At 41.0% G+C, this 144,179-nt stretch overlaps 1 protein-coding gene across 3 annotated transcripts; it reads left to right on the top strand.

Moving 5' to 3' along the window:
• The first annotated feature begins 45,084 nt into the window (after positions 1-45,084).
• On the top strand, positions 45,085-110,365 carry FLRT2 (fibronectin leucine rich transmembrane protein 2). 3 transcript variants are annotated; one of them, XM_045016159.1, is made up of 2 exons: positions 45,085-45,182; positions 105,493-110,365. In XM_045016159.1, exon 2 carries the CDS (start codon positions 105,917-105,919, stop codon positions 107,900-107,902), a length of 1,986 nt encoding a protein of 661 aa, XP_044872094.1. In that variant the 5' UTR covers positions 45,085-45,182; positions 105,493-105,916; the 3' UTR covers positions 107,903-110,365. The 3 variants fall into 3 exon arrangements, with proteins under 3 accessions (XP_044872094.1, XP_044872095.1, XP_044872093.1); XM_045016160.1 differs by lacking the exon at positions 45,085-45,182 and adding an exon at positions 46,014-46,094; XM_045016158.1 differs by lacking the exon at positions 45,085-45,182 and adding an exon at positions 47,961-48,814.
• Positions 110,366-144,179: the final 33,814 nt, after the last annotated feature.

The raw sequence follows: 144,179 nt of genomic DNA, 5'->3' as shown, positions 1-144,179 counted from the left end.
CCTTAAAATTAACAGGACATTATCACTGTTAAGGTCTAAAAGAAGAACTTTTTCAGCATTTTAGTTTCAATATGCTTTGCACATCTAATTGTCTTGCACTCTTACAAGACCAAAGCAAGCAATAGCATTGTAGTACATCACATATCTCCAATCACAGACACAGCTACAATGGTATTTTTTTTTAAAAAGGGTGAGATGTATTATATAAGCTACAATGAATCTTTATAGTGCCAGCAAGCTGTTCTGGTATATTGGATCCCCACACATCACCATTATACCTTAACTACACCTATAATATTTCTCTTTTGGTTTAGTGTTTGAAGTTCATTTTGGAGGCCCACATTGTCTTGTAACCAATAGAGCTGGTCCAGTTTTACCCCCACCCCTCATGGAAATTTGCATTTTTCTCTACATTTTCCACAGATATTTTGAAAACGGAAATATTTTGTCCAAAAATGATATGTGTGCCTCATGGGAGGTGAAGTTTGTTCCTTGCATGCCCATTCTCTTCTATGAGCTAAGAGCTCCAACTGGCCTACATCTCCCATAATACATCCTAGTCTCTCCATTTGGTGAGGGAAGTATGCAACAACCTGTCCCTGTTCATGGTGCATTATGGGAGATGTAGTCCAGCTCGAGATCCTGGTTCTTAGAGAAGAGTAAGGACACGAGGAGCAAACTACAAGTATTAGGATACATTACAGCTCACATTTTTGGTCAAAATATTTTTTTGTTTGTTTTTGGCTGAAATCTTTCAATACAAAAATGAAATTTGCAGTGGAAAGGGGAAAAAAGCATTTTATTAAAAACTCAGTTTCCCATCAAAACTAATTTTCAATGGAAAAAATTTGACCAGCCCTAGTACAAACTTTCTCTTGCTGTCCATAGATTTTATTACCTAGCAGACTGAAACTGTATCATGTGAAACCATTTTGTTTCTCCTTCAATGTGCACCTGTCCCAAAATCTGGACATAGCCTCCCCGTCAAAGGGTGCTCATTCAGTAAGAAGATCCCCTTTCACTTACTTCATGTCATAGAATTGCTGCCAACAAACCACATGCCTCAGATAAAGTGGCAGAGATTCCAGCTGACTGGGTATGTCATCTTTAGTGCCTGGCTAATAATTGTTTGTACTGTTCGATAGTGATGAAAGCTTAAATTCATAACATTGCTAGACACTAAAAATCATGGACTTAATAGCAATGCTGATTTTATGTCTCATTACAACAATATGTAACTCACTAACCCTCTATCCTATGACTAGAGAGGTGTTAATTGTACATTTCTTCTTGAATGGTCTCTTGCAATATGGGTTAACTCCTTATGCTTAACAATCTGTTCCACTTTGTAAGTTAGCTGGGACAATCTGATTAACAGTCTTGAAGAGGAGCTCTGTGTAGCTCGAAAGCTTGTCTCTTTAGCCTGATTTACACTAGAAATCTACATTAGTATAGCTACATCTCTCAGAGGCGTGAAAAATTCTTCTTTTGACCTAGCTGCTGCCTCTTGGGGAGGTGGATTACTTACACGGATAAGAGAACCCCTCCGGTCAGTGTAGGCACTACCTACACCAAAGTGCTACAGTTCTGTAGTATTCTGAGTGTAGACTGAGGCCAGGTCTACAATGCAAACTTAGATCGATATAACTATGTCACTCAGGGGTGTGGATTTTTCACACCCCTGAGGGACGTAGTTATACCGACTTAACCCCCCGCATAGACAGCGCTGTGTCAATGGGGGAGCTTCTCCTGTCAACATAGCTACCGGCTCTTGGGCAGATGGATCAACTATGCTGGTTGGAGAAGCTCTCCCACTGGAGTAATAACGCCCATAGGCATGCCCGAGACCCCACCCTCACTCCACCCCTCTCCCCAAGACCTCACGCCCCTTCCTGACCCCTCCCCTGAGTGTGCTCAGCCCTCGCTACTCCCTCTCCCTGGCCCAGCGCCTCCTGCCTGCTGCCAAACAGCTGATCAATGGTGGGTGGGAAGTGCTGGGAGGGACGGGGAGGAGCTGATTGGTGGGGCTACCAATGGGCGGGAGGGAGCAGCTGATCGGGAGATTGCCGGTGAGTTTTTTCCATGGATGCTCCAGCCCTGGAGCACTCAGAGTTTCAGCACCTATGGTAGCATCTTCACTAAAACGCCACAGAACACTGTATATGTAGACAAGCCCATAGACTTTAACCAGCAGAAGTTGGTCTAGTAAAAGATATTGCCTCACCCACCTTGTCTCACTAAAAAAGGGAAGGAGTAATTTAATGGTAGAAACAAGGTAGGAAAGATTTGTTTTTCACTTAAGATTTGAATAAAAGCTGGAGGGTTAATAATGGGGAGAAGTCCAGGGAGGTTTCTCCAGATGGTAGAATCTTCAGAGGAGGAAACTGTGGTACTAATAATGGCAATATTACCAACCTCAAATGTTCAAAAATCATGAGTCAGTTCCCCTCCTTGCAAAATCATGGGTTGGTTTAAAAGTATGAAATGTATATTATAATTATGCACAAACACACACACTTTAGGGGTGTCAATAAATGGAAGTCAAATGAAAAGAATAATATATGTATTGTATTCTTTTGATTTGATTTCCAGCCATAGAGCTTTTAAAAATACACTGGGGTCCCACTTTCATGCTTTTCTCTGCAACCATGAGGGCCAGAAATATACTTTGGCCTTGTCTACACAGCCAATTTACAGCGCTGCAACTTTCTCACTCAGGGGTGTTAAAAACACCACCCTGAGTGCTGCAAGGTTCAGCGCTGTAAAGCACCAGTGGAGACAGTGCACCAGCCACACTCCCAGCGCTGGTAGCTACTCCCCTCGTGGAGATGGGTTTTTTTATAGTGCTGGTCTCTCTCCCATCACTGGTGCCGCGACTACACAGCCACGTTAAAGCACAGCCATGGCAGTGCTTTAATGTTGGTAGTGAAGACATACCCTTTATCTAAAATGAAAGTTGAAATTCTCACATAGTCACATGAATCCAGGCAGGGGAGCTTTAAGGAAATCACCTATTATCATGAGACTTGTTATAAAATCTTGAGCATGGACACCACCACAATGGTGACAATGCAGTCAGGTACACAGTTGAGGCTGGTACTTAATTAATGGAGGGAAATTGGGGTAGACAGAGATGAGGCCTATAAAATAAGCTTGTAGGCAGATATGATTTAGAAACAATGAATGGAATATGACAAAGACATATTTGATCCTGAAGTGACTGGAATAGTGAAGAATTAATCTTGTCAAGAACATCTTCACAACTTTCCTGATCTTATTCTACACGCTGTACTCGCGATACACTTGTGCCAACCACAAGAGGTGATAAACTTGTTTTATTGCCCTTCAGAGGTGCTATTGTGTCCAATTAGTTTGGTGCTACAATAGTCTCTAATTGGCTGTGAAATGCACATCATAGTTAATTACACTGTACACCACTATAGAGGCTGGAAATAATTAAGAGTGTTTTCATTATTCAACTGGCCTAGAAGAAGTACATGTATTTCGAGCCCTAATCCTGAGAGTTTTATTCATATGATGGAAATTAGATAGATGGGAAACTTTGCAAATGCTTCAGTGTGTTGTAAGGAATATACAGTAATATTCCTCAGTCAAAACAGTGAGATACAGGAGTCCATGAAATGTATGCTTATTCCTGGAAGGAAGAAAGTGTATATAGAAAAAACCAATGTGACTGACTAATGCAATAATCTGATGATGATGATAATAATAATAATTAATGAGCACTTAGCACTGACAACTGTATATAGCACTTGAAGACAATGGGAACTGTAGGTGCACAGAACCTTTGAAAAGCAAGCCAATAGGGCTTTACATGTTCAAATTTGTTCAGTAATTAAAATTCACTAACTAATTTCCATTAAAAAAATTCATACTGTGAGATCTGAACATGAGAATGACTTTATTAGGCAAGACTCTTGTCTTAAGCGTCCATCCCAAAGCATCCTCAAACTTGGCCAGAGTCATATTTATACGAAGGCCCCTTTGTGACACTCTGGCAGTGTAAATGGGCCTCAAAGGAATGTAATGTACGTGATCTTTACCGTTAATTAGAATCTGAACTACCGAGAAAAAAATTTGCTCCACCTCCCTTAACCAACTGATTTTGTTGATCTTTTGAGTGGATGCTTAAGATGAGTTTCACTACATTAATTCTAAGCATTCATATATATATATTAAAAAAGTTAAAAACATTCAAAATGAAAAGTTGTTTCAAAATGAAAAATCTGAATGTTTGTTCTGAAGATGTCAAAATGGGATGGTTTTCGTCTGAAACAAAAATACTGGTGAAATCAACCTGACTTTGCAAAGCATTTTAATAGAACCACAAACTCCAACACTCCACTGAAATTTCTCTGAGCAGTTCTATTTCTTAGTTTTTGAAGGAATTTCACTCTGCATCTCCACACAGAATTCAGACTAGACACTGCTTCAGTGCCAGGGCAATTAAAAGAGGGAAGGGGAGATGAAAGAGAGAATTAGAAATATACCATTTCTTCATCAGGCATTTCAAGTTGATTCTTCAGATCTTAATATCTCTGGTGGAAAAGACATGGGAATTTGTTTACAGAGAGCACTACTAGGAAAAATGCTTGCTTCAGCTTGCCTTCACAAATAAAATAAAACAAATATGACATTGGTTGCTAGTGATTTAACAAATTTGAAATAATCCTCTCTCCTTTGAAGCTATGACAAATGAGATTTACCTGTCCAGTAAAATATTTTTTCCATTTAAAATTCCTAATTTTTGTTTAGTCTGACTTCTTATTTCATGTTTTGCCAGCAGTATTAAAACAAAAAGAAAGTTAAATCTGAAACAAGCTATGCCTCTCTTCTTGCAGTTTGAACTTCCACCACTAAATGGTGGAATGTCATCTATGGAATGTTCATCCTAAAACAATTACAGTATTAGCACACACTGATTTTCCATTTACTATTCATTTTCTTTATTTGATTTTTTCTACAGAAAATTATTCCTAATTGTGGAAATTTTTCCAACAAACTTTCAAAAAAATTTCAGTGGGATGGGATCATTATAAACAGTGTATAGCTCCTCAATGTTTAGTAAAATTGCACATAAAGGATGACTGCCTGTGAAAACATACAAAAAAAATTGTTTTTTTCCACAATGATCTTATGGATTTTTGTTTGTTTGTTTGCTTTGCTTGTTTTTTTTCTCCAAAAAGCTGCTTACACTTCTGCATGCACAATTGTGTTTATGCACACATGTACAACACATTGTGTATATATTATCACCTGCATGCATAGGTGAAAGAATTTACTACTTGTACATGTTAAGTTTCAAAATGTGTGGAAACATATTAATGCACAAACCCATCTAAACACGTTGGGTGTAGTTCTCATTTCTTTAATATATACCACACTCTTCCCATTATCTAAAAAATACACACATACCCCCCAAAAAAACACAACAACCTTTTTTCTTGTGTTTAAACTTTATTTTTTTAAATGTGATTCAGTATTGAAAAACAAATGTATTCCCATTTTAAGGTCCCTTTACAACTTCCAGAGCTGTGTAAAATATTGTTTGTGTAAATAAAATAAAGTTCATTTTTGTTCTTCAACACCAAATCACATTTAAAAAAAAATAATAAAAAGCTTAATTAAAAGACAAAAAAGTCTGAAAACTCTAACCAGTTTTGCAAATCCAAAACAATAGGTTCACAGAACTTCACACTCCAAAACTTTGCCTGGCACTAGTTCAAGCATCACAAACATTCATGAACTTTCAGTTTGCTCTAAGTTTCTGTGATTGTTGCTGTCTTTTCAGGAAAGGAAACTGAGTGTGAAGTAATCATCTCATTGGCAAAACAAATTTTTCACTCAATAGCTCAAGTCACAACCTAAATCAATGTCAATAACTAATGGATATGAAATTTGGGTAGGTGTTTACTATAACACAGTGTTTAGAATGAAGTGCTGACTTTTTCCCTACCAGAAAATCAAAGAGTTAATTTCTTGTTATAATCTGCGGCAACTGTGCAACTGATCAGATAACTAGATTCAATGCTCATTCTAACATCTTTTTAACCCTCATTAATGGAAAATCCAAAGGACTGTCCCATTGTCACAGTTGTTGTGGGGGGAGGGAAAAGGGGAGGAGTTACTTAAAAACAAACCACAGTATTTCTCAATGCTTGTTTCCGTCTGTGAGACTCAAACAAGTCATCCTGTGACACAACATATCCCACAATCCTTTGAGCTATGTTCTGAGTGGCTGGGTGTGGTGCTGCTGATTGAAGGGATTTCTAGCACATGGGAAAGTGAGGGGGCTGTGTAGTTGAGGCTAATAGGGTGAGTGCATATGGGGGAGGGGCATAGAATATCGCAAACACAATTTAGTTCAGTATTTTTTATACACACTGATTAAAAATGTACTTAGAAACCAATTGTCCAAACCTGATCCCATGGAAATCAATGTTAAAATATCCATTGAATTTCATGGGAGCAAGATAAGCACCTAAATTATTGACCACTACTGCTAATGTCATGTGTTTGTAGTCCAGGTGTCTGGTTTCTCCAGGGTTTGTTGAAAGGTTCATAATCTTTCCTTATCTCAAACACTGAGTAAACTCAGACAGACCAGACGTAATCTGTACTGAAGCAGGACCAGTTTGACTAATCACAGCTATTCATCAGTCCCATGATGCTCTGTGTTGTTCTAGCATGCAGCATAGCACAAGATAGCACATGTTTAACCTATGATCTCCCAGCTGCCTGGTACAAACTGAGCTGGTTTTGACCTTGCACGGTCATCATTTCCTCTCCATAGCAGTTACAGGAGGATATCTGTTCCTAAGCAAACAGCAGTGCGTCTGACCTCTTCTTTAGTCACCCTTCAGTCTGCCCACTTTCAGGATGTGTCTCTGTATTTTTACAGCTTGTCAGGGTTCCTTGAATTAAAGATGGTGATAGTGACATAAACCAGGTTAATACTAATGGAGAGGATCCTAATTTAATAAATCCAAGGGTACTAACACAGCTTCTTATATTATTTTCAGGTGAGATGAATCCTGATATGTTATACACTATCTTTCTTTCTTTTGAGATATTAGTTAGGTAATCAGCTGATGTAATTCAAAGTAGCTCCATTTCTATGGTGAGAGCAAGGTTGATTTACACCATAAAATTATAACAATAATTTGGTGGTATCTCTATAAAAGAAAAATAAGGGCTGTGGAATTCATGTCACTGCTAGAGACCAGGAAAGCAGGAAAAATATGCATCCAGGATGCAGTGGAGTTATTGTGAATAGAAAAATAAGCTCTAGCTGGTGATTGTGGGTGAGGAAAGCTGAATAAGCCACAACATGGCAAACTTTGGGGGTAAAGTAAACCATCACAGATAATAATAATAATGGGGCACTCATTGACCTTAGGAGAGCTGGTAAAAAAAATAAATCAAATTCTATGAAATTCTATGAAATTCCTTTTCTTTGATCAGCTTTAACTTTTACATTGTTTAATTTTATTTTAATTGTCTAATCTACTTATCTCACTGATATCTGTATTTGTTTAATGCCCATCATAGAAGTATATTGGTGCCTGTAATGAGTGTAAGTTAATCTGAATATAGGGCCTATGCAATCTTTGCCTTTCCACCTAAACATGGGGAAGCTCTCAGCTCCCAAAAAGATATTGACAAGGTAGACCAGGACAGTCTAGTACAGGTGCTCAGTGTTTCCTGTGAAGTTCTGAATGTCTTCAACCAGGGGTGGCTCCAGGCACCAGCGCAGCAAGTGTGCCAGTCGTCATGAGGGCGGCAGTCAGGGAGCCTTCCGTGGCGGTTCTGTGGGAGGTCCGCCGGTCCCGCGGCTTCAGCAGCAATTCGGTGGCGGGTATGCCGAAGGCGCAGGACCAGCAGATCATCCGCAGAACTGCCACCGAATCCGCGTGACCGGCAGACCTCCCGCAGAAACACCGCCGAATGCTCCCAGACTGCCGTGCCTGGGGCGGCAAAAAACATAGAGCTGTCCATGTCTTCAACCCCTTCTATAGTAAACATTTCCAGGGTAAATGCCCAGAATCAACTTTACCTCCTCCTGGTATTTCCCCATGAGTTGCTGTGGGAGAAGCTATCAATTTATCTCTCTATTTTAAGGTTTTATATAGTGTCCAGCACTGTAGTAATTGTTTCGAGCCCTCCTCCTCCCCACCTGGTAACTTTCACCAGAACCCATGGGGACATTTGATGTTTCACAGATAGACTTTCACAGATTCAGTAAAGGGACGGCATGATGATGCCACTTAGACTTCTTTCATCATCTTATATTCTTACTAGTCCCTCAAGGTTGGTGCTTGTTCCCCTTTCGTCCCCTCCACACCTGAAATCGAGGACATTTTGGTCCTCTAATAGCAATAACATGAGATACATATTTTTGGAGTGATGAGTATTTTTGCTATTTTCTTTCAAACTCTTCTTTAGAATATTGCTGAGACTCAGTGACTTCAAACAGAGCCTGTTCATGTGAATCATATTTGAAGATAATTATAAATGGCCTTTCCAAATTCATTTGAACCATATATTTGGATGAAGAAAAAAATGATTCTTTGATTAAAAAGAAATTGACATCCAATTAGATTACACTTTTGAGTTTTATCAGGTCCTCAATGAGCTGTAGAAAGCTTTTTTTTAATTTTTTTTATTTTTTTGCAAAGCAAATTCCTCAGCACATACATCCCCATTACTCATTGCTATGGAATGTGGTTTAGAATATATATCTCAAGAGAGTATTGTGAAAGCTAAGATTTGGCTGGTCCTTGCATGGGTGTGCAACAGAGGTGGATAATGCAGTGTTTCTTTTCCCCAGCCTTGCACCATTCCCCAGTAGAGGTGCCAGGCACAATTGCTGTACCTGTCCTCTCCAGAACACAGAGGCTGTTTTTAGCTTGTGCCTTGGTAACTGCTAACTACCTTAAATGGACAAGGAGTAGGCCCATGGCCCAACCCACTTTGCATTAACACATGGAGCACACCAGCTGTGGAAAGGAGTGCTTGCTTGCATCATCCTGAAGGATACTGCTATGGGTGTGCTCCTCCTGCACGCTGGGACACTCTGTAAATCCCTGAGCCCCACTGAGGTTGGAAGCTCCAGAAGCACCAACTTTGGGATTTCCCTGGAGGTGCTGGATCCCCGCTCCCTACAAGTCCTGGATCCCTACAAGCCCAAGTCAATTGATGCAGGCTCTGAGATTTGGTGCTCCGGCTTTTATTGCAGTGTGTAGACCAGGGATCTGCAACCTTTGGCACACAGCCCATCAGGGAAAGCTGCTGGTGGGCTGAGCCAGTTTGTTTACCTGCAGCGTCCGCAGGTTTAGCCGATCACAGCTCCCACAGGCCGTGGTTCACCATCCCAGGCCAATGGGAGCTGCAGGAAGTGGCGGGCAGCACATCCCTCTGCCCATGCTGCTTCCCGCAGCCCCCATTGGCCTGGGACGGCAAACCACGGCCAGTGGGAGCTGCAATCAGCCAAACCTGCGGACGCTGCAGGTAAACAAACCGTCCCAGCCCACCAGCGGCTTTGCCTGATGGGCTGCGTGCCAGAGTTTGCCAATCCCTGGTATAGACATACCCTTAGTGTAAATGAGAAGTAGGTCTAGTGTTCGCAAAGTGCTTTGAGAGGAGCCTTGTTTTATAAGTGCAAAGTTTTATTATCTTTCAACTCACTGTCAGCTGAAGGTCTCCTCAGCACCTACTCCTCTTGGGTGTGTGGAAATGTTTGGCCAGAATCAATTGACACTTAGGCAGAGTGAACTGACAAGAGTGTATGACACTGCTATTCCAATTATCTCCCTGCGAGGGAGTGTTAGAATGAAAGCTACACTACTCCAAAGCTCTCTAACCTGTTTTCACTCTACAAGTATTTGGTGTATAAACTCCAGGGAATAAGAGGCACTATACATGGGGGATGGTACAATTAGTGGGATGAAATTAAGAAAAGGAAAGTTTAGGATAAATATCATAAAACACTTCTTAGTGGTGACATTCAATAAGCTGTCAATCAGTCTCCCAAGGGAAGTGGTGAAAGTCCCATCACTTTGAACAATGGAAACAACAATGGACAAAGCATTAGAAATTTCGCTGTACCGAACAATCTTGCTAAAGCACCAGTGGATCTTTTCTGTCTCTGATTTATTGAGCCCAGATCCAGAATTCCTTGCTCAGTCATTAATGAAGATCTTGAATTAGATGAGATTTTTTCTGAGTAAGGAACTGAGGATTTGTCCCAGGAATCTATGATTTGCTTATCCAGAGACTGGGATGATGTCTCCAAAGTTTGGGTTTGCTCACCGATTACTATTGATGTGCTGAGACAACTTCCTGGTCAATATTGTCTCATTCTTTCCTTATATTTCCCCATTTGTCTTTAGCCATTTGTTTTCTATTGTCTTATACTTAGGTTGTAAGCTCCTTGGGCAGGGATTGGTCTCTTTGTTCTGTGTTTGTACAGCACCTAACACAATGGGATCCTGGTCCAGGACTAGAGTTTCTAGGCACCACGATAATAATAATAATTAAAAAAATAATAATAAAGAAACATGCAAGCGATTTATCAAAAGCCCTAGTGAAGTTAAGGGTGAGTGAAAACTATCAAAATCCGACTACCAGTACATAAGACTTCTGCATCTGATTTACCAAAAGTGAAACAGCAACCAGCAGTCATATGTTGCTGTCTGTGACCAATCGGTGTGATGTATTTGTAGCGAGGTTGGGGGAGGGGAACCCCCATCACACAGTGGGAAGTGATAAGTCCTTCAGTTACAGTAAATTTCCCACATGTATTCCCCCCACCCACTCCCCTTAGCTAAACTACAACACAGTACATTGTGGGAATGCTCATAAAAATCAGAAGTGCTACAGGGATGATTCTTTTCTCACTGACACCAGCTGTAACTCCAGTAAAGTCAATAGAGTTATACCAGTATCACAGCAGCGTGAGAGGACAGCCAGGCTCAGAGTCATAGCTAAGCATAACTTCAGTGTGATATTTTTAATCCTCACCCTTAAAGAAAACCTGATATATAAAATGTGGTTTTCTGCAGAGAAAAGAACCTTGATGGCTCTGTCAGGAAAGGGCTGTAAATCTGAAAGTTGGAAACAGGAAGCAAGGGTAACTGAAACACCACAGTGGAATGTTTCACACTTTTGTGTTTAACTAAACATATTTTACATTGCTTATAGAAAGGTATACAGCACCAGGCAGACTACATGGCTGTAAATCGTTAGAAGAGTTCTGCAGAAAACTCTAAAAGGGTAGCTGGGGTGCCTTATTTTACAGTGTCACCGGAGCCCTAACATTGAATGATCGACAAAAATTCAGCTAGGTAGTCTCATTAATAATCAATGGGATGACTTGTTTCAATTTCATGGGCCCAGTGCACCCAACTGTTAAAACTTCTGTCACCAAAGGCATGACTATTAGGCACGTCACAGAAATTCTCTCTCCCCCTCTGTTTACCAAGTACAATTCAACTGAGGATATTTTTTCCAGCATTGCAGCAATGTTCAAAAAGGCAAAGGTCAACATAAAGAAGAATGAGCAAACACATCCCTGAAGATATAATAAGAATAAAGGTGTTTTCCCTTAAAGAGATATTAAGTGCCTGGTCCTGCTCTTGCTCTTTGGGTAAAGAGGTAGCAGCATGCTTCTCTGCAGGGACAGATGTGTGACTGAGACCTGTAAGGGAAGGGAGATAATCTGCGTGCCTAGCTATTACAGACAGCGAGGGAAGAAAGATGTGAAATGGAGAAGTGGTGATAAGAGTCTGTTTTTTATTTCCTGGCTCCAGTCACCATATATGGGTCAACGTGTCAGAAGATTGATACCATGGTCACACAGCAGGTGTCAATAGCCCCTGTCTCCAATGGCTATAATTTTCCCTTTCCCACTTTATTTAAAACAACCAAAGAAACAAAATTATATCAGCTAAACCCAAGGCAGTCAACCTAATACAATCAATCAATGGAGATGCCCTAGGATGAAGGTCAGGCTACCTGAATCCTCAGCAGATGGGAGGAGGTCTCTTAGTGAACATCAGTCAATAGTTACTGTTTTACAATCTCTTATCCTCAGTGGCTTTCTGATCACATAGCCACTTCTTGCTCACAGGACAGTTCTTTCTGTCGTGGTGCAGAATCATGTGGTAAAATGCTTTTGTCCTGATATCACACCAGTTTTACAAAATTGTAACTCCATATATGGAGTTCATCTGATTTTACACCTATTTTGAGATCAGAATCAGGCCTTTGGCAGATAAAACATGGGTTGGTTCAACAGCAATAAAAAAAGCAGAAATCTGTGTAGGAAGACACATGGGAAAAACATTCAAGAAAACTCTATTGGAACTTGACCCATCTGAATGGCAATGACTTCCAATTATTAATCACCTGGATGAGACTCAAATTATAATACAGTTTAGTACTTTTAATTTTCATGATGCACATAGTCCTGACCTTTACAATACCCTTTGAAGTAGATAAAAATAATTGCACCCATTTTAGAGATGGGGAAACTGAAGCAGAGGTGCAGTGACCTTCCTATGCTATAAAAAGGGGCTAGTGTGAAAGATGGATTGGAATGCTGATTCCTCTCTGTCCATTCTAGGATTAATTTTTCTTTCCAATAGGGTCCCTAAATAGATTTGTACTTCCTACCTGTCTGCCTAGTCTATCTGACCTTTATATCAAACCCAGTACTGTGGTATCCGAGGACTTCAGTAGTGGTACTTTTGCAGAATAAGAACAAAATCAGGGCAGTCAGTTTCTGTTCTGCCCTTAATACAGTAGCCAGGGGTATCGGGACAAGTAAGATATTTGATTCCTAGCCGGTGTTTGTTTAAAAGTGATGTTCAAACTCTAGCTGTTCTCGCACACTCACACCATGAAAATCTTCCTCTTCCAAAGAAGGCATTTCAGAAATCACTCTCTGATGTTACTTTCTGAGTTTGGTGACAGACAATAGCACCATCAGCTCTTCTACTTGCCAAAGAGTACAGAGCAATTTTCTAGATATTGCTTTTGCCACAGTGAAATTTCCAAGTGATTTCTTCCTCTTAATGCTCACTTTTCATTGTTAAGAACTTGACAAGTAAGGAGGTTCATAAGCTGGTAAGAGAACATTCCCAAGAGCTCAGCTCTGAGACAAAGAACCCACTACAGTTATAGTGACATGTGCTCGATTAAATGATTAAACAATCTCCAGATGTTGGGGTAAAAAGGCATTTTTCACCCGGACTATATTAGCAATTATCTTGGTCCTCTGGATCATTCAATGGGGTGGGTTATCACAGTTAGGAAGATCCAATGAACACAGCTCATATGAGCAGTTACCTGTCTGTGCACTGGCAGACTTTGACCATGCCAGCCATCTTCCATGTTGATCCTCATAGCAGTTGTAATAGTGCAAAGAGATGTGTATCTTGTAACTCTAAACCCTTCATTAGTCATTGTTCATCATATTAATAATCATTATTTAATAATAATAATAATTATTATTATTATTATTATTATTAAGAGACTAGGAGCCCTAGTCATGTCATGGCCCAGGAACCTGGTTTGCTCAGCACTGAACACACATGTTGGGGAATAGTGAATTTCAGGTTTGTAACCATGATTGATTTAAATCAAGAAACATTATTTTTACCCTGAAATACAGTGATTTATAAAGGAGGCTAAGTCATCTCCAATGAGGAAACCAAAACACCATCTGACATAGGAAAATAGACACAAATCTCAAACCATGATTTCTGAATATTGTATGTCAATTGAATGCTTCTACCAAGTATTTGTAAACAGCCCAAGGCTCAATTCGGTATGTGAAAACTATTCTTCAAAACATTCTGAATAACAGATTTGTAAAAAACAGGAAACATGGCATCTTAATTATGGACAAATCTGCAACTGCTCCCTGCAATGCATGCCTTGTCTTTCTATTCCATGTTGGATGCAGGTGGCATATGTAACTTGCATCACTGCTGTGGTCCATTGCAGGAAAGTGGAACCTCTCTTTCTACTCCTCTTTCCACTGTCCCTCTAACATTCTGCCCCAGAATAGCCAGCACCTCCTCTCCTGGAGCTCCTTGTGCCAGGGTAGCCTCTGGGAGGAGAAGCTTCCACCTGCTCCATGGTCCTTTTGAGCCAGCTGTGCAAAAAGCTGAATTCCCTCCCTCCACTTTCATTTCCGGCCACATCGTTACTAGGCCCCAACTGGATGTGCAAAGGAAGGGGAGCATACAAGGACCTTCCCCCCACCTCATGACTCTGCACACAGGCCAGCCCATTTCAGCCTATGCACTTCCTGGTAACGTCCCTCTCCCTCTGGCCTGGTCTACACTAGGCGTTTAAATCGGTTTTAGGAGCCTAAAACCGATTTAACGCCACAACCGTCCACACTAGGAGGCACCTTATATCGATTTTAATGGCTCTTTAAATCGGTTTCTGTACTCCTGCCCGACGAGAGGAGTAGCGCTAATATCGGTATTAACATATCGGAATAGGGTTAGTGTGGCCGCAATCGACGGTATTGGCCTCCGGGAGCTATCCCACAGTGCACCACTGACCGCTCTGGACAGCATTCTCAACTCGGATGCACTGGCCAGGTAGACAGGAAAAGCCCCGCGAACTTTTGAAATTCATTTCCTGCTTCCCCAGCGTGGAGATCTCATCTCATCAGCACAGGTGACCACGCACAGCTCATCAGCACAGTTAACAATGCAGTCTCCTGAGAATCGAAAAAGAGCCCCAGCATGGACCGCTCGGGAGGTAATGGATCTGATCGCTATATGGGGAGATGATTCAGTGCTAACAGAACTGCGTTCCAAAAGACGAAATGAAAAAGTATTTGAAAGAATTTCTAAGGCTATGACGGATAAAGGCCACAGCAGGGACTCCGTGCAGTGCAGAGTGAAAGTTAAGGAGCTCAGACAAGCCTACCAGAAAACCAAAGAAGCAAACGGAAGGTCCGGGGCAGGTCGAAAAACATGCCGCTTCTATGCTGAGCTGCATGCAATTTTAGGGGGCTGCGCCACAAGTACCCCACCCCTGACCGTGGATTCCGAGGTGGGGGATGTAATCTCTGCCATGTCTGAGGATTATGCAGACGGGGAAGATGAAGAGGAAGAAGAAGAGGAAGACCTCGCAGAGAGCACACAGCACTCCGTGAACCCCAGCAGCCAGGAGCTTTTTATCACCCTGACGGAATTACCCTGCTCCCAGCCCTCACAAGCAACTATTCCAGAGAATGACGCCCTGGAAGGGAGCTCTGGTGAGTGTACCTTTGCAAATAGCAAACAGTGTTTTTTAAGCAAGCCTTTTTTAATGATTGATTTGCCCAGAGGACTTGGGATGCATTCGCAGACAGTATAGTTACTTAGAAAAGTTTGTTAACATGTCCGGGGATTGAGAGGAAATCCTCCAGGGACATCTCGATGAAGCGCTCCTGTAGGTACTCCAGAAGCCTTTGCAGAAGGTTTCTGGGCAAGGCATCCTTGTTCCGCCCACCATGGTAGGACACTTTACCATGCCATGCATGTAGCAAGTAATCAGGTATCATTGCGTGGCAAAGCATCGCAGCGTATGGTCCCGGTGACTGCTGGCATTCAAGAAGCATCCGCTCTTTATCTTGTTCTGTTATCCTCAGCAAAGTGATATCGTTCAGGATAACCTGGTTAAAAATCAGGAATTTAAGTAAGGGGGGTGGCCATTTTTCTACTGGGTTCGTGGAATGCAGCAGCTTAAAAAAAACACTTTCCTGCACGTAGCGAAGCGGGGGGAGGGGAGGAGTGAAATGCCGATGATCTTTTCTGTTTGGTCACCGGCGAGGCGATCTTTCCCAAGCTACCGGACAAGCAGTGGGTGGGGGGGAGGGGGAAGGTTGTTGATTAGCAGTGAGCTAGCGTGGTATTAGCCATGCGTTGGGGGGGGAGGGGTAAATCACTGAGACAGTGGCTTACCATGGCCGCATGCAAGCTGAATCCTGATGCCTGGACCTGTGTCTGAGATCTGTAACCCCAGAGATGCAAGCAGTCACTATTAAGATGAAAAATGCGACCTTGTAGGGAAATCACATGTGCTATGTAAGGTGAATAGTGCTTTTCACTGTGAACAAGTATAACCATTGTTCTGTAAAATGTATCTTTCTAAATATTTATCTCCCTCATGCAGCTGCAAATTTTTCAAGCGTCCCTCCTCCATCCCAAAGGCTAGCACAGATAAGGCGGAGGAAAAAGAAGACGCGAGATGAGATGTTCTCGGATATTATGGAAGTTACACGCAATGAAAGAGGTCATCTGAATGAGTGGAAGGACGTGGTTTCAAATTACAGGAAAGAGGCCAGTGAACGTGAGGACAGGAGGGACAACCGAGATGAGAGGTGGCGGCAGGAAGACCGGCAGGAAAATCAGCGGTTGCGGCAGGAAGATCAGCGGTGGCGGGATGCAACTCTGGGGCTGCTGCGTGATCAAACTGACATGCTGCGTGATCAAACTGACATGCTCCGGCGTCTGGTGGAGCTTCAGGAACGGCAGCAGGATCACAGAGTGCCGCTGCAGCCCCTGTATAACCACCCTCAACCCTCACCATGTTCCACATCCTCCTCACCCAGACGTGTAAGAACGCGTGGGGGGAGGCTCCGTGCACCCGCCCACTCCACCCCCGTGGACAGCCCAACCAGAAGGATGTCGTTACTCTGAATTTTTTTTTTAATGGCCTTCTCCATCCCTCCTTTCCTCCTCCCAAAGCACACCCTTACTTCTCTCCCTCTTTTTATAATGAATCAATAAAGAATTCATGCTTTTTAAATGAGAGTGACTTTATTTGCATAAGTAAGCTGTACTCGAAGGGGGAGGGGGAGTTGCTTACAGGGACTGAGTCAATCAAGGGGGTTGGGTGTTCATCAACAAACACAGCAGTCACACTGTACCCTGGCCATTGATGAAGCTCGTTTTCAAAGCTTCTCTGATGCGCACCGCTTCCTGGTGTGCTCTTCTAATCTCCCTGGTGTCTGGCTGCGCGTAATCAGCGGCCAGGTGATTTGCCTCAGCCTCCCACCCCGCCATAAAGGTCTCCCCCTTACTCTCACAGAGATTGTGGAGAATACAGCAAGCAGCAATAACATAGGGGACATTGGTTTGGCTGAGGTCTGAGCGAGTCAGTAATGTGCGCCAGCGCGCCTTTAAACGGCCAAATGCACATTCCACCACCATTCTGCACTTGCTCAGCCTGTAATTGAACAGATCCTGACCACTGTCCAGGCTGCCTGTGTATGGCTTCATGAGCCATGGCATCAAGGGGTAGGCTGGGTCCCCCAGGATAACGACAGGCATTTCAACATCCCCAACTGTTATTTTCTGGTCTGGGAAGTAAGTCCCTTGCTGCAGCCGTTTAAACAGAGTAGTGCTTCTGAATACGCGAGCGTCATGAACCCTCCCTGGCCATCCCGCGTGGATGTTTGTGAAACGTCCCTTGTGATCCACCAGTGCTTGCAGCACCATTGAAAAGTACCCCTTCCGGTTTACGTACTGGGTGCCCTGGTGCTGCGGTGCCAAGATAGGGATATGGGTTCCATCTATCGCCCCCCCACAGTTAGGGAATCCCATTGCAGCAAAGCCATCCACTATGGCCTGCACGTTTCCCAGAGTCACAACCTTTCGTAGCAGCAGCTTAGTGATTGCTTTGGCTACTTGCATCACAGCAGCCCCCACAGTAGATTTTCCAACTCCAAATTGATTCCCGACTGACCGGTAGCTGTCTGGCGTTGCAAGCTTCCACAGGGCTATCGCCACTCGCTTCTCTACTGTGAGGGCTGCTCTCATCTTGGTATTATGGCGTTTCAGGGCAGGGGCAAGCAAGTCACAAAGTTCCATGAAAGTGCCCTTACGCATGCGAAAGTTTCGCAGCCACTGGGAATCGTCCCACACCTGCAACACAATGCGGTCCCACCAGTCAGTGCTTGTTTCCCGGGCCCAAAATCGGCGTTCAATGGATAGAATCTGCCCCATTACCATCAGGATCTCCAAAGCGCCGGGGCCCGCGGTTTGAGATAATTCTGTGTCCACGTCCTCATCACTGTCATCGCCGTGCTGCCGTATCCGCCTCTTACTCGCCTCGGTTCGAAGGTCCTGGTTCAGCATATACTGCACGAGAGTGCGCGAGGTGTTTAAAACATCCACGATTGCGGTATGGAGCTGAGCAGGGTCCATGCTTGCTGTGCTATGGCGTCTGCACGGTTCACCAAGCAAAAAAGGCGCGAAACGGTTGTCTGCCGCTGTCAGGGAGGGAGGGAGGGGTGAGGCTGTACCCAGAACCACCCGCGAAAATGATTTTTGCCCCATCAGGCACTGGGATCTCAACCCGGAAATGCCAAGGGGCGGGGGAGGCTGCGGGAACTATGGGATAGCTACGGGATAGCTACCCACAGTGCAACGCTCCAGAAATCGACGCTAGCCTCGGACCATGGACGCACACCACCAATTTAATGTGTTTAGTGTGGCCGCGCGCACTCGATTTTATAAAATCTGTTTTACAAAACCGGTTTATGCAAATTCGGAATAGTCCCGTAGTGTAGACGTACCCTCTCTCCCTCCAGAGTGCAAGCACTGCCAAGGGAGCAAGGAAGGATACTTAGAAGGCCAGCCACTCAGCAGAGAATATGCAGCACTCCCTAAACAGCATTCCAGGGATATACTCTCCTGGTACACTGGCGAACTATGCAATAGGGCAGCCTGCAGTATTTCCTCTGAATGCTTCTATCAGGGGAAAGGGTCCATCTACTGTGAAAAAAGGTAGTCCCTGGCCCCAAAAATATATAGATCCCACATGAATATTGGGGCTTTACTAGACCATGTGCACAGAAGCTCCGTGCTTACCCTGTGCTCTGGATTTTCTGTGGCTGTTCACCAATACCAGAAACGCCAATAGCTCTGACTACCCTGAAGATCCCCTCTAAGCCCCACCACAGGGGCTGAATTCCAGTGGCAATCAAATATAGCTTCTATGTGTTTCTTCTTGCAGCCCCACTTACTCCTCCCCTGTCTTACGCTGGAACCTCAGACGGATTTCCAGATCCATGGAGTGCCCTTTGTGGGGTCAACTGAAGGATGTTGCTGAGGAAGTGGCTGACACACTTTTCCAGGAGTTGAAAGAGGTCCACTCATTGGTTTCAAGGGCACAATCTAGGCTTAAGTTAAGGCTGATCTCTGGGAAATGCTGCTTTAGCTAAAGGCTGTTTCATGATCCTGGGAGAATCATAATCCAGCAGCAAACTCTGTTTGTCATTAACCCAGTGTGCTGGATCTGATTAGAAAAAAGTGACTGATCTGGGAAGATAAATTGTTGATGCCTCTATTTATGTCTGTGGTCCATTGCCAAAAACACTGCAGTAGGGCCTGATTGTCTTTGGCATTTTGCATTTAAAAAGGCACAGATGAGGTATTAAGCTATGAAAAATTGCTACTGTACAAGAGATGAGCCTTCCCTAAGGATCTGAGCAGTCTCAGTAACATGTGTGGTATGTGTCTTTCCTAAGGACCACATTCTGGCTTGTAAACCCATATAGACTATTACATGCAGGTGGAGGAGGGGGTGCACAGCATGCTGTGAATGCACACAGCAGCTAACTCTGCTGGCATTATTTACCGGATGTAGAGTTTTCCCCATTGCTGACTATTGCAGAAGGGGCCAGAGCCTTGCTCTTACCAGCAGCTACCCCTTTGGGGTTTCTACCAATACCCTCAGATGAAGTCACGCTGCCAGAGAGTTAAAGACGGGGAGTGGAGTGCATCAGGGGCACAAAGCTCCATGGAGACAGCCTTCTTGAGATTCAGATAGTTTGGGGGTAACATGGGGTCACTCCTCCATTATATCTTCAGAACCTTATAGACAGAAGGAGCATGGAGAGGTAAGTAGTAGCCATAGATACTGATCTCTAGAAGATTTCAGCTTCATTGAGGGCAGACCCTGTGAACCCAAAAGAACAATGTGATGGAATTTCTGCGAAGGGAATCTCATGGAGATTTCCTCCCCCGAGCAACTTGGATGGATTTTCTCATAAGAGGAGACAATCCCACCCCTTAGTGATTAGATATGGGGGCTAGAAATCAGGAAACATGGACTCAGTTCCTGACTCTATCACTGGTTTTCTTTGATCTTCAACAAGTCACTTCTCTCTCTGTTTCAGTTTACCTATTTATAAATGGGAATATTAAGTAGCCAGCTTTCTAGAGTTTCCTGAGATTTGTGGATGATAAGTGCCATAAAAGTGCAAAATAATATTATTCTTGCTGACTATTTATTCACACTTTGTAACATTCAGAGCAGATTTTTTTCAGATTTTTTTTGATCGTGCTTGAAAAGTAAAAGCACGATCAAATGAATCTGACTCATCTGAGATCTGTCAGTGACCAAAGATCTAAGTAGCATCATAAAATTAAGAATAACTTTGCTTAATGCAGAAATTAGGAGGGGATAAGCTATTCATGAATCTGCCAAAGAGGTTGCAGCCTGAGTTGTTCAGTGATGCACTCATACACCATTTATAACTGATTTTGCTCTGCGTTAAATACCTTTATGTGCTATTTTTAATTCTTGTTGGCAGAGAGAACCACTCTCTCAAATGTCATATGCTTCCAAAGACAAATATAGACATGGATCCATTTAGATTTTGGACAAATGTATAGTGTTAAAATTTAAAGCAATACATGCTAGGAACAAATTCTGTTCTCATTTTACACTGTTCCAAATCTAGAGTAACTCCACTGACTTCAGCAGAGAGATTTCTAGATTTACAACTGTGTGAAAGAGTTTGGCTCTCTGGACTTATGCTGCATATATTTTTCTTCACCCCAAACTCACAAATCCTTTCCATAAGAAGACAGGCATACACTTTGCTCTGTATTCTGCCAGATAAAGGGGTTAGATTAAGTCAATGTATAATCATCACAGGCCAGATTTTCAAAAAATACGTAGGTGCTTAAAGTTGCAAAAGTGCTTAATGAGTTTAGCTGCTTCTGAAAATTCCACTAGGTGTTTATATGCATCTTTAGCCACCTTAATACCTATAACAATCTGATCCCAGGTGAAGTCTTTACAGGATCAGCAAACCATACAGATTTGACATACATAGCCAAATACATCTGTAGTGTAGCTTCAGTAAACTTGCAATGAGGATTTGGCTAATGTTGCACACTTTACACAGTATACTTTCACAAAGGGGAAATCTGCACCAGTGCTTAGTGTATGGGAACAGCATGGATATAGGGGAAATAGAAGAAGCACACACCTCATTTACCCATGCAGAGGCTTTGAATGCATCTACAAAGGAGAAAATAAATTAGTACACTCTAAAACAGTCTTTAATTTCCATGGTACTGGTAACAATTAAAAACAGTTGTACAAGTCTGCCCTTCCCTCAGATCCACCTCCACCACCACACCAATATTTATAAATTTTGGCCAACATGCAGGGGCTAACTGAGGGATACAGGCGTAAATCTTCATAAGTGAGCTCTACTCTAGGTGCCTCAGTTCTGGGGCACCGAGACCTAAATTGCCAGCTATCCAAAGCTGGACATGCAGAAATGGAAGCATACACAATTAAAAGTCATTTTTGAGAATTTATCCCACAGTATCCAAAGAAAAGGGATCAAGTATGAAAGGACAGTGGGTGAGAAAGCAGAATGGAGTGAAGATGCCGGCTGAGGAAGCTGTTCCTAGTTCAGGATTCACTGGACTGTCTCATGAGAGAGAATATAGTCCAACTCCCCTTTCTCTTATACTTTTATTTGGGAAACTGGAGAGATGAATAGACTCCATGATGTTATAGAGTAAACCCAGCACCACGCAGTGATACTTTGCAGCGTTTATTATGCTAATTCTAATTAATAATAAGCTATTGCCCTTACACAGCCTGTAAAAAGAAGAGAAGGGAGATATGAAAGGAGGAGAAAGAAGAAAGGAAAATGAACCTCTGCAGATATAATCAGCTAAACCTTAGCATGGGAAGAGCAGAGTCTACTTGGGACAATAGTTTTATACTAGCTTTTACACTGATACCAAGATACCACAGTAACTGGTGCTGCATGAATACATGCATAGATAATTATGTTTGCCTTGGACTTTCATTTTTCAACATGATGCCAATAAATCAACACTTTTAAACATGGGGGCAAAGTTCTGTGTCATTGGTTCCAGCAGGAAGTACGTAGGTGTGCCACTGCTGTGGAACCAATGATCTCCCCAGTGTTGCAACAGCCAATGTTTTTCTGAGCACACCTGAGGAAAAAACTCCTATGGGGATTGCTCTCTGGATCCTCAGCTGCATTGTGTCCAGGCTTTTCAGATGCCTTGTTGCTTCACAGAACACTACCTCAGTGGCATATGCTAGAACTCAGGGTTTTTCTGAGTCAGTCTAATTTAAAATAAAGGAACCTTCATTCACATGAATTTACATGAAACCAGCAATTTATCCCTTTAGGCTTGATATGGTATTGGGAACAAGGCAGATAGCACAATTTGGGGAATGTTCTCTTTTCTTCTATTTTCAAACCAAATGTGACCAGTATGATAAACACCCATTGTCACTTTAGGATCAAATTCTCTCAACTCCTCCTCCCTCCCATTAATGTCTCACTACTCGATTTTGTTTGTTTTCTTTTTAGGAACCACTTTCAAAACAAAATAATATCTTGCTTCGCTGCAATGGTTTTTGATAATGTGTGGGGACAATGGAAAATGGCAATTGGAGTAGGATGGGTATTTAGTTATTTCTGAGTTACAATATAATGAGATGAATGGATTATGATTGTGGCCATCGTTTGGTGTAATTGTTGATTACTGTGTTTTCATTATTAGAAGGGTGACTCAATACATGGGATGGGCAATCCTAACATGTATTTTTAAAACCAAAATAAATAAATTGAGATACTATTATTGTTAGGATCCTGGGAAATGCATAAGGCCAAATACAGAGGGGATTCTAAGGCTTTATCTTAGATTAGGGTTAAAAGTATATTCTTGGATCATGTTAGCTGATTTTATCTATTACAATCTTATTAATACCTTCTAAAATTCTAGTCAAGACACAAGCCTTGTCTACACTAGAAAGGGTCTAGCTATACCAGCAACTCCTCCTAGTGTAGGAGCAGCTTATACTGGCAAAAGAGTTATTTTCCCCATATAGCTCATACCAGTTCCCTGAATGAAATAAGCTCTAGCAGCAAAAGCAGTGTTGTGCTGGCATAACTGTCTATATGTTGTAAAAATTAATAATAAAATAATAATAAATAAATACACTACCTAGTGACATTATTAAAACATTAAAAGTCTCCAGTGTAGACCTAGCGAAAGAAAGTTGTACTTTAGACATACTAAGATGGTTGAATCAAAGCCTATGGAGGAGTACAGCCTTTACTGGACCATGTGCTAAAGTACAACTTGCTTAGTCTTGACTAAAGTTTTAGAAAGTATTAAATGGATCGAGCTAGATAACAACATGGTCCAACAACACATCCTTAAATCCTAGTCTATATAAAGCCTTTGGCCTTGTTTACACAGGAAAGTATTTTTTAGGAGGAGGGGAGGGTTGGTATAACCTAAAGTGTGAATTAAACCGATATAGTTATAAAGCATCAAATATGGAAAGAAACAGCAATGGACATATTTAAGACACACTTTAAAGATGCCACCAACATGACTTCTATGTAAATTGAGAATATGGACATCCCTGGGAAAAAGAAAAGTAGGGTGAACTAGAGACATGTTACACAGAACAGCAGCAAAAGAAGCCAAGTAGCCTGAAACAGACCCCCACAAGACTGAAATAAATGACAGAAACTAGTGGACCCCCTATGCACCTGAGGGTGTGGGAGGACACAGAAAGAAAGAAGAAAAGATAGTAATATAGCAATGTCCATTCTGGGGAGGAGGAGCTGTACTGCTTTAATTATACCAATAAAATTAAAGCAGTACAATGCTTCTGTGTAAAGAAGGATGGTTTGATAGTGAAGGCACTGACCTAGCACATAGAAGACTTGGGTTCAAGTTACAACTCTGCCATGGACTTTCTGTGTGATCTTGGGAAAGTCACGTAGCCTCTTTGTGCCTCAGTTATCCATCTGTACAACTGGCCTAGAGGTGAGGCCTTATTTAGACTCCCTTAGGGTATGTCTACACTACCCGCCGGATCGGCAGGCAGCGATCGATCCAGTGGGGATCAATTTATCGCATCTAGTCTAGACATGATAAGTCGACCCCCGAGCGCTCTCCCATCGACTCCTGTACTCCAGTGCCCCAGGCAGAGTCGACGGGGGAGCGGCAGCAGTCGACTCATCATGGTGAAGACACCACGGTAAATAGATCTAAGTATGTCGACTTCAGCTACATTATTCACGTAGCTGAAGTTGAGTAACTTAGATCGATCCCCCCCCTCTCCCAGTGTAGACCAGGGCTTAGACTGATCTACTTATTTCTTAGACTCACACCTACTTATTAGCATACAACTTCCAGGCCCCTTCTTATACATCACTGTGCATGTGGCACTGTGAGTCTAGCTGAGTGTAAGGGAGTCTAGAGAGGTGTACATTGATGTAATTTACTCTGAGGGCCAGAAGCAGAGCAAGAAAAGCAACTAAATATTAGGAAGCAGACATTAAAGAAGGCCATCCCCCACTTTATTTAGTATATTTTACACTTTCTTCCAGCTCCATATCATAGTAGGTCTAAGAGTATTTAACTGAGCATAAAGGAATCTAAATTACACGGTTTTACACATCACCTCTGAATTTGGCTTTTAGGTTTTAAACAAAAGCAGAGTATAAAAACGATCTTTTGTTGGGGAGGAGAATATGAAATATATGTAGCAGTTTGTATATCCATAATGGTTTTACATCACCAAGTGCCATTATTGCTGTACTCCATCAAACCAACCAAACAAAACTCTCTTGCTTGTTGACTTGAAATACTGAACTAAAATGGAGATGTACGTGTAATTTTTTTGGAGGTGGAGCAGCTCAAAAAGCCAGAAAAATTCAATGTGATTGAAAAAATCTGTCTCTATCCTGTCTGTCTGTCATCTGAGAATCAAAACAAAAGGATTTAAAAGAATAACCCTACATTATCTTCTGATGTGGCACACATTAAAACTTTGGCTAATCTATATTCTGATTCACTGTCAATTATACAATGGGATATGTATTTAAGCAAATTGTTGATGAGTAGTAGCAAATCTACCAGATTATAAATAGCTCCTCAGAGCCAGTAAACAACTATTTAGAAACAATGGAATCTATTTATTACCAGATGACTTACTCCTAAAGTCAATTATTGTTGCAAACATTAATTAAATGGCGATATAAATTTCATGAACCCACTGAGTGTGAAAAAACAAAGGGCCTGCTCCATACACAGAGAAGGTGAGCAACAGAACTGCTCTGCTGTCATTCTAGCTGAAATTTAATTAGTCCTTTGAAAGTCTTGTTTTTAGAAGATGGACAAGGGAATTTGTGTATCTTCCCCCAGAATATTATCTCTGTTAATTTTAAAACATACTGAGAAATAGATTTATCAGAGTGGGATAAAATGGGGTGTTTGTTTTTAAGCCTGGAAAAGCTAGGCCTGAATTTTGATTCGCTGTGATATTTTGCTTTTTTTTTTTGAGGAATTATGTCGATTTGAGAGGGAAATAGGGTCCCAAGTTTTTAATCATACAGATCTGTCATTTAACAGGGATGTGTCCCACAATTTTAGCATCAGATTCTAATCCTCTGGAGAAAGGGGACAGGCATCATTCTGTGACTCCATCCATGATAATTACTTAATTAGGTGCCAAGTGCTAAATACCTAATCCAAAGCATTCAAAGGAACACTTAATGAAACAAAGGAGTTTGTCATCTGAATGAACTGCATTCCTGTCTGAAAAAACATTTATTTCATGTTTCTAAAAAGGGCTTAAAATAATGAAAATCCTTAGCATGTGAAATTTACATTTTAAAGCCCATATTCCTTGCAGAGATTTTCTTTCAGTTTTAATTGAATTTATTCTTAGAAATTACAATTATGCACCAAATTCACCCTGGCAGCACTTCAGTGCATGCCTTGGAAAATCAAAATCTTTGCTTTTGTGCATTTGCTGAACCAAAGGTTGTCTTGAAATCCTTTTATTGACCATATATGAGACAGAATATCCAGTCCTTAATCAGGCAAAACTCTCAATCAAGTAAAATCAATTCTTTTTTCAATGCAGTCTGTAAATATGTCCTTAATTCAAACCAGTCCAATAATATTAAAGGGCGCAGAGCTTAAAGTAGCTATGAGAGGCAGCCTTTGGGAATTTCAGCCCCAAAGAGGTAGAATAAGCTACCTGTGCTACCTTTGAAACATGGGTGTTCCATACTTATTTGATCTATAAAAGCTACATACTACCTTTGATCCTTGCGCAGAAAGAACACCCATTGACATCAGTGGGACTATGGGGACGATAGTGATATTAACACCACAGAAGATCCACCTGTCTTGTTTAATATATATATGGGACCAGATAAATGAATAGATTTTAAAGGCCAGAAAAGACCGTTATGATAATCTAGTCTGACCTCCTGCATAACAGGCCAGAGAATAAAATGTGCAGAGCTTAGGGTGACCAGATAGCAAGTGTCAAAAATTGTGACAGATGGTGTGTGTGTGGGGGGGGTGTAATAGGAGCCTATGTAAGAAAAAGCCCCATATATCGGGACTGTCCATATAAAACTGGGATGTTTGGTCAGGCTCACACAGGGGGTGGGTGAGGGAACAAGAAACCCCTCTGCTTTTTGTGCCTCCTGAACAAAGCCTGGCACAATAACAGTGCTTGCACCTGGAGAAAGAATGCTCTTTCCTACCATCCCAGCATGCGAATTAACCCACAGGAGACTGGGATTGTGGGTGAGGCAGGGCTAGGTTCTTCCACTGGCTCATAGTGCCAGTTCATAATAGTTACACATGGGGAACCCACATTATGTCATGGAACGGGACGGTGCAGAATCCAGACTTCCACGGTGTGCTCCAGAGCGGGAGAAGACACAGGCCCCGTTTCCTTTCCTACCTCAGCCCAACAAGCATCAATCCCTTGAGGTCATAACCTTAAGTGGAGCCATCTCACAGGGAAGTTCCCCCTGCTCCAGCAGCCTCAGGAGAAGCAGAAGTTCACTTGAAGCAGAATTGTGTTGTGCATTGAAGATTGAAAGCTGACATTCTGCTTCTCCACACATGGAGTCTGAGTGGGTTTCAGTTTACAGGATCTCTCACTCTTTGGGCTTGCGGCATTGTCTTGTAAGTGTGAACTGCATTAAGTGCCAGTTTATCTTTAATTAAACAAACAAATAAAATAAAGGTAAAACCTTGTTTATGGTTTTTCAATTCTTCTTTCTTCTTGTCAGAAATTAAAGGAGACATTGTTTTAAGAGGTCAAATAGTAATTGCTGTAATCTCCTATGAAGCTGTATGAGTGTTCCAGGTAAATATGCACAGGAAACTCATTTAAGCAACCTTACTGATAATTAACCTATTTTCCCTGCTAACACAGCAAGGAGTTGTTTATGCAATTTAGAACATTTATCTTATTTACCCAATAGACCATTACTCTTCATTGTGTAAATATATATCTGGTCACATAGTACCATTAGTCTTCTATATACTATACATTTTATACTCCTATATTTTTAAATTCTATACATTCACCAGATGCAATTGACTAGATCTATGACAAATAATGTTTACTATGACTATTACTTCAATCCCCATGAATGGTATATAAACCATTCAGTATGACACAATTAAATAGACCACAGTTAGGTCAGCTGAGGATATAGTATTTACACACCAGTGATTTATTCAAAACATAACTTTATGTTTTCCAGTGCCAACAGCTTTGCCATACTAAGCTTACTTTATATGAGGATCTGAAAAATAATGTCATCATGAACTATAAAAACTTTTTCCTGAGAGGATGGGGATACCCCACAGCCACTTTCTGTATCAGGTAGTGCTGGGACTGTGGGTGAAGCGGATGTTATAATTCATGCAGCATGGTCTGTAGAATTTAACAAAACACAAACACCTCACCACTTTGACCAGCTCTGCTGAGAAACCAAAGTTTTATTACACTGTGTGTAAACTGTCAATTCCAGCTTTCAAGTGGCTGACATCATTAATTGTGAAGAAACTGGCCACTACAATACTATCAAAAAACAAACACAGGGGAAAAGCTGAGCTGGTCATGAGAGTGATGTAATTTTATGACTTGATAGCTCAGACCTTGCCAGGAAGCCTAGGGTTTTCAATGTTTCAATACAGAGAGGAATTTATTGCTAGCCCCAGTGGCTTCTGAGATACCAGATCAATGTGGGTTATTCCCACACAGGAGGACTAAAAACTCCCTGAATATTTACTTTCAGAGTTTCCAACTAATCATTTCCATGTGGGCAGGTTAGAGAGGGAGGGTATTTCCCTTCTGAGGATGACAGGGGCTTCTCTCCACTGAGCATGCAGATCTCCTAGGACTGGACTCTGCATGGATTCTGTGCCTATATGCCATATCCAAGCTCCTGCTGGCCTCCATGAGCGCACCAGTGCTATCCCACCTTCCAGCACTCCCAGACTCATGCTCAGAAGTTAGGAGAAGGCAGTAAACTCAGTAGCAGAGGAATCACCTTAACTTAATACTGCAATGGTAAGTGCTAACATAGATTGAATGGGAGACAGTGTTGTAGCCACTGGACCGCCCTCCATGGAGCACAATCCCCAGTGAGCACTCATGGATTGCCTTCTGCTGGGTCACTGTGGGGGTGGGGAGGAACATGCCAGGGTGCCAGCACCCTTTCCTTCTGTGACTCTTACCTTGTCTGCTCAGATCCGCTGTTCTGGGGATTTCTTCACTCCCTATTGGGCTTTGGAGTACAGAAGACTGTCTGACCTGTCATAAACCAGCTCTTGATCTTACAGGTCTTGCTCACTCCGGTTGCATTAGAATTGGAAAGGGACAGTTTTATTTATATGCGTTGAAACTGGCAGTGTGTATTAAGATCTCATGAGTGTATTCAATGTGCTTGTGTGTGTGCAGGTCTGGGTGTGCATGCTGGTGAGTGTCTTTGTGGGAAGAAAGGAATAAAAGATTATTTTCATGAACTCCTGCTTTACAAAAGGAGGAGATGTAACAACCTCGGCTTGCATAACTCTGAAAAGTAATGGGTTTGTCCTGTTGTTTCAAGGTTTAATAAGTGCTTCTCGAACAACAATAATGATAGACCGCTGATAAAACAATGCCCATGTACAAAATGAACATGAAACAGTTCCCTTCTTCCCCCTATACGTTCTGGTTTTCATACCTTTGAGTTTCCTTTCAACTTCCTTTCCTTATACTTATTCTTAAGCAGGGGTTCTCAAACTGAGGGTCGTGACCCATCAGGGGGTCACAAGGTTATTACATGGGGGGGGTCGCAAGCTGTCAGCCTCCACCCCCAAGCCACGCTTTGCCTCCAGCATTTATAATAGTGTTAAATATAAAAAAAAGTGTTTTTAATTTATAAGGACGGGGGTCTCACTCATAGGTTTGCTGTGTGAAAGGGGTCACCAATACAAAAGTTTGAGAAACACTGCTCTTAAGGATGTGTGAATCATTGTCATTTACACGTTGCGCCTTTTCTTTTCCTTGGGAATATTTACCTTATTCATATTATTTACAAAGTAGAACCAAATCTTTGCAAGGTGCTTCACAGACTTGTAAAAGAGGTGGTGTTCAGCCCCTCTCCAGCCCTTTTATACATATCTTGTGGCAAATAGGGACCAGGAAGCCACTAGATTCTTCCTGCTGGGTATTACTTCATTATAGTGGGGAACTTGTGTAACCAGTTCCTATGATATACCCCTTGCAACCTTCAGGGTAGCTGGTATGCCAGGGATGGGAGGTGGCATGTCCAGAATGCACTGCACTCCAGCAATTCCTTTTGGGCAGATCAAGTCTTGCAACAACAGCCAGCCAGCCGGAGCTGCTCTGAACTATGCTGGTGGCTGGATTAGGATTTCCTTCTTGTCCTAAACCCAGCAGTTACCGGGCACAGCTGAGGGTTAAGCCTGAGGTCCCCATACTCTTATGTTCTGTGTTTAGAACCAATAGCACAGGTGATAATGCACAAACAGAAAGTTTAAAGGGAGGGGAGGACACAGACAAAAGAAGAAAATGTGATTTCTTGGACATGTGCATGTGCTTGACCTGACTCTTCATTCTGTTGCACTTGGGCCATCACCTACACCCCAGCAAGATGAGAGCATCAGAGATAGACAAGCTGATCCGGCAGCATTTTACATTTACTTTGCACAGGTATCAATGATGACACAAGGTGGAGAAGAGGAGAACTGGGTGCCCTCTCCCTCTATTGTTTACTTTGTAGCATATATCTGCATGGTGTTTAGACAGGTAACCCTGTTCTATTACGTTGGTTATATGAAATGAGCTGGGTACAGGATTAGGAGTGGAGAAAGGGACAATAGAAAGGAGGAGAATAGAGGAGAAAGGGTGAGGAGAGAGAAGAAGGTGGTATGATGAGACCCCAGGGGCAGACTATGATCATTTGGAGCAATGAGTAAATCAAAGGACAAAGTTAAAACTCATAGCTGAAGAAGAATGGCACCAAATTCTACAGCAGGCAACATAGGCTTGATGGGAAAAGACTAACACATAGTACTTAGCTAGCATGTTCCATTCCCAAAGTCCTGTACAAGCATTAACTAAGGAGGCCTCACAACACCCCAGTGAATCACCATGCCTCCAAAAGACATTGCAAGATAAAAATTGCACATAAAATATGAACAAGGCTGTCAATGCATATTAATTCCCCACCCTCCACTGAGGTGGGAGAAGAAGTTGAGGGTAGGTGGTGGAAGAATCGCTTTGCTCTCCACCTTCTCCTGCATTAGGCATAAACAATGGAGGGGGCTGTCCAAGATGCTATATCTAAGGGGACACATGGCTAATTCTTCCAATTAGAAAACTGTTTGAACCAATGTTAGGCTATTTAAGGGTACCCAATTTGTACCCAACTGTGAGATACCCTCTGCCTCCTGCACAGCCCAGAGCCATGAAATCTTCTGCACTGGCTCCTGCAGCACCTCCTCTGAAGCTGTATTTCAGCCAGTGCAAAGGATCTCGGGGTATGGTTTTGAAGCACTAAACCTTTTCATTACCTAAATCATCAACGTATACAGAGGCAACCTTGTCTTCCTATGGTGAAGGCTAGGTGGGATGGACATAGTCCAAGTACTGCTTTCCATTTCTAGGGATTTTCCAAGTTTCCTTCTTGCAGGAAAACCTGGCACCTGACAGACCCACCTGTGTCCATATGCTCAGTACTCTTCCTGCTACCGAAGATATACATTTTGTCTGTGGAATAAATGAAGCAAAAGATTCATTTGGGTAGCAGAATACAGTACTGACCACTAAGGTTCAGAAATGATCTCTTAACTACATCCCACCCTAGGCCATGAAGATCTGTACATTTACCTTTTCTTGATACATTGCATGTATAAAACTGAAGTGAAGATGGTCACACCTGGTAGTTGGACTAGTGGCAGTCAGGCCAAGGGTCAGAGCCAGAATCAGGCATAAAAAACAGGATTGGAACAAAGTAAAAGTAGGGACTGGAATTAGTCTGCTGCCAAAGCAGAGCTGCAGCAGGTTTAAGGACAAGAGTGGAGTAGGCTAAAGAGTCCATCACCACTGTCAAGCAGCAGAGAGTTCCAGGCCACAAAGCAACTGCTATCTTCTGAGGCTTACATACCTGCTTTCAGAGTCACCTGACCAGCTCCTGGTTTGTGGATTGACTAGACACTAGTTCAGGGATGACTCATCACCTCCCAGCACAGAGGGAAGAATGGCAGTGTCGATAGCAGGTGATGCATTCTGCTCGTTTGGATGTAAAATGAAAACCAGTGGCAGCTGGGGAGTGTGGGTGGATGAAGTGCGAGTTGACAGGGAACTGGTGGCCAACAAAATTTGGGAAAGGAAAGAACAGAGAGAGAGAGAAAGAAACTAATGTGTGATGTTTTACTAAATTGCATTCTAGGGATGAGTAAAACCTTGAAAGACTTACAGAGTTCAGTCTCCTTTGCTTATTGAAGAGAAGGTGAAAGATCACTTGATCACAGTATATAAGTAGCTACATGGGGGAAAGATGCTAGAAGGCTATTTATTCTAGCAAATAAAAAAAGACATGACAGGTTCTAATGGTTGGAATTTGAAGCTAAACAAATGTAAACTGGAAATAAGGCACATATTTTTTAACACTGAGGACAATTAACCATTGGAACAGCTTACCGAAGGAGCAGATGTCTTTCTAAAAGATATTCTGTAGCTCAACTACATTTTATTGAGTTTAGTGCAAGTATTGCTGGTTGAAATTTTATCACCTGGGTTATGCTGAAGAGCAAATTAGATTATAATAATAGTCCCTTTCCAGCAATAAAATCTAGGAATCTTGTTTGGATAAAATAAGAACCAGTACAAACATTTGCCCATAAGTCAAAATAGACTGAAACCAAAGCTTTTGCAAAGTATGAAAAATGTTCAGTTAAGTTGATAAACATTATTTCACTTTTGTGATCATCTCTGCTCTCCTTGATGCCAGGTAGAAGTGCCCCAAATACCACGAAAAAGCTCAACCCCATATAACAACAGGAGAAAAAATAAATAGCAATTGAATGTGAAAGAAAACTTGTCCTAGTCAGATTTCTAGCTGAATATTTCAGCCCAAAGGGGTTAGTAACCTTCTAGCTGGAGAAACATGAGAATATTGTGGTGTTCCTCTGAACCCAAACAATGATGTTCTCCTGCCTTTTAAAACACTTTGAGATCTACTGATGTAAAATGCTATATAAGAACCAGGTACTGTTATTATCAATTAAAGTGAAATTCCAAGATTTTTGAAGTCAGCCTTAATGACTTGTGACAAACTTGCTTGAAGCTTTGTTAAAATAAAACATTCAAGACTATATCCTCCGTATGTGTAAATCAATGTAGCTCTACTAATTCCAATTTATACCATCTAAGGTTCTGGGCCACAATTTAGAATATTTTGCCCCCCTTTTGGGTGTCATATCTGATTATCTCAACCCGCTTTCCAAAAAGTCTCAGAATACCCCTAGGAAATAAGTGAACATTGTTATTCCCATTTTACAGATGATGACCCCAAAGATTAAGGGCCTGCTCTCAGAGAAGTAAATGGCAAAACCCACATTGACTTCAGTGGGAGCAGCATGTACAGATCTACTATTGGTGTTACAGTAGCCTTCAAAAGCTCCATTGTGCTAGATGCTGTTCAAACACATGTTCAAAGACCCACTGTCTCACAACATTTGCCACCTGAATTAAATCAAGACACAGCAAGTGCTGTAACAGACACTTGGGGAGTTGGGGGTAAGAGGGAGGAAGGACAAATGTAACATTGCTATGAACACTTTTTCCCAGCTATGGGGCAATTAGCAGATTTCAAGATGACATATTTATAATTAACTATAATAAACCAGAATTACGAATACTAAAAATAAACCAAATTCAGAAATTATATCAGCAGTCCTTAACCCTTACTGGCCACCTCTCCAACCATTGTCAATTGACAATATATCATAGGTATCACAGTAGAAGTGGGTTTTGAGGAAGGATTTGGAAGAGGTTTTGACTTCACCGATTACTTCAGAGAGGGTGCTCCATGCCTAAAGGGAAGATTGGGGGAAAAATGTGCAGGTGTTTGTTTGATCTGGGATGGCATGATTCTGATTTATGTTGCTTAACAAAACTTCCTCCCTTCTTTTGGCAGATTATGTTAGCAGATTGGTCATGTAGAAAAACATCAGTGCTATTCGTATAAATAATATATTTTAATAAATTTGTAAAATTAAAATATAAAAAAGCATCACCAACATTTCTGGTTTGGAACAGCTAGAAGGTTAAAAGCAGTGTTAATAACAGGCCAGAAAAATTAAAGGCAGAGAGAGCAGAAAGAAGTTAACAATCAGTAATGGATGATGGAGGAGCAGTAAATAATGAGGAAGAATGCAGACAAATGCAGACAGACATATAGCACATTCAAATGCTAACAGATGACAGACAGTTCAGTGCAGACAAAAGAAATATAATTATGACTTTGATGAGCCTTCACGGCACAAGACTACTTTTTGTTCACAATAAAACATGAGGAGTAAAGAAATAGATTTTTAAAAAATGTGGGGAGGCAAGTCATTGTGTATCGTTTAATGAATGATGAGAAAAAGAAAGGAGAAAGACGAATCAATGCATCTATTGAGTCTTAATAGCCCAATTGTGTGTGTTCGTGTGTGTGCGCACATGCTTCACAAAATATGAGCATTTAAAAAATAGTTCAAAACAAAAGAGAACTCCTCCATGTGCCATTAAATACAATGTGCCTTGCTGGCTACTCAACTAGAATAAGATCATCAATTTCTTTGACTTCTGTTTCTTCATCCTTAGCTTTTTCTTTACTATTTTATTTTTAATCAAGAACTGCAGCTTGTACAATTAGTCAGGTTCTTTACAGGTGCATGCACATTGCTTTTAAACTTCAGATACTGGCCATTGTCAGGATGCTGTTCTAGGTGTACTAGAGGCCTGATCCTCTAGTACAAAAGCTACATTCTCTGCTGGTATAAATGGGCACAGCTCCATTGACTTCAATAGCGTTTCACCTACTTATGCCAGTAGAGAATTTTTCCCCATTTATCTGCACTCACATATGTATAACTCCATATGGATGGTCATTACTAAGTTGACAGGGAACAACTGTAAGGACATTCCCCCTAGATTCATGATTAGGACTTTGGAACAATTAAAGAAGGAACTTTCTTAGCGAATCCATCCCAGTATCTGCTGGGACAGGATTTTGAGGCCCCAATTCAGTAATCATCTACCCTAATCAAGAATAAATAAAGTCAACTCAGTGGAGTTCCATTAATGTAAAAGCTGTGTAAGGAAGAGCCAAAACCAGACCATGAGAGTTTAGGCAGTGCTGTGTGAAAACTCATGTAATGAAGGCATGATTTAAGCAGTCTATGGTTCCTGTATCTCATTTTTTATCCTCTGTGCCTTGAACTAAGAAGTTCCCCTGTTACTTGAAACATAACAGCATCTTCAAGTAATTATCATTATACTGAACTGTCTAATGATGAAATATTTGTGGATATAATTGATTTATAATGAGAAGATTTTCATCTTGGGGCATCTGGATTACAATGTCAAGGTGGCCATTTTCATCGTGGGTGAAAGGATAGAAAGTCCTAAAGATAGTAGTGAAGCAGAGTGCATGGATTTGCACACTGTCTGGCTACTGAAAAATAATTGAGAATCAGGGACAGATTATATACCGTGGTGATGAATATCTGGGAAATACCTGGGATAGAGATAACAGCAGAACTGCCAAGTCCAAGCATTTACAACTCACATCTCCATAAATCATGAGACTGGATTTAAAATAATGAGATATTAAGAATAATATTGTCTGAGTTCTTTTTACTTGCCATCTGGGTTTTGAGCCTCTAGAGTTCACATTTTCAAGCTTTTCTGAGCAACAGAAACTTACTTCTTTAAAAAAAATGAGAGCTGGGATTCTCATATAATCAGCTGATTCCAGAAACTAGGGATTTAATATAAACATTAAATATCATGAAATTCATGATAAAATTGTGAGAATTGGCACCACCGCCTCTTAGAACTCTGAGTGTAAAGTATAGTAATAAAATAAATGAAACCTTTCCCTCCCTCTCTCCTTCCCTCACATCATTTTGCCTCATGCAAAGTCCTCAAACTATTAAATACTCAAGCTGCTCAGTTTTTTTCAGCAAGGATTTCATTGCCTCCTCCTGAACCTAAAAAAAAAAAGAGTTATAAGCTAAGTTATAAGTATTCTTTCTGCCTGAGACAAAGAAAAGAAGAACATTTTATGATTCAAATGAGAAGCTCAACTTATCCTGGGGATATTCTCATGACTGTTCCTAATAACTACTCTGCTTGTGACATGGTGTCTATGTAGTGTTTGACTAAATGAGCCCACAATAACTCACTCCTAGTAAGACTGATAGCCACCAAAGAAGCAGCACTAACTGAAGACAAAGCAAAAACTTACTGTGATTTGAGGAAGATGCCTTTTGAGTGAAAGGCAAGAAATCAGATTGAAATAAGTATTGTGTTTCATGGAGGAAAAAATAATGGGGTGTGATCCACGCAAACACTACATGTAGAACTGGTTGCTTTAAATATAATGATCCTCTTTCTATCCCATATTGCACCAAGGTATATAATGTACAGCTGGAACAGGCTGTTCTCCAGAGACTTGTGGGTTTGAGAACTGCAGAGGTTGAGAGAAGAAGAAACAAGAGAGACAAAATTATCATTTGATAATGCTTTCCCTAAGCTTAATTAAGCTCACTCTAAGCTTGCAGTCCTGGTAAGCTTTTGTAAATGAGTTTGCTCACTAGACAGATTCTCTCAGTATCCCAAAGGTCAAATAAAATACAGCATCTTTCCCAGTCCCTTCTAAAGAATGGGAATGGCATTATGAGAAATGTGATTCATATCAATGACAAAATATTCTTCATAATATCAACACAAGTAGCCTCATACCTTTCAGCAGTGTATTTCCACTTCCATATAGTACTCACACCTCATTAAACTACATCCCTTCCATCTTTCTGCCATAAGAGAATATTTTCCTGAATGGGTGATGAATGTTTCACTGGTTCAGCAGAACTAGTCAGAGTTCTAACCTCCTTCATTCTATCAACAGTTCCCCTAAGTCTAAAATGCAAAATCTTCCTGGCTATAAAGAGACCATTAAAGTGGCATAAACTCTCTTTTACCAGATCTTGAAAACAAGCTTGGGATTGAGAGAAATGAAACCAGTGCATCAACCAGGTCCTTTGTTTTAACCCAGATTGAAAAAATGTTGACTACTCTGGCTACCTTTCTCTCACTGTCTACAAATCTGTAACATGGGTGCTTTGTAACGCTGAAGAGCTAAACAAATTGTTTCACAAGACATTTTCATTACCTCAGAATCCTCTCAAAGATCTGAAAATTTAGTGTCAATTTATCAGGATGCCAAACAGATACCATCTGCTTGGTAATTCTGCTGGCTTTTTAGCTTTTCTTTCAGGTGATCAGTCTGCAGCAGAATGACATGCTTTTCTGCCCCCAAGTAATAGACATTGGAACAGGGACCTTCTGGAGAAGCAGCATAATGTGATTCTTGTTTATTTATCTCTGTGCTCTGCTCTGTAGTGGCATCAAACACCTCCTGAGTGATGCAAGTTTCAGTGCTGTAGATAGTGTTACAGCACTGTGAGCTGTGATCCCAGCACTGGTAGCTTTTCCCCTTGTGGAGGTGGTTTTATTACAGCGTGGGGAGAGCTCTCTCCCCATGCTGGACCCACGACTACACAGCCACATTAAAGCACTGCCATCAGCTGTGTAGATATACCCTCAGAAGGGAAAGATTCTTGGTCTGTGCTCTCTGATGGTCAAGTTATTTTCTTTATGTTTTCTTAAGGAAATTGATATTGTATCTGATATTCTTTTTCACTCATCTGTTTTGCAGTAACATTTTTCTTCCAAAAAACCCCAAACATAAATATAAAATGTCCACCATCGCCACAAAATGTCATCTGTGTTCTGTCATAAATAGAGAGTGTCCCAGAAAAGACTCCTTCTGAATGGATTTCAACATGAAAGCTATATTTTCCCCCCTTCAGACACTGCTATATAAGATTAACTATCTCTGGCACTGAATACTGGTTTGCCACCAGCTAGTGGAAAGATCTCAATATTTCAGAAATTTCTCAAAAGCTATGGGAAAATCCTGCTTGTCTTATCTCAGTAGGTGCATGGAAATCAATAGGATTATTCACATGAGTAATGGTAACAGGACAGGACTCTATACCGTATCTACAACACATTTATGTTGATGGTACCACTTTGGACAAGACCTTTAACATTCCAAATGGGGACTTTGGCCATACCTGTTATTTTGAGGTCATTTTTTCTTCTTCTGTGTCCTCTCTGAATCCTCACACTTCCTAATTGGTCTTTTAATGAGTAGAGACCTCACTTCTTCTTTACCCTTAACCAATAACGATGAGTACTGACCAATTTTACCTACCTCTGGGCAAGAGAGAGGAGTGAAATAGTCTTAGACATGTCAATAGCTTGCCCCAACTAAATTAACTACAGCAAACACTTTTAAAACATTATCTTAACCTACTTGCTATTAAAGGTCCAGTTTAGGGTTTGGGTTGTTTGTTTTTTAAGTTAAACATTTAACAACTCTAAGCATCTGATAGGTTTAGGGAAACTATTCTAGTTTCAAAATGGAAAAGAACTATTATTTAAGGCATTTAAATATTTAAACTATGAATTATTCTTGTGGAACCCATAGTCCTCTGTCTATTGTGACTCCTGCAGCCTATGTTCTGCCCTCAAAATGGAGTCTCTTTCTGACATTCTCAAGACAAATACATTTCTTCCTGTCTCAAGCTCCCAGCTCATATAGAGGAATCTCCCCCTCAGCTTCCCAGGGAGAAGATGGGGATTAATTCTTTAGTGTACATATAAGGCCATTTCATTTTGCTTACAGTGATGTAAATCATACATTACTCCACTGATGTCAATGGAGTGTAAAATGGGTATAATAAGTGTTTTCATTAGAATCTCTAGAGTTTGGTCAAGAGTCATTTCCCTTCAGACTATCCATTACTCCTAAAGTGTTCTGATGCTAAGGGATTGTTTTGTTTCTTCGTTATTTCAGTGTGATTCAGTATGGTACTCCTCTGGAATTATCAGCTGGAGTTTTCAGAGGAGCATATGGGAGTTAGGTGCTCAATTTCCACTGAATTTCAATGGGATTTGGGTGCTTAGCTCCACTGACAATCCCAACCATTACCTTCATTGTACTATCTGAGTCTTCAGAAAGTGATACCTGAGTCACACTGGTTCAAAATATTTCAAAAGTACAATGAACATTCAAAATACCCCAGACCACTAAGAGTTCAGTGTGCCATGTGATTTTCCCCAACCTCATGGAGGAACCAGAATCATTATTCCTCAAATCTAGCAATACAGCTTTTATCAATGCTTGTATCACAGTTACATCTGACTCATAAGCAGAGATATATGTACTTTCAAAAGGGGATTGAACTTCTCTCTTTTGATTTGTTTATTGAGCTGTAAGCATAGTGGATCCTGTTAAATCATTTGGAATGTTCCTTTCATAACAATGGTCCCCTTGAAAATACTAAAGGTCATTGAGACCTGCTGAAAACAGACTGAATGACACAGAAGAGAAGGGAAGATTTCTGCCTCTTTAATCTATGAATATGCAAGTAAAAATGAATATGACTTTTTAATCAGTAGAAAAATTAGAATCAATAGGTTTTTTGAGATTATTTGGGAAGTAGGGCAGATGGCCTTGTTGATCAAAAGCTGGTGTTGTTTCTACATCTGTATTGATTGTCTGTCTTCTAGCCCTTCTCCCCTTAAAGTAAAAGAGGAGAGATGAAGGCACAAGAAACAACATAATGAATTTGGTGGAGTGACTTTTATTGTAGTTCACTTTTTCAGTTCTGTCACGGCCAGCAGAGTGTCTCTCTGATAGGCGTGTGCTGGATGGCTTTGAGAATGGATAAAGATTCCATCACAGAGCCGGAGATGGACAACTTTCCTACTCAGTTCAATGGCTGGTTTTAATAGATAAAAGAGTTTCTATGCTTTTATTGAGAACCTGTTTCAGGAACAACCCTCAAGGGCCATTTTTCACCATGGAGAAAGGGCTTTCCTTACAGTTGCAGCATTCACCATGCTAGGTAGTGAAGTAACAAATATGCTCTCTTTCTCTCTCATCTCAGGTAGGGATCATATCTTGTCCTTAATCAGTCTTCCATTTTCCACTTGAGATTTTGGGCACACAAATAACTGCAGGAGCAATTCATATGCCTGTTGATTCTTAGCCAGCTTCTTGTCCTCACAAGCCAGTTATTTAGATAACTAAGAGACCTGAATTTCAGGTGCAAATTATTAGCCAAAACTGAACCTGTGATTATTTGAATATACTATTTGTTGCACAAAAGTGGACACCAGTGATTGAAATTTCTCTATGGGGTTGACTTCACTATAAGCCCTTTTAACCACTATTAGCTAACATGAAGCTGACCATAATTTGTCCTGAGCGACACTGGGCACAAATCCTGCCAGCTAATAGTGGGTAAAGGGCCTCTCCTCAAACAAAGAATCCTAGGGTAACTGCAAGTGTCATCTAGTCTAACAACCTGCGAAGATTCAGGATTTGTTGTGTCTAAACCATCCAAGACAAATGGCTATCCAGCCTCCTTTCGAACAATAACATTTTGTATTGTAGTCTAGCTTTATCTGTCTAATTTCTAATGTATCTCTCTTCACATACTATCTAGATACATCTTGTCAGGCTTCAACAGTCTTTGACAAGGTGTCTCTAAGATGTCCACAACAACTACCAATAAATAAATACAATTAAATACATACATAAATAAAAGCAAATATTTTCAGGAGACTTTAATCTTAGAATGACTTTGCCCAGCTTATTTCCTGGTTTTATTGGAAGAACAAGACTAACAAAGAAGCTGCAAACAGAAAACTTTGAAACACGTTGGTCATGCTTAGACACAAGAGGAAATCCACAGAACTCCCCAGATGCCTGTGTCTCTTGGAAAGAGATGGAGAGGAATGGCCTGAAGGTAATTCTCAGAAACAGGTTGTCATGATTTTGTGAAAAGCTTATTGCAGAAACCACCTAGAGGAAAGAAAGGAGGATCTCTGCTAGGGCAAGCCTGTGAAGTAAAGTGCAGCACCCTAAGGCACTGTGCACCCTATTACTTGGTGATACTGAAGTGACCCTTCCTAGTCAATATATAGCAGATAGCTATGAATTGTGAAGGGAATTAAGAAAAGAAAGAAAAGCCTCCAAAATAGATAAATTTTATATTTGGAAATTGCAGGACCTTATCCTGCAGGTCAGTAATAGTTTGTTATTTACAGGCACAATACCAGATCCTGTCCTTGGCATGGCCGGCTCCAGGCACCAGCATTCGGGGCAGCAATCTGCAAGGGGCGGCAGTCCCTGTTGTTTTGCCCCCAAGCAGCACACCGAATTGCCACCGCGGACAGCAGGAGCAGTCCGTGTGCCCTTAGGGTGGCAGGCGCATTTCCACAGTGGCGGCAATTCGGCAGCAGCTTCTATGTTTAGCTGTCCACGGCGGCAATTCGGTGCACTGCTTGGGGCAGCGAAAACTGTAGAGCCGGCCCTGGTCCTTGGTTACATAAAACTTTTACATTACATTAGCTCACTCTAAAATTAAGAGCTCAGAGAAAACCTGGTAATCCAATGTTGTCTTCCAAGTTTATATAACTCTAACCAAACTGTTTTAATGGAGGATAGGTCCATCAATGGCTATTAGCCAACATGGTCAGGGATGCAACCCCATGCTCTGAGTGTCCCCTAAGTCTCGACTGCTAGATATGGGACTGGACAACAGGGAATGGATCATTCGATAATTGCTCTATTCTGTTCATTCCTTCTGAAGCATGTGGCACTGGCCACTGTTGCAAGAAAGATACTGGGCTAGATGGACCATTGATCTGACCCAGTATGGCCATTGTTATGTCCTTAATTGTTTTATTAATTTGCAGACAAACAGTTTTATACCTTCATTCTGTCCCAGAATTCAAAATACAAATCAGTAATGATTAAAAAGCATGGTGGCCTGTGACTGCACAGACTTTTCTTCTTGTAGGTATCTGGGGAAATTACTGAATTCTTTCTTTCTTTCTTTCTCACCTTCTAAACACCCTTTCCCTTCCAAACCACAGTGATAAAAACCAAAATGTTCCTCAGTAAAAAGTACATATTTTATTTGCCTGAAATTGGTGAACAATTGACTACAGTCCTAATTTCCCCTTCTGTCTCCTGTGATTTCAGGCTCTAAAGCCTATTGAAGTAAATGATAGCTCAGTGGTTTGAGCATGAGCCTCCTTAAACCCAGGATTGTGAGCTCAATCCTTGAATGGGCCACTTAGGGATCTGGGGCAAAAATCACATACTTGGTCCTGCTAGTGAAGGCAGGGGGGTGGACTCAATGATCTTTAAGGGTCCCTTCCAGCTCTATGAGATAGGTATATCTCCATATAAGGGGGAGAGGTAGCTCAGTGGTTTGAGCATTGGACTGATAAAAGCCAGGGTTGTGAGCTCAATCCTTTAGGGGGCCATTTAGGGAACTAGGGTAAAAATCAGTCTGCTTTGAGCAGGGGGTTGGACTAGATGAGGTCCTTTCCAACCCTGATATTCTATTAATAGATTTCTGATCAGGTTCTGTGACAGAATGGGGGTAAGCCTAAGGTTGACTCACACTCTGCAAGCTTCCACTGGGCAGGAATCAAATTGGGGAGATACTCAGTTAAGGGTGGGGTACTTAACTAGTTAACAAGGGGATTCAGTATATCCAGTGGGCACTGTTAAAAGGTAGACAGGAAGGGAAGCTGGAAGGAAGGGTAAAGAAGCCCAGGATCTCAGAGTGGTGAGACCTTTCCTCCCACCCTTTCACCCTGTGCTTGGGAAAAGCCTTGTGGGCCTGGGACATGAAGTTGCAAGCAATATTGTAAATGAAGTATACTGTGGTAAACTTGTGAAGAATGTTTGCAAAGAGAAATCCAGGGTGAGGGAAGGCATTCTGTGACAGACTCTTATTTATTTGAATCAAGAGAAATATCTCTAGCTCCCTTTACCTTTTCTTCCACTTATAATGTACAAATATGACTCTAATGCCATCTCTTCAAAATATGCACTTTTGTTTTGTTTTTTTATGTTATAGTGTTTCATTCTCTCTTAAAAGTAATTGCATCAGTGTGCCTTTGGTATGGATCACTGGCACATGACTCTAGGCTAGCCCCACTTATAATCACAGATAATTTAAGAAGTATATACTTCTGTGTTCTCCTTTCAGCTGATTGCCTTTACAACCGTATAAAGCAGTTTGTTTTAAAAAAAGCTTCATCAATTTTAGAAAAAAGACACTGTTTAAGGTCTAAGCAATCAGACTATAACCAAGATTAATAATTCAAAGGAGGGAAATAAATAAATAAATCAGCCTAAAATAGGTGGGGGAAGGTTTTAAACGCTGGTAGGTTAGCACTCCTCAGCTATCCCACACTGTGTTCTTGAATGTTGATGTTTCTTATGTTCCTCCAAGGAGCCTAACCCTGTGCTATGCTGCCACCTTGGCAAAGCAAATAGACTTACAAGCAATTCCACAACAGCATAGTGCTTGTCTTGCTGTTTAATGCTTCTCTGGGCATTGATGTGTAATTTTTCCAGTTTAGAAAGCTTCCTGTTTGTACATAAGAGGGATGATAGAAATGATAATCATGTTTGTGAGACTTGACTCATTCTGGCATAATCACGGTACTTATGCCATCGGGGTTTTTTTAATAACTGTATCCGGAATATTTCATGCGTTTTATAAGGTCTTTCAAGGAGGCTTGTTTGATTTTGTGTTTAAATCAAAGAAATTAAAGAGATAGGGGGACATACTTGATCTATCCCTTGGCAAGTACGGCATGATTCTCTTCTGTGTTTTGTCCAGTCTAGTTTTAAAGGCTTAATGACAAGAAAAAGCAGATTAGATGTATTGACCTGACTATCCGTTTGGAGCTCTAGAAAAGACTTTCTTACAGAATCTTTACTACTTTTAGTTGATGGGTTTCCTTCAATTGACGTTAGCCCTTTAGAGGGGGACACGATCAGATATTGGAAAGTTCTTTTTTTTTAAATGCACATTAACAATCGGTGGAGCGTTGATAATGCCTCTGCCTGTCGGTTTCTTTCTCGCTCTTTTTCTTCAGTGTTTAAAACTTTACAAAGCAGCGGAAGTGTCCCGGAGCAGAATCGAGCCTGGTGGGATCTAGTTTTGAAAGATTCTCCTCCCACCCCGCTCTCCCCCTTTGTGACTGATCGCTCCCATTTCAAAATGCCCTTTTCTCCCCTCGAAGGAAACGTGTACCCACATGTTCAAGTTGAATAGTGGCGGTAAAGCTTTCCTTTGAACACTGGCGAAGTGCCTACGTGAGCGAGACTCTCGCTTTTTTCTTGTGGGTACTTTTACTTGTCCCTGTTGAAGCTACTATAAATAGTCATCCAAAAGGTGAAGCCAGCGTTTTGAATGGAGTCGGATTTCTAAATTTCGGCTCCATCACACTCCTCGATGGTTAAAGTGCCAGAGGTGGGACAGAGGGAGAAATAACAAAGGGGGACCACTTGCTTGAAGTTTTGCTTGCTAGATTCGAGACCTCTCCCAAGCCAGGGACAAAAGATGTGGTCCCCAAAGGGGTCTGTTTTTCCTAGACGATCCAGTAAGTCGCTAAACTCAGAGAAGAGATGTTTGTCTCCCAAGCTAGAACGGAGTTACACTGTCCATTTAAAGCAAACTAAGAATAGAAACTGACACGCTATAAAAAGACATAAGCCCAGCAAGCATCTTTGCTGTTGACCTTCAATAGGCAACCCCAGCTGGGTTGGGGTTTCCCAGTGACCTGCGCGACTGCTCTTCAGTGAGGCTGCAAAGGGTTAAGCCGCTGACTTGCTTGCGGAAGAATAGGTCTGGGTGCGCCGCAGCCGCGCGTTGGAAAGCTGTCACACTCACTTCGGAGTCCTGCAGCTCTGCTTGTCACCAGTGAGTAATGATCACACATCGATCAGAGCGCTCAGCCTTGTTGGGCTGGAAGCGCTGGCGGGAGGGGGAAGAACATAAAAAATAAAACGGGCGTTTTGACCACTTCAGCCGTGAGCTCGTCAGTGCCAGCCAGTGGGGTGTCAGGGTTCAGTGACCGGCTGGACAGCAGCTCCGGAACCGCCTTTCCTTCCCCTCTTTCCTTGAGAGGAAGCTGGGGTGATGGTGACCATCGCTAGCTATAGAAAAAAAGGAGACCTTGGTGGTGATCCTTAAAACAATACCATGCAGGAGTCCCTCTCTTGCAAGCTTCTCTCCTTTCAACCTTCCTGACCCAGTGGGTTTGGGTGAGATCCTCCGCTGCAGCAGGTAACAGCTGGGTCAGTTGCATCTTTCCTTCTGGGATGGGATGAGCTAGAATTGACGACCGTGTTGGTCTATACACCTCTCTCTCTCTCTCTCTCTTTTTGACCTTAACTTGGGATGGGGGAGCCAGACACATAACTCTATGGGCACTCTCTTTGCCTACAGGTCAGAGCAGCAAGCTCCAACATTGCTACGCAAAGCAGATCTCACCAAGTCAGGCGGGGGGGCTGGAACAATTTGTATAGTGGGGGTGGCTGAGAGCCATTGAACCAAACTGCAAACCCTGTATAGAATGGAAACCGCTTCCAGCCAGGGGTGCTGCAGCACCCCTAGTTCTAGCACCACCTATAGTCAGGCATTTGTGAGAGGGGCTCTATCATGGGGGGGGGGGAGATAGTGCAGCAAACCTCCCTTGCAATCAACCCCATTGAGAGCTTTTTTGTAAAGTCTATTTGTAGGGGTTGACAAGGAGAAAATGTCTCTCACCTTGTACCAGTCATTCAGCTTCAGTAAAACTAACTTTAAAATAATTACCTTTAACCCCCCTCAACAGGGCTCCTGGCCCTTTAAAAAAAGACTCCGAATCGAGCTTTGAAAGACTCCGTTCATTCTCTGGAATGTTTAGGTCCGATTTTAACCCCTTAGGGCTGGCGCTACTTTCATTCCTCGGGGCCAGCATGAAGCTGCACGCAGAGTAGGTTTGATGGCAGCAGCCCTTCTCTTCATTGGTGATTATTTCCACCCTGCCTTGAACGGTGCCAGCTCTGCGCTTCAGCTTTCGCTGGTTTGCACAGTACTCCTGTCTGAGCCTGGGCGAACTCGCGGCACAAGCGCCTTAGCCAGGCTTTGCGAACAGAATCCTATTGATCCCTGTGGGACTCTGGAGAAGACACCTGCCACCCCTGTGCTGCAAAGGTAATAAAGCCGCTAGGTGTTTGCCATCCTGCAGACAACTCCTGTCACCCCCGACCCCCGAGTCCTTACAGAAGGGCCGGATATTCTAGTGTGTCCGTCCCGCCCCCCCCCCAACACACACACACACACACACACACTCCCCGGTCGCGGCACTGCACCAGTGTAGATACATGTCTCATCTGGAAGCAAGATCAAGGTCAGGGGTGGTGGCGGTAACAGGCGGCCTCTGCTGTAAGCTCCGGACTGGGCAGTGCAGTGAGCAGCAAGCTTTGATGTTGCATCCGCTGAGGGAAGTTCCTGGCAAGATGGCCCCGGCAGGCTGCCCTTCGCCCCTGATTTGCCCCCTTGGCATTCTTTCGGCGCACTCCTGCAATACACCTTGTCTGGGGTGCGGGCTATTTCAGTGCGCTATAATTGTGGTCTTTCTTTAGCCACCTTTAAGGGCACTGCACTGTGGGAAAAGGTTGGCGCGTGGAAGGGAAAGTCAAAGTGGTGATCGTGCTGGTGGTGGTGGCGGTTGTGTGGAGGGGGTTTATAAAGGAGAGAGGGGCACAGAGTAATGCGGACAAGTCCATTCTCTAAAACACTGGCCATCTCTATTGCATCGAATAGAGCATCCCATATCAAGCGGCCTCGGGATGAGGTATGCCTTTGGAAAAGGGGGGAAGAATTTAAACCCCAAATGAATTTAGAATAAGATTTAGAAACCGATGTCAGATGGCTCCACTTTTAAACTACAGATGAATAGACACTGCAAGTTCATCATGCAGCCAAAAGCAATGAATAAATACACCCCGAGACACTTCCATTGCCTTTCCTGGCTAATAGACACATGGAACTGATCGAATTCACCTATTCCCCCCTCCCTATTTTCCTCTCTCCCCACCACTATAATAACTTAAAACACAGTCCGTTTCCTGCACTTTCCAGGTAGCCATGCCCCCCCGCCCAGGAAAGTCTATATTGTAACTTGCTCTTCAAGATTAAATAACACAGCGTTTATCGGGACTTGTTAGAACATGGCAGGCACTTACTACAGAACTAGGGAGGGTTTTTTTTTCTTTTTCTTCCCCACTGAAAGAAATGCAGACAATCCGGAAAATGTGCAAAAAACAAAACAAACAAACAAAAACCCCTAAAAGGGGTTCTTGGCTCCGTACAAGACATCAGGATGGGGTTTATCTGATATGTATGGCAAGGCATAGTTGGCTATAAAATACATCCTCAGATTTCTCCAGCAGTTGAAAGTCTGGCTGGCTGATCACGGCAATCAGGCAGAGTATTAAAAAAGATCTGTTTCTTTCCCCAATGATATGATGTTATTGTTTTGTTGTTATTTCCCAGATAAAAAGTTCGTAGAGAGGGGGAAAGAGAGAGAGAGAGAGAGAGAGAGAGAGAGAAATCGTCAGAGGTTGCACGCACGTGAAATAACGCCATGTTGGCGGAGAGGATTATTATAATTTGGGCACCTCTCCTTTTGGGTCACTGGCCTCGGGAGTTTCTTTTATTTAAAATAATCCCCGTTGATATGATCCCACAGCCCTCAGCCAGGAGAAAGGAACAGTTGCAAATCACACGGTGGCCTTATTCCTAACGGGGGAGGGGGGGTGCATTCATTATGCAAGAATAGCGCTATGTTGCCAGTGTTACCTTCTTTGGCACAGCTGTTTGGCGAGAGGAGAGCCCCTCTTTGCAATAAAAACAACTAACCACACACATCGGCCCGGATCTAGACTGTAACGCACTTCTAGGACGCTTCGCATTGCCAGCGCCATATATAATACGTTTCGCGTAGGCACTATTCCGATGGAGCAGACGCCGGTTTCGGCAACGGGTGGGTTAAAAAAAACACCACCAGAGCCTGACTTTGCCTCTTGGAAAGCTCTAGGTTGCAGCCCAGCGCTGCCTTCCAAGCATTCTTTAAACTAGCAATGTGGGAGGGACTCCAGGAGAGGGGGAGAGAGAGATGGCTATCAACTGAATTCATTACTGTAAACATCTCCCTGGGGTGTCAGGCAGGGAGGGGGGAAGAGAGAGAGAGAAAAAAGCACGACTTACATTAGCAGGGAATAGTCAGATCTGGGGCAGCATAACGGCTAAGATCAGCCTGCAAGCCCAGCTGAACGCAAGCCCAGGACTAGGAGAGAGAAGGAGACCGACAGACACGCGACTATTCACACATATGTGTCCGGTCCCTCCTGAGACTTCACGGGGTCCTGGGTCTGTGTGGCTCCTCCTCGTGTGATCCACTCAGCGTCTCCAGCGGAGAAAACGACCAGGCTCGATCGGGTTCCTTCGGCTTCTCCCTCCCTTCCTCCCTTTATTTCTTTGGGGGCCGCGGGAGGGCAGGGAGAGAAGCGCGGAGAGAACGCGTGCTGGGGATGCCAGCGCCCTGGGCTGCGCGTTGGAGGCGGAGGTGGAGGAGAAAGGGGGAGGATGATGCCGCTGCCTCCTAAGGGAGGAAGGAGAGAGAAGGGGAACGGAGCGCTCCGGAGAGGCGGCACAGGCAAGCGCCAGCCTGCGGGGAAGCGGAGCCTGCAGGGCGGGCTCGGGCTCGGGCAGCTTTTCGCCCGCACCACATTGGATACTGCCAAAGGCGACCGGCACGGCCACCACCAAGGAGAAGCGCCGTCAGCTGCAGCAAAAGTTTTGGTGTGGGAGGCAAAAGGCGCAGAGGGGGATTATGATCGGTGCCGGAGAAGGACTCCCCGCCCTGCCAGGTACAGATGGGATTTCATTTCTCCCCTTTCCCTCCCTGCTAATTCCAGTTCCCCAGCAGTTTGCAGCTGCCTCCACCTCAATAGAAGGCGGTAAGAAGTTAATGATCCGGGATCGGGTTCTATGCTAGAAATATCACCCTCCATCGCATTAGAGACTCTGTGTGTGTGTGTGTGTGTGTGTGACAGACACACACAGAGATTTATGAATGGTATGTTACAAGTGTCAGGAGGGTTGCTCGGTTATTTTACGCCAGTTAGTGAATTTCAGTGTAAGTTTCCTGGCTTTGGTTTGTTTCAATCAGAGTGTATTTTGAATGGATCTCAAAGCTTTCACCCTCATCATCGCAAATCATTTTAATGACGATCGATTGCCCGCTACCATTTTAGCATCCATACAAAAGACAACCCTCCTCCCCGCGCACGTATGTGCACCCCAACCTCTCCATGATAGGAAAACAAGGCTCCAGCTTTCAAAGGAAACACCTAAAAGATCTGTAGAGACGAACCTCTGAGTTATAATCTAGAGGGGTGGGAATAGTGTTTGATTATTTTTGGGGGGGGGAGGGATCTTTTTGGCAAACTGGAACTTTAACAGATGAGCCAGGCTCGGAAGAGGTGGCAGATTGCTCACTGCTGACAAGCATTAAGAAATCCAAATGAACAGACAAGGGAAGAAATGGGAACTAACTGTACAAGCACCAGAATTCATCAGACCCCTATCTATAGTGACATGAACAGGGTGGGTGAATGAATGAGCGCAAGAGAGAAACAATTGCATCAAGTCTTCCAAATACACAGCAGCCTCTAATGTAAATAGTCAAATCATGATGAATTTAAAAACACACACACCCCTCTCCATCGTGTGAGGATAAAAATAAAAACAAAACACCGGCTGCAAAGTAAGGGAGAAGCTATCTACCTTCTCCTCAGAGTGGGAATCAGTCAACAGGAGCTTTTAATTAATTGTAATGGAGGAAACCTTAGGCTAACAATAAGGCTTACAATAAGCTAATAAAGTCAAAGGTACAAACCCGGGTAAATGCCTGTGCAGTGTGTGGAAGGTGCTGATTAGATTTCTTCAGATGCTGCTTTTTGGCCATGCAGAGCCCCTGCTAAACCGAAAAGAAGAGGCTGGTTGCATTTTCTGGGAAGCGGGAGAGATACTAAACCCAGGCAGAGCTCTCTCTCTCTCTCACACACACACACACATTTATTTGCTGCATCTAACTTCTCAGAGCTTGCAAACTAATAGAATCTAATAGACCTCAAGCTTGATCTAACAAGTGGAGCCAAATCCTACAGTCTTTACTCAGGGAAAACAAAAAACAAACAGAAAAAACGCCCACAAACCTCCCATGCACCTCATTCATGGCATGATGTTATTTTTACCCAAAGGCACCTTTTATTCAACCATGGGGTCAGAGAAAAGTCACTGAGAGGGCTCTATATCTGTATGGAAATGAAAGTGTGTGTGTGTGTGGGGGGGACAATACTAGCCTCCTGTCATTTTTCCAAATTAATTTAAAGGTACTGCACCAATAAATCTTTTTTTCTCTCTCTCTCTTTGAAATAAAGAGTCATTGTGCATTGCTATCATTGGGGCATGACTCTGCATCACCGTGATACAACAGATGCCTCTAAAAGCCACGATTACTAAGTTTAAAAAGTGACTTGTATAAAAGAAATACAATGCTGATTTATTCAAGCTTGATGTTGCTCTTGAAAATGAATCCAGAATGAAACATTGCAAAATATCTATGCATCTAGCCCCGCTTCTCCTTGAACTTCTCCATTTGTAGAGGATTTGCCATCTAAATTGCAGTTCTCCCTCCTGACTGGGTAGCCTGGCAGTTAAAAGAATGATCATGCAGGCCAGAAACTGTGTAAATGAAGCAATTCCAATCCCTGTGTTAACGCAGTGCTTGTAAAATTATCTATGATCAAAACAGTCCTCACACTTTTCAAAGTCCAAGGCTATAACAAAGAGGAATTGTGTTGGAATGCACATGGTATTCTAAAAAGATTCCCTCCTGACACACACACATACACCCTATATTTCTTATGATGATATTTTATCTGGGTTTGCCTCTGTCTGGATCTAATCTGAGCCACTGTTACAAGTCACATTTATATCCTGGCCTGTTGGATAGCTTGATTTAGGATTCAGGCATATCACTCTATAGCAACTCTACATCCTCCGAGTTGGAATCTGCATTACATGGGCTATGGTTTCAATCCAGAATCAAGAATGTGCTAGTCTTGAATTGCTTAAAATAGCAGATCTCCAAAGTGCAGAATCTTATCAGGTTTGATTTTTCCATACCTTTTAACAGAAGAAAAAGGTAAACTGAGGTTTACAAACTCAAAAACAAGCAGGAGTTCAAATATGTAACAGTATCAGGCTTTCCCAGTACTGCACTTTCTGTTTAACAGACTGGAGAGAGGGTACCTTTAGGATAACATTGTTTCTGTGAAGGTGAGGGCTTTTCTTAATCATCTCTGCTACCTCTTCTTTAATCTCAAAATTAGTTCATTTTTCACTAGATTACTTTCATATAACTTTGCGGTTTCTACCACACTGATTCAAATTCAGTCCATTAGTGACCTCTATCTGTGAGAAGTGTAGGATCACTGGTGTGTGTTTTTTATTCTCTTCTTCTCTAAAGTAGATTAAAAACATGGTATATGAATTGCTTTGCTTTTTGACACCTAACTTTCTTGTAATCTTCTCAAAGTAGTGTCCTCTGTTGGTAATGTAATTTAACAACTATTTAAACAAACAAACAAAACAAATCCAAGTCCAAATAAGTACTAGTAATTTAAAAAAAAAGAGACATCTAGACAGCTATTCCACAGAGCATTGAGAATATGATCACCGTTAAAAAAATAAATCAAGTACTGTCCAGTGCCAATAAAGAAAGCAGTGCAGTCCATCTGATGTTTTAATACTTACTCCAAAGCCTGATGATTGTAAGTGAAATTTTATTGCCCCAGAGTGCTTACATAACAGCTCAAAGTTGAGACAAACATTCAGACCAGATATACTGTAGGTAGGACTTTATAGTATCAGGGTATTTTTAAAAAGAATAAAAAAATCCAGCTGTGTCTATATTATGAATACATGTCAGAGATCAAGGAAAAAGGGGGTCTTTATAAACAGATGATCTCTTTTAGGAGATTATTAAATGCAGCTTCTCAATACTAATTTGTCTCTTGCTTGTATCCACATTCATATTTCATGTTTTAGTTAATTATTGTTAACAGCAATGGAGGATTTAGATTAGCACAGTTCTTAGGTGGGTGGATACCATTGTTTGACATTTTCCAGATTGTATTTGGTGCATTACTGCTTGGTAATATGGTGGTTTTAGGTGGTGGTGTTTTTTTCTTCTCCCTCCCTTTGGGCAGTCTTTACTCAGGAGCTTTTATGTGTTTATTTATTTATTTATTTGCTAAAGAAATTAAAAGAGCTTGTATTTGCGGTAGAAAGATACAGATTTGCATTTACTTGTTGAAAATATTTGTGTTTAAATGGAGCAGAAAGATACAACAGTAAAGTTACTATTTTAAAGAAGGCTAAATTAGCATATATTGAAGACACCAGGTTTATTTCCCCTCTAGTAATGTTTGACCTAGTCCTTTCAATTAACTGACAAAGAAAGTGACCATTAAGCAGAATTATTAAACCCTATTACTCTTTAGAGCTGTTTTATTAAAACAAACAGATTTAAAAAACTCAGCACCACCACCATTAACCCTATGAAAAATATTTTAAATAAAATCTATTCTCCCTTAAGCCAAATATATTCTAGTTGCATCAAACATTAAAATCTTGTATTAGTACAATAAATGTTATTTTCAGTTGATGGCAAAGTTGTTGGAACCTTCATGTTCCCTCTCATTTTTCACTTGTGATTTACGCAACTAACTGCCTTTATTTTCTTCCTTCTGACATGCCACTTTGAAGTGAATCAAAACTAAACACCAGCAACCTTTTAAAACAAATCCATCATGCTATGGTCAGGATTCCAGAAAACTTAATGATGCATAAAGAGTTCTGTAAACATCATTTTTTAAAAAAGAAAAAGAAATCTTGTGCTCGTAGTTCTGCTGCTTAAAGGTCTTCCATATATTCTACCTCAAATTAGAACCATGTTATTAATGTATTTTAAAAGAAACCTTCTTTAACTTAGTTTAATGTGAGGATGTATTTATATAAGTGTGCAGACCTTGTGGTTTATTCAAGAGACCAATGCCATTGAAATTGACCCTGCAGACCTTGTTCAGGCAAAACTCCCATAAACTTCCGATGACACAGGATCAGGTCCATCCTGCTCAATCCTGCAAAGTGCTGAGCACTCTTCAGCCCCCAATGAAGTTCATGCAAGGTGAAGAGTGCTCTGCATCTCACAGAAGCTGATTGGCATATTGCAAGATCTGGCCCTTACAGAGCATGAGTACCGAAAGGTTACAGAAAATTTTCTGACATGGCTTTCAAGTCAAAAGGCCACCATCATAATTATTAATCACTGGCCATCTATTCAACTGATAAATTAATATTGTAATTCTCTGTGACAGTTATGGGTTAAAGACCACAGTCACAGAAATTAAAACAAAAAGAATAATTTTGAAATATATTTGGGGAGATAACCTTTAAATACTCATGATAATCTAGGGTCTGATCCTGTAAGTCTTTTCTCATGTGGGGCCAGATCCTGACTAAGAGTTAAGCAGGAGAGGATCCTTTGTTCCTTTTATCACTCCTCTTCCCAACATGGTACCATATTAGAACTACTTGGATTGAGGTGGCCAGAAGGTGTGTGTGGGGAGGAAGAGGGATGATTTCTCCTCTGTTCAAAAGGCTCTTTTATGTATAATTTAATTGGGATTCACTAAAAATAAAACAGCTCGCATACTGGCAGACATCCAATCAATTGCCTTTTGAAATAATGAAATAAGCCAATGGCCCTTTTCTGCACTTTTTGCTCAGGCAAGATTCCTATTAATATCAATGAATTTGAGTGAGAAGTGCAGGATTAGGCCACATGATTTTAAAATACCACCCCCTTCCATCAAAAAATTCCTCGTAAAGCTATTGGACCTCTATACTTGCAATCACTTCTGCCTACAGTAATACCTGTGCAAGCTGGTGCTAGGCACTTCTCCCACAACAGCTATTATAAACTGTACACAAATATTACATGATCTGTTAAAGCCAGAAAAGGTCAGATCCCTGCATGGAAAGCATTATCAGCACCTTATCAAGACTGAAATAGGCTCATACTGTAAGATTGTGTCTTTCCCTACTGAAGTTGGCAGCTCATATCACTGCTTAATCAAAAAAAAATAGGGAAAATTAAATTAGAACAAAGAGAATGTTTCACTTCTTAACCAAAGGCACAGTTTTACACCATTTAGTCACACAAATAGTTCTTAGCTATTTGGGTAGTTCCATAGAAGTAAAGGAGACTTCTCTCATGCATAAGGGTTACTTGTGTGAGAGGGAGAATTGATTGCATGTGTTCTAGTATTTGATATAGATATGCATGATATAGATACACAGACACAAATCCTCAGGGTCATAGATTGCAACTGACCATAATTTAGCGATCATAGGGTAAAATACCCCCTTGGTTAAAAATTACAAACATTTCCCTCACTTTAACTCCCCTGTACTTTCTTCACATAGAAGAAAAGCAACTGCAGTAACAATTAAAGCGCAACGTCTCCCCTGAATTGTTCTACAAAACCTCCCATCATTGAGTAAAGTTACTGTCAGTTAAAAAATAAATAAAGCAGAAATTGTTTTGTCAGTAGAAATGCAACCCCAACAAAAAGATAATTTAGAAACATTTTTTTTTCTTCACTGTAAGTTTCTAGACCATGGACCCCAGTCTTCTAGGTGTTGAGTGCTCTCATTTCTCATTAATATTAGTCGAATTGGGCATCAGGTCAGCACTATGAACATTCCATCTGGATTTATGTGCGTTGCTTTTGATGATTTATTTGGTAGACTCTCTAGAAAATGATACATACAACTGCTAAACAAAACTCTATGGATAAAAAGCAAAGTCGCAATTAATTTTTTTGACTGTGGGCCCAATCCTGCTACCCTGACACAGGCAAGTTGATTTTATACTGGGATAGCTAAAGCAGTACAATTCCCCTAGTGTGGTTGCAGTTATACCAATATATACACAGGCGGGAAGCAAGCTATATGGGCTCAAGGCACATTTATACTGATATAACTGTGTTCACACTTGGGGTTATACAAGTATTTCAGTGAAATACCACACCCTGAACCAACAGAGTTATACCCATACACAAGCTGTGTGTAGACCAGGCTTTAGGTTTGCAAAGTTCTCTTTGGGTTATTTTTTCATTGGCAAGCTGGATATAGTGAACTATTTTGTGTATGAAATGATGTTAGTTAAAGGGCTGGAGTATCTGTAAAAGTGGGAATATTTGTCAGTAGTATTTTAGCATCTCATCGTAATTTTGTTTTTGGACTGGGAGTGGAGGCATCCCTGAGTGTGAGCAATAGTTGCACCAGCATTGAAAGGTTTCTGCAGGGCTAAGTTACACCAGTCTATGTGACTGGCTTCCTGGGCCAAATGTAGTTTGCCTCATTTTCATGAGCAATCCCCTTGAAAACAATGGCTGAGCTGGATTTGGCCTGTGATAGCTTTTGGTCTTATCCCTTATCCTAACCAGACTTCAGGGCTATTGACAAGTTCCATCAGGCTGAATTTTCTTTCTTAAGTCATACCAGTTGGAAAAGTTAATGATTGCTTTATAATAAATAATAAGCATAGAAAAAATGCCTAAGGCAGTGTGAAATCAGTACTTCCAATGTTTGCTCTGGATCACAGTTAGAAGACTCCAACCAAATATAGTAATGTTCCACATGCATATTGCATCTCTCTTTACTGATTTACTACTGTTAGCCCCATGTTATTCACTGAATCATAAAAGAGAGAGAGATGGAGAAGACCTATTAGGTCATCTTGTCTAGCTCAGGATTGTCCTCTGTAAATCATCCAGTCTTGTTTTAAATGTCTCAAATGTCACCTGAGACATTTTCCCTTCTCAAGTGCCCACAGAAAATGAATTTCACTTTTTTCATTTATGTACAGTTATGTATTTGAAAAGGGTGATTGTCCAGCATACATTTCAGTACCTTTAAAATGAAATGAACGAAGGCCAAACTAAAAGCAAAGTTGTCTAATGCTGCAGATGGGTAAACAATGTAACACTGCATGAAAGTAGCAGCACACATACATGAATAAATGAATGAATAAAAGCCCTTTCAAACTGTGTCATTTAACTCTTTGTATCAAAGTGGCATATGCCCAACAGTGACCTTTGAAATATTTGGCTCTGGCTCTATGTCACAGTGCTTAGGGAGGATGCTTTTGTTTTGTTTTGTTATTATTTTTTAAGTTGATCTGCAGTTCAGCAGAAAACTGTAAAATGCATCCTGCCAGTCGCACACTCTTTTTGTTTGAGAAATTACTTTCACCTTTTGACAAAATTAATTTCAGAACCTCTTGCTTTAGCAGTGGTGTATAACACAATAACGGTCTTTACTCAGAGAGAAAAGTGTCTACTATTATAGCTTTGAAAATAGGCAATAAAAGAATTCAAGGTATATATCTCTCTTTGTCAAATTTGTACTCTGAATGCCGTGAACAGTGTTAGATATCCCATCACCATATACACACACTTTTCATAATCCCTGTAGCAGACCAGTTAACATAATATTGCTTTAATTGCTTTATCCATGAACTGTTTTAACAAAATCTTCCATGTATATGATACTGTGTATGCAGAATTATATTTAGGGCAGAAAAAAAAACCCTTTTAAGAGAATTTGAATTACAAAGGCTCATTTGGCAAGTTCTTTTCCTTCTGATTTTGGAGACTAATTAGTTCAGACCTTCCACATAACTGTTTATTGGACTAGGATACATAGGAATTAGTGTTATCACAGAATTTAGAGATGGAAAAGATGCCTTCAGTTTTGTCTGTTCTCCTTTTTGCTCTACTTTGCTGTCATAGCCAATACAGGAGTGCTCCCCAAAGTATTACTTTGTCCAGTACAGTTTTAAATGACTCATGCAGCTGGGTTACTACCATTTCCTTTAGAAGACAATGGGTCTGAGTCGCCTCCCTGGTATACCAATGTCAGATTGGTATATTTCCATTGAAATCGTATCACATTACGTAGCTGTAAAACCAGTGTAACAGAGTAGAGAATCAGGCTCAATAAAATACTAAATGCTAACAAGATAATTGTTTTCATTCCAAATTGGAATAGTATGATCAATATCATTTAAACTTGATATTTAGCATCAAATATAGTGTGTGGGTACACATTCTGTTACCATAGCTGTTAAATGCTTAGCTCTACCCTCAGATCTACACAGTGGACCTTTATAAATCTGGAATAAATGAGGTGTTAGAGTTGCTGCCAGCAGCCCTGGAAATAAAACCGTTATCTGCCCAGATTTTCTTTTCCTGCAAAAATTTCTTATCAGCAGATCCACACATCCTGCATGTTGTGATTGGGGATTTACAGATAAAGGGGCAGTTTGATTAAAAGTAGAGGGATTGGGCATCAGCATAAGTAGGTCATGTGCTACCAACTGAAACTGCTAGATCTTGAACTACTGTAAGTTTCAGCAGCCACCCTAAGGATAAGGAGTTGTCCGATTGGAATTTTTTGACATGAGTTTTTTGCCCTTCATTTGTCCAAAGTTGGAAGAGTATATATCATTTTCCAGGGGCAATGATGACTCTGAATTTCACAACCACTCATATTTCTGTGACATTGATGGAAACTGAATTGGATCAAATACATGGGAATTCTGATTATGAGTCTCTATTATCCAGAACTTCCCTTAGGCTATCAGTATCTCCTATGCAGTCATATTTTAAAAGTTGCAGGATGATGGTTTGGTTATACATGTACCCACCAAGAGATGTCCCACACCCTACCCTACTCCCCAAAAATTGGTAAGAGAACAAACATAGCCGAATTTCAAAAAATATCAATCTGAGTTCATAGGCTACTTTTGTTATATCTGGTAAGGAAACAGGGATTTTAAGGAGCTGTGTAAGTACAATCTATGTATTGGTTTGGGTTGAATGATGACCATGATTGACAGGAGAGTACCTTTGTTAACCCATCTCTTGCCAGACAGAAAGAACAGCTGTTGTGCCCCAGAAGGGAACAAATGCAAGGCTTAGCAGCCCTCACTGTTAAAGGAGTGTAATTTACATTTCCTTGCACTAACTGGGGTGAATTTAATGATGTATGTTCGTATTTAGATAGTAAGACTCTCTCTCATTTTACACAACACAGTCTGAGACAGGACTTCGGAAGTGTTTAGTTAGTTGTATAAAGACATCCAACCAGAAAGGATCTGGTGAATAAAGTTGCCAGTTCTTTAGGCTAATTAGAACCCACAATTAGGTTTGGTAAAGCCAAGTTTTTTACAAAAGCTAAGATTAAAAACAAATATTTCATTTTTTATTTAAAATTCCAATTAAACAATCTTTTTATTTGGATTTAAACATTGCCCATGTTGTGTTTGTAACTCTAACACTGCAGCATTGTGCCTGTATAGGATGAGAGCCAGCAGGGGAAAGTGACTAGACAATGACCAGGGAAAACAGGATGAAAGTGAATAATCTGTAATCACTGGCCAAGCGGGGTGAAATGAAGAGGTAAACAACCAGTGTTCAAAGCAACAAGTACATCTCAGTTTCATAATGGTCACAGTTTTAATAATGTAAGCTATTACTAATAATGCATTTGCCCCACTCCCAAAAAAACATTTAAAAAAACCAAGGTTGGAGTCAAGAGAGGAGGAAAAGTCTGTGAGATTCCCCCAAATCATTCTCTTGAGGAATGAGCACAAAGTATCAGGTTCTATTAACTTCAGATGTGACTCCATACCAGGTTGGTGGGTTATTCTGTGTCCCCATCACTAACCCTATTGCACCTTTTCATTCTCCCTTCCTAGGCATGCTTCCTTGAAAGGTTTCTGTAGTATCTGGGACATAGGGGGGATAACGGTAGAGAAACAGCTGATCCCAACCTTTCCTTGCAAACATGGGAGATCTGTGTACAGAAAGTCCACCCCACATATGTGGATCAAAGGGGCATGATATGGCTCATACTAATTAAGGAAATATGTTATTTAAAATACATAATTTATAACCTAATAGCATTTCTTGTAAATTAATTTCAGATTCTTGATGATTTGGGATATACATCACCTACTTTTCTAGAGCCAGGTAGATTTCTAGTGGCATTAAGCCTCTCATTTGTCATTGAAAAGAGTTCCATTTAAATCATAAGAAAGCTGGAGATTGTACAATGGGGCCCCCAAATGATGAAAACAATGCTAAAATTTGTAGTTATTGCTTCTTCTTTATAAGTAAATTGCTAAATGCTCTTAAACATATAACATTGTCATGTTATTTCCTGTTTCAGGCTGTCCTGTTGATTCAATCCCTGATAGGTCAAATGTTTATCAAAATCTACATGGATGTTATGAGCTCTCTCTTCCCGCCCCCTCAGTTGAAGGCGAGGTAGAACCTGATATTGCATTCTAAACACAGTGAAGTGATGAAAAGTGGTGCATTCAATGGATTAAATCTACATTGTGTGTAGGGATCTCTTTCTTTATGCAGTCCAAATTCCCTCTTATGCCAATGTCAGTTATGGGTTCATAAGGAGAAAGGACCAGACCCTTCAGGAGTAAGGATATCCTATTGATGGATGTACTTGTTGTGAGTATGAGGCTCTGTCACTTGTATGATTTGCGTGTTCTCCAGGGACTGTCAGTAGTATCTGGGACAATATGTATGTGTACTTGGTGCCAGGCAATCTTGCAAAGTGTGACCAGGATCCAGTTACTACAGACCTAAAAGAGGTAGGGGGAAAAGGCCAATGGAAAGGTGGCACTATGTCGGTTAATACACTAGCCCTACATACTGTGAGATCCATGTTCCAGGATGATTTAAATCACAAATGAAACGAGTTTGGCTGGTCTCAGCTAAGCCTGTAGTGGATATTTTCCCATATGGGAAAAGCACTTCACAAATTAGAAACACTGAACAATTTCAAGACAGGTGCGTGACTGAGCTGCATTGACAGTGCCTCAGGAAACTTGTGTACTTGGCCATGCTATGACTGATTCATTATTATGTGTCTTCCATTTTCAGAGCACTAAAATGAAACCTAGAATAGTTTTTTAAACATCTTTTCATGTGTTTGTAAGAAACCTCCATTCTGGCAGATTTTCAGAAGTCTTCTAGTCTGTGTTCCATAAAACCAGGCATGAGTATAAAATAGAACAATATACGTTTTCTGTCCGTATGTTTTTCTTTAGTTCAAGAATGGTATCATAACTGAACTTTGTGTCCAATTGCAATGTCTTAACCATGAGCCCATCCTTCCTTATTCCTCAGTGAGGTGTATTTGTACTTGGGAGGAGAGGTATTCTGGAAGCTTCTACTGCGACTATTTCTACCCTCTTTGTCCTTTAAATAAACAGAGGACTTTAGGCTTCAGGGCTTTGAATATAGCATCATTCTTTCTCTCTCAACACAATCGCAAATAGTATTATTTGTCCGTTTTGTGAAGGCTTAAACCCTTTTCCTCTTCTAAAGGCCATGGAGTCAAGAAGATGCTGGGACTTTTGAACTAGAGATCATTTAAGATCAATTTTAGCATTGTCCTAATCATTTGCTCTGGGTAGCTTGCGGGCTTCAGAAAGAAATGTAGAATTTAGTTATTTAATTTACTAAGAGATCTTTAATTCATGTTTCTTATGTCAGTTATATAACAAATGCTAGATCCTTTGGAATTCATGCACATGAATTTCTGTGACATTTTTAGGCTCTCCTCCGTTGTTCCGTCTATTGAGTCTTGCTTCTCATGTGCATCTGATCAGCATGGGCATATAATAAGCCTTTGAAAAATTTACTGGCCTAACCTTCATCTCCTTGTGTCAGAAGACTGCAGGCATAATGATTTTATCGATGCAGCTCTAAACATTTGGCACTTGTATTAAATTGTAACTGATCGGTTTTAGTGAATTAAATACTTTCTCTTGTCATAGGATCACTATTGGGGGTGGGTTAGGGGGTGGGGAAGGAAGATAGCAGATGTCTTCTACTAATTTGCTACTTCCTTTTAGTTCAGTTAAAATTGGAGGTGTCTGTATTCTGGTACTGGAGATGTCTAAGTGAGATATTAACCATGTGAGCAACTTGCTGTTATGATGCTAAAGATAATTCATCTGTCAATAACACACAAGAGCAATGCTGCTACTTTGCGAGAGAATGTTTAACCTTAGAATTTAGGGCAAGACTTTGTATCACAGCTGTGAAACAGCAGTGGGAAGCAAAGTATGGGTGGTTTTGCTAACTGGTAGCTGGGGACAGGGCTTATTAGATAAAAACCAGTTGGCCATTGCCGTCACAGACTCAAATGATATCCAACGTATAGTTAACCTAGGAGAGTGAAGATTAGGACATTTTGATTCAATATTGATTGTATAAAAACTACTAGAGTTTTATTAGTCAGTGCTAAAATCATTGTAGCTAAATTAGGCAAGTCCTCCTCTATTCTATTCTATTCTATTCTATTCTATTCTATTCTATTCTATTCTATTCTATTCTTATATCATATTCATCACCGTAGTATCCTGATGCCACTTTGTAAAACTGAAGTGCATGGACCATCAGAGTAGAATTCTGTAGTATTTTTTATGGGCTGAAAGAATATTTTTTTCATCCAGAGTGTCATCTATATATGCAATGGGAGACCTATGGACATAGACATAGTTTTAAGGTTAAGAATCCCTTCTCTGCACTTGCAATTTAGGGTGCAATTTAGTACCGCCAAGTATCAGAGGGGTAGCCATGTTAGTCTATATCCACAAAAACAGCGAGGAGTCCGGTGGCACCTTAAAGACTAACAGATTTATTTGGGCATAAGCTTTCATAGCATCTGAAGAACTGGGAGTTTTTTACCCATGAAAGCTTATGCGCAAATAAATATATTAGTCTTTAAGGTGCCACCGGACTCCTCGTTGTTTTTTTTAGTACAGACAATTATTTGTGGAAGCAATGGATAATATTCAGAGACTTTGTGACCTAATAATAGAGTGATTAGTTAGACATCAAATTACAGCTGTATTTATTAGTGCTCCAAATTCCGACTGTTAGTGTTTTTTAAACTAAAACTGGTCTTTTTGACAACATACAAGAGATCTGCTTACATGAACCTGTGATTTTATCTATCTCAACATTTCTCATGTGTGAGAGCTGCACCAGGAAGGAGTATCCAGGATCACTTATAGATATATGGACAAAGCTGGCCTAACGTACAGTGTGAAGAAAAGCTCTGGGTTGACCCTGCAAGAGTAAAATCTTTTTTTCTTACCTCTAAAAATCTAATTAATTGTTTTGCATGCAGTTAATTCCTTGCTTTGCAGGCTATTTCCACCAAGATGCTTTGCCTCAGAGTTTTTGCACGTGTATATGTGTCTGTGTACGTGTGCATTTTTTTCATATGTGCTGCAACACAGGGCAGGACTTCACTACCCGCCGGATCAGCGGGTAGTGATCGATCTATCAGAGGTTGATTTATCGCGTCTAGTGTAGGCACAATAAAATCGATCCCCGATTGCGGTCCCCGTCGACTCCGGAACTCCACCGCAGTGAGAGGCGGAAGTGGAGTCGACGGGGGAGTGGCAGCGGTCGACTCGCCGCCGTCCTCATGGCCAGGTAAGTCGACCTAAGATACGCCGACTTCAGCTACGCTATTCATGTAGCTGAAGTTGTGTATCTTAGGTCGACCCCTCCGCTAGTGTAGATCTGGGCACAGAGAATGCAATGGTGTGTAGTAATCACTTTTCTCATTATCTCATAATACTTGTCTGACACATCTGAGAATCATTCTCTCAATATAATTTAAATCCTATGAGACTTCAGGTCCCGATAAAGGCAAAAAGGCCAGTAAGTGCAGACATGAAGGTAGAGGAGTGAAAACCAGAGTTTTGCTAACAATACTCAAAATCTTTTCTTATTTACAATGATGTAAATCTAGATTAAATCCAACAAAGCCTGTACAATTATTTCAAAATTCACACAGCTATCGTTGAGGGAAGACTCTGGCCCCTAGTTTCAAATCTTTACTTAAAGAACAGATTAAAAGGAGCTTAGGGATCTCATCCCTGTTGATGGTGGATATGTATCTACATCGGAAAAATATTGTATAATACAGTAAAATTAGCAGTCTGACTCCAGGAAAGATTCAGCACTACTGAAGATGAGGACTGCAGTGTAGTGGCAGAGCTATGTGAAAGCCCTGAAATGGAATAGCAGATGCCAATGGAAATACTGTGAGGAACAAAGAGAGGTGACAGGAGAGAGAGATGCTTATATGCTCCATATATTAAACAAATCAATGTGCTTGCAGATGCTGTGTGATCATGCAATGCATCGGTCATTTGCAAGCTTTATTTATATATAGGACCTACACATAATTTTGTTTTTATTTGCTTATTCAGTGGTAACTTTTAAAATTCAGTGGCAGAGTGACCAATATTTTAAAATGAAGGGGTGTAGCCAAGGGCACGTTTGCTAACTATGGACAGTATTATAATTGGGATCATACGTTGGTGCACAAGGGTTCCTCCATCCCTTGCCTGGGCAACAGGAACCTCTGTGCTCAGGGAAGAAAAGAGGAACTGCTCCCTCCATGCACTGCAATGGGGGCTGAGAGGAAGCAAGAACATAGACCTGTCTCCCATCCCCTTCCCCTCTGCTGCAGTGGGTCACAGAGCAGACCAGGAACACAAAGGAGCAAGATGCACAAACCTGAGTTAACCACGGTGCTCAGTTCTGCCCTGTCGCATAATACTTTCAGGAGCTTCGCTTGGGGCAAAGTGATTCAGCACCACCAGCAGCCAGCAAAAGGCTGCGCTTTAAAGAAACAATCTAGCCCAGAATATTCAGTTCAATAAAACTAATTTAAAATAATGCTAAAGCTGAGACACAAACGGGGCAGAGAAAGGCCTTCACAAACACATTAAGCTATGTACAGGGCCTAGATATCTCAGCACATAGACTATGGGCCCCTGTGGTTCTATACAGAGGATGAAAATTGTAAAGACTCAGACAATATGAACGGGTATCATTCCTATTGTACAATGAAAGCAGATATTGCATACCCTCTGTGTACAGAATTCTCATTGAACTCCGGGAAAGTGTTATACATAGATGTCTTCCAGGCACCATTCACAGCTGGTAATTTAACAGAATTACTCTTCCTCGGGAAGGGTCTATGTCTGGGAAACTGCTGCTTCACTGCCCTGTGCACAAGCAAAAAGAGGGCTGGTGGCATATGGGAGCAGGACTTGGTGTAACAGACCAGCAGCCACAGCAAAGAACCGGGGAGACCTTAAAAGAGGAATAATAATAATAAACCTTAACACTTACATAGCATTTTGCATTGTGAGAGCACTTTATCAGCATAAACTAATTAGTGGAGCTAGAATGAGTTTCAGTGTCCTAGAGTTGTCACTGCTGTTTTCTCAAGGCCAGATTCTGTTCGCAGTTATATTAGAGTAATTCCATTGATTGCAGTGTATGTAGATGGCTGTATGTGAGAATTTAATCCGGATGAACTTTTGCTTATGCCAAGGAATGAATTTATTGTCCATAAACCTGAGTTGATTTTGCTTACACCAGAGACTGAATTTATTTCCTGCAAGCCTTGAGAATGGTGCACCTACACTCATTTTTCAGAGCCACCAGAAGAAACAATTCTCTGTCTACAACTGAGCCACAATCCTGCAGGATGTTGAGCATCTTCGACTCCAGTTAAAGTCAATAGGTTTTGAACATGTTAAGTAGCTCACAGCCTTTTTGATGTATGTTAAATGGCAGCCACCACACATGATTTGCAATTGTCTTTATCATGTACAAAAGGTAACATTACACATAATGATGCTAGGTTCTCTCTGAGATAGATCTCACTAGAAAGCATTCATTCAGATATGCTAAGGTATAAATCTAAGCCTGTTTGAAATGGGGAGAAACCACTACAATCCCCCCTGCTAAAAATCCAGGTTTCTCATGAAAATGCCAGTACGCTCTTTAATTGTAGTGGCATTACTGGCATGGTCCACAAAATAACTGGCAAACAATAAGAGTCATAAGAAGAGACAGCAGGTTGGCAGACATACAATGTGAATTAAAGTACAGGAAGATCTCCCTGGATGAATGTTGATCTGCATTATTAAATGAAACAGTGGTAAAATATAGACTACCAAAAATGTTTTCCTTCCAGAAACATGAGAGGAATTGAAATATATTTTCAAAGGATAAGCCTTTCTATGTTCCTACAAGCTCTTTGTTTTTTGTTTATTTGAAGCAAAATTACATTACTACCCTTTTCCTAGCCTAAAGCTTTCAGCATGAAACCAGGTCATCGGACAAGAGAAGGAGCAGAGATAATTTCCCAAATGAATATTGAAGTATTCCTCTGAGAGCTTTTGCCAGCTGATGCACCTCAAACCCAATGCACTGGTGCCTCCTGTTGAGTAGTTATATCAGTGCTGGATATTCTATCTCTAAAAGTAATACCTGAGAGATTGCACTGCAGTATCTGCCATTGCCTTGCTGAGACAGTAATTTCATGAGTGGCATAAAAATATAGCAGCCAGTTACTGATTTATCTCTTGGTAAATCAAATAATTAGAGTATGTCTGAGTACACTCAGGAGAAGTGGATGTTCCAATGCCCATTTCCAACTAATCTGATATTAGCATATGCACTGTGTAATTTACACACGTTAAGTCAGATCCTTAGCTTGTGTATATTGGCATACTTCTGTTGGCTTTCTGGAGCTATGCTGATTCACACCAGTGCAGAATCTGGCACTATGAATGTATGACTAGTCAGCTGCAAAATCCTCCTAGATTATTAGGGGTAGAAGAGAAAAGCATATAACACTAGCTAGGTAATTTCTTTTAGGCCTGGTCTACACTGCTGCTTAAGGAACTACTCTTCTGCTGACTTAGCTTCCGCCTCTTGGCGAGGTGGAGTACTGAAGTTGATGGGAGAGTGCTCTGCCATCAACTTATTGCGCCTTCACCACATCCGCTAAATCAACACTGCTGCAATCGATCACAGCAGCACTGTGTAGACAAGCCTTTAGATTTACCATAAGGTCATCAATTTGACCTATGGCTTTAGCATCCTGAGTACAGCCGGCTGAAAATTTTGTGAAAGAACATTCTTCTGTTGGAAAACACCATTTTGTCAAAACCAAAACTTCCCAAGGAAGGTATCACTTTTGATGAAATTTTATTTTGAAACAAAATTTGAAAAAAAAGTGCTTCGATAAAGACAATTTCAGAATGGAACATTTTGATTTTTCATTTCAAAATTACTTTTCATTTAATATTTCTTTTTTTTTTTAAGTCAAAAGACAATTGAAATATTTTGATTTCATGAAAAATTTCAAAATTATTTATTTTTGTTCTGATTTGGAATGAAAACAAATTTTTAAATTGTGGAATTTCCTGTAAAATGGAATTTCCAGTTCCTACACAGCACTAATTATGCATTATAATAATGTATGACATTCAATTATTTTCAATAATTAGTGTCTGTCTATCTAGGCACATATCTGATCACCAGAACTATAATATTTAAGTGTGAACTTTAAATTCATTCTTTAACAAACGTAACAATAATCTGTGTTTCTGGAGTCAAAGGCCCTGGGTGAAATAATCGCCGCAATGGGTACGTCTACACAGCCCACAAAAGTAAGCCTCTCAGCCTGTATCAACAGAGTTGAACTAGTGGGGCTTATGCTAACACTCTAAAAATAACAGTGTAGACAGGGCTTTAAGTTGCAGCTCAGGCTCTGAAACCAATTCCCTTTCCTAGGTTTCAGAACCCAAGATCCAGCCCAAGCTGCTACTTCAAAGCAGTATCTACACAGCTATTTTTAGTGGGCTAGAGTGAGCCCTGCAAGCCCAAATTTAGCAGCTCTGACTGGGAGGCTCACTGCTGTGGGCTGCGTAAACATATCCAGTAAGGTCAATGGACCAACTCCCGTGGACTTCAATGGGGCAATGGGGCCAGGATTTCACACGCTGAGTTCTCATCCTGTGTGTGTGGGATAGCTGACTCTGACTTCTGTAGGGAATTATAAAATGAGAGGCACTTTTACTTTGTCTTCTCAGCTGTGAAAATTGTATAACCCCTATTACTATATTATTCTCCCAGTTTTAACTGTAACCTTGTCACCTTCCACATAATTCATGAAATGCACTAAAAGTCTAAAATCCAAGTAGCAGTAATGTTTGAATACATTCTTTTCTTAGCAATTTATTATAAAGGCTAAGACACTGATTTCTTTACGTTTTTTCTCATATGCAAAAGAGTATTCATCTGAATAAAATCTGGCTGCTTTGTAACTATAAGATTGTAAGTCCATTGCAAAGTTCCACCAGCCATCTAACAAGGTGCACGTTATTCATTTCTTGATACCCGTTACATTAATGGCACACGTATACATGCTGAGACGAGAAGATACCCCAAAGTCAGAATGAAAAAATGTATAAAAGGTACATGTAATCTTGATTGGTCTCCAACATTATTGTACCAATGCCAGATTTTCTCCGCGACTGTCAACATACCAAAAGTAACAATAATTTGCAATTTAACAAATGTTGGCCAAGAGTTTCACAAATGGGTCCCTAAAAGTGAGCTCCTAAGCACATATTTCACCATAGATAAGCCGTGATTAAGCATGTAAGTCATCCCCTTGAAATCATTGGGATCCTATATAACCTGATTTTCAAAAGTATTATATCTCCAGAAGACCCATTGAAATGAAAGGGAGCTGCTGAGTATTCAGAAGCTTTGAAAATCAGGACTTTTTTCACTACATTATCTCTGAGTTCCTTCCTTTGTAACTGTTTTCAACTAAGCTGAATAACAGGATAATTTTCCTAATGATGAGATCTGTGGAACAGTCTCCAAAGGGAATTTGTGGAAGCCCCATTGCTGGACACAATTAGATTTAGACATGGCAAAGCACTGGCAAACAGTGTTGGAAACAAGCCTGGAATGTCAGAGGTTGGAGTAGTTGGCATACCAAGTCTAATTTCTATGATTTTATGATAAAAAATGATTAAATCTATGTTGGTCATTCGGTGTAGCAGTAATGAAGTCTGCAGGATAGAACATTTTCACAAGATTCAGATCTCCTGCTTCAAAAAGCCCAAATGTCAATGTCTTTGTCTTCAATGAGAGCTATGTATGAGTAATTGAGAGAATAATGGAGCCGAGGAGATCATTGTCCTTTGACAGCGTTCTTCTCCAAACTCCACTTGATATGATCTGTTATGTGTATATTCCAAATCCAATATTCATGGGTCCAAACAACCCACCATTTATGAGCACCCAAGCGCCCATTCACTTGAATGAGGCCAGGTACATGTAAGTGATAGGATGATTATGCTCCTCTTGTAGATATGGCAAATCCAACACTGTCAGATTGCCATGCAGAATAGTGTAGCAATAAACTTAAGGGGAAATGTGGTGGTATTTTTTGTTATCAAGTTCTGCACACATACCCCCATATATACCTCTCTCCCTCTCTTTTTCTCTCATAGAGCTTAAATGCAATAAATCATTTAAAAACAGATCTTATTACAACAGAAGTAATGCCTCACTGACATAAACTGCTACACTACCTACAATATGTGGTGGTATATTTTGTACTTGCATACTTTAGGTGGCATTAATAACATCAATATTTATATAGTCATAAACTTAGCTTGCACCGTGGTGTCATTTATATAGTATTATATTTCTCACAAGTACTCTTCCTGTCAAATTCATTTCTGGCCCTTGGAAGGTAAATGTACAGTAGTACAAAGTCATATGTGTGGAGTTTCCTGTTCTTTTTAATGGTCTACCTATAAAAGTAATGGCCTTTATACAGCCATCTATGACTTTATGCAGTGGCTCCAAACCCAGCAGTTCTTCAAGACTATTAATAGCAATAACATTATCTTAGTAATGTAAGCACCTTAGTTGTCCAGTTTTAATGTCAGTGGCGGCATCAAAAATGTACAGGGAAAATATACCTGTCAGTATTACCACCTCTTGCATTATCGGTTTAAAAATATATGTGTTGAATAAAAAAAAATCACTATTGTTGTTTGAAATACGTGTAGGTTATTTGGAGGAAAGAAAAACAACTCAGTGGAAATGCTATAAAAGCAAAGGCATATAATTAGAAGAATATCATTAGTACTATCATAAAAGTATGAAGGGCATCAAGGGACCAGCATCCAGGTGGAGCAGTCAGTGTTTTACATATGTTCTAAAACATTGTGGGGGGGAGCTTGAGACGTTTGGAGCTTGTGACTGGTATTTGTTATAAAATGAGTAAGTTTAAAAAGAAAAAAGAAAAACAAGAGTGAAAAAGTTATGATAAAGGAGAACTTACATAACCCTGTTGATACTTGAAGAAGGAAGATATAGCTCTCCTCGTAGATTTGAGTTTCTGGTAATGGAACAGAAATGAAATACCTTCACAGCATATTTGTTTGCTTGTTTATTTTAAAATTTGCCAGACTATAGGACAGATTATATTAGTTTGAATCTCTTACAAAGCAAACAAAAGCTGTCAAAGCTCTGCTTGGTGAGGTACAGCAATTGTGTATCATCATGCTCTTTGGTGCAAACAGCCGGAAATGAGGTCTGGCTTTCTCCTCAGATTGTATTTATAGTTTACCTGATTCTATTTTGTTTTTATACTGTCATTTTCATTCCCTTTAGTAAATTGATGTTAAAATGGAATTATTTAATGTATTATAGTGCTGTTACATTTTAGACCAAGCTACTGGCCTAAAGTTCATATAGTTGTAATAGTATGTGGTGAGCACTTCTATGAAATCATATTGAAAATATAACGGGGGAGGGTGGAAGGGACAGACATTTAAACTTAAATTCACTTAAACAGATTGTGTTCTTGTGGTTACAGCAAGGGACAGGACTGGGACTACTCAGGTGAAATCCTGGCTCTGCTGAAGTCAATGGGAGTTTTGCCATTTACTTTAAGTGGCCAGGATTTCACCCTTGGTTTTTATTCCTGCCCGTGCCACTGACTCACTGAGTTTACTTGGACAAGCCATTTAACCTTTTGATATCTCTCTTTGAACTAGGGTTAATAACACCAGCCTACAACAGCGTGGCATTGTGGGGCCTAATTGATTCATGTTTGTAAAATGCTTTGAGATCTTTGTATTAAAGATGCTGTCAGTGTATCATCAATTGTCATTTATAGAAATACATTTCTATAAGTTCACACAAAATATAACTCAGTAGCAGAAAGATAAAGTTTGTATTAATCTTACTTTTTATAAGGAAACCTATGGATCAAATAAGGCTTGGTTTACGCTTCGAGCATCCACATTGACTTTAGATATGAGGAGAAATTTAAAAGGTTAGGCCTATTTAGTTTTAGAAAGGAGTTTAAAGAGAGGAGATATATCAGAAATATATAATATAATGAATGGTCTAGCGAGCATAAACTGGATATTTCAATTTACCTGTTTCATTATACAAGAACAAAGAACAATCAAATGAAACCAAAAGGCAACAAATTTTGAAAATACCCAAAATACTTTTTACACAATGGGGAATTAAACTGTGAAGCTCACTGGCACAAGATAGTATTGAAGCCAAGAGTTTATGATTTAACAAAAGGGTCAGGCATTTATATGGGTAATGAGATTTTCCACAGTTACGTAGGTAAGATAAAAATTGCAAAGGTCTCTCTCTCTCTATTTCTCCCAAACTCATTAAGGTAAACATACAGTACTAAAAAAACATATATGTATAGTATGTGTATATATAGCCTCATGAATAACTAACTGCTCAGGAATTAAGATGAAATTTCCTCTATGGCTAGCGTATATACATGGTATATTAGAGGTATACATGGTCCATTAGAGGTTTCTTGCACCTTCCACAAAGCAGTGAAAGGATACTGGACTAGACAGACGTCTTTTCTGAATCCGCATGCTACAATTTTTGTCCCTATACCCCAGCATTACTTCATATATCTCTGATATCGAACAATAGATTTTTGTACCCAGGTGCTGAAACTTAGCAACTGCATTATTTAAAACTTTATATTAGCTTCTTTGTCATATATTTTTAGCACTAATCCTCTCATTCAGTCTAATACCATGTAGCCTTTTCCAGTGTCTACTTATCAGGTTTAGCATTGATTAAAGCTCCTTTATTTGAGCTGCTGCTTTGTATTACATGCAATTATCTTTTCCAGAGATGTGTATATATATATAAACATCTCTGGAAAAGATAACTGCTTTATATATAATATATATAATGCTATACAAACTAGTTCCTTCATGTTTGAATTTTGACCAGAGTTGTGCCAATATAAGAGTGGTCCTTCCTTTTCACCTGTTTTCAACAATTATGAAGCAATGGTGGCAAAATGATAAGTCATTTTTAACACTATGGTGTTAGTCACTGGTTCACAGATAACATCAGGATATTTTATAATATAATAATAATTATTGGAGACATACCATTCTCCTAGAACTGGAAGGGACCTTGAAAGGTCATTGAGTCCAGCCCCCTGCCTTCACTAGCAGGACCAATTTTTGCCCCAGATCCCTAAGTGGCCCCCTCAAGGATTGAACTCACAATTCTGGATTTAGCAGGCCAATGCTCAAACCACTGAGGTATCCCTTCCCCCCCCCCCCCACTGGTGTGCAGTAGGGAAAAGGTCCTGTAGTGTTACCAGCTATTCTTATACCTAGTAAATATCTAAATAAGTGACAGGCATTACATCCTACCGAGTCTCTGACAGACACACAGTCTCAGAGTGGGGATTATGTTAGGATTATGATGCTGCTACATCATTTATAAAGTGATGCTGTTCTTAATGTTTTTCTTGCTCAAAGCATGAAAACTTAGAACTCACAATTGAAACTCACTATTGTGAGTGGGCAATTACTACTATTCCAGTTTTACCTATGGGGAAACTGAAGAACAGAAAGGTTTGTGTGACCTTCTGCCAAGTCACTTCATAGATTAAAAGGCCAGATGGAACCATTGTTATAATCTAGTCTGGCCTTCTGTATAACACAGGCCAGAGGACTTCTCTGGATTAATTCCTGTTTGAACTAGACAAACTTTCAATCTTGATTTTAAAATTGCCACCACAATCCTTGATAAATTGTTCCAATGGTTAATTAGGCTCACTGTTAGAAATTGCACCTTATTTCCAGGCTGAATAAATCAGTGTCAGAAGCAGGATTAAAATTCGGGCACTGATGACTCTCAGGTCTGTGCTGTGAGCAATAGACTACACAGCAAGACATGTCTCTACGATTAGTTGGCTATTTTCTGCTGAGACTCCATTCCACACTATCTACTCTCTTCTCAGTTTTTGGTTCCAGCTCTGACACAGTCAGGGAGACAATGTTGGTTTTTCCTTTCTTCCTCTGATGGTCCTTCCTTTTTGGTTTTAAGGTATGGAATAAAGAGGATAACGATCCTGTTCAGCACATGTGCTCAGAGCTGGCTCACGTGTTTTAGGCAAAACAAAGGGAGCCCTGCTGAAAACACTGGGCTTCATGAGACCTAGATTGTAAACTCTTATTAATGGAAACTGTCTCTCCCTAAAGGTATAGACAGCCCCCAGCACATTGTACATGCTATTGTACTCCTACTTCAGCTACTTCAAATAATAATAAAGCTATCCACAGGGCCCTAAAGAGTTTCTTTTAGTAGAACAACAAGCAACAACACTGACTTATGCACAAGGGTAACCCGGAAATTCCTTTGATAAAGACTATGTCAGAGGTCACCAACCATAATAGCACTATGTGCAGAAGAGCATATACTTAGTAAAAGCCAGTCCCAAATCCCTCTTCACAACTTGAAAAGCTTCTTTTCACCTGATTCTTTTCTCAGATCTGCAAGCAACTGGGCAGAAATAGAACTTTTGGGGAGAAGAATTGACATTGATGGTTGGATTGCAGAACTAGGTGGGAGGAAGAGAAAGAAAAGAGTGCTGGTGGTGGTGGGCTAGAGAAAGTCCAAATCCCATATCCACCCACTCTGTGTTGTCAGTGGCGATGATAAACCCACTAGTAAAAGTGCTCATCTTCATCTTTCCACTACTGAACATGTGTGCTGGATTCTGCTCTCCCTTACAATGATGTAAATTAAGAGTAACTCCAGTGATGTGACAAGAGTTACAAGAACAGAAAACTAGTGTGAGAGCACAATCAGACAAAAGGGAGGAATGCTCAGTGTTGAATCAGACCCCATGCTACCTCTCTCAGCCCAATGGTATTGAGTGAGGTGTGATGCTACATAGTTTTTGCCCCAGGGTATTCACAAGGGCTTACCATTCTTTTTCTCAGGGAAACTCCTATTGAATTAGTTCAGGGAGGGTTTTGCCTGAGCGAGGATTGCAGGATTTAGCCTCATAGAAACAATAGTATCACAAAATATTCTTATTTCCATTGCAATTAAGGATGATGGTAAGCAGTAGCAGCATATTTATTGTATGATAGTACAGTATCTACATTAATAGCTACCATATAACAGTTGAAAAGCACTACTTTTCTGTCTGGGCACATTGTGTTTGTGCATTAGCAAAGGTTCAAGAACAGAAGGTGACAGGCTTTCATACAGAATCATGCTGTTTAACAATAGTCTCTCCTGTTCCATAGCTTCTGGCACTAAAACCCACCATACCGTCATAAATTGCTGATGGATGTACTGTAGTATAAACATTATGCCCTTAACCCCTTTTGTGTTGGAGGCCTGGCTAAGTTTGTGTCTATGTTCAAGGTGAGTGCAAAAGGCTTTAAGAGGGAAGGAGGGGACCGGTCCAAATCAACAATAGAATAAATGCATAGATTTCAATACTACAGTGAAATGCCTGAGAATGCCTGATTTTCTGCTCACATTGAGCATATTAGTGTAATTACACTTTATCTACACTGAGGTAAGTGAAAGGAGAATCAGACACCACGTATTTAAAAATCATTTCCTTCTTCACTACCTGCCAGTTACGCGGCTCAAGGTCAGTGTTTCCTTCAACAACAGCTGAACTTACAAGCACCACCTAATACAGACAGGGAGTACCAGTTAATGTATTGTTCAACTGTTGCAGGGCAAATCCCTCCCACCTTGACTACTGTAATGCCCTTTTCAATGGTGTCCTCAGACCCAAGTTTTTTTCTACCTATCTAATGTTCTTATAATGTCATCCACCACTATGGTATACAAGGAAGCTTTTCTTCATCGCCCCCAGGCTCAAACAACTCTACTGACTCTTGAGTCATAAGATAAAATATCTACCTGTACATATGATTAACTGCAAAGTGTGAAGAGGGTTAGAGTGGAGCCAGAATGATGAGTTATGAGAAGAGCAAGCTGGAGGTAACTGAGTCTCATTACAGAAATTTGGGGCAAACTTATGGCTCATTGATGAGTGGAAAAAGAAGTGTGAGTAATGGCTTGAGTAAATATAGAATAGTGCTATCAGGTAGTGAAGTAAGAAAAAAAGAAGAAGAAAAAGAAAACAAAACAGGATAAGCAACTCAGGGACTCTGTTTTGCTTCTCCTGGACAAGCTGCTTTTATGCCCCTTCCTTGGAGCACCTGTTTGAACCTGAGTTCTATTCATGCCTCATTTGCCAGAGACATGGCGGGACCCTCACATTCTGTCAGAGGTATAGAAAAGGTTGGGAATACTGCATCACAAAGTGTGTAGTCAGACTGAGAAACTCACCCCCACGTTAGAGATGGACTGCTTTAACCTACACTTACCTACACCCTCCAAATAGTTGCTTTTCCTGTTATACCTCCTGTATTCCTATAAATTATGCCATTTTAGGCTCCTTTAGATTTAGTTTGGCTTTAGCTAAATTCAAAGGTGATTATGTGTAAACTGATATAAATTAGATCATCCGCCCCTCCTTTCCCATATAGGTTTCCATTATACTCAATTTGGGTCAAATTGATCCAGTGGTGCAAGTATAATTCATTTCTTACCGGCATGCTGCACCAGCTAATGGGGGGGGGGAGAGGATGTGACCTCCTCATGTGACCCTGCCCCACCCCCAGCCCGGGCCCTGTGCTCTCTGCTTCCTGTCCCCATGATACATCCCACGTTACCTGGCAGAGGGCCTCTGTCCTCCTCCCGCTGTGCCGAAGACTTCTCAACTGCAGGGTGCTCCGGAACTGCAGCAATGAAAGAAGCAGAACATGGGCCCACTGGGCAGCCTCACGCCAGCAACTCCTCCGGCGTGGCTGTACTGCCCACAGACCCGCCCCCAGCCTTATCCTCCAGTGGGGTTGCTGTACAGACCTCGGACAGGAGACGCAGGCATGCAGAGGCGTGGAAGGGCTGTGGGGATGGGTCTGTGGGTGATACAGCCATGCCGAAGGATCTGCACATTCTGCTCCTTTCACCACTGCAGTTCCAGGGAGAGCCCTGCAGAACATGGGGCCACTGAGCCGGCAGCTCCTCTGGCGTGGCTGTACTGCCCACAGACCCGCCCCCAGCCTGATCCTCCAGTGGGGCTGCTGCACAGAGCCTGGACGGGAGACACAGGTATGCAGCTGCATGGAAGGGCTAGGGGATGGTACAGCCACGCTGGAGCTGCTGCTAGTGTGGGGCTGCCCAATAGCCCACGTTCTGCTCCTTCTGTGTCTCTCCGGTCCGCCGTACCAGCTATATATAGCTTACTGGTATGGAGTACCAAACCGGACCACCCTACTTGCACCACTGAATTGATCCCTGGTTTAATCTCCCAAAAATTCTTCTGGTATGTAGGGAGTCTAAGGGCTTGTCTATATTACCCGCAGGATCAACAGGCAGCGATCGATCCAGCAGAGGTTGATTTATCGCGTCTAGTCTAGACACGATAAATTGACCGCCAAGTACTGTCCCATTGACTCCAGTACTCCATCAGGGCAGGAGGCGCAGGCGGAGTCAATGGGAGAGTGTCAGCCGTTGACACACCGCAGTAAGTAGATCTAAGTACGTCGACTTCAGCTATGTTACTCACGTAGCTGAAGTTGTGTAACTTAGATCGATCCCCTGCACCTCCGCTAGTGTAGACCAGGCCTCAGCTGACATACCTTACAAGATATTGGACTGAAGATGGGGAGGTAAAAGATGATGTAAAATATATCAGCCTAGACTGCCTAAGACTCACTTAAATGCTCCCCTGAATTTATCTCATTTTGTTTCAAAGCCCCTTTACTGTGGAGAAAGGAATTCAGCTGGTGATAATAGGAATAAAGGAAATGTAAAAATATTGAATGACTATTGCAGAGTAGAACTGCATTTAATGTACAGTCAGCTGTAATTAGATCTTGACGGTTTTGCCATTTTTTTTCATGTTGTTTGCCAGAAAAAAACCCGATTCCTGATACAAGAGTGATTGTGTGTGTGTGTATTTCATATTTTCTTTGCTCAAACAGGGACAGATAAATTGCATTCCAATTAGGCAATTATGCATTGGTGTAACACAGGGCGCAGATGTTAGGTTATCACCTCAGTTCAGCCCAGGAAAATACCACCAGGTCTTCTATTCAGGACCATCACAGAAGGGCCCTTCAACTACTTTGGTAGTGCAGGGACGGGGCTTGCCAGGCTGCCAGCCTTCTTTAACTGCTATGGTCTCAGTATGTGTCACTACTAGAATCCCACTTTTACACAAGCTTTACTTTTTAAATATTGGGGGGGGGGGAGAGTCATGTGCTTTTGGAGTCTCAGAGTCTCAGAAGAATGCTCTTCCTTTGCAAACAGCAAACTGCTCCAGTGGATTTTCATTGGCACTCTGTCTCTTGATCACAGTTCTGGCAACTATATTGCTTCTGATGTGTTGTTACTGGTTGGCACCATCTTCACAGTTCTTACCTAAATTATATGGCGAATAAGGTTTTAGCCACATGGCTTCCATTATTGCTAATAGAAGCTAAATCCCTGTGCAACGTGAAGAAATCTTACCCCATGATTTTATGGTTTTCTTGGGAAGAATCATGATATAGATTTTTTTTCGAAACCTTATTAAGAAAAAAAAATAAAGATCAGTAAATAGATTAACATTTTAGTGCATAAGAAGAAAGTTTATTGAGGTGCTTGCACTGTAGTTTGTATTTACCCCCTTGTCACCTTCCTGAATAAGAAATATTTATGTTATTTACTCCTTTACAACATTTAGTGATTACAGTGCTGGTAAAAGGAGCTAGAATGACTGCCCTGAAAAATTGAAAACCTCTATTTAGCCATAGAAGAGGTGTAAACCCATCACATCCACATCCACCATGTGCCTCAACCTTGACCCAGAGCAACCATTTTTAGGAATGAGTGAGTAATTTAGTCTTCATGCCTATTAAATTTCTGGCCTCATAAGGAACCAGTTACTGCAAATGGGGACTGTGATTTTGTGCTGTGCACACCTATCCAAAAAGAGCTGTCCTGAGATTCACCTACTCATTTCATATGGGGCAGTGAATTGCCATCAGATTGTAATGACATTAGGATGGTTAGCATTAATCTGAACTGGATTGGAACCAATAAACCAAATGTTAAAGGAACCATAATCCTATTTTCAAGCCTTTAGTCAGTTAATCCCTCACAATTTTATTATTTTAATATCACAGCTGCATCCTATGTTCTTATTAGATCAAAAGCTCCATTCTAGACATTTATAAAAGGAATCTAAGAATGAATCAAGAGACAAACAGTTATTCCTATTACTACATTATGATAATTTCCTATATTTTTTGACAAAATCAAACATTCCCCCAAATAATTTCATTTTTGTCAAACCAGCATTTCCCAATGGGCAAATTTCTGACCAGCTGTAGTAGTGAGCACCCAGAATTTCAGCAGCAGTTACTGGAATCCATGAGTGCTCAGCACCTCTGAAAATTTCTGTCTCAATTTGCCTATCTCCAAAAGGCAATGGTAACACTTACCCAGCTTACAGAAACTGTGATGATTAGTTAACAATAACATGCTTTGTGATATAAAATGCTGCATAAATCTAAGTAGTGTGATAATATTTTGTTGAACAGCTCAGAGCCTGAAAAACCTTCTGACCTCACTCAAGGTCTGATTCCTGTAGCTCTAACTTTCATTAATTTTGGCATTCATTCTGGAGATCAGAAACATCTTATTTTCCTAACACAGCCACAATTTCTAAATGGCAGAAATAATGATTTGGCATTTTGAAAGTGCTAAAGCATAGCATTGTTATAATTATATGACTGAAAACTAGGAACTTTATTAAAATCTTCAGACGCTTTCCTCTGGGACACATGCACAATATTACTTGCCTCTATTGTTAAATAGAACTAAGGATTTGCTTTTCCATCTCCAGAATTCTACTCTTGGTAACAATACAGTGATTACATGGGGAGATGGTTGTCCTTAGCCCTATATTTAAGTTCCCTAACAATTTTTATTATAAAAAAGTCTTGTGACCTTTTCTTTCAGAAGCTCTCTTACCTCCATTTTTTTGGGGAGGCCTTGATATTTGGCAGGGGGTTAGCCAAGTGTCTTTTCTGTGTTCCATGGAATTCCTTTCAGATTTAGTTGAGTTATAAAGTGTTCAAAATTATCATTTCCCTTCTCTCACTTGTGTTCCCCAGGAAAAAAGTGTTAGAATAGTACCCCAAATCAGTGAACATTACAGGGCCACGGCCAGGCTAATGGTGCCACCAAAGCAAAGGCAGCAGCAGCAGCAGCAGATACTGCACTGAGAACTTGTGAGCTTCCAGAGCAGCAGTTTTAGGAGGAGTTGGGAGAGCCAGGCTTCCCACACCCACAATCTCACCTCCTCCTTCCTCCAGATGTGGCATGTACCCACAGTGTCCCGTCCCACGCAGTGGGTACCAAATGGAGCAGGAACTCCGACTTTGAGGGAAGGGGAAGAGAAAGAAACAAGTTGGGCTCCCTTGTTCATAACTTCCCCTCCACAGACCTGGCATATGGCCCCAACTTCCCATCCTTCCCTTCCTTTGCCCTGGAGACACCAAATGGGGCAAGAGCATTCCCAACACTAAAGTTGGGGACAGAGAGCTGAGCCAGGCTCCTGCCATAAAGTCCATGACCCCAGCAGCCCATCCTCCCATCTGGGAGCTCCACATGGGGCTCCCCACCATATAGTGTGAGGAAGAGAGAAAGCCAGGTCAGGGATCCTCCTGACCACCCTTGTTCAGTGCACAGGTTGGACACACAAGATTGCATGGGCAACCAACCATAAATTGTTCATTTCCCAACTTTTGAGTGCTTGACTTTACAACCTAAATAATGTTCTTTTAACATAGCTTTCTGTATGTAATATATTAGGTATTATAGAGGTATAAGGTCAGGTCCTCTTTTACAATCCAGCCTTACTCTGGTGGCACAAATGGGCTAAAAATGGGTTGGATCTTCCCAACTGTTAATTTCTCCACCACCACTGAATAGTGGCATATGCTGAGGATCACTGAGGGCAGCTAGGCCAGAGTGTTCCAACTAGTCTCAGATGGTAGATGGCCACTTGAAGGCTGACTGAATTTACAGCAGCCCTGAGGTTCCTCTAAACTATGCTTGACCTATTGCTGCCTTAAAGAAATGGTGTTGGGGCATCCATGGTGCCAGCCTGAGAATCAGGAGGCTGCAACAACTCCTTTGTGCACTCCTTAGTCTCCCAGTGGAGACTAAGCACTGAATCTGATCCATCATCCTTGAAACTCATCTCTTCCGTGAAGCCTTCCTACACTGGCCTTCTCTTTTCCTTTCTGTGATACAGTTTTTTCTAGGCACATTTCCTTTTCTCTGGTTTTTATATTTCTGTGGTGGTCTATTAATCTTTGTCATGAAGGGACGTCTATTTGAATGCATTTAATTTTTTACCATATGGGCTGTTTTAATAGTATATTTTTTCCTTTTGTTTTGAGTCTTGTGAGGATCTTTCATTCCTTAGCTCCACAATTCTCCTCTCATACCCTTTTACCAACATATTATCAATGAATGATGTTGCCTAAATCTCAACATCACTATCTGCTGCTTATTTTACTCTGCTGCCTGGATGCTGAGAAACAGACGTTAGAACGTTTAAAAAGTAACATTTTAAACAAGCATTTGATTAAAATCAGTAGAAGGTCAAGAGATTCTGTGCACATTCAGCTCCCAGCAGGTGAGTGTCTGTTGGACAGTATAGTTCAGAGTAGTCTGAAGTTAGTCTGAATTCAATGAACTGGCTTACCCACACATCTGGGTTTAGATAGGGTTTCTAATTTTTATTGTTGTCTTAATTCTCTCTTTCTTGTTCTCCTATTGGACTATAGCTTCATTAGTTATAAAGTGCTTGAAAGATGGAAACCCCTGTACAATTACTGTAAGTGCTAAGTATTGTTATTATCTGAGAGGCAGAGAGTCAGGTTGTCCTTACAGCCATTTATTTAGTACAGAGGATCTGTTTTAGGGAGATGAGGGATATTTTCTATGCCTTTATCCTGCCATCTTGGAGAAATATCTATATGCTAAAGAAAACAGTTCACAAGCCTGAGGGGAGCTTAGTTAAAGCTAATAGAGTCTCTCCGTCTCTTTAATGTTCAAAAGAAGGAAAAGACTTAAAAATGCTGTTTTGAAACATTGTGACTCAAAGAAGTATCCCATTGCCAGCCACATAGGGTGATTATTTCTCTGTGAGAAACAGGGTACCACTTTGATTTGTACCAGTCACAGGGAGGGAGAGAGCAATGACCAGCTCCCACTAAAAAAAGTGAGAGTATTTATATGGACTGTATTTGAATTTTTGTTGAGGGATGGGGAGAGAAAAGGGAAAAGGGGATGAGAACAGCGAGGGAAGGAACAGATGGGAACGTGGAAAAAACTACTGGGTTTCATTTAGGAGACACAGGATCATAGATTGGGGACAAGGGATCATTCAGATAATCATTTATTTCTGTGACTATTGGGGTCTTCCTGACTGCTTTTCTATTAACAATTATTTATTCTTTCAGAGAAAAAAAGAGCATTCAAGTTCTTTGTTTAGAAAATGGAACTGACTGCATATTAAAAAAAATGACATTGACTTTGAAAAAGGATTCAAGGACAAAAAAGAAAAAAAAACCCACCAGCAGGTTAAAATTTGGGCTGACGAACACTGAGAAAGTCACTTTAACATGCAGCCCTGTTTTATCCTCACTTCAAACTGAATCAAACCGTGGCTGTTAGGTTTAATACACTGTGTGATGGTGTACTGCATCACTCGCTGAAACTTCAGGCTAAATTTTCATTTTGAACAGTGAATTAAACACTTAAGTATCCTGAGTAACTGACAGAGCCCATTATCTTGTTTTATTATTCAAGTCTTTAAAGAATCCCTTGATGCAGCAGTAATTGCCTGCCAGAATCAACTGACTTTATGGAACCAAAATTTTAGATGTTTTCTTCAAAATATTGTCCTCAAACCTATTATGCCTAACATAATTCAGATCAGTCCCAGAAAGTTGGAGAAAATTGCCTTTTTGTTTGCTTTCCAATGTATCAAAAATGCTCTGTTATAGTTGTATCTCCTTGCCATTTTATGGAGGTGACACAACTTGTTAACTGTATTGTCAAGAATGCCACTGTTCACAATATATTTATTGCATAGACTGCTGGGTGATATACTTTGAATTATAAAATGGGCTGGGGAAATCAAGTGATGTGATTGGCCTCCCTTACAGTTAACAGAATTTAACAACATGAGTGGGAACCTGGGATCCAAATAGTCTCAATGTCTTCAGAGGGTCTGCACATGTGCGTCAAGATTCTTTCAAGAACAGGCCTTAGGTGGCATCCTGTGCAATACACAGAGGCCGTAAGGAAAACACTCAACAAGGTATTTAAAAAATAAATGGGGCACTCTGCTCCAGCTGAAATTGATGGGATTTTTTCCCATTGATTCAGTGGGAGCAGCATAGGACCCAAAGCTATGGGAGCTTCAAACCTGGCTTCGGGGGGAGGAATCCATGACAGCTGACTTATATCGGCACACAGTAATAATTTTATTTGTAAAGCTCCTCCCTCTACCCATCTTCTGAGGCACTTGGGATGCAGAAGAAATTCTTCAAAGGCCAGTAAAAGTAAAAACAACATGAAATAAATAATATAAGAAAACCTAGTATCTCTTAAAAGCTAAACAATTACATACCTATAATGAATAACAAATCAATAGGCATTTGCTTTATGCTCTAATAACAACACTTAGGTTCTGGAAGGATTTAGGACTAGATTCTAATCTAAATTATTCAAAAGTTACCATATACCACTGTAACTGAGATCAGAATTTGTTACTTAGTTTTCAGCCTCATACCTCACAACCAGAATTGTGCCAACAGCTTCAGAAAGAATAACAAATCCTTCACCATGCATGTTAGACAGTTTTAGAATTGAGCCTGAAATGAACTTTTTGGAAGGTTCTAAAAAGTATAGGGATGCCTTTTCTTCGTTATTTTTTTTTTTTCGTTTTTGATCTACCTCTTTACTTCCTGAGTCTGGACACAATTATAAATGAAAATCCCAAAACATCCTGGGTCAAGTTCTAGGCTGGTGTTAATCAGTGCACAATGAATTGTACCACCTACACCAACTGGATATTTGGCCCTGTGGGCATAGGTGTATGAAAACTGTGAAGAAATTGCTATGAATATTCATTTGAATTTTTTCACCAAGTCACTTTGGATGTATTCACACCTCTTTACTTCTTGATCTCTACACATATTTGTGTGACTGAGTTTTGCAAAAGCTTTTGGAATGTGAATTTCAAGCTCTAATGTAAAGCTAATTTTAAATTTTCTTTCCATGAACATTTGCACCAGAAATCTGATTATAGGAGTTATACTGACTGAATTAGGGAACAGAACTCTTCCACATGACTACTATGACCAGTCACAACTAAGCAACATAGTTTAGCACAATCAGATGTTTAGTAATAAGTAATTCACAGAAGATGTAATGGAATAACTTTGAATTATGAATACTTTTCAGAAAATCATGTGTTGAATCATGAGCATTCCATGAACAGAAAATGAAGGGCAATTTGTCAGTAAGCTATTACAGTTTATTTGTTCACTTCTGATGGTAAGGAAGACTGTTGTTTTGGTATTTCTGGCCATACTGGTATTGGGAATTCCTAGAGATCTTAAAACAAAATTTGTTCTTGACACAAGATTTCCCTTTTTTTTTTTTTACGTTTCAAGAGATTGGAGCAAGATTTGGAAAGTTACCTGAACATCTGAACTAAACTCATGTTCTGACATCCTGGTCTTACTTACTGTGCACACAAGGCATGTTGTTACTATAGTAGAATGCATGTTAAATCTATTGCTAAATGTTATAATAGCTCCAGGTTCTGGCTGCACTGAAGTCTGACTGCAATAAAGATTAGGAACTTTTCCTCAGATCCTCAAACATTTAGGTCCCTAACTCCCATTGGTTTCAGTGGGCATGAGGTGCCTAAATATATTTGAGCATCTAGACCTCTGATATAATCCATGTGAGCTCAACATACAAGAGCTAAGTTTCCAACTACTGCCCATTTTGCCACAGTACGAGGAAGTTCTCTCTTTGGCTTTGTTTTCACAAAAATCCCGTAAATACAGATTCTCCCTGTATGTCAGAGAAGTGACAAGTGCAAATTTTCAATGTTTCAATGTGCTTTTGTCTCACACTGTCAGAGAACAAGGTGAAAGCAGTGTGATAACTCCAATAACAGGTACTTAAAACAAAGATGTAGTTGGACACTGACTCTTGGAAGTGTGGGTGCATGCACTGTTCCATCACACAATACAGTAATTTCCAGGCTATCTTAACCACAGCTCAGGGGAAGTTGTGCACTCATTTCACTCTAGCCTTGTAAACCTCACAGTCCATTTTCATGCTTTCTATAAACAGAAGAATTTCTGCAAGCGCTTTCATTAAGTTAAATTCCCCACTGCGACTCCAAGCCTCTGCCCTAAACTTGCATCAAATGACTCTGTCTGAGGTTGGTACTAGAGACTGAAGGAAGAAAACAACAAAGCTGGAGCACTCACAGCTCAGGCCATTAAGAACCAAGTTTTCAAAGGGAGATGACTCAGTAGAGAGGAAATGTGGTTTAGTTGATTTAACATGGGGCTAGAAGATGGGATCTTGTGACTTTTAATCCTAGTTCTGCTAGTGACTCATTCTGTGACCTTGAGCAAGTCCCTTTAATGATCTGGGACAGATTTTGAGCTGTGCCTCTGAGAAGCACAGCACAAACCTTATGGGGCGGGGGGAAGTGGGTTTAAGCCACTTTTTGAGCCCTCCTGATTGTGGGCTGCTCCAGAGGATGAAAATGCTTCCAGTCTGGAGACAGCCCAGCTTAAGCAGCCTATGAGCAGCCCTACTCAGAACAGCTGTAGAATGTGTCACTACCGCCTCACCCCCTACAACCCGTGGCCCCACAAGCAGTACAACCTATATCCCGGGATTCACACAAGAAGGGCTTGTAGCATAGCCAAGACTGTCTTACAGTTCTCCCTGGGTAGGCTCTGGGGGTTTTACAGCCCCTACATGCTGCCACAACATTGTGTGTGGTGGTTGTAGTGGGACCCACAATCACAATCCCTGCCCACAACCATGCAATCAGCTTCTCTGTCTCAAAATGAAGTTAATAACATCACACCATGGTTTTGTGAGGAACAGTTAGTTAAGTCTTAGGACAAAAATCCCACTGAAGCACAGGGCTTTGTCCCCAGCAGGAGAATGGAAGGGCCAGTTGGCATTCACTGAAGGAAAAATTTATCACCCATCATCTACGCACTAATATAGCATCCCTTAATGGCTCCCAACCACTAAGGAAATTAATCAGTCCTTTGGTGACAGCCATGTACTTATAAACACTGTAGTGTTGCAACTCCAAATACTGAGCCCATGAATCCTGAATTTGTACATACAGATGGGCATTTACTTAGGTAAATCTGACAACTTTATGTTAAATCTCAAACCATTTCCTGTGAATGCCTGAGCAGAGGGGTGCACATGCAGATTTTAGGGGGGTGCAACTTAGACTCCCAGTTTTGATAATTCAACCCCAAGAAGAGAGAGAAACATGAAGAAATTCACCCAAAAACAAAAGAGCTCCGGTTGGATGGTGATACTGACGTTAGCATGGTCCTTTTCAATGTGGGCTTTGCCTTGTTGAACACTTGCCAGCAAAGGATACTTTATCTTGTTCGTTTTCGTCACCCTTGTAGTGAAATATCTGGGACAGGCTGCCCATGTAGCTTAATAGGGGATGTTTTTAGGTGCTTGGCTTCATTTTACCTTCTATTATGCTCGGGGGGGATAGAGTTTTCATAAATATTCCAGTGAGGAGCCAAGTGGGATAATTGGATTGATCAGTCACATTTACTTAATGTTCACATTGAGCTTACGAAACGTCACTGGTTTTATGGCCGATTACAATTTCTTCTTTGCAGTCTTGCCAATCCTTATGATTTTATTGTGAATTTTGTAATATTTGGCACTTTTATTAAAGCTCCAGTTCCTGGAATCAAGCGATTAAGGGAGAATTTCAGCTTTCTATGTTTTTAATTAAAATTTAACTTTCTAGCCCTCATGGTTGCAGAGAAAAGCTTTAAAATGTGAACCCCATTATTTACTACTTGTATTATAACAGCTAGATGCTCCAGCTAAGACTGGACCACACTGTGCATAACACAGTAAGAGACTGTCTTACTGCCCTGCCTGAAGAGCCAGTTGCAATATAAATAGAACTCAGGTCTCGATCCACTTTATTGTCCCTCAGAAAGTGAAATGAATACTTAACATAATGCCACTTGGAGCTCCCTGGGGTTCAGGGGGAATGTGCTCCTTGCACTGCCTCTTAGCAGGATGCAGGATGTGCTTTTCTTTGAGTCCACTCATCTCCTTCCACTGCTTAAGCCCACTAGACCCAGGATCTGTAAGAGGAAAGCCATCATTGCAATCAGTAGAATGTGGAGGCTGAAATTGTGTCTTCCTTCTGAGGAGGAGTGTTAAAGGGAAGAGCTCCTCCTGCCTACCCCACTCCCTTTGTGTATCTGCACAGGGGCACAACCACAATCTGCCCCCCAAGTTACTTGCTCAGTATCCCACAGTCAGTGGTAGAGTCAGCAAGAAAAGTCTGATCTGACTCTCAGTCTCCTCGTTAGTAACAACACTACCCCTTATATAGTGCTTCTCATCAATAGATCTCAGTGGTCTTTAGAAAGGTCAATATTATTATCCCCATTTTGCAAGTGGGGAAACTCAGGCACAGAGACTCACCCATGGGTACCCAACAAGGCAGTAGCAAAAATGGAACCCATATTTTCTGAGTCCTAGTCCAGTGCCCTACCCACTAAACCACCCTGCCTTCATGCTGTACTGCTACTAAAAAATGCACTGAAACCACTAGCTCATTTTACACAGGCCTCAAATCACCATTTCTAATGACTTCTGGTTGGACACTACTGACCCAAACTAGATTTTAAAAGGAGATCTACAGGTGAAAGACAATGACCTATTACCAATTCCCCTTGGTCATCAAAGGCACTTCTTCTTTAGTGATAAGGCAGTTTAGAAGGCATTGTGGTTTGGTTACCATTATCAATGAGATCATCTTTGAAGTGTGTTGCAGTCACTGAAGCAAAGGCTGGGTTTGTTCTCACTGAAAGGAATTTGAAGTAGAAGAGAGGGAAATCCACATTCCTGAGCCCAGAGTCTTTTTTTTTTTTTTTTTGCAGGTGGAGGGAGCTCACTAACAAGTCTTTTTGCTCTCCATTTATTGACTGGAGGAGCCAGAGGTGTCAAGAGACCATGTCTAGAATCCTATATTCATTCTGGAGACCTAAATAGCAAAAATATAGTGATTAATTGGAAGTAATTCATGGAAAAGCAACAAAAATGATTTAAGGGGCTGGTGCGATTGATCTGTGAGGAGAAATTTAAGAGAATGAAGTAGGTATAGCTCGGGTAAAAAATGACAAAGAGGTGTATTCATATTTGAAGGGTTTAGTCATCCAGGACGGAGAAGAATTATTAGAGTGATCCACAGGGTATGACTAGAAGTAATGACATGAAATTGAATATTGGATCAGTGGGAGCAGGACGGTGCCTCATCTGTTTTGGGGTTTGTTTGTTTTTTTCCTAATCATTCCAATTCCTCTGAATGTTGGTTTGGCAAAATAATCAAGTTGGAGAGAATTAACCTTTTCTCTAGCCTTCTCTGTGCCAGGGAAACAGTTGCAGATTCCACGCTTTAGTGAAAAATGAGGCTCCTATAAGAAATCTAATCTCAGGGGAAATGAGGAAGTAGTTGTTCTTACAAAAGGTTCCATCCTTTAAGAATCTTCCCCATAGTTGAAAAGTGAAACACATACGTTAACCCATTCATAGGCAGAAACTATATTTGATGACAGAGCCAGTGATTCCTCTCTCCAAAGTTTGGGAAGGAACCTGAAGGAAAAGGGCTTTCTTCCATCTCAGAAACTGAATTAGGGGGTGGAGGAAGAGTTTAATGCTGCTTTAGCAAAGATTTGAGAGACTGAAAATTATAGATGTCTTCAAACCCAACCCCCAAATTCAAAGCCTTCTTAACTTCAAGAGAGTTCAGAGCTGTACTAAAAGAGTCATTGAAGACATAACTCCAGACCAAGATGATAAGTTTCAGTTCCTCCTGTGGTCAATGCTTCATTCTACAAGGTTTCTAATCCACCAGAGCTAAACTGAGAAGTGGCTATTTATGGAATCAGAACTCAAAGTAGCATTAGTAAGCATCTGTAACATCTTTGCTTCACCATTTTTTTTCTTCAGAAACACATAGTCTCAGAAGCAGTAAACTCTCCCTTAAAGGTAACCCCTCTGACCCCCCATGTATTCTTCATTTGAACAATTTTTGGTTTAATTTTGTGTCTATGTTCATTAACAGTTACCTGAGACCTTCCGTATTCAGAATTCAAGCTGTGCCAGTTAGCTGTGATTCATCAGATAAGCCACATGCTGTTGTATCTTATCCTTCACTGGAAGAAGTGTAACCCTCTGGTCAATGAGTGTTATGTTTCCACCACTGTGCCCAATCCACAGAGGAGATGGGTCTATTACAGCCCCTAACTACACAGCCTGCTTCATTAACTCAAGCTATAGAACTTAACCATATTAGCTCTGGAGGGCCCCATGTTCATTCTTTGGTGTTAGTCAAAATAGCAGCATTACACATGAACATCTCATGTGAAAAATTGTGCCTTGTGAATTTAAAATTCACTTTCTATGGATACATGCACAAGTCACTCTAAAATTAGCTTTCCTCATAGCAGCATAACTCTATCACTCAAATGTTCACGGAAAGGGATTCTAAAAAGGAGATTAGCCCAGCCAAAGGAATTCATTAAAACACAGAGTGATTATTCACTGAAAATATTTTCAGTATGCACCTACATCTAGAAAAAAAACCCCTATTTGATTCCTCCCTACTATAATCCTTCGGTAAAGGATTTGAGTAAAATGGATTGTTTTTAAAAAATGTTTAAAATATTTGCATTGAATATGAAAACAGAGTTTTTTTCTCTTGGATACAAGGTGGTTTTCTGCTTCAATGGCAAATAGGAGGGCAACATCTCCCCAGAGGCTTGTAAGCCTTGAAGATAATTGCTGCAAGGGTGTGTTAGTTTTAGCTTGTGTTTGGATAGAGCATGTGGCAGTATCTCTCAGGAAGCATAGAATTAGGAAATACAGTTCATTTTGATTCAGCAAGCAAGGAAAGGATTTTTATAATAATACTGTACAGTAAACAAACCCAATTGCACCGGATAGGGCTGATTCAAGTTCTTTGGAGCCAGGAAATGTATTACTCTGTTGAACGCTCGCAATGATTTACTTTTTGTCCTTTGTTATTTTACTATTACCCTCTGAGCTGAATGCAGATACAAATGAGTCCAGATAAAACAGAAATGGAACTTCTGGCCCAAATTTGTACCAAATCCAAACTGAAGTGTGTGTGCGTGTGTGTGTGTGTGTGTGTGTGTGTGAGAGAGAGAGAGAGAGAGAATTAATATATTCAGGAAACTTTTTGCCTTGTATTTTTCATTTCTGTGTAGTTTCTGTACTCATAGCTTTAAGGTCAGAAGGGACCATCATGATTATCTAGTCTGACCTCCTGCACATCACAGGCCACAGAAAGCTCTCCCTCCCACTCAGTAATAGACCCTAAACCTCTGACTGAGTTACTGAAGTCCTCACATTTTGATTTAAAGTCTTCAAGATACAGAGACTCCACCATTTAGTTCAAACCTGCACATGACCCAGGCCCCACACCTGCAGATGAAGGCAAAACCCACCCAGAGACTCTGCCAATCTGATCTGTGGGGAAATTCCCTCCCAACCCCAAACATGGCAATCAGTTAAACCCTAAGCATGTGTTGAGATCCACCAGTGAAACACCTTGGAAAGAATTCTCTGTAGTAACTAAGAGCCCTCCCCATTTAGTGTCCCATCTCCAGCCATTGGAGATATTTGCTAATAATTGTCGCAGATGACCCATACGCCAGTGCAGGCAATCTCAATCTCTCCCCCATAAATTTATCAAGCTTGGCCTTGAAACAAGTTAGGTTTTTTATCCCACTACTCCCCTTGACAGACTGTTCCAAAATTTCACTTTCCTGATGGTTAGAAAGCTTTGACTAATTTCATACCTAAACTTACTGATGGCCAGTTTATACCCATTTGTTCCTGTGCCAACATTGGCTCTTCACTTAAATAACTCCTGCCCCTCCCTGGTGTTTAAAATAGTTTATCCCTCTGATGTATTTATAGAGAGCAATCATACCTCCCCTCAGCCTATGTTTTGTTAGGCTAACCCAGCCAAGCTCCCTAAGTCTCCTCTATAAGGTAGATGATCTATTCCTCCGAACAGCCTAGTAGCCCTTCTCTGCACCTGTTCCAGTTTGAATTCATCTTTTTTAAACATGGAGACCAGAACTGCACACAGTATTCCAGATAAGGTCACACTCCAGGCTGTGTCATCTGAGACACACAGCACAAAAGGAGTAGCCCAGAGGGAGGAGAAGGGTAAAAGTGGTTTTATACCACTAGCGTTGCACAGATTCCAGGCTGCTGTTGGGGACAAAACAGTCCCTGGTGTAATCTACAGCAGCATGGATGGCAGTTCAAACTTACAGCTGCCTTTCCCAGGCTGCCTATGGATTGCACTGCAGCCAAGAATCTCCACTCCCTTCCACCTCCAGTGTGCACACTCCCTCCTATGGCCACAATTTATCATGCAAGGGGAGGGTCAGCACAGGATTGCTTATAGTAGCCCTATGCTGTTCCTATGCTGGGGAAATTCTGCCTTCGCCCCCTATGGCTTGTTTAAAACCTCTATATGCCACTGGAGGGAGATACAGGGACTGGGCAGAGACCAGAATTGGGCAGGGTTGGAAGTAGAAGTGGTAAAATACCATGGACCTGAGTCTGATCTATTGGTTTTACACCAGGATACTTCCATTGGCTACAGTGGAATTGTTCCTAATTTACACAAGTGTATGATCAGAATCAAGTCCTGTGACTGACTGTAAGCTACTCAATTTGGATGTAGAACTGGATCCAGATCCAAACTTTCCACAACTTGGGGTGCCCAGTGGTAGGGACTATACCTCTTTTCTGGTCCAGCCACAAGAAGGAAATGTAAGAAATCTCTCACTAAAACTTCTTCTCATGAGATTACCATTCCCATTGGAATGACCCAAAAGGCCCACAGGAGCAACCAGAACTTGTGAACTTTTTATTAATGATTAATATAATGCCACAGGATGCTGGGTGTTTTACAGACAGGCAGGAAGACGTATTATATTCACAGCAGATACTATTCTGAAGCCAGGGGGATCTCTTTAACCTCACCACCTCCCATTTTCTCCTACACTGTACAAATATCTCCCTACTTGACCTGATCAGGTTTTATGTTGTGGTGTCTACCCAGCTTTTTTAAGTGCTTGGAGATCCATGGATGTCTAGTGCTATATAATCACAAAATATTAATTATTATTATGATGTCCTAAAATAATCACCATACTGGAAAATCACATAGGGCAGAACTTTTGCAACCAGTCCATTTGCCTGGAATGCTTTGGAACATGCAATCTGGAATTGACTCTTGAGCAGAAGGCCAACATAAGCCCTATGCACCACTTAACTCCCACATAAAAGCCACTAAGAGAGTGTAAATGATGTACAGCCTCCGTTGTGCAGCACTAGCTGCAGAGCTGTCCCACGGGGTGCTTCCTGCAGCACTGTGCTGCTGTAAGGTGCCATTTGTGGGACCAATGGCAATTCTGATCTCACTAATGTAACCAAACACAGTTTCCTAGGTTGGGGAGAGAAGTTGAAAAACAAAGCCAAATTGCTTTCTGCGCTTCCTTCTGTCTCTGACTGGCTTGAGTCAGTGAGAAGACTGTGAGTTGAGATGAGCCAAACAGGGCTTTTTAGCAAGCAGTTTCAGAATTGTTATTGGGCGAACAGAAGGATAGTTTAAAAGTCTAGAATTGAATAGCAAGGGCTAAGTTTGCTGTTAGATGCCTATGTGTAAACATGCATAGACAGCAGAGACCTTTCTATCACTGAATGCAGCCGACAGCCTTACAGAATATGTATACACCTCTACCACGATATAACGCTATCCTCAGGAGCCAAAAAATCTTACCGTGTTAGAGGTGAAACCGCATGATATCGAACTTACTTTGATCCGACGGAGCGCGCAGCCCTCCCTCTCCCCCACCCCCCGGAGCGCTGCTTCACCGTGTTATATCCGAATTTGTGTTATATTGGGTCGCGTTATATCGGGGTAGAGGTGTACTCTACCATTGCGATGTGGGGGGGGGGATTGCAGCTGTGCAGACATACCTGCACTAGCTTTAATCTAGCTAGCTTGGGTACCAATAGCACTGAAGCTACCGCAGCTGTACACAGCTGCCCAGAACCCTGGATATGTACTCAGGCAGCTAGCCCATGCTGAAAACTATACTGCCACAGCTTCAGTGCTAATGGTACCTGAGCAAGCTAAATTAGAGCTAGCTTGGGGATGTCTACATGTGCTGCAATCACACCTTCAATGACAGCGTAGACATACCCACAAGGTTAGATATTTACCTGTTGCTCTTACTATAGCTTCTCTCCTCTAGCATGGCCTGAACCTCATCTTACTGTACTATTTACAAAATTATAAACTAGATTTGGCAAAGCAATGGAGAATGTACTGTAGAGAATAAACTTGTACTGGCCTTCTTGTACTTTCTTCTTCTTCAGCTTTATTATGTGTACTGCTATTATTTGTACTTGTAGCTGAGATCAGGGCCTCATTGTGCTAAGCACTGTACATACACAGAGAAAGAGAGACAGTTCCTGACCAAAGACCTTACCAGTAAAATAGACAAGACAGAGCAAAAGTTGGGGGAAATGAAGGTAATTTGACCAATGGAGAACTGAGACACAGTGAGATTAAAGACCAGATTTGTGAAGGTATTAGGCAGCTAACATCCATGCAAATCAATGGCAGTTAGGAGATCTTGGTTCAGTTCCTAGTCCTGCCAGAGATTTTCTTTGTGACGTTGGGCAAATCAAACAGGGCCAGATTTGTAAAGATCCTTATCTGAGTACCCAGCAAGTGCTTTAAGCACAAGACCTTCCTTTACCTCTGTTTTATTTGATTCTATCATTCCTTGAATCTACATATTTGCGGGGGGTGGGAGGGGGAAGGGGAAGGGGACAACATGGCTCTGACGACGAATCCTGAAAAGAGGAGGTAGGACACACTCATTGTCAAAAATGGGTATCAACATATAGAGTAAATTTAGTGCCTCTCAGCATTTTGGGACTTGGCTGGAATGAGAAAATTCTGGGACAGATGAAAAAACAGGGTGAAAAAATTACTATGCCAACAAAATTAACTGTATAATTAAAAAAAAACACCTAAAAAGTTAACAGTACAGCTACAAGAATCCTCTTGAAAATGGTGACTATTCATCCAAATTTCTAAAGTGAATCACTTCAACTGTCTCTTTGGTGTTTCTTTACTACAAATATTCTAGAGAATGTCATCGCTGGTAGGAGAGTCCACAGAAACAGTAGGATTTATGAGAACGCCACCAAATGTGTGTGGCACTAGTGAGGCTGTAAAATGGGCTTGGAAATGAGGTTTGTTATTTATGATTTGTGTTGTGATAGCACCTAGGAGCCCCAGTTGTGAAGCAGGACTCCATTGCACTTGGCATTGGAACAGTGGAAGAATTGCACTTTTCACCATGTGGGTGTGAAGAATTTTTGTAGAGTTACTAAGAAAACATTACAAAACCAAACCATTTCTAGCCACAGTTGGTGCAGAGCTACTGGACAGCTCATGAATAATTCAGTTACTCAGACGCTAGCAGGGGTTGCAAAGACTTTGAACATTCTTCATCCATCTTTTTAATACCTTTCCCCTTTTCTGCTAACAGATTATCTAATTATAATGATTTAAAAAAAACCCTCAATTTCTTTCTTTCAATAGAATCGCATTTGCCTGTTCCAGAGACCGAGTAATGTACAGTAAGATTCAGGCTTTACCTGGGGAACACCTTCTCTTCAGTGGGCCCATACATGTTTAGAGCATCAGTAATGGGCTCCTCTCAGCTAGGGTGCAGGAAATATTATTTTTTCTTAATAACACCGCAGCAGTGCTTCTGGAGTGGTGCTGAAAGCTGGGAAGGCGCTGTGTGCCAAGTAATATGGAAGGGGGAAATGGTGGGCTCCATTTGACTGGGATGGCATTATATATGTGTAGCTGTGGTGCTTACAGCTTTCTTCATATCAACGTCTCCTAGTCCAGTGTTTCTCAGCCTTTCAGATACCAGGGACTGGCTTGCTGCCTTCCTAAACTGTGTCAGGGAGAATTCAGGTACCGGCGGTGGAGAAACACTGTCCTACAGGTTGGAGGGTGGTTGGAGTATACTCTTTGCCCCGTGTCATAAGGAAGATAAGAAAGAGGCAGCCACACTCATTTTCCAGAGAACCTAAGTGAATGATACCCCCACCTATGCTAATGTGACACAGTGCAGAATCTCATCAATGATGTAGCACACCATGCAACACATTTAAAATATGTCAAGATGTTGCCTCCACAGAAGCAATGTTTAGTCGCTTAGGTCACTAAAAGCAGCTTTTTCAAATTATCCACAGATTTTTTTGCCAGGCTGCCCACATATCTCTAGATAAAAGCAAACTGTTTGCTTCACTGTGTAGAATAATTTATAGGTAGAGACCAATTTGCTTGCAAAGAAACAGCAGGTTGCCTTCCTTTTTCTCAGTACAAAATTCATTATGCTAAATGCAGTACAGAGTGTCTGTGTTCAGAGAGAGGGATTCTTTTAATTAATTTGGTGTTATTAGTTTTACCAAACAGACATGCCAAGTTTTTGTCATAGAAAGATCTAAGCTCTCTGGAGAAGGATCAAGAAAACAAACAAAAGGACTCATTTTTACTCTCTTGCCATGCAAATAGAGCTGGCCAGAAGATGACAACTACATTTTACAACAACTTTTGAATTTCTAAATTGTTGTTGCTCCACAAAACCTTTTGAAAGTTTCCATGAAATGGAATTGTGTCAAAATGCCTGTTTTTAAATTAAAAAAAGGACAGGATTTTTTGTTTCTCTCTCTTTCTGGTCAGAAGTGACCAGAGAGCCCAGGATCTGAGAAAACATCCCACTCAAAACTTCGATAAAGTAGATATGTCTTTGTGAAACATTTCAGTTAGATGAAACAGCATATTTCAATGAACATACATTACACTGAAAACATTCAACCAGTTCTACGTCACTTCATTTTTTCTCCAACTCCCACTTCCACACACTCTCATTCCAGAGATCCATCATCACACCCCCTTGATTGTCTAATTTTCAGTTTCAACTGAGTGAAAACTACCAGGCAAGAAGCTAAGGTGAGACCTATCAAACCCATTTAATCTATGATGGAATCCAGAATCAGATCTTCTGAGGTGAAAAATTTGTGTAATAAATCACCAACTTAATCTCCTCAACACACACACATTTATAAAGTTTCAATCTGTATGGGGTTAAAGTGATGAAGAGTCTGACAAACTTGGCCTTGGGGAAAGGCTAATAGAGACACCAACTGGTCTGTTGAGGAGCATTATCCTATGAGATGTGGATCTCCATTTAATATCAGTCTTGGAGGTGATCATCTGTTCCTCTCTGCATGCTGGACTGAAAATAGCATGGAAGTGACCATCTGGCATGAGACTGGCAAAGGGAGCAGCACTCAGCAGTTTTATACTGAAAATACAGATATTTCCTTATACAAGGGTGCTTGGGCCATCACAGACTTGGGGCTCCCACTGAATACCAGGCAGAAGCTCCAGCTTGTGCAAAACATGGCAGCCTATTTGGTCTGCCTGTGCTTGGTATGCTACATTGGCTTCCTATGTGCTTATTTTAATTTGAAAAGTTACATACATGATCTGTGTCCTCACTAGATCTCTCTCTGCTCTGACAATTGAGATCAGCTGAGATAGCTCCTGTTGACAGACCCTAGATTTGAACTCTGGAGACTACAGGCAGGAACTTCTTGGTACAGTATTTTCAGATTTAAAACTCACTCCCTTTCTGGCTCTTCTAGGGCCTCAGGCTGTTGATCTTTAAAGCATGGTGTAAGGTTTGTTTGTATATCCAGGCATTTATTTGAGAGTGGGTAAGATCTGAAGGAGATTTAAAAGATAAATTGGGATGGACAATAGGTCAATGTCCATTAATGCTGCTTATGGTAGGCCATATGTTGTGTCTTCGATATTTAATGATATCTTTTACAATGTAAAGGTGTCCAGAGGCTGGTGCAGTGGACTCCTATTTCTGAAATTCAAAGAGAGTGTGTGTGTGTGTGTGTGTGTGTGTGTGTTTGAGAGAGATAGTCAATGGAAAGTGTGGCACTGCATAGTGTCTACAGGATTTGTGTCAGCTTTGAACTTCCTGTTTTATCTTAACCCTTTATAGCACAATTCCTACTCCTGCTTCACCCTGCTCCGTGAGGTGTAATGACCAGTGGAACCACATAGCTATGGATTCACTGGTCCTCTCCATTGGCTTGCCATCATTTTCTACCACTTGGGGAAAAGTGGAAATCCTGATGTATCTGGGCTCCATCAGGAATGCAAACCACTTGCATATGGCCCCCAAATCCAGCATCTTCCGACTCTCTCCGTCCCCTCCCCACACACACAGCCCCAAACACACAGAGAGACAGACACACAAACTACACAGTGGAAATATATATATATATATATATATATAATGTAGAAAATGCCCTCATTGACATGGAGGATGGGATAGCATAAATAAATAAAAGCAAAATATATTTAATATATAACAACAGTAGAAAGATTAATTTTTATTGTTAAATGGGTTGTCTATAGAGCTGGTCAGAAAATGGATTTTCTGTCTCATGAACATTTTTGAGATTTCAAACAAAAAATACTCCCCCAATCAAAACTTTTTGCTAAATAGAAATACAAAAAATGTTTTGGGTCAACCAAAATGTTTCATTTCAATAAATCACCTCCCCTCCCACAATTCTTCAATTTCAATCTTTATTTAAAAAAAAATACAAAATTAAATACATTTCGAAATAAAGTTACTTCAAAATGAAAAATAAAAACAAGATATTTTGACATTTCAGGATCTTTTTTTCTGTCCCCCTCCCCCCAAAAAAGCTAATGTTCATTGAAATCAACACCATTTCATAAAGAAAGGTTTTATTGAAAAAGCTTTTTCCAATGGAAAACTGTTTCAACAATTTTTTTTTCTGAGTAGCTCTAATAGTCCATGAGAGCAATTTTGCAAAACTAACATTCCAAGACATTTTTGCTACCAATCAGAAAGTAGGTGGTGGGAGGGGAGAAACAAGGGGGGGGAGTAAAATATTCATAGATGTAGGTAAGCACAGCCATACTGGGTCAGACCAAAGGTCCATCTAGCCAAGTATCCTGTCTTCTGACAGTGGCCAATTCCAGGTGCCCCAGGGAGAATGAATGGAATAGGTAATCAAGTGATCCACCACCTGTTGCCCATTCCCTGCTTCTGGCAAACAGAGGCTAGGGGCACCATCCCTGCCCATCCTGGCTAATAGCCATTGATGGACCTATCCTCCATTAATTTATCTAGTTCTTCTTCGAACTCAGTTATTGTCTTGGCCTTCACAACATCCTCTGGCAAGGAGTTACACAGGTTGACTGTGCATTGTGTGAAGAAATATTTACTTTTGTTTGTTTTAAACCTGCTGCCTATTAATTTCATTTAGTGACCCCTAGTTCTTGTGTTATGAGAAGGAGTAAATAACACTTCCTTATTTACTTTCTCCACAGCAGTCATGATTTTATAGACCTCTATCGTATCCCCTCTTAGTCGTCTCTTTTATAAGCTGCAAACTCCCAGTCTTATTAATCTCTCCTCATATAGAAGCCATTTCATATCCCTAATCATTTTTGTTGCCCCTTTCTGAACCTTTTCCAATTCCAGTATAACTTTTTGAGATGGGGTGGCCACATCTGCATGCAGTATTCAAGATGTGGGCGTATATATAGAGGCAACATGATATTTTCTGTCTTATTATCTATCCCTTTCTTAGTGATTCCTCTCCTCCTTACTAGGACATAGAGAATCTCCATTAATAGATCCTCACCTAAGGGATGTCTCTGTCCGCTCCTCCACACCTGTTGGCTTCCCCCCCCACCCGCCCCCAACCCTTAGTTTGAAAACTGGTCTACAACCTTTTTTAATTTTAAGAGCCAGCAAACTGCTTCCATTTGGTTTAGGTGGAGCCCATCCCTGCTGTACAGGATCCCCGTTTTCCAAAGTGTTTTGGGATGTGTTTTGTTTTATTTTGTTTTGGTGGAGAAAAAAAAAGTTTGCTGCTGTAATAGGTCCCCCTAGTGGCAGCTACAAAGATAGCTTATGTGGGTTGCTGTCAGTTTGCAACTTCAGAGAATCTGAACATGGCCTGAATTTCAAAAGATAAAACTTTTGTCAATGATAGCATCATGATTTGTTTTGTTTTTAATGAAGGGATTTCCTAAAGCTTATGTCTTTATAAGAAATTGCTCTTTTAAAAAAAATAATTTGTATGGCTATAGTTTGATGGAGATAAAAGGAGTACAAAGATGCTATGTCTGAAGTCTCCTTAAATATGTTTTATCATTAGCACCATTTCTTAAGTTGTCTCCAAGAATATGCTGACATGTCCACACCAATGCCAGCCCAAATCCATTTAAATTTCCTCCAGCAAGGTGCTGTATCAGTGTTTATGAGAAAAATTGTCAGTGCTGGTTGGCAAGCAAAAGCAGAAATGTCCTTATCAATTAAACAGGTGTGAAAAGAGGGAGATTACATCTGATGAGTCATTTTGCTGTGGGACTGTTACCTTGCTTGCAGAAAATATGCCTCCATGGACTTCACTACAGCAGCTGCAAGGGGATACCTTATGTTTTCCTTTCCCCAGCAGATAGTCATCTAGAAAGGGATATCTCCTCTAGGATAAGGGGAGATCAAGGATGGAACATCTTTCCACTCCTACCTTTTTCCTCCTCTCCCATACAGTTAGAGAGAGAGAGCGAGAGAGAGAGAGAGAGAGAGACTATCCATGGGTACATGTGATAAGGCTTATTAAAAAGGCACATTGGTTCTTTGATAATGTTTCCATTTATATTCTGATCAACTCCTTTGATGCATAGATCTTATGCCATGAATTTTCCAATTCCAGTTTCAAAACCAAATAACTCATATGAAAGACATAAAATAAATCATCATCTTAGTCTCTTAATCAGTTTAGGAGAACATAATGTCCATTCATTTGTAGGTGTTCACTGAGAATGAGCATATACAGGATTTATATAGACAGAGGGCTGTAGCATGTATTATTCCATAATTATCTTTTGTTATCAGATGACATAAAAACAGGTCCAAGTGGCTGTAACACAGACTATTCTAGGCTCCAAAGGAATGTAATTAGATATTTTTCTTCTTGCTGTTATTCAGTTTTGTACATAATAGTCTTGTACTTACTGTACATAATAAAGGTGTGAGGTGAGATCATGACTTGATTATGACCTTATTCTACTCTAGGACACAATAGATGTATTCAGAACAGATTTATGCTGAATAGGATTGATTCACTTGTAATAGTTCTAAACGAAGGTGGATTTCTCATTTAACTTTTTGGTTGCTGCTTGCACTGTCACTTATAATGTGCAAGGTATAGACACAGTCAGGACAGCTTTAGGAAAATGTAAGCATCTCCAGGCAAACTGATGCTGGGTGATTGGAATATTGGACAAGGAGTCAGGATTTTCTGTACCACTGAAATAGTACTTAGTAGTACTAGTAGTAGTTATAGTATTGTGATGGCACCTAGGAGCCCTAGTCATGGACCAGGACCCTATTGCTCTAGGCACAGTACAAATGCAGAACAAAGAGACAGTCCTTGCCCCAAAGAGCTTACAGGCTAAGTATAGGAGGTGGATGCACATAGATGGGAGAGCGCAAGGAAACAATAAGATAATATTGGGCAGGATGACAGGCTGTGATCTCTGCACACAAGGTGCCTAACTGTTGCCAAGTTTTTTTGTAGCCATCCTGTCTGGATTTGAAGGAGGACAATAAGGTAGCTCTGAAGATGTTTAAAGGGGGATCCTTCCAAGAAGTGAATGGCGGCTTTGCCATTGACTTCAGTGGTTGCAGGATCAGGCTCTTAAGCTGCAATTTTCAAACATAGGTGCATAAAGTGTGTGTATGTGTGTTCTTATTTATTCTGAAACAGTTCATTCATCCCTATTATTTGACCCTTTGTATCTTCTCAGTGTTTATTAATTCTGGCTAAGAGGGGTGAAAACATTTTCTATTGCACTAGGGTGTGAAATGTGCTGGGGCCTTTCCAGAGTGGAAGACACAGTCCCTGCTGTGAAAGATAAAGGCTGTGGAGGTGAGGGAAAGGATACAACAGTGATTAGGGTGATGACAGGCACATGTATTTATTTCGTTATTGATGGTTCTATTTTAATTAAACACACTAGATCCCCTCTCCCTACCCTCCCCCACAGTTCTCTCCAGCAGCAAATCTCAACTTCAGATCCAGTGTCTGAGTTTTGCCAACCAAAGGCATTTGTAATTCATGAATCATTTGCCCCCAAATAATGAAGTTGGCTAAAATAAAGTGCTGATCTTTGGCCATGCAGAGTGCCTCGATTTTCCTCCCTCCAACATTTGACCTCCACAAATGATCAGTTTATTAGCAAATGGTAAGCTAGGTTCTTGTACACATCATGAAAGAAGGTCCTTGGGGTGGGGGCTGGGAGGATCTGAATGAGGAGACAATGGTTGCCTTCCTGACCATAGCACAGAAATGGGAGAACATGTGAGTATTCGTTAGTATTTTACCTGCCTTCAGTTTTGAAAATTAACCACAGATCAAGTGCTTCAGTTCTTCCAATTCCTTGGAGTTTGCTTAGGCATGGATTGAACTGTGACTGTATTCCCTGCAGTGTTATTTTGTTTAACCAAGCAGATTGCCTATTATTTAACCTGTAAGCCTCATCTTACATTTTCAGCAATTTGGGGTAGAGACCTATAGTACAGCTCCTAACATAAAGGAGTTTCCATTTGGATCGGGGTCTCTGAGTTCTACTGTAAAATATATATCTAACACTACTAATACCAATTGCAGCATGATACTGAGAAAAAATATTTCCCTTTCATTTGCACCTTTGCTCCTATTCCTTTCCTCTGTCACACCACTGTCAACACTGAAGTCATAAATGTCTGATTAGATTTGTCCTTGTGCTGGTGCTTAATACAATCAGCGGAGGTTACTGACTGCGTGACAATGCCTATTTTCTGTACTATGAGTTTTATAGTCTCAGTTTATTAACCACCACTGGCTGGAGTTTAGGGTCCTGAAATTAATAAAACAGAGTCACTTCCACAGCAGTTGAAAGGGGAGAAAACATGTTGCAGGAAACTTTTAAAAGATTTATGAAGGCAAAACCCATGTAACCGCAAGAGATAAACCCCAAAGCACCAGCTTTTTATGAGTGTAGCCAATGCTCAGCTGGTATTCCTAAGTAACTGGTCAATCGAAGATCTTCTAAGTGTATTACCTAATGAGCAGCATTGAGTATGTTGTGTTTCTTTACTAGGTAGGAACTATAATCTCTTTCTTCATGTGCTTCCTCTGTGAGAGTGGAAGTCATCCCATTGCTTGGGGCCAATGCAAGGCCTATATAAATTACACTTACCTTCAGTGTGACTTCTTGTGAAAGCAGAAGCTGTGATTGCCTGGCAATCCCTCTCCAGCAGGGGCGGTTCCAGGCGGCTTGGGGAGGCATGGGGCGGCATGGAGGGTCCACTGATCCTGTGGCTTCAGTGGAGCATCTGCAGGCACGCCTGTGGGAGGTCCACTGGAGATGTGGGACCGGCGACCGGCAGAGCGCCCCCCCGCTGCATGCCGCCATGCTTGGGGCGGTGAAATGGCTAGAGCTGCCCCTGCTCTCCAGGTGGGCTCTCCAACACATGCCAGGGCTGAATTAAGCCCAATATCTTTAGCAACTGGAGGAACAACCACAGTACCATGTGGTCTCTCCTTTAGACTCTGCTGACACACAGAGGCTACTTCCAATCACAGAATAGGAGTGCAGGAGCCACTGTCACTCTGTGTGCTCCCAAGCATCTTGAAAAAGGCTCTGTGAACCCTTCATCATTTTATACAGAAATTGTCCTGACTGATCAGGACAGCATGATCTAGATTGGAGCCTGGCCATATTAAAGGAGGATAAACTGTCACCCTCAGACTCACGTTAAAATGTAATCCTGTTAGAGTTTCTCCACAGCATCACATCATTTACATAATTGAAAAGAAACCGCTCTTGACTGAAATAGGCCTACAAGAGAGCAAAGCCTTGAGCAGCAGGTTAACTAATCTTTCTCTTTCTATAGGAGCATGGTGTACAGTAGAGGCATGCGGTAAATTTATCATTTGGATGCATAATAATAAGCTAGGAGACTATTCTGGTGCTTGCTTTTTAGCTCTGGCTGTTTTAGCCTAGGGGCTGCTACCTGATGAGCCTTCTAAATAACCACAATAATCTTCAAGTACAAAGTTTCCTGTTGTAAGGTTATAATATCTCGGCTCCAAAACACAGTTACTAAACTCCCAAACCGTAGTGTCCCCAAGGGCAGCTTTTGGGACACACTGTATGGCAGTAGTACAGGAACAGGTATAAGCTTTAAGATGCTGTTTGCTCCTGAACTAAATTTCTTGCACTACATTTAGAGATGGATGCCACTATGCTATTTGAAAAGAGACAACAGTTTTTTATCCTTATCTAGCTAGGTGTTCCTGTGCCCCTCAATACCATACCTAGTGCCTATTGTAATTACTCATACTTTTTTTTGAAGAGACATTCTTTCAACAGTTGTATTTTGGGCCAAATCCTGAAAAGAACTGAGCACCTGCAATTTCAGCTGAGGTCAATGGATGATCAGCACCACCGGATTTGGCTCATGAATTTCAGATTGCATTAAGCAAGGTGTGGTAGGGTAATGCAATGATTTTAGACATCTGTACTGAGGCTTAAGTATTAGGGACACTGTAGCTATAACAAGGCAACACTACCTCATGTATAAGCTCCTTCGTTTTCAATTTAAACCAATTTTTACTGAAAAATTACTGGGTTTCTCAGTTTTTTCACCCTACTTTTGTATAATTCAAATATAGAAAAATTACATGTTTTATTTGGAAAATACAATACATTGCATGAGATATATGTATTACGATAATACATCAGTCTGTGTGTATATGCAAAGCTCCCTGTTGAAGCAAGGCTGTGTGTTAGTCTAGAAGATACACACAATAAACAAACAAACAGGCATGTACACAAGCTTTGACGGGCATGAGCATCTGAATGTACTGATGAATCTTACTCCCATCACACACACATTTCAAGCTGTTAGCAGATAACGGTTTAAAGATCTGACACACTAAAATGGGAAGAAACCAAAAGTCTGTATCAGAATATGTTTCAGAACTGAAGTATTTGAAAGTTTTAAAAAGACAAAAACAGGAGAAAAGGCTGAAGTTCAGTGAATGTGCTGCTAATGATATGGCCCAATTATTAAATGTAAACATTTATAGGCTAATAGTTCTAAGTCTACAACAGTAAACTGTTTATTCAAATGAAAAGTTTTATTCGCGTATTAGAGATGTATTGTTTTCTTAAACTCAGAGATGGCCTTGTGTTTTGAGTTCTTTTTTTGTTCTGCGGCAAATCACATTGATCAATGGAATTCAAAGCATTAATCTACTAAATACTTTTTCCCATCTTTCTGTCCACCAAAATAAACCCTATATTTACCCAGAAAAATTATTAATAGTTCTTTGCACTGATTTGTACCTGTTTTTGTTGTTGTGGTAATAAATACTGATAAATTCCCAGGAAAAATTAAATAAAATAAAAACTGAAAACGAAGGGCCCAACTCATGAAGTATCTTTCATAGCTACTGTATTCCAAATTGCTTTACAGAGTTAAATAATTCAGTTATAAAGTTGAATAATAAATAATATCATAAGGAGAGAGGAATTAAGAGACACAAGCAGGGGGGAAAATGTTCAAAATCTCATGTATTCTAGTGCAAAGGAATTTTCTGCAGAATCCACCCACTGTCATAGACCTATGTAGCAGAATCTAAGCTTCATTTTAAATAAAATAAGTGTTTAACTTTCATGGTTGCAAAGAAAACCCTCCAAATATGAACTGCTACAGTGTTGCATTTCTGAATCTCTGCTGATATCATAAAATAATAACTTTGACAGGTGTAAACTACCTGTTCCTCTCAATGGAATATTAGTTCTTAAGTCTAATGACGTCAGTGTGAGTGCCAGCATTATTAACTATTTCACTGCTGATAGTTTTAGTAAAAATACTCAGATGATCTGCTGATAATCCATTAAAATGAAATTGTAGTTACTTAGAGTGCACTGGGGCAGAGAAGGAAGTACCTGGGACTATGGAGAGATCTGAGCAGAACAGATTAGAAAAGGAGATTAAATGAAAAGAAAAAGCATACAGTGTGATTCATTAATTATCCTCTTCCCATTGATGTCAGTGACATACCTCCTATTGACTCAAAGAGACAGAGTCAATTTCTTTTTTTTTTTCAAAAGGAGAAAATACTTAAGCCTTTTAAAAAATAAAATGTATGAGTTTTAATATGCTAAATAGACCGTGGTAGGACAAGAGTCTGAGACCGTTATATGCAAACATAAGGAACTGATCCAAACCTCACTGAAATCGTGGATTGTATACATTCATTAGGGTCTGTGTGCTCAGGAGTTGGACTTGTGCACGAATGAAAGTCTGATCCAATTTTTACATTAGACTCATTTACTTCATGTGAATATATAGAACAGATCACTGTGGGGAATAAAAAAGGGTTAAAATGAAATGATTTAAATGAAATATCATGAAAACATCACAACAGGTGTGATTAGTACTCACTGCACTAGTTTTCCAAAGACTTTTCTTTACAAACTAGTCCCAATTTTCATATACTCTGTCAATGTAACAAACATTCACAGCATGTAGCTTAAAAGCAGAAACAAACACCTGGTAATTGCACATCTTTAAGCTGTATGCGAAGGCCATTCATGGACTCCTTTGTAAGAATATTTGTGTTCTGTACTCCCCTCTTCCCCCTGGCTGAAAATAGATTAGGAGTTTTCCTTATGGGACAGTAAATGGATAAAACAAATCTGATATCAAATATGATAACAAAGTAGCTAACCCCACAGTTCCATTTGCTAGTGGATCAGCTCACTTTTTTCCCCAATCATTTTATGTCTAATAGAGTGAGAAAATTCATCCATCTGGGGAAAGAATCCCTCCTAATATTGCAAGCAAAGAAATCCAGTTCTTAATGTGTTATTAGTGTAGCCTTCAGGGGACTGAATAATGCACTTTATTAGTGATGCTAACCAGGGCCGGCTCCAGTTTTTTTGCCGCCCCAAGCTGCGAAGAAAAAAAAAAAAGCCTCAGTCGGCGGCACTTCGGCAGCAGCTCTACTGCGCCGCTTCATTCTTCGGGTGAGGGACCTGCTGCTGAATTGCCGCCGAAGACCCGGATGTTCCGCCCCTTTCCATTGGCTGCCCCAAGCACCTGCTTCCTTTGCTGGTGCCTGGAGCCAGCCCTGACACTAACACTTTCAGTCTCAGCTTTTGACAGTGGAGTGGTTAATTTTCATTGAGCTTTCATCACTACAAAGGGGTTTGGATCAAATCTATTATTATAATATTTCTGTAGTAATATTAACCCACTGTTTAATAGCATAGCTATTTCCAAAATGCCACAAGAGTTATATGCTGTGTGAACAGAATATTCTTCCATTGATGTTCTTCTCTATTAAACATATCATGTTATTTAATTTCTTCTCTTGCTTTTCTTTAACAGGTTTCTCAGATCCATCATCAAGTTGAAATGAAGACCTTGGAGGCTGAAGAAAGCTGAGTGCACCACTACCTGGCTTCAGAGAAAGGAACTACTGGTCCAGCCAACCTTTCTCCTGACGACTTTTGGTAGCTTTAAATTGCCGGTTGCCTACCTTGAAACACACAGCTATTGCTTCTTTCAGCACACATGGAGGAAGGCAGCAAACTGTGTAACCCTGGCTAATCAGACTGTGGCTTTCCTATGAAGAGCAGAAGGCAGGCCAATCATTAAAGGATTATTTCACAGTTAGCCTCCAGGACTTTACCTCTGACCTGATCATTGGACACAAATTCAAGCCAATTCCAACAACCTGAATTTTCACTACCTGTTCTCTATCATTGTTTTAATTTCTCTTTCTTTGGTATTCCATTTCTTTAAGTTAAAAATGGGCCTGTGGACGAGAATGTGGCCCAAAGATTGGGCTGCTTTCCTGAAATCCTGGCTCATAATTTCCTTGGGGCTCTGCATGCAGGTCTCCAAAACTCTGGCCTGTCCAAATGTGTGCCGCTGTGACCGAAACTTTGTCTACTGTAATGAGCGAAGCTTGACCTCAGTGCCTCTTGGGATACCGGAGGGTGTAACCGTACTCTACCTCCACAATAACCAAATTAATAATGCTGGATTCCCTGCAGAGCTGCACAACGTCCAGTCTGTGCACACGGTCTACCTGTATGGCAACCAATTGGATGAGTTTCCCATGAACCTGCCCAAGAATGTCAGGGTTCTTCACCTGCAGGAAAACAACATTCAAACCATTTCTCGGGCTGCCCTGTCCCAGCTCCTGAAGCTGGAAGAGCTGCACCTAGATGACAACTCCATCTCTACTGTGGGGGTTGAGGATGGAGCATTTCGGGAAGCTGTCAGCCTCAAGCTTCTGTTCTTGTCTAAGAATCACTTGAGCAGTGTACCAGTTGGCCTTCCAGTGGACTTACAAGAATTACGAGTTGATGAAAACCGAATTGCCATAATTTCAGACATGGCCTTCCAGAATCTCACGAGCTTGGAGCGTCTTATTGTGGATGGCAATCTCCTGACCAATAAAGGTATAGCTGAGGGCACCTTCAGCCATCTGACCAAGCTCAAAGAATTCTCAATAGTACGGAATTCACTATCCTACCCTCCCCCTGATCTTCCAGGTACACATCTGCTGAGGCTCTACCTGCAGGACAACCAGATAACCCACATACCACTTTCAGCCTTTTCAAACCTCCACAAGCTGGAGCGGCTTGATATTTCCAACAATCAGCTCCGGATGCTGGTGAAAGGGGTCTTTGATAACCTCCACAACCTGAAGCAGCTCACTGCGCGGAATAATCCCTGGTTATGTGACTGCAGTATTAAATGGGTCACTGAATGGCTCAAATTTATTCCCTCATCCATCAATGTCCGGGGTTTTATGTGCCAGGGACCAGAACAGGTCCGAGGTATGGCTGTCAGGGAGCTCAATATGAATATGTTGTCATGCCCCACCACCACTCCTGGTCTGCCACTTATCACCCCAGCCCCTGCTACCACCTTGCCAACCACACTGGTTCCCACTTCATCAGTTCCAACTCCAAGTGATAAATACAGTCCTCTCCCATCCACCAAATCCACACTCCCCACTGTGCCTGACAGGGAGGGCGGAGAAATGGTGACACCTCCCATTTCTGAAAGGATCCAACTCTCCATCCATTTTGTGAATGACACTTGCATCCAAGTCAACTGGCTGTCCCTTTTTACTGTGATGGCGTACAAACTCACATGGGTTAAAATGGGCCACAGCCTGGTAGGGGGCATTGTTCAGGAACGGATAGTAAGTGGTGAGAAACAACACTTAAGCTTGGTGAATCTCGAACCCAAATCCACTTATCGGATTTGTTTGGTTCCACTGGATGCTTTTAATAATTACCGAGCTGGAGAAGACACTGTCTGTTCGGAAGCCACAACCAAGGCTTCCCACTTAAACAATGGCAGCAACACAGCCTCCAGCCATGAGCAGACGACTTCTCAGAATATGGGCTCCCCATTTTTGCTGGCAGGCTTGATTGGGGGTGCAGTGATATTTGTTCTTGTGGTCTTGCTCAGCATCTTTTGCTGGCACATGCATAAAAAGGGGCGCTACACCTCCCAGAAGTGGAAATACAACCGGGGCCGGCGGAAAGATGACTATTGCGAGGCGGGGACCAAGAAGGACAACTCCATCCTGGAGATGACGGAAACCAGCTTCCAGATTGTCTCCTTAAATAACGATCAGCTCCTTAAAGGAGATTTCAGACTGCAGCCCATTTATACCCCAAATGGGGGAATTAACTACACAGACTGCCACATCCCCAACAACATGCGATACTGCAACAGCAGTGTCTCAGATCTGGAACACTGTCATACGTGATAGTGAGGGGAAAGTGAGATGCATAGAACTACGAGCAAAAACTCTTGAAAAAAAATACACACACACAAAAATTACATTTGATAAATGTTACACAGATGCATTTGTGCATTTGAATACTCTGTAATTTATACGGTGTACTATATAATGGGATTTAAAAAAAAGTGCTATCTTTTCTATTTCAAGTTAATTGCAAATGGTTTTGTAACTCTTTGCTTTTTAAACCTTTAAAAAAATATTGCTGAAGTACTGTACAGGGTTGTACAATAAGAACCCAATGCCATGGCAAAGGATAGAAAGACTCATTCTTCAAACATTAACCACTTTGCTGTCGAAGCTGTCTGAAGGATGTAGGTCCATAGGTAGTCCTGTAGTACGGAACATAAGTGTTCATTTAAACAGGGTTACTAGGGATGGGCAAAGCCAATTCTGATAAAATGAGTACAACCCTCTCACCCAAACTCATAATGAACTTCTTCTGAGGTTCAAACAAGTTAGAGTAACTCTGTTCCCCATTTGTCACTTTCATCTGCCTCTGTATTTCCTGGTTCCACCTAAAAGTAGGAGTTCTGAAGTGCTACCAGAGAGGCTTTTCAGTGGTGCTTTTTTTTTTTGTACTATTCCAGAGAGGCTGGAAACAAAAAAGCATCAGACACTTTCTGCAAGATTCAGAGTTCTCTGTATTCCTATTCATAAGAGCTAGTCAGAAAATGGTCCCAAAATATCAGATACATTTTCATGAGAATTTTCCCCCCATTTTTCATTAAAATTAAGAAATTTTACACATTTTCTAACCAACTTCAATGGGAAATGAGGGTGCTCACCAGCTATCAGGTGGCTCTCATGAGATCAAATGACCTTCTAAGAGAGCAATTTTTGCAGAACTAGCATGTTCAGTTAAGGCCTGGACCTCTGAGATGCTGAGTGCCGTCAACTCCTATTGACATAGGATTTGCCATGCCTTAATGGCAATATACCTATCCAAAGCACTGAAAGCCTCATCCAAAAATCCAACGAGATCCATGGAAAGACTTCCACTGGCTTCTGTGGATTTTGATTAGGCCCTGATTGGTTTAATGGCCTGAATAAAGTTCAGTACAGAGAACTAGGAAGAAGCCACCTGGCAAGTGAGAGAGCTTTTGTTTGTTTGTTTTTGTTTTTTGAAAGGCTCTCAGACCTGCTATGAACTGAATTAACTTCATTGAAATTATCACATCAAAGTCCTATTGTTTTAGGTGAATGGCGATGGGCACTAACTAAACATTTGGTGAGTTGAGGGATTTGCATGGTTACCAGTCCATGCCGCCCCTTTTACTCTCCCTTCTTCAATCCTTAGTCTTTTGGCCACTTTTTCAACAATGATCTGTGCTTTAAAAGTAGTATTTGGGCCTAGATTTTGTTCTCTTCTGCCCTCAACTCTTCAGTTGGAATCAATTCTGCATCCCTGAACTTGACACAGACAGTATGGAACATCATGCTTCTGCTAAAATCATGATGTTGCTCGGAAAGTTACATAAGGTTCCAGCTACTCCTGACTCCTGTGCTTGCCAAAAGCTCTAGTTCTCTTGCCAGCTCAGTGATGGATTTTATTCTTTTTTTTTTTTAAACACACTTTGGCTCACTCTGTCTCCTGAGCCTAGGGAACACACACAAGTTCACAGCAAAGAGGAAGACGAACACACAAATATCAGCAAGCCCCTCATACAAAAAGCTCACAGGGCTTGTTTTCTAAAAATTTTCCAAGGGAGAAGGGAATGCATGCATGCATGCTTGCTACAGAGACCACAGAAAGGTCCAGCAAAAATTGGTATTCTGGTAAAAGTGGCCCATTAATTAAAGATTTAACAAAATCACTCTGAAAAATTTGGAGTTATGATCATTGATGGCTTTTTATGTTGGGAGAGAGAGCTGTGGTCCTTTCCTCTGTGAATTTCACCATGCCCATCCCTGAACCCCAGCAGTCTTTGAGCAATTTCTAAAATGGCATGAAAATAGTTCTCTTCTGCACTGAAGAGATTAATCTGATCTTTAGTTGTAGATGGCAAAGTACAATCATTATCTGAGGAACTACACCCTCCCCGCAGACACCTTTTATAATCCCATTTGGGAATTCCATTCTATATTCTGTATATTTGCTATTTTCTCCGGATATATCCGGTATTTTAGGCAACCTGTGTGGCTACTGTAATAGTAAAGTCACTGAAATTTTGCTGAATAAAAGGCTGCCATATGATCTCAAATTGTGTAATTTTAGGTAGAAAAGTCTATGCAAAGTGTTTTTTCCTAGTATGTGACCTATTTACTCAAGATAACTAAGAGAAGGCTGTACTTTTTGTTTGTTTGTTTAATATGTTTTAGCTGCCAAGACCCCACATGACGAGCAGCAAGACATGTGCATGTGCACACACCTGTGGCATGCGGTATACATGAAAGTTTATTTTAGATTAAGTAAAGTTAGTGAATTCATTCTGGGCATGGATGTAGTATTTAATTTCACTGAAATAGCTAGTTATATGTTTGGTTTGAAAAAGCCATCTCACATATTTAATAATGGTTCCCAATCATAGGTATATATACCAGTACTGGTACTTCATGCTTCAATGTCTGATACTGTAAGTACTTTTCTCTTCCATAATTATAATCAGCTGAACTAGGTCTTAGTATATTGTAGTTACTAGAGCTAGGTGAATTATTCATACCAAATTACTTCTTCAGTGAGTTTAGCCCTTTATTTCCAACTGTGAATTATCTATGCACAGATTGATTGATATGATTGTGCTTGCTATTCAAAATTATTTGATGAATGCTCGTGAATGTGATCCAGACGAGGGGTTCTTCACAAACTGTTCAGTTTGACTACATCTTGGACTATTCATGGTGCGTGACTGGGCCAGCTAAGTCACATGTCATTAATTCTGCTCCCTGACTGATGATGGGAACTTTTATAAACAGCAGGAGGGAAAGCCAAGACATTTCAAAGATGACAGAGTTTGGGCTTCGGGTAGCGAACCCTTGTGCAAACGTATTGGCATGGAGTGTTCATAGGATTCATTTTACATGAACGTTATGTTGAAAAAAAACAACCTCACTTGTACCAGATTTCCCTGAAAAACAAATGGAAAGAACTGGGAGTACTAGCTAAACAAATTCACTGCTTTATTCAAACAAATGTTTAGATATATGTTGTGGAATTATTTTTGTTACCTCTAACTGCTACCCACCTCTCCTCCATTTGAGCACACTCCAACACACAACAAAGTTTGGATTATTTCAAATTAGGTCCACAGTCATACAAACAGCTCAAACTCCATTTTAGCACATAGTTGACTACGCTTCATGTGGGGGAGGTTTTCAAAAGAGGCTGGATAGCCATCTGTCTTGGATGGTTTAGACATCACAAATCCTGCATCTTGGCAGGGGGCTAGACTAGATGACCCTTGTGGTCCCTTCAATTCTATGATTCTAAGCAGGTGATAGGCACTAGCTGAAGTCTGAGTCTGGTAAAATGCCTGAAAAGATTGGGAACCTCTCAGCTAAAAATAAATGATGACAAAGATATTTTTTGTGATTGGACATTTAATATTAAACTAATATCACAAGCTTTCATCTTGTACAGAGTATATTCCAAACAAGCTTAATTAATGCTGCAGATTCTGGGATCTGCCTCAATTAGTGTAAGATCTGCATACTTACATTAGCTAGCATACACCATGGAGAAAAGTTTCAGATGTGTGCACACAAAACCCAAGCAGAACCTCTGAATTGTGCATTTGCTAATCCTGATTTCCATAGATCTGGGTTGTACATATTCATTAGGGTCTATGTGCTCAGGAGTTGGACTTGTGCACAAATGAAAGTCTGATCCATTTTTTACAATAGACCCATTCACCTCATGAATATATAGAACAGATCACTGTGGGGAATAAAAAGGGTTGGAATGAAATGATGTAAATTAAATATCATGAAAACATCATAAGAACTGTGATTTGTACTCACTGCATTGGTTTTCCAAAGACTTTTTTCTTTACAGACTAGTCCCAATTTTCATATACTCTGTCAATGTGACAAACATTCACAGCATGTAGCTTAAACGCAGAAACAAACAGCTGGAGGTTGCACATCTTTAAACTGTATGGTTTGCATTGAGGAGGCCATCAATAGGCTCCTTTGTAAGAATATTTATGTTCTGTATTCCCCACTTCCCCAGGCTGAAAATACATTATGAGTTTTCCATGTGGGACAATACATAAAACAAACCTGATATCAAATATGACAATGAAGTAGCTAATGCTACAGTTCCATTTGCTACTAGACCAGCTCACTTTTTATTTTATTTTTTCCAATCATTTTGTATCTTTATCATTCCTCCATCTGAGGAAAGAATCCCTCCAAAAATTGCAAGCAAAGAAATCCAATTCTCAATGTGTCAGTGGTGTAGTCTTCAGAGAACTAAGTAAGACACTTTTTTAGTGACACTAAATAGCAGTTTCAGTCTCAGCTTTTGACAGTGAAGTGGTTAATTTCCATTGAGTCCTTTGTTTATAGCATTTCTTTGCTCTAACTTATAACAGAGACATTAAAGTTTTACTTTAGAATATGAGAATAATGGTTTTACTCATGACTTATCTTTCCAGCTGCAAGAAAAAAAACAAAACAGAAATTAGTGCCAAAACCAAAAGTAACTAGCTCTAAGCTTCATCAGATCCTGTCTGACGCTCTCCTTTTTACACAAAGGATAATTCTAGGAAGCTGAAGCTGACATCTTTCCCTAAGATCTACAGGAGAGGTCAGTTTGGATCACAGAAGACACTAGGGGATGCTTGTAAAAGATTTATTTGTGAAGTTTTTGCACAAGCATGGTACTGTATTTTCTCTTCAATAAGACAGTTCTTTCTAGTAGCACACCCAGCAGTCTAGCACAAAGGGGATGCAGCAAGCATTGACTGTATTGGGGACTCTAACGAAACACATCCCATTAGAGTTAAATTCTGATCCTCTCGAATACAGACAAGGCACAAAACAAATTGTCACGAATACTGGGTCCCAGATATAGTGGCTCCAAATATATGAATTGAAAAATAATCATAAAACATTGTTATTAATTGAGACATATGCAAATTTGGTTCTTCTTTGTGTTTGGTATATTTTATCTATAACAAGATAGTAGAAGTGGTTTGAAGTCTGCATTATCCATCTTCTGAGACCTGCCATGTTCAACTTCAAGACTCCATGCTACACTATACAGTATCTTGTTGGCTTATTCAGTAAAGACTTATTGGGGAAAAAAAAAACACCATAAAACCCTGCAGTGTTTATATGAGTACCTGCATTAATTCAGACATCTCATCTCATCAAAAATCTCATCCATAAGGGAATGGAGTAAAAAAAAATGGTCAGGATTCCAAATTTTCATTTTTGCATATTTTTTAAAAAGTGTTTTGCTGTACATCTGCTCTCACCTTAAATTCTAACCAACTGACTTGTTTGTTTTATCTCTTTGTCTTCAAAGCAGTTTTGCCCCTATAATGAGAACTACTTGTTGGCATCATTTTCTGAATGATTATCTTAGCTATAGACACATTCTCATCTTGTTATGCATTTAGGAAATCACTGTTCAAGAAGACAAGAATGTAACATAATGTTTGCATATAAAAGCAGCAAAATGTCTTGTGGCACCTTATAGACTAACAGACGTTTTGGAGCACGCATGCATCCGACGAAGTGGGTATTCACCCACGAAAGCTCATGCTCCAAAACGTCTGTTAGTCTATAAGGTGCCACAAGACTCTTTGCTGCTTTTACAGATCCAGACTAACACGGCTACCCCTCTGATGTTTGCATATAGAATGTGTGTGAGAGAGTATGTGTATATACATAAATGATACATGTGTATGTGGAGGTGATATCCAATCCATGTGAGAAATTGCAGTCATAGGATAAATGCAATTATCATACATCTTTGGGTCCCTAACCTGCCTTTTACCCATTAATCTATTTTCCAGAAATGAAATATTCCTCCTTCTCCTCCAGTTTCTCCCAGAAAAATCAGTTCTGGTTGAGACCCAAGAAGAACAGGATTCAGCCATAGGATAGTTGGCAGCTTTTATATACCTAGTATATGTGTATACAGGAGCTTTAGAGAGACAACGTGGGTGAAGTAATGCCTTTTATTGGACCAACTTCTGTTGCTGAGAGAGACAAACTTTCGAGCCACACACAGCTCTTCTTCAGGTCTGGGAAATGTACTGCCAGTGTCACAGCAAAATGCAAGGTGGAATAGATTGTTTAGGATAAGTGGTTAGCACATATTGTAAGAGACCATTTGAGGTGGAGTGACCCATATAGGACAAAAAGAGGGAGTTAGTGGGTTACAGATTGTTTTAATAAGCCATAAATCCAGTGTCTCTGTTCAGTTCATGATTTTTAGTGTCTAGCAAAGTATTTAAGCTCCCAGCCTCATCTTTTGAAAGTGTTCTGCACCTTTCCTTTGAGGATATGGACTGAGACATCAGATTTAGAGTGATTGCTTTGTGAAAAGTGTTCACCCAGAGGTGATAGGGTGTTGCATTTTGCTGTCATGCTGGGATTACCTTTCCCAGACCTGAAGAAGAGCTCTGTGTAGCTCAAAAGCTTGTCTCTCTCACCAACCAAAGTTGGTCCAGTAAAAGAGATTACCTCTCCCACCTTGTCTCTTTAATATCCTAGCTACAACTACACTGCAGACAGGAGATTTAGACATTTGAGAAGATTCCCAACTTCCAATGATATACACAGCACTCACTCTGGCCCTGGAAGGGCTTGCAATATCAAACCTATAGTTGTGTCATTTTTTATGTCTAGAAAAAGGTCATTTTCAAGAGTCTTGCACTTCATTGATGAGTTCTTTCTTCCTCTGTAAGCCCTGCAAAGCTCAAGTCATGGTATAAGTTTGTGTGTAGCTTAACACACACATCGCTGCTCACCCACCATGATTCCCCAGAGGCTGTCTCTCCTACAGAAGCAACTCCTACTCTCTTTTCTAAGCAACCTGTCTCACTATGGGTACATGAGAACACAGAGAGATGGGATAGACAGCAGGTTAGAAGTTTATGACAAAAAAAATAGAAACAAAATAGAAACATTTTGTTTTCTGCCAGAATGGAAATAGTTGATGAACACTGCGTAGTTTCATGAGCTAATTTTTATGTAGCCAAAAACTGTTAATCTGAATAAGGGAAACAATCCTTTAAATGTTCAGTTTGAATATTTCAGAAGTGGCTGGTATCTGACATGTTATCAGAATGTGATATGTATATTTGCCTGTGTGTAGTGTTTCTAGTTTATGACAACTGTGGCTGCCTAACAAGAGGAACTCAAAGAAACAAGAAAACAGGGCAAATTTTAATACAGGGAACATTAAGTTTTCTCAGCAGAAATTAGTAAATGTGTTCCTATAAAAAGTACATACAAGTTCAGTTGTCCTAGGAAGAATTATTGTGCCGGATTTGGAGACTGTGTTCAACCAGGTATGAAACATGGATGGATGTGCAACTCTCAGTAAAATCTTAGATATGGCGTCACTATTGATGGCTCCATTATACACTGTACACACATATATACATGCAACCATTATATATACACACACATGTTCAAAACGTTTCCATTAGTCTCCATTAGTGAAATACATTTATATATTCATAGGGTATAATCCTGGCCCCATTGATCTCATTCATAGATTTTGAGGTCTGAAGGGATTATTAAAATCACCTAGTCTAACCTCCTGCATAACCAGTGACTGCTATATGCCAGTGAATTCCCATATAAAAATAAATAAGATTACTAAATAAGGCAATATGACTATGTACTGCATTATAAAGAGACAATGTGTATGAGGTAATATCTTTTAACTGGACCAACATCCGTCAGTGAAAGAGACAAGCTCTTGAGCTAGACAGAGCACTTTGTCAGGTCAATATACTGCCTTGTAATTTTGATTATCTTCCTTGGATTGCAGGAAGAATTAAATATAACACAAAAAAATTGTACAGAAAAAACCAAACAGCTTGATCCACATTTTCAAATGTGGGTATGTGTGAATGGAAACAGTCAATGAGTGCACAGAAGATGCAGTTTTATGAACACACACAAGCACACAGTGTATGCTTGTATCTTCATAACTTGCCTAAGTTGCACGGATCCACCCATGTTTTCTGAACACAACTCAGATGAATGTTAGAAATTTGGTGGGCATGTTATACAGGCCACATTCTGTTTAACGTACTCATACAAGTCCTGTGTATTACTTTAGGGCTTCTCACCCTGAAGAAGGAGAATAGGATTTGACTATGTGCATCAAGGTATAAATCATTTTTCTCACTCTGTAGAGAAAGAATTTGTGCACCAAAGAAGTAATATACTCATTTTATTTTCACAAGTTGTTGTGAACATTGTGATTGAAATGTTTGCTATAACCAGTGGAAAAAAACAAAACCAAGCTCAATACCCTGTTTTCTATTCCATAAGTGTGGAGTGTCTTGAAGAATGAACACAGTGCAGAATCTAGATGAAATTTCAACCCAAGTGTGCTCATGCGTCTACAACACTGACAAGCTCAGTGCTTGCATTAGATTTTTCTATGATAGATACCAGCCAGGGTGCTAAATTAGATACAAATCTGGTTGGTAAGGACATTTACCATAATGATTCCCTCAAAAAGGCATATTTCTTGTACAATGTAAATAAGTCCACTTCACTAGATAATGAGCCAATGATCATGTGAGGTGTCACTGTGAAATGGGAACAGGAGAATGTCTCCAAAGAAACAGTGTTATGATTTGTGTGCTGTGAATGATGTGATCTCAGTGAAAAATGACAGGTATATTTTCCCATGAAGATGAAATACAGTTATCATAGGCAGAGTTCATAGTGCATTTTTATTGAATGAATATACAAATCATGCCACACTGATGAAATATACACACAAATACTGTGGAAATATGTATATAAATTAGAGCTAGGTCTGGTTTGATTCAAATCTCCCTCCTTCCCACCCCCATCCCAGTTTCTGGGGTGTTCAGATCAAATCCACTTTTGGTACATATAGAACATTCCAAACTGTGAAGAACTCTGGTTAATGAAGTTTTCATAGGGACAATTAAAATGAATTGCTTTCCTATAAGATATAAGTGATTATTCTCCATTTGAGTGACTATAACCATGGAAATGAAGTGATAAAATAGTCTCAGAAAATTCAAAGTACTTTCTCAAACACTTGTAGTATTAAAAAAAAAGAGTGGTTAAAAGAGAGATTGTAAAATGAAACCTCTTCGTTTCATATTTATTCTTTCTATTTCTCCTTCAACATATCTTTAAAGTCAAACCAGGATTCCATTCTAACTGGCAGTGCTATAAGCTCGACCTTGTCTCATCATCATAAACTGATTCATATATCCACAGTTTCACATTAACAATAAAAATTCTGGAATCACCTGGCAAATTTGTTGACAATTCAAGGAATGATATAGTATACAGTTCTCTCTGTTTTGAGATACTGACAAGAGGAATTTTTTCTCCATTAAAATAAACAGTTACATAAGAATGGACATACTGGATCAGATTAATGGTCTATCTAGCCCAGTGTCCTGTCTTCCAACAGTGATCAATCCCAGGTGCTTCAGGGTGAACAGGCAATCATTGAGTGATCCATTCCCTATCATCCACACCCAGCTTCTGGTGATCAGAGGCCAGAGACACTCATAGCATGGGGTTGCATCCTGGCCCATCCCGGCTAATAACCATGGATGGACCTATCCTCCATTAACTTATCTAGTTCTTTTTTTTGAACCTGGTTATAGTTTTGACCTTTACATCATCCCCTGGCAAAGAGTTCCACAGGCTGACTGTGCACTGTGTGAAAAAGTACTTTCTTTCATTTGTTTTAAACCTGCTGCCCATTTATTTAATTGGGTCACCCCTGGTTCTTGTGTTATGTGAAGGAGTAAATAACATTCCTTATTCACTTTCACCACACCATTCATGATTTTGTCTTATCCTCTCTTAGTCTTCTCTTTTCCAAGATGAAAAGTCCCAGTCGTCTTAATCTCTCCTCATACGGAAGCTATTCCATACTCTTGATCATTTTTCTTGCCATTTTCTGTAGTTTTTCCAATTCTAATATATTTTTTTGAGATGGGGTCTAGAACTGCACTCAATATTCATGGTTTGGGCATACCATGGATTTATATAGTGTCATTATAATATTATCTGCCTTATTATCTATCCCTTTCCTAATGGCTCCTACTCTTTGGTTAGGTTTTTTGACTGCCACTGAAGTTAAGAATTGGAAAAAACAAACAAACATGAGCTGAGGCAGTGTCCATTATTTCAACATATGTTAATATAGGCAGTCCCATGTATTCTAGTGAGATTTAAGAGTGGCTTGTGTTGAGTAAGGATTTCAGGAGCAAGTCTATGTAGAGTAACTATGTGCCATTTTGAAAGAGCTACTTTTCTGACAAGTACCACACTGATTGTAAATAGGGCTGTATTGTACTGTTCCTCTTATGACAGGATTATGTTGCTTCTCTAACACTATAAGAAGGTATTACCTACCTATCCCATTCATAGGTGCCCACCATTCTCACCATAGGTACTCATAGGACTAGGATGTACAATGCATATTCAATTTACACTTACCTGGACTGGCAAAAAAAAAGAAAAGAAATGGAAATCTGAAGGAGAGACACTGAGTGAATCTAATATTATCCACTGAGTACTTTGGACATGTAAAGAAATCCCACAGAAGTGCTGAAGCATTGGATATTGAAAGAATGCGACTGAACACACGTTCTAACTACTTTCATTTTATAAGTATTGTATCTAGGCACACTTATTGGGGTCTGTTCACCTTCTTTCATATTGTAGGCCCAGTCCTGAAGTCAATGGTATTTATGCCTGAGTAAAGAGGATAGCATCAGATCCATGGTACCTTATGGTCTGCCAGGTGGGTAACGATATGCATCTGGAAGTTACTCTGCCTGCATATTTACATAACCATCCAGGAGCCCTCTAAGGGAGAAGTTATTTTATAATTTGTCTACTCACCTCCATGACAGATTTTTATTTCTGGTACTTCATTCTTATTTTCGTTTGTTTTGTTATGTTATGTCTGTATCCTTTATCAATTAGCATTCAAAATAATATATAGAAAATGGAGTCTGTAGAGCTAATTTAAATCAGGGCCTGTTAAGGAAATAAGAATGGTCAGAAATATGTTTCCCATGAATTCCCCAATCAAAAATGTATTCAAGAAGATGACAGTGGCAAGGAAACCCTTTTCTACCCAATTTCAGTTCTACGTTTGTTAACACTTCATAAGAGTAAAAATGTTTACAGTGAATCATTGTTGTGGGTGAATGAGGGCTTGCCAAGTCACAGCCTATACTTCTATGGGTGAGGGTGTTACTAGTTCTAGCAAAATGCACAAGGAGATGAGGGGGAGAAATGGTTCCTTTCCCTTTGCTGAGGAGTATTAGGATGGCCTACATCATGGCTTCCAGCACTGGAGAACAACAGCTGCACCATATATTCCCTCAAACAAATGGGATGGCAGAGAGAGGCAGAACAGGTGAAGCCGTATCTCCAGCCCCTATTTCTCAACCAATAGAGCTAGCAGATGTGTGTGTATGTGTGTGTGTGGGGGGGGGACACAACGAACTGCACACAGTAAAAGGATGTAGGAAATTACATCTCCCTACAGTGAAAAATGGGAACTCTGTGTTGGCAGTCTTTAAGGCACAATGCCTCCCCGGCCCTCCCACTGCTCCTCGCTGAGGTGGTATGCCTAAGTTCTTCCGCTTACAAGAGATGTTTCAAAGAGACAATCCGGCCTTATAGAAGCAGGGCGGGGGCGGGGGGAGGGAAGTTTGTTTGTTTCATTTTGTTTTTTGTTGGGGGTTTTTTGGTAGAGGGGAGTGTCTTTAATATTCAAATATTTTCCTGGAGTGAAAGAATTCCAGACACAGCAATGCTGCACTGTTGCTCAAGAAACAAGAAATTTAGTCTGTAAGTCAAACTGAATTGCTCAAAAAGAGTGAAGTGCCATAATAAATGGACATTATAAATGGTGAAAAGTTTTCCAGATTGCACAATTCTTCTCGCTGAAATAATTTCAGCTGTCATTAGTAAAGTGGGGGTATGTATTCATTGTCTGCCGTGACAATATTCCTTTAAATGAATATTTAATAAAGGAAAACACAAGAAAAATTAACACAATTTCAGTGCAACAAAAAGGAAAAATACAAAGGGGGAGTGTCTCATTCTGATTTTACAGTAGATTTCAGGGATAAAACTGCACTGACAACTGCAGTTACTCCTGATTTACACCACTGTAACTGAGATCAGAATCAGGCCTGGAAAAAGGTAGCAGAGAAAAATAGATTAGTTAATCTGATAGAATTCAGGTAAAATTTTTAGTGTCTCGTCTACTTTTATTGATAAAATCTTAGTAGTCAGAGGTATTAATAAGCCACATCAACTTGAATGGTCCCTTATAATATGTACTAACTACTTATGCTAAACTATCTGTTCAACTTTGTATTTAGCTGTGACAACTTGAGTATCTTTCCCAGACCTGAGAAAGAGCTCTGTATAGGTTGAAAGCTTCTCTCACCAACAGAATTTAGTTCAATAAAAGATATTACCTCACCCACCTTCTTTCTCTCCAGGTCTAATTAAGTAGTTGCAAATCACAGTAGATACCATATATGGTGTTACGAATCAGAGGTCAGCTCTAAGGCCTCTAGAAGTAATAGGAAGACTCCCATTGACTTCAATGGGCTTTGGATCAGGCCCTAAATATATGCCTACTAAGATTTCTTGTCTCCACCACTCCGTGATTTGATTCTAAAGCAGTTTTTGGCAATATTATTAAATAAATGTTTAATACCCATTACAGTCTCAATGCAAGGAATAACCCTGGAAGCAAGTAAAGCCCAACACCCTGAGCACAGCATCTGCTAAGCTAAACTAAAAAAAACAAGGAGTCCGGTGGCACCTTAAAGACTAACAGATTTATTTGGGCATAAGTTTCATGGGTAAAAGAAAACTTGGTTTTTTACCCACAAAAGCTTATGCCCAAATAAAGCTGTTAGTCTTTAAGGTGCCACCGCACTCCTCGTTGTTTTTGTGGATAAAGACTAACACGACTACCCCTCTGATACTTAAGCTAAACTAGATACTCTCAGTGAAATCAAACATTTGTCACAGAGTAATAGTCTGCTACTGTGGCCTCAATTCAGAGGTGAAGTCAAGGCTTTTTTTATATCCAAAGTATGATCATCTCACTATTTTCTCTTGCAGTCATATTACTTCTATTGTACCACATGGATGTTGTGAATACAACCTTTTTATAAGTTGGATGCTGGTGAAGTAGAATGCATGACAGTTGCATTCTCACTCACTATCAAGCTCCTTCAGTATGATAGGCTTAGGAAACAGATCTCTGATTGATTTACCCATTAAGAGACAAATGTATAAGAAAGAAAGAAAGAAAGCTGCGTTCTGACAGGCTAAATGTTTGGCTGTACTGTAGTAGTAATTTGCTATGTGGCCTCCACTCCATCATTGGTCTTTTGCCTACATATCAAATATATGTGCTAGTTCACACTATCTATACCTTTAGGGTGAGATTTACCCCCTCTACAGAATCTATGCTCATGATTTATGCACCACTTAGATTTAGCACATTATAACAGTGTTTTTAAAAAATATGCTTTTTTTTTTCAGGTTTGGAAAGATTTTTGTTTTCAGTGGTGTTAATATACAACCTGTCAACTATAAACACAAAGCTGGTACTGGGGAAATTCAGAGGATAATTGTGACATCAAGGGTAGCTCTTTAACCCCATTTTCCCCTTCCCACATAACTCTTCTCTCCTTCCTTTTCCCACTTTTTTTCTCTTATCCTTCTCTTCTCTTCCAGCTCTTTCTTTGCCTTATGTTTCTGTGTACAAAGAGCTTCTTGTTAATTAGTGGTACTATTATACTAGAATTAAGTCACCCCTCACTCATGCTCCACCTCTTCAGCTCACTTACCTACTGCAGTTCAGTTGGTCCAAATAAATCCCTCTTCAGTTCATGAACCCCATCTCCTCCTCAATTTATTTGCATAATGATTGAAATGACATTGAGCAGGAATGGAGTAACATGGATAAACATATTGTGCATTATTATATGGGGAGCAGGTAGTGATCATGTCTTAAAGTTGCCTAACAATTTCCATTTATGAAGAATTTTCACAACCTTTTATTTCAGATGTCTTCACATCTCCATTGTTTGCAGTACTACTCTGATGAGCAACAAAAGGATAACCCTCAGGTTACAGAAGTGGCTTTTCTTTGTCCCATGAAATTCCATTTATCTTTTGCTGATATATGAGCTGTTAGATGTCCACATCTCCCTTCTCTTACTTGTGTTCAGCAGGATAATTTTGTCAGCATGCCAAAATAATAACTGAACATAAACAATCTAAGGCCAAGCTCATGTTGATGCCAAAGTAGCTGCCAGAGCAGGTGTACTGGGGTCATAGTGGGGAAGGGGGAGAGTGAAAGCCAGGCTTCATTGGCACAGCACATACCTTCAGTGATTTATGCTCCCCTCCGGGGGCACTGCATGGGGCAAGAAATAGGTTAGACACATCCCCCTCAAATCCTCCAAGACCCAGCACTTGGCTCCAGCAACCCATCCCTTCCCTCTTTGGAGGTACCACATGGTGCTGGAGCTCTCCCAACTCCTGCTGGGGAGGAAGAGAGCCAATCTGTGCCCCCACTGCCAACCACCCTCTGGCCCCTGTAATCTATCCTCCCCCTGGCATAACAGCTTTCTCCTGCTGCCAGTTAATGAGATTAGCCTTGTAGCTGAAGTGGTAAAATAATGTGTGTTGCCATGATAAAAGTTCAGAGTGCAAATTGTGCTGTTGATGCATTATGGGGAGATTGGTATAGTTGCATGTAATATAAATTATTTTCCCCTTAAAAATAAAACTAGGAAATACATTAAAAGAACATGAAAGTTGTAAAATCAAACACTTGAAAGTTAAGAAATCTCAGAGTTATTATTTCCCAAGAAACCTTGGTTCATCCCCTTTGTGCACAGGCATTCTGATACTGCCATTAATTACATGATCATGTACTATTTTTTTCCACAGGAGCCTTGCCTCATTCAGTGCTCAGGTTGGAGGAACAACAGGGAATAATTAAAGTTGCACAGGCAACAGTAAATTTCATTTCATTCCATCCCTTTTGAGTGATTAATTTTGCAACCTAAGTACTGTTTTTTTTAATGCTGGCTTTCTGTATGTAATATTGTGTATATGCTGCTGGATATACCATATGTATTAATTGAAGAAGTATAAACTCTCCAGCACACAACATGCATATTAATCTCAGAAATCTTTAGTGAGCTCCATTGTCCTTGTTTTCCAGGTGCTAGAGAAATATACTTGTTCACTAATGAAATAATACAAATAACAACCTCTGTCCCTATCTAGATGTTTCTGTCAAACCCATTGCTGTGGTATCTGTATGGAATCAAAGAAATGGTCCAATAATTAATCCTTACATTTGACAAGTGTTTAATTTTTATTTGTCTTCACTGAAAGTACATTTTTTCATTTTCTTCAGACAATATAAGTGTCCTCTTCCTGGTAATATTTTAAATCAGTTTATAGCAAATTTGGAAAACTAGGCTCATGCAGGTAAAAATAAATAAACAATTAAATAGATAATCCATATAGCAGGAATTGTTCTTCCTTTACATAGGAGATTTCTCTTTTGCAGAAAAATTGTTGTATGCTCCGATAATCCAACAAAAGGAGTTTGATCAGGGGATGCAATGGCTCTGTGGGTTTCAAAGGCCTACCTTAATTTGAAATAGCACAGAAATGTATTGTCAGATGAGGTCCTTAACTGCATTGATTCTTACATACTGCATGCACATGGCTGGATTTAGCTTTTGACAAATGCTGCAAGAATGTGATTGAAATGACCATACGAGATAAAAAAAATTATGAGCAATATACATTATAATATTGCTTTACTCTTACATTTGGTTTATATATCAGAAATAACTGGATTTCCTTTATGTTAGAATTTGCTACTTTGCTAGCCAATTACATTATCTAATGAATATAGTGGCCCCTGCAATTTTATTCATGGGATATATACCCTAATTATTTAAATAGAACAATATACTTGGTTCTATCGTTCACACACTTCAGTAAAATGTATCAGTCATGCTGATTTTCTCTTCTCCCTTGTTCAAACTTCCTTTAATCTTGCTGGGATATTATTATTATTATTTCAGTTTTGCTCTTGTTGCTGAAGCAGCTCATATAGGAAGATAGTATTGGACCTCTTTTGCCACATGCCAGAGCTCTGCTTGAGGCAGGAAGGGTGCCGGGGGGGGGGGAAGCAGGGGGAGGAATGTGAAAGCCAGTTCTGGAGTTCTGGTTGCTTGAATCTGAGGGCTTCCCCAGGCTGAACACAACTTGCCAGGCCAATCTACACTACACTACAGACATAGAGTTCTGTGGGGGATTAGAGTAGTGAAGTGGAGCTGTGTCAACGCTCTCCCCACCACACACATGCCCTAACATACACCCCTTTGACACACTCCTTCCTGCTTCCCTACACCCAGTCTTGGAGTGCACCAGTTTGAGAATCTTCTGCTGGGTCTTTGCAGTGAAATGTTGTCCCCTTTGCACAATCTGAAAAGGGCAAAGGGGAATTGAAACTGGTTTAAGAATCTGGCCCCATATATTCCACTTTTTATTCATTAACCACAAATTGTTTTGTTCAAATGATGTTAAGGGCCTAACTTAAACTCCTGAAAGCAACAGCATTTAAAGCAAACAAGAGGATTTGAACCTTGCTTTGACTAGTCTTGCTTTTTTTAAGTCAAATTGAGATCTTTGAAGATTATTTGAATTTATCTGTGGTAGTTGAGACTCCATTTTTTAATGGTACTATCAAATATATAATTCACATGGGAGTTTAAAAAAGAAAAGGGAATATTATGTAAGGGCCTGCTCCAAAAACATTGAGGTCAATGGCAGTTTTTCTATTTACTTCACTGGGGTTCGGCTTGAGGCCTAACTGAGAAATTCAACTTTAGACAAAAACTTGTCTTGATCACCTGATTACAACACCTTTTTGGAGACATTCTGATCCTCTGGATGTTTTTCTTGTAATTTGATAAAGGATGCAGTACTTATACAGTTAGATCAGTTATGAGCTCTTCTGCAAATCCATATTTAGGGGCTTGGGTAGGTTCTGATGAGCAGTGTTTCCTAGTGAATACAACACTGGACTGGGACTCAAGAGACCAGGGTTCTGCTCCTACTTATGTCACCAGCCTGCTGAGTGACCAGGGCAAGTCACTTCCCCTCCCTGTGCCTCAGTTTCCCCCTCTGTAAAATGGAGATAACAGTATTGACTTCCCTTTTGATCTGATATGTAAGTGGCATATAGAACTAGGCATTATCATTATTATTACTCCAGCATAAATCTAGATGAACTCAACTGAAATCCATGGGATTCACCCAGATACATATTGGTGTAATTAAGACTTGGCTACCCATTTAACAAAGCAAATTTCTTTGACCCAATAGATAGGCTCCAAAAGGACCTCAGCCATGATACCCCCAGGATTCCCTCCCACGGAATGGAGTTATGATCATATATGATCGTGTATGTGTATTAAAAATGTTATGCAAAAGAAAAAGTCACTGGGCATGCTCACCAAATAGAGTTCAAATGTAATAATTTTGCTCTTAGAAAACAAACGAACAAACAAGGGCCTGCTTAAAAACCCCAAAATGATACCAGAGTTGAACAGATACAAAGTGGCCTAAACTGTGTGAAAGAAACATTTGTACCAATTTTAGAAATGGTCAAACGGATTATTTTTATTGTACCCTGATGTCTAGCTCCAAATGATCGAGGAACTCTATATAAACCCTTTAAAAAGAAAAGTTCCTAGTGGACCTAAGCCTTTGCTGTACTAGTGTCATTAGATCCCAGACTATTAAAGGTTAGTGATTTTGCTATCTCAGCTGGGGCAGGAAACAGCTTTTTCCCCATAAGCCTCCTCTTTTCTCACTGAGCTGCTACAAGTTGTTGAATTTCCCTTTTAGAAGTGGTGTCTGCTACTCTATGATACTTTTCTGCTCCATCAAGGACAAATTTCTCATAAGATTCTGTCAAAGGGTTATTCCCAGACACATTTTGGCTGGAATTTTCTTCAGTTATTCTGAGACTGTAGGTATTTTAGATTAATTAAGATTAATATTGAGATAGTCACCTGTAAGTAACAAAAGTGTGCCGAATCATTGCTTATTCCTAAGAGAGTAGACACATAAGCACTCTAGGTCACTGCCTTCTTTACTTTCTCTGATTGTAACAGAGATGTTGCCTCCTACTATTACATTTTATATGCCAGCTCCTCACTCCTTCACAAAGGCATAGGAACTCTGCAGCCAGTTGCAGGCTGAATGCAATAAGAAGTATATGTACAATAGGAGGTTATATTATATTTAAATAAGGTCATCAGTGCATCTCCACTTTCTCACAAAAGCTTTATAGGATGATCCGACCAATTTTATTAATTAAACAAAAGTCTTAGTTTCTTTGATAAAACAGGTCCAGTTCCAAGTCTTTAAATCAAGGACATTCTCAAAGAGTGTAAGTTTGAAGCTTTGAAGTCTCACTCTATTTTTCAGTTTTGGTAGGCATATCATAAAGAACTGTTTTTTGTTTTTTCTATCTCATAGATACACAGTGTATTTATAAATTCACAGTCGGTTAAAGGTCTTTTGTTTTGATCTAATTAAATATTAGCAGGTGATGAACAACAAAGAAAACACATCTCACATATTAAAGTGATGTGCAAGGATAAAAAACCCACAGATTCAAAATAAAGGAACCTCAGGACTATTATTAACTTCATTAATAACTAAAGATTTTCTGCCCTAATGAAAAAAAAATCCTACTGAAGTTAATAATGATGAAACAAATAGGCTTCTATAGAAAGCAGTCTAAGCAGCCTAAAGAATTTAATAAAGAATGAGATCCTTCCTGTAGAATTTCCAAACCAACTGATAGAATGTAATACATAATTATATCCCTGCTATAAAATTCCACAAGCTGGATTTTGAAAGGATTTTCTGTCAAATTCTATGGGCTTTTTCTATAAGAGTGGGTGTTTCTCTCCTTCATTCTAGCATTAAATGAAATTATTTGAACTTGTTTACCAAACAGAATTTAGCACAGCAAAAACAAACTCATGAATATGCTCTGGGTTTTGCTTCTGATCACTGCTCAGCTGGGTGGCCTCCTTATGCTTTTTTTTTTCTTTTATCCTTGAATGTGTCTTTTTTCCAGCTCCAGATATGATGCAAAAAAAAACTTTATTTTTTAAGCTTGGAATGTTCTGTTTTTATCTAACAGACGAATGCAATCTAGTTACAGTCTAGTGACCTTTTACAATAATATACGGCTTTATTTACCATATTAGATCATCTGTTTTCTGCTAAAGGACCTCACATTTCTTAACGTTTTTTGTTGACCAAGTACCAGAATTCCGTCCCAGAATACACCATGGCAAAATGAAACCCTGAAGTGTGCAAGCTCCCAGCTATCCATTCCAACAACAACAACAAAAGGTAAATTCAGAAGGATGGAGAAAAAATGGAGGAGGGAAAAATAATCACAGAATTGTAATTATTGTACCTGGAAGGGACCTTGAGAGGACATCTGGTCCAGCCATCTGTACAGAGGCAGGACCAACTATACTTAGACCAGGGGTCGGCAACTTTTCAGCAGTGGTGTGCCGAGTCTTCATGTATTCACTCTAATTTAAGGCTTCGCGTGCCGGTAATACATTTTAATGTTTTTTAGAAGGTCTCTCTATAAGTCTATAATATATAACCAAACTACTGTTATATGTAAAGTAAACAAGATTTTCAAAATGTTTCAGAAGCTTTATTTAAAATTAAATTAAAATGCAGATCTTATCACTTTAGTGTGATCCTTGCCCTTGCTTTTCCTTGCTGAGTTTTAAAATGTCTGGTGCGTATTTGGAAACTTTAAGCTGCACACGGGCTTCTGAGTGATGAATTGTTAACCGGCTGGAACCCCAGACTGGCAGCTGAGGTAAGTGGAGCTGGCGGCTGGTAGGGCGGAGCAGGGCCGCAGGCTTGGACCCTGTCTGGCAGGGGGTCTGCGCTGGAACTCCAACCGGAAGCAAGGTGAGTGGGGCCGCAGCGGGGGACCCCGGCTGGCAAGGGGCCAGCAGCCGGAACCCCAGAGCAGTGACTGAGCAGCTCAGCCCACCGCCGCCGCTCTGGGGTTTAAGCTGCCAGCTCCTGCCAGCCGGGGTCTCAGCCCGCTGCCAGCCTGGGGTTCCTTCACCCAGGCCGGTAGCGGGCATTGAGTGGGACCAGCGGCGGGACCCCGGCTGGCAAGGGGCCAGCAGCGGGAACCCCAGAGTGACAGCGGGCTGAGCGGATCAGCACGCGCCACGTACCATCAAAAATCAGCTTGCGTGCCACCTTTGGCACGCATGCCGTAGGTTTCCGTCCCCTGAATTAGACCATCCCTGACAGGTGTTTGTCCAACCTGTTCTTCAAAACCTCCAGTGATGGGAATTCCACAACATCCCTTGACAGTGTATTCCAGTTCTTAACTATCCTTATTGTTAGAAAGTTTTCCCTCGTATCTAACCTAAATCTCCCTTGCTACAGATTAAGCATGTGACTTCTTGTCCTACCGTCAATGGACACAGAGAGCAGTAGATCACCGTCCTCTTTATAACAGACCCTAATATATCTAAAGACTGTTATCTGGTCCCCACCATCCCCACCATTACCAGTCTTCTTTTCTCAAGACTAAACATGCCCAGTTTTTTTTAACCTTTCCTTATAGATCAGGTTTTCTAGACCTTTGATTTTTTTTTATTGCTGTTAATTTTTTTTCACAGATATATTGCAGGGCTGCCTCATATTCAGTTTGTGCTCCACTATAACCTCTCCCACCATTTTCAGCAATACTACTGCCTAATTCTCCATTTTGTAGCTGTGCATTTGATTTTTTCTTCTTAAATGTAGTACTTTGCACTTGTCTTTATTGAATTTCATCTTGGTGATTTCAGAGCAATTCTCCAATTTGTCAAATTTTCTAAGCATAATGGGGAAAACTGCCAGTTTAATCCAGTTGCCTTTATCACTTATCATGCTTATCCTTCTCAAGTCAAAGTGTTCACTCAGTAATTGTTACAGATTATTAACGAAAAAAACTGGGAAAGTAGTAACTGACGGTGAAATTCATTCAGTGCAAAAGCTTGTGCAGCACTCAAGTCTCAACTATTTCTTGTTTTAAGGGGGTTAAGTGAGATTTAAATGATACATAGCTCTTGTGTTAGCCCTATGCACAGCAGTGAATTTTAACCCAAGAGCTAAGGCTTTAAGAAAAATACCAAGTGTCATGAGATTCGTGATAAAATCATAAATTTTGGCAACACTGAAATCCCAGCATTCTGCCAGAGCAGGATCTGATACTGATTTCACTGGCATACTATAAATCAGGAATAACTCTACTGAAATCAATAAGGTAACATCTAGAGCTGGTCAAAAACTGGAATTCTTATCCTGCAGGAAATTATGAGATTTCAAAATGTTGTTTCGTCCTGAATCAGGACAAGACGAAGGAATCTTGGAATTTTTCATGAAACAAAATATTCTGAAAAATTTCATCTGACCTTATTGAAATGTTTCATTATGGCAGGAATGTTTTGTTTTGACTAAAACAGAACATTGAAATGACAGTCAAAAATGAAATTTTCCATCCTTTTCAAAACAAAATGTTCCAGTAATTTCCTGTGACAATTTTGACCAAATCAATACATCCCTGTAAAACATTTTGATTTTGCTGGACTGACATTTTCCAGTGAAAAACTACTCCATCTGAAAATTTTCAGCCAGTCTAGTCACACCACTGTAACATCAGTATATATGAAATCAGCACAGGGCTCTTCAGGAAAGCTGAACTGAGCTGCAAAGGGAATTTAGCTGAGCAAAATAGAATTTCATAACATGGAAGTTTTGCCAGGAAACAAGATGCCAGAAAACTCTAGAATTTTGCAAAAAATCACAAACAACAACAACAAAATCATCATGGAATCTTACATTACCATAAGTACCATAAGTACCAAAACTACAGTTTTATGTCTCATACTAAAGATAGGACTTCCAACAGCACAGAGCCCCTTAACAAATAATGGAATTTTAACTACAACTGACCCAGAATGTACCACCTGCTGAGTCATCAACACAGCTTCTTCATCATCATTGAGAAAATCCACAGAAAATCTACACTAGGGTTAGTATCATTGTGAATTAAGATAGAGTTTTTCAAGGGCACAAATGAGAATTGGATGCCTAATTACCCGTTGTGCCTTTGACAATCTCCCTCAAAACCTTTTGGGTTAACTCTAATGAGTCAGCATAACCTGGCTTTACCCTAGCATTCATTAGCAGTGGACATGCAAACTGAAGACCTGTTGTTTAGTTACTGCTTTTCCTACAGCAGAATCAGTGAAATTTCAAAGCCTGTGAGCATGGATTATGTTTCCTTTAGAGACCAACTCTGGTGGTTATTTCACTCACTGGAACATAAAAATGCAAGTTTAAACCATCTTCTACAGGGCAAGGCATAAAAACCAGATCCCATCCGTCCTGCATGCGATTAACTGAAGGACTGCCTGATGATTCTGGTAGAGTTCTGGGAGAAAGGGATATTTTGTATTTCAGCATTCAAGAGCTGATGCTCTGAAAATAAATCCCAGCCTTTGGAATCCTTGGTTTATATGTGGGTAAGGAATACAAATCATAGCTTGTGCCCTCAGTATCAATTGCTGGCAGAATTTCAAGCCCAAGAAGTAGAGAAAGTGAGCAGTTTTATTTTGCACTGAAGACAGAGGGAATAAAAGTAACCTAAACTCTGTATTCTTGTAACAACGTTTGATATTGTAGAAACATGGGGTCAGATTCTGGACCAATTGGAATCAATGAAAGTTTTGCTATGGACTTCAGTGGAGCCAGAATTTCAAGAAGAAAATCATGGAAGGCCTGCCTTTTTAGGCTCAGACAAACCAGACTTTAAGTTTGCCAGTTTAATTTAATTCTCCTGTTTTTAAAAAGAAACCTGAACAGAAACAGAGCTATTTCTCTCCATGCAAGTGATGCAAGAAGGATGATAGAAAAGAGACACTTGACATTTATTTATATACAAAAATGTGCTCCTCTCTAGGTCCTTGGCTGAATTTCAGGAGCTGGTTTTAAACTGCTTGATATTTCCATTAATAACATGTTTCTATTTAAGACAGGTGGCTCAAATTCCACGTTGTAAAATTAACACAATAATTGGCTAGAACTGCATTAGATTTGTCCTTGTTAAGACTATATTAAGGGACTTTTTAACAGATGTCTGAATTACACCTTGTTAATAATAAGAGGAATGCACAAAATGAAGAGGAGTCTTTAAGACTCATTTCTGGAATAAACCCCAAACACACAGAACAGAAGCTTTAGGCAAACAAAAGAAGGAAAAAGGAAATAGATTGAATCCATGGGTCCATATGCTAACTACAAATCAGACCTATTATCTTTGCTTACCTTATGTCTGAGATATCATTTGTAAACCAACTTTATTGCTGAGCAGAGATAAAAAGTGTACATTAAAAATACATTATAGCTTATCTCTCACAAACAGGTGAAGAATGTACTCTTTTCTTTAAAAAAACAGGGCATGCATTTTTACTCCATTTATTTAATTGCAACCCAGAGTGCAAACATAACTAACATAGAATATCAACCACTTCTTCCCAGGCACAGTGTTCACCATCTGCTCAGCCTAAGCAATACCAGCCCAAAATCCGTCTACCCTCCCTAGGCACCTGAATATCAGAATTCAATTACACTGCAAAATTATTAAATCAAAGGGTCGGAAAGGTCAAAGCTAACATCCCCCAAGGCTGAAAACTATCCTGTCTAGTTCAACAGCTGACGGTTTGGAAGCTCTTTTTAATGGTTGGGAAGAATGTTGGGTTTGTTTGTTTGTTTATTTTTCAGTAGATGTTATTTCTGATTCCATAAATACTGCTGGGTTCAGAAATTACTCCAGTTCATAAATGTCAGAAAAGCAAATTCTCATAGGTTTTCCAATTTGTTTTTTTAATCTAATCCTGTGCTCAACCACCAAACTGTGCCCATTTTTAAAAGCTAATCAGTGTTGGTGAAAGAGCATAGAATCATAGAAGATTAGGGTTGGAAGTGTAACTTTAGCGCCCTCATGGCCAAGATAGATTCTGCTCTGCAGGCAGCTCTGGGCAAGAGAGAGCGAACGCAGGCACGCAGCAGGAGAAATCCCTTCCACCCCGGGGCACCTGTTCCAAACCCCCCAGAGTGAACACACACACCCACAGGAAAAGTACAATGGATGTAAGAAAGGGAAACATTTATTTACAGAGGGATGAGAGGAGAAATACAACAAGGGGAAATATAGGGGGAGCAGTAAAACAGGGCTGCATCCAAGCCAAGGCCCCACAGGCCCAGTGGTAGCACAGTCTGGAAGGGCAGACACCGAGCATGCACACAGTGTTCAGGAGTTCTGAGAAAAGTTCCAGTCCAGTGGTGAGTCTTGGGTGCTCCTGGTTGTCTTCGGCGCCAGTGAACTTTCCCCCAATAAACCCCTTCTGCCGCTCTCTGCAAAGCCACACAAAGCGACCACCTCTCCACTTAACTAGCTACAGCCTCCCTCCTTATTCCCAATGCAGAGTCACAAGCCCCAGTACTCACAGCCCCACGCAGCTCTGGGCAGCCGTGATACTGGGTCCAGATTCGGCCTGTCCTTCTCGTGCAATTCCTCCCTGACACAGTGCTGCTCCTGGCTCCGGTCCTGGGGTGTCCCCGATCGGCCCTGTCCTGCTCAGGCCTCTGGTAGGTTCTCCCTGCTTTACATTTCCAGAGCCTGCAGACAGCCTCTCTCCCTCCCTGGAGCTCCAGTGCTGCCCCCTGGAGTTTCCCTCCTTTTTTCTCAGTCTCCCCCTCCCCCCAGGAAAAAGATGTACAGGGGCCATGCTCTCTAAACCCCAAAGGGGTTACAGAAGAGATCTCAGGAGGTCATCTAGTCCAACCCCCTGCTTAAAGCAGGACCAACCACAACTAAATCATCTCAGCCAAGGCTTTGTCAAGCCGGACCTTAAAAACCAATAAGAATGGAGATTTCACCACCTCCCTAGGTAACCCACTCCAGTGCTTCACCACCCTCCTAGTGAAAAAGTTTTTCCTAATATCCAACCTAAACCTCCCACACTGCAACTTGAGACCATTGCTCCTTGTTCTGTCATCTGCCACCACTGAGAGCAGCCAAGCTCCATCCTCTTTGGAACCCCTCTTCAGGTAGTTGAAGGCTGCTATCAAATCCCCCCTCACTCTTCTCTTCAGCAGACTAAATAAGGTCAATTCCCTCAGCCTCTCCTCATAAGTCATGTGCCCCAGCCCCCTAGTCATTTTTGTTGCCCTCTTCTGGACTCTCTCCAATTTGTCCACATCCCTGTAGTGGGGGACCCAAAACTGAACACAATACTTCAGATGTGGCCTCACAGGTGCCAAATAGAGGGGAATAATCACTTCCCTCGATCTGCTGGCAATGCTCCTACTAATGCAGCCCAATATGCTGTTAGCCTTTTTGGCAACAAGGGCACACTGTTGACTCATATCCAGCTTCTCATCCGCTGCAATCCCCAGGTCCTTTTCTGCAGAATTGCCGCTTAGCCAGTCAGTACCCAGCTTTTTGCAGTGCATGGGATTCTTCCATCCTAAGTGCAGGACTCTGCACTTGTCCTTGTTGAGCCTCATCAGATTTATTTTGGCTCACCTCCAATTTGTGCAGGTCACTCTGGACCCTATCCCTACCCTCCAGCGTATCTACCTCTCCCTGCAGCTTAGTTTCATCTGCGAACTTGCTGAGGGTGCAATCCATCCCATCATCCAGATCATTAATGAAGCTGTCGAACAAAATAAAGATGACATATTGACAGCCCTTGAGAATTAAGTCTTACATTTTTCCATTACCATGGGGAGGACTTGTGGAGAAGATGCAGGTCCCAGAGTCAGGAGCCTGATTCTGTGTTAGACTTTCTATGTGTCCTCAATCTTTCTCTGTAACAGTAAGGTCTGGCGCTAGTGGATATTGACCCCTGCTATGTGATAGCTCTACAGTGACTTGTATCGCAGTTTCTGCTTCAGTTTCCTGAACTGTAAAATGAGAGTGATGGTATCTACTTTACACAGACTGTGAAACGAACTCTATTAATGGCTATCCATTGTTTTGGAAGCACAATTATTCTAGCATGGACAGCAGCAGGACAAGCTTCCATCTTTCCACTTTTCCAGTGTATACCTTACTGCACATATAGTCCCATAGACTGCTCGCCAAGTAATATACTGCATAGCATGAATAAAGGTAGCAGAATCAACCCTTAATATTTGGACTCTCTTCTGACCCTGTCAATAAGGGTGTCAAATGTGTGGTGCTTTGCAGTGTGATTACCTGTCTGTTAAGCAGATTGAAACAACCAAAAACTAACAGAGACATCAAATGGAAATGACTTTCCATTCCTTGCAATCTGGGCTGGGTTTGAACTAGTGACCTACAGTAACAGATTCTGAATTGCATTGTTACTATGTCTGTTGCTCTTCACACAAACATCATATGAAAAAAACACCATGGGCACCATGGGGTCCAAATAACCATTTTCATAACTTTCATAGCTGTTAAAGCATAGGCACATATAATACACCAGTCTGCTAGCAGAATTCTGGTGGCTTCTGAAACATAGAAGACAGCGCGGACCACTAAAGAGCTCACAAGCTATTTAAAGGGATGCTATCCATATCTTACAGACTCCAATTTCCAGTTCTCCAAGCCACATAGTCTTACCGCTTTCCTCTCAAGACATTTCCTTTCCCACTATAAGTTTGTGGTTAGAGAGTTTGTTTTGGTTTGTTCAGGGAGCCAGATTTGCAGTTCCAGCTTTGTCATCTGCAGATGGTATTACTTTAAGGAGAGAATTGCCCTGTGCCCAGAGGCCATGGGAATGCCAGTGCTAGTTAAAATAAATAAATAAATAAATCACATGCTAGCTGAGAAAGCTTTCCCTGCATCCCATCAGCGGACTCAATGAGTGAGCAAGAAGAGAGAGTGACAGTGCACACAGCGGTAATAACAATATTCATTTTCCCCAACCCAATTCAGCAATCAACTTTGCAATTACCAAGATCCATTTCCCTGGACTTTATAACTGGGATTGAAATGGAAGAAATATGAGAATCCCTAATGATGACACAGTCCCCACCCATTGCTTTATCATTGCATTCCACCTACTCCAACATTCAGCCTCTGACTTTCAAATTTGCAGCTTATTTTCTCACTGCTCTCCATGTGACTCCTTTACATTTGCTTTATTGTCCGTTAAATACAAAACACAGAGAGGGAGAAATAAGGTTTCAAATCCGATACACTTGGCTTTAGGGTTTTTGTTTGTTTTTGGGTGGGTTGTTTTGTTGTTTCACTTATTTATCTCTATTGCCCAGAATGGCTGTCTATAGCACTTCATTTAATTTAGCATGTCAAACTGCTTCCTTCAAATGAGACTCTTAAGGGTTTTATATCTGATGCTGTTACAAATGCACAATGAGCAATATGGAGCAAAGGAACATAAATGAGAAAGAACAAAAACAGAGGCCAAGCTACAGAACTGCCAAATTGGCTGAATATTTAGTCCCTGTGTTCTACAAAGAATACGGGCAAACGCTCCACTGTCTAGTTTTTTTTTTCCTGTTAGAAAATCCTCATGTACAGGAGGAAGGGCAGTCTAGTGGTTAGGGCACTGGACTTCAATTCAAAACACCTGCATGTAATTTCCACCTCAGCAACAGACATTTTGCGAAATCTTGGGAAAATCACTTAGTCTACTCTGTGCCTCATCTGTAAAATGGGCGTTGTATTTCCCTGACTCAGTGGGCTGTTTTTAGGACAAAATACATTAATGATGAGTTACTCTGATGCAGGACTGGATGGAAAATTGATGCTATGTTGATGAGGGCTATATCAAGGGACTGAGGCAAGGCAGCTCGTGCCACCTCTATTCTGAGTTGCTTGGGGCAGCTCAGCCCTAGTGTAGATTAGAGCAGCCCTGAGGGTGACCCTAAATTGTGCTTCTGTTGCGGTGGATCCTTATGGGATTTGTAGGAGCGCAGAATCCCCAGGGTCTAAGAACACATCAGCTGTATTCTCTAGTTCACTTCCTGATCACCTATGGCCCATCTTAAAATGTTCCCTAGCTTGGGGCTTCCCACAAAGAATTTGGGGGGAGGGGAATTAAACATGGTCTGCAGTCACCACACAGAGCCTTTGGCATCAGATTCCCGAAGGGAGGACTTTTGCCTGCACTGTGGCCTCCTTGTACCAGTGCAGCTGGCAGAAAGGGACTGTAGAGCAAGGATTAATTTCCCCTTTTTGAGGGGTCCTTTGAAGATCAAAATACCAATGGATTTTCAATGAGCAATTGAAAAATTGGTATCCAGCCAGCCTTTAGTTAAATGGCTAATTCCAAAAAAAAAAAAAAGAGTTGAGTTGCAGATCTGTAGTTTCTTCCTTACCCAAAATAAATGGCCTATGTGGACACAAAGCCAATTGCAACTCTACCTTTGGTATAAATCACTTTGCACAGGAGTTTGATGGGGTGGTGGGAGCCAACAGTTACTGTACATTAAGGAATGCGCTATGTATGCACTTATTTACAGTAGACAATTCCTGTTCTTTCTTTCTTTCCTTCTTGCTACAAAACCTTGCTTAACGACAGGTTTAGAAGTTATATTGAGTATCAATTTCCAGCAAAAACAGAGTGGGGAGTACAAAGAATCAGTAAATAATCCTGCAAAACTGGTCTGCTTAAACTGATTACTTTGTCATAGTGAGGTGGCCAGTCAAAGGTAGTTTAAAAAGGTATGTTACCAGGCAAGGAAAAAATAACTCTTTCAAAGAGGCAGAGCCTCAGCAGAGTGATTGGTCTGTCTTTCAAAACTCATCCCTGTGAGCATTTGGGCTGAGCACCCTTTTCAGGGGAATGAATTTTCAGAAATCCCTGCTACTGGTTCAAAATCTCACTCTTCTTATTTTTTGTTTTGTTTTGTTTTAGAAGTGGGATGCTAGAGGAAATGGCCCTGCACGATTTGTAATATCCGACAGCATTGTGTGAAGCAGGCTAAATGTCATGGCTGCAGAGGCAGAGTGATGAGGAGGTGAATGTTATTTGCGTGAAGGATGGCTACAGATGATCTCATTAATCTTTCATTTTATGGACACTGGTTTCAAAGGCAGACAAAAGTGACTCAGAATGCACAAATGACAGAAAGTCTGGTCTTGGACCACTCAGGGTACAAGCCAGCACAGCTAAGTTTCCTTAAATGTCACACCACGTTATTGTCCTTGGCTTGCAAGGGCTCTTCTAGTGCATTGGTTGCTGGAAGTCGGGCTCACATAGACACAAAGTGAGATGCTCACATTTTATTCCAGGTGAGGAACATTATTGGGTCACCAGCTGCAGCATTCTAGGACTACAAGGTTATTTGAATGGTCCTGCCCAGCACTGGTGCAGTGTTACCTGTATAAATGCAGTCAAAAGTAGTGAGCAGGGTGCAAAGTGCAACAGAAACTGCTCATGCATTAGTGAAAGCACTGCTGCCTCGATGCCAGGTTACTCCTGTCCACTAACAGGAATATATCTTAAGGAGCAAAGCACCTTATTAGTATGACTATAGCCCATGTCTCTTCAGATACACACATAATCCTCATTCACTCTGCCCCATTTTTCTCCTGGTCTCTTGAGAGTGTATTCTCAGGGGGCTTGAGACATACTGTACTACTGCTTTGTGTGGAGGATCAAACCTAGTGCACAGCCTTCCTTGTACCCACACATAGCTTCCACTCACACTTGTGCTGAAGTCAGGGCTGGCGCAACCCATTAGGCGACCTAGGTGGTCGCTTAGGGTGCTAACATTTGGGGGGCGGCGACCGTGGCGGCCGGACCTTCCGCCGCCTCTGTCGGGGGCGGCATTTCGGGGGCAGGACCTTCTGCCGCCTCTGTCGGGGGTGGCATTTTGGAGGCAGGACCTTCTGCCGCCTCTGTCGGGGGTGGCATTTTGGGGGCAGGACCTTCCACCACCTAGGGCGGCAAAAAAGCTGGCGGCGCTCCTGGCCAGAGTGCAATAGTCTTGTTCTCCCTGCTGTGCACCTCACAAGGACTTCTCAAACTTCATTGCACCATGACCCCCTTCTGACAATAAAAATTACTACACGGCCCCAGGAGGGGGGACCAAAGCCTAAGACCGCCTGATTCCCACTGCCTTGGGTGGGGGAGCCAAAGCCTAAGCCCCACTGCCCTGGGCACTGTAGGGGTCAAAGCTGAAGCCCAAGGGCTTCAGCCCCAGTCAGGGGGCCTGTAACTTGAGACCCACTACACAGGGCTGAATCCCTCAGGCTTCGACTTTGGCCCTGGGAAGTAGGGCTCGGGATTCAGCCCCAAGCCCCAGCAAGTCTAAGCCAGCCCTGCTGACCCCATTAAAAGGGGGTCGTGACCCACTTTGGGGTCCCGACCCACAGTTTGAGAACCGCTGACTTACAGGATCAATGCCTGTGTGCACATATAATGACAATGCTGACAAATTTTACAGACCCTGTTTCCTGAAGATGTGCCTCACCTAAACTCTGACTTTTACGAAATACAGTGAAACTTGAACTACAAACCGCAGGCACAATAAGCAGCTCCCTGTCTCAAGCAACCACTTTAAAGCATCCCCAAGGTTTCCATTATAGTTTTATCTGACCTTTACCTAAAGACCATCTCAACAGAGCAACACATCTTTCTGGTCCCTCGGGTGGTACTTAATACAAGCTTCACCGTGTACTGAACTCTGTAAACAAACCTAGACAACACCTCACAGGTAACTGAAAGTGGGCTCTGTAAAACCATTGGGAGTCTATAGTTTAACCAGATAGTATTTGAAAACTAAAATCACTCAAGAATTCAGTCCCCAAAATATATAATCTTAACCCCTCCCCCCAAAAAACTAATTAATTTTGGCTTCTAGCTGTGCCACCTTAGACTGTCATTTTGTCAGATCTCCCCAACTGAGCAGGGGAGACCTCTGAATCAAAGATCCTCAATGAAAACCCAGCATATTTCAGGACAAGGTATTGATTCTACAGTAGACGATGCTCTGGTGTCATTACCACACAAATAGTTGGAGATCATATTTGTTCTTTCAGTTACACGGGAAAGATCTGAGACGGTTATTAGAGCATGCTTAAGTTTCTTTACTGTGGCATCTATACCACACAAAAAATACCGAGCAGCCACTCCACCTCCCCAAAAGATACAGAGCAGCACTCACATGTTGTTGAGGAAGCAGTGTCATGCCTACAGTGTATGTTCAACCAATGAGAAGGTTTTAGATGATGTAATGCCTCCATCATGTATATCTCTACTTAGATGAGGGTTTCCTACTGGCAATGTTGGGTGGGTGCAGTTCTGGAATAAGCGAGGACATTTCTTTTTGTAGTTGAATTAAGCTTCTTAATATAACAATTGTTATTTTTTTGAGTGTGTGGTCAGACCTTCTATGTCTATTACTCCAAACACTGTATTTACTTGGAGCCAGCTTGTATCTATTCCTTGCATGAGTGTGCAGTGTGAGAAGAAGATGGCAGGAATCATCTCCCCATTCTGCAGCTTGTGTAAAGAACAGATACAACACTGAGATTGCAGAAACATTCCTTGTTCTTCAAAACATATTGTGGCATGCCTTATTGCCAGCAGGGGACTGAGACCAACATCCTCAAAGGTACTTAGGCACCTATCTGCCTCTTTAGGCACCAAGTCCAACATTTTTGCTCCAGTGACATTTTCAAAACCACCACTCTGATGCTACCTAAACCGATAGGCACATCCTGCTGGTCAGCATTCTCAAAACTACCTAAGCCCAGACACTTCCTCATCGCTAATGAGCAGCTTAGAGCCCTTGCTCAAGCTCAATATGCAGAAGCCCCAAAGCAGGATTCTCAAACCAGGAAGGAGAATACCTATTTCACCTGGGGACCCAATCAGGGAGGCCACTCATGCATCCCCAGAATACCAGACCTTTCAATACTTCTTGAAACGCCGTGGGCCCTCCCAGCCAACATGACCTTGCATGAACTGTGTGAGGTCACGCCAGTGGGGGTGAGGCAGTGCACAATACAAAATGGCATCTCCCGTTCAATACTAGACAAAACCACATCCAGTTTGGTCTCAGTACTGGAAGGGGGACAAACCTTAGAAAAGCAAGACAGTCTGGCTTAAACTTGGACAAATGGTCTGCCTAGGCCAAATCCTGTCAGCATTCTTTGAGCATGTCTAAGACCTGATACCAGTTACACCTGGTTACAGCAGGAGGTTCTGGAGGCAGGCCACCTGGTAGTAGGGGGCAGAATGGTATCCACACAAAAGACATTCAAAGAGAGCATAATAGAGGTCTCAAGTGTGAGCAGGAGACACACACACACACACACAGAATAATGGGTTCAGATGCCAAGGCATGGACTCCCTGAGGAGCTGACTGGACTCAGGTGCCTAACTCCAGCAGGAATTTTGTGGCTGAGGATCCCCAAAGAGAGAGGCTCCCAACTTTGGCCTGTCAGTCAGGTGTACTAGGTTTGTCATTTAGGCAACAAAACCTCATTCCTCTCCCGGCCCCTCTCCTCTGCATTACACTCCTGGCTAGCTTATGTGGTACCTTAGGTCCCTGCTCAGCCTGCTGACGTGTGAGGATCCCTTTCTTAGGTGCCTAAGTCACCCCATGCTATGAATGGGGAGCTTGAGTACCTAGCTTGGGGGCTGAGGATACGACTAGGTGGCAGGTCACCTAGGATCTAGGCATTGCAATGCTGAGCAGAGCAACATCTAAGTACCTTTAAGGATCTGGACCTAAGAAACCAGACTTCTCATTCGCCTACTGTTATCTTGAACAAGTCACTAACTTTTTTGCACCTCCGTTTCCTGTAAAATGGGTAGGCAATACTGCACTGGCATCCCATTGGGATTGCGAGTTTTAGCTAGTAAGTATTTGTAAAGCATTTGGAGAGCATTGACTGTGAGAAGCTATAGAAGTGCTATTTATTACTATTGTGGTCTATATATCTCCACTGATGCACGTACTAACTCCTACTAACATAAATTGCAAATTATATGTAATAAAATGAGAATGGCTTCCCCCATATATTTTTTTATTTGTTTCCTCCAGAAGGTTTCAAATGAATCACTCAAGCCCAAAGTCTATACAATTTATAGGTGCCATGTTTTATCTCCCTTTCCAAAATACTTTAAATTATTTTATGGATAGAATACCAGTCACTTTCACTCCTGGACTAAATGTGTTAAACTTTTAGGCCTTACATAATTAAGGACATTTGCATCAGTATAGCTATGTTGATGTGATTACAGTGGTTCAAATCTGTGCAGGGCCTTGGCACATGCAGGGCTTGGCTCCTCCTGGCCAGCACCCCAGGCTGGAGGGTCTTGGGCTTTCGTGGGGTGCTGGCCCGGCCAGAGGCATAGGGGGAAGGAAGGAGCCCGCTGGCCAGGCTGTTGGTGAGCTGAACACTCTGACCAGGGGCTGGTTCTCCGCACAGCGCTGGAAGCCAGACGTGCCCCATCGGGGGGTGGAGGGAGGAAGGGGGAGGCGGGTGTATGGAGGAACAGCAGGGCAAAGGGGCAAAGCAGGGAGAGGACAGTAACAGGGGGAGCACGTAAAGGGCCGATGTGTGGGCAGCAGAGGTGACATGTAACCGGCCACCCCCTGGCTCCTGCCCACACTCACCAACCACCACAGCTCACAGTGCATAGCCAGCGCCTGCCGGAAACAAGACCAGGGGGCGGGGCCCTGCTGGGCAAGAGACAGAACACAGACGGGCCAGTAGGGGGAGCAGCCAGCCCTGTGTGCTGCATCTTTGCCCCACCACCAGCCTTGCACAACCAGCCCCATCATCAGCCACTGGACCCCCCCTCTCACCGCTGGTGGACGGGTGGCTGGTGAGCAGGGATCCGGCCAGCAGCAGGACCCACCAGTACTAATGGTGCAGAGACAGAAAATATGGGACAATTTGCCCATTTTAAAGAAAAAGTCGGGACACTTGCAGGAGGGCTTAAATACAGGACTGTCCCTTTAGAAACAGAATGTCTGGTCACCCTAACTCGCGTGTACAGGATTCAGCACCCCTAGAAGTGTCATATGTAACATTGTTTAGAGGCCAAATAAAATAAGTATTCTTCATACAACCAGAGAGAGTGGAAGAGTTATTTCTCCCTTAAATTTGGGATTCCTATGGCCATACTGACCTTGTGCAAAGTCACACCAATCCCCTAAATACCACTGGATAATATTCTTATTTTCCTTTGGTCTTCAGCTATGTTGAAGGTCTTAGCTTGAGTTTAGCAGATACTCCTGACTCCACAAATGGCCCCATCAAAACTCCATTGAAGTCAATTGGACTGTTTGTGGAATGAGGCATTATATAAGGCAGGGGTGTCAGCAACTAGCCCTTTGTTATCAGTAATTTTAAAGTAGAGCAACTCAGGATGTTCAGTCACAAAAGCTTCTTATGGACTCAATGCTCAGGCAAACCTTTCACCTACCAGCAGTTACCAGCATCAATACAGCATTGTGCCAAGTGTTTTTCAAGCACTGATCATTCTTTTCCCGTGAAGCTATAAAGTGAAAATGAGATTGATGAAATGTGATAGACAGTCAGGGAAAAGGATTTGCAGATCAACCAACCAATTCATAAGCACTCTCTCTCTCTCTCTCTCACACACACACACACAAACTCATACACTCACACACACAGAGGTGTTTTTTTTTCTGAGTTGCACTTGCTAAATTACAGAATTATATGTCATATGCTCTTAGAATCAAATAGTTTATTATCAGACAAACGTGTTCTCTCTCCCTCTCTTTCTCTTTTGCAATGTTTTAAAAAGCACTATTAGAGAAACGAATTAAGTACTCCACAGATTTTTAAAATACATTTTGTTGTCAAAACTTCTGCGTGGCAATAATAATAGTCTCGTGTAATATCATATCTGTCAGAGTACTTTGTGTGTTATATAATGATTTGGTATTTTGAGTGGGAAGACTCTGTGTGTGTGCACGCATATGTGTGTGTGAGAGAGAAGGAGAGAGAGAGAGATCATTGGATTTGTAGCCAAGTGGGTGACATGGAGAGAAGCCCTTGTGTCCAATTAACCCTTTTTAAATCTGTGGGATTTTTGAGCGCATCCATTCAACGTTTGATGATGAAAATGCATGAAAAATCACACCACAAGTCAGTGGAAAATTAAAACATTGGCAGCACCAAATGTAAGAAAACAGTCAGAACAAGATCTTGAGTCATCATGCCCAGAGGATTCAAGGGCCCTGGGGCAAAGCAGGGGAGCTGTGGTGCTTGTACTCACCTGGTGGTGGTCTGGGTCTTCAGCGGCATTTCGGTGGTGGGGGGCCCTTCAGTTGCTCCACGTCTTCGGCAGCACTGAAGGGCCCCCTGCCGCCGAAGACAAGGACCGCCACCAGGCCAGGGCTCGCGGGGCTGGGGCAAATTGCCCCACTTGTGTCCCCCCCCCCCCCCCCGGCAGCCCTGATCATGTCATCTTACATAGGATTTTTTTGTTGACTGTGAGGTAAGGTTAAGGCTCATACTGGTGTCTGCTTGGGACAACAGGACAGGGGATATACCATTCTAAAGCTCATATCTCTGCAGGGGAAATCAAATGACAGTCTGAAACTCCATCTCAGGCTAGGATCACATCAGTTCTCATAAATTAAGCAAGACGAAGCCTAGTAAAGAAGAGATCTCTTCAAGGAAAACTTAGGGTAATGCTGAAAATAATGAGGTGTGGGTGATTCAATAGGTGGTACCGTTCTCCTGAGGAAGGACTAAACCAGTGCCCCACCTCTCTGCTATTGGAGGTGCCATCATTCAGATGAAACATAACATCAAGTTTCTGACCACCTATGACCACTGAAGACCCCATGGACCATTATGCAAGAAGGGAAGTATTACACTTAAACAAATTAATCAATGTTTAATGAC

The sequence above is a fragment of the Mauremys mutica genome, chromosome 4 (assembly GCF_020497125.1).
Source record: "Mauremys mutica isolate MM-2020 ecotype Southern chromosome 4, ASM2049712v1, whole genome shotgun sequence".
NCBI classification, from domain to species: domain Eukaryota; kingdom Metazoa; phylum Chordata; order Testudines; family Geoemydidae; genus Mauremys; species Mauremys mutica.
Note: the sequence above shows the minus strand (reverse complement) of the source record. Positions and strands in the feature narration are given on the sequence as shown.

Bases quoted from the DNA above. Each gene is read 5' to 3' on its own strand.
- FLRT2 (XM_045016159.1), top strand. From the start codon at position 105,917: ATGGGCCTGTGGACGAGAATGTGGCCCAAAGATTGGGCTGCTTTCCTG.